Genomic DNA, 144179 nt, shown 5'->3' on the forward strand with positions numbered 1-144179 from the left:
ATGAAAGAAATTGAAGAAGGCACAAAAAGATGGAAAAGCATCCCATGCTCATGGATCAGAAGAATAAACACTGTTAGGATGTCTGTGCTGCCCAGAGCAATCTATATTCTTTCAATGCCATCTCGATCAAAATACCAATGGCATTTTTCAAGTACTAGAACAAGCAATCCTAAAATTTGTATGGAACCAGAAAAGGCCCTGAAATTTGTATGGAACCAGAAAAGGCCAAGGAGATGTTGAATCACCAAGGAAATGTTGAAAAAGAAAAAGCTGGGGGCATCAGGTTGCCTGACCTCAAGTTACTTTACAAAGTTGTGATCACCAAGGCAGCATGGTACTGGCACAAAAGCAGACACGTAGATCAATGGAACAGAATAGAGAGCCCAGCTATGGACCTTCAACTCTGTGGTCAATTAATCTTCGACAAAGCAGGAAAAAATATCCAATGGAAAAAAGACAGTCTCTTCAATAAATGGTGCTGGGGAAATTGGACAGCTATGTGTAGAGGAATGAAACCTGGCAATTCTCTTATACCGTACACAAAGATAAACTCTAAATGGATGAAAGACCTCTATGTGAGACAAGAATCCACCAAATCCTAGAGAACATAGGGAGTAACCTCTTCAGCATTGGCCACAGTTCCTTCTTTCGAGACATGTCTCCAAAGACAAGGGAAACAAAAGCAAAAATGAACTTTTGGGACTTCATCAAGATCAAACCTTCTGCACAGCAAAAGAGTCAATAAAACAAAGAGGCAACCCATGGAATGGGAGAAGATATTCGCAGATGACACTGCAGATAAAGGGCTATTATCCAAGATCTATAAAGAACTCCTCAAACTCAACACCCAAAAAACAAATAATCAAGTCAAGAAATGGGCAGAAAACATGAACAGATACTTCTCCAAAGAAAACATACAAATGGCCAACAGACACATGAAAAAATGTTCATCATCATTAGCCATCAGGAAATTCACATCATAACCACATTGGGATACCACCTTACACCAGTTAGAATGACCAGAATCAACAGGACAGGAAACAACAAGAGTTGGAGAGGCTGTGGAGAGAGGAGAACCCTCCTACACTATTGGTGGGAATGCAAGTTGGTGCAGCCACTTTGGAAAATGATGTGAAGATTCCTCAAAAAGTTAAAAATAGAGCTACAGCAGTTGCACTACTGGGTATTTACCCCAAAGTTTCTCTTTGATTTCTAACCAGGCTGAGAGATGTGAGAAAATGAACCAGGTCATGACAGTTCGAAGACTTTCCTCTGAAGCCTGGGCTGGAGGGGTCATGGCCTCTGCTGGGCACATTATCACTAAGTCTCAGCTTCACAGTCTTTTAAACTTTTAAATCCATGGACCACTTTCCTGCCCCAGGGCCTTTGTGCATACAATTTTGCTGTCCAGGACATTGTCCTCTGTTGGCATACCAGTGCCTTCTCATCCCTCAGCTATGGTAAATGTCACTTCTTTGGACAGACCTGCACTGACTACCTGCTCACAGTTGGTCCCCTGCCTCACCCAGAAGGGTCTCTGCTTCTGTGTTTTTCTTATTTCCATCTGAACACTGTCAGTCAATAAGGTTTTTGTTCCTTTGTCGTTCCCACTGGAGTGTAGCTCTGCAGTAACGCGACTGACTCACTGGCCTTGCTCACCCTGGCATCCCTCGCCGGTTCTGGCATACAGTAGGTGCTCAGTGAATGCTTTAGAATGACCAAGGAATGTCTCAGCTGCTGAGACTCCTCCTTCAGATCTGCCAGCAGCCCCAGAAGTGTGATGCCCCACCAGCCCTGGATATGGCTTGTGAGGCCATGCCTTCTGATCTGTGGCTCTCCTGCTAGACGCCCTTTCCCACCCCTCCAGCCGGCAAGTCCCTTTCCTTCCCGCAAGTCCAGCTGGGTTCCCTGGTGTCCTAAAAGGGAACAGAGTACTGGGACATAAGTCCTGACATGGTGACATGTCTGCCTGGGGGAGGGATCAGTGGGAACCAGGGCATCCTCACCTCGGGAGCGCTGGGAGCACTCCAGGGAACGTGGGGACGGTGGTCGTCCCTGCCTTTGTTGGGGGTGGTGCCTCTGTCCTCACGCACGCTGGCCCCTCAGCATGGCAGCGTCCTTCAGCCTGGGCACAGTTTCTTCATCTCTGCGTCCTTTGGACAGGATTCACAGTTTTTCTGTGGATTGTCTTGAATAATCCTCATCTTGTCTGGGTCCTCGGCGGGGCCCGACATCTCTCTGCACCTGCGCACATCTGTTAGGAAGCCCCAGAGCCCGGGGAGGTGGTGGGGCTAGCCGGGAAGTGGACAGTCCCTGCCCACAAGTCATTCCCATTGGACAAGAGGCAGATGATGATGGGTCCCATCATGCAGAGGAGCAGAGGGGACCAAGGGTCGCAGAGGACAGCACCCCCTTGACCCAGATGACTGGAAGGGCTTCCTGGCTGAGGTAGGGTTGAAGGTAGGCTGGAAATGGGGGGGTCATGAAGGGGCGGGGCTGGGGATGGAAGCAGCATCTGCACCCCACGGGCCCGTGTGTCTGTGAAGATGAGTCCACCAGAGACAGTGATGTTCAGAGCATCAGGGACCCCAAGGCTCCTCGTCAGTGGTGCGTTGAGGGCGTGCCGCACCCACTTTGGGGAGGAGACTGGTCAGGCTCCTGCACGTGGCCTCCCGGCTCAATCTGGGGACATCTGAGAATCAGAAATAAATGCCACAGGAGTGGACCGTAACCTGTGGAGATATGCCCACTCTGTGATCTGCCAGGTAAGTGAGGCCGAGAAAGCAGAAATTTACCCAAATGGACAAGACTCAACTTCATCTAGGGCCGAGGGGCTGAGCCGCTATATTGCGCTGTGAGGCCTGGAAGACATCGGCTGGACTGGGCAGGCCTGGGGTACAAGCAGAACACGCCGACGTGACCCTGGCAGTGGACGAGGTCTGGGACAGCCGGTTCTCACCAGAGCCCCGTCACGCACTGCACTGCTGCACTGTATTGGCTAAGGGGCATGGTCCGGGCGGCAGGTGCATCCCCGTCCCTCGGAACGCCGTTCCTGCAGCCTCGGTGCGCGGGCTCCGGGATTGCCTGAGCAGAGGCTCTTGGACTGCAAACAGGCGTGCTTCATACCCAACCGTGTCACTTCCTGGGATGCTCCCCGGTTCTGGCGTATTTGTGATTGGGTAGTAAGACTCTCTCCCTTAGGTGCTATCTGCAGAATGATCCTTAGGTTAAAAAAAATGATAATACTAATGGGAAGCCATATTTCTGCCTTGGCACACTGTCCTCTGTGGACGTGGACTGTCCCTAATTACCAGCCCCACTCGCAGTTCGCCCTGGCTAGGCCGCTTTCCTAAGGCAAGCCCTTGGGTGCACGGCTCCAGCAGCCAGGGAAGCAGCTGCCTTAGGGGAATTTCTTTCTTCTGGACACCTTTCCCACTTCCCGAGCAGAGCAGAAAGGTAATGATGAACAGCTGTAGGGAGACGGCTCTTGGAGACCAGTGCAGGGGCAGCCACCGTGGAAGGAATCAGGGACCACTGGTGGGGTCACCGCTCCCGGACCTGGGAGATGAGGAAGCTGCTGGCAGAGCTCCTCACGTGCTCTACAGCCTGGATGGGGGGTCAGGACCGAGCACAACTCTGCACTGCGTGGTGGGCTTCTGAAAACTGCGCGTGTACTCTGGGCGGTGGACAGGGGGACTGCCGTCTGAAAGCCGTCCTGTGTTCCCAAGGGCCCCTTCCCCTTGTTTGGCGTGGAGCCTGATGCCCACCAGCTGGGCTCAGGGTGCTCCAGCTGGGCCCAGCCTGGCAGCCTCCCTTGGGCCAGCGCGCTCTTCCATCCCAGTATTTTGATCCTGCACGACCTCTGGTCATGAGGTCGTCACACTGGGCCTGTCTAACGTGTGTTGTGTACGGACCCCCAAATACTTATTCATATTAACTTCTTCAAAGACCAGACTCTTGAAACAGGATCTTCAATTATTGAGAAGAAAAAAAGGAACCTGACTTTTTAAAAAAAAATTAACAGAAAATTCCAAACATACAAGTAGAGGGAGCCGCATCCCCAACCCCGAGACCCGTCTCTTACCTTCTCTCCACCAACGTGGGTTCTTGCGCATCTGTCCCCCCAACAGCCTGTCTTCCTTCCTAGGAGGAAGGGACATCACCATGGGAACTGGGGGGGCAGCGTCCCCCTCGCTCCCTCCTGACGTGAAGCACTGAACATCTCCGCCTTGTAAGCGGGATTCTCGATTGCTCTTCTGTTACGCACCTGCTTGCACGTGTGCTGTGGTGTCGGAGAGACTGCTTCTGCCCCCAGGACGCGTGGACAAGGAGGTGGCCTTCCAGGCAGGGGCCGAGGGCTCACGGGTGACCCCTGCCGTTCAGGGTGCAGGAGCTGCCGGCACACAGAGCACCCCCTGAGCCCAGCGGTTGTCCGTGACGGCTCCTCTGGGGGCTTCCATGGACGGCTGCCTTCCAGATGTGAAGGTTTGCTGGGGTCCTCTGCCCTGTGAGGCTGGAAACCTGTCCTCATGACTTAGCTCTTTAGTGAAGAACGGATTTTGTCCTGATGAATATTTGTGGCTGCTTCAGCCTGAAAGCTCGCGTCTGTCTTACCTGAAGGCCACTTTACAAATGAAAAAACAGGAGGGTTCGGCAGTGTTCCCTCTGCTCACCACAGTGGAATCGATTGCGGGAAATCCCTTTTCCCCCTTTCTTCCTTATTTACAGAGCCGTGGACTTACTCAGGACAACTAGTCGGCCCAACAAAAGGCTCATTTCCCAGGCTCCCTTGCAGCTGGCTGTCAGCACACGACTAAGTTCTGACCCAGTGCATTTACATGGGATTACGGGAGGTGCTCCTGGAAAAATTTTCGTGCAAACTCTCCCTTCTGCCTCTCCCTCAACCTTCTTCCTCCTCCTTTTTTTCTGTGTGGATCACAGAAGTGATGGCTGGAGATCCAGCAGCTCCCTTGGACGAGGAGGAAACCTTGAAGGTAGAAGCCACAGGTACATAGGCTAGAAGTAGGCTGGGTCAGCACGACCCCGTGGACCGCTGTAATCCTTCCGGACTGCCAACCTGGGCTGTGTTACGTGAGCAGATGTCCCTGTGAGTCTGAGGGAGTCTGTGTGAACCGCTGACCCTCAGCCTCATGAAGGTTGTCACCTCACGTGACTTCTGTTCTTCTGGACGTGACGCGTATTTGGGGTGGGGGTGGACTGGCTTCCGGTTGCTGTCATCAGGGTGATGTCATACTTGGAGCTGAGTGGCCACCTCCCCAGAAGTCAGGACACTCTGGAAAGGGACCGCCTTGTTCCCCCACCTCCACGTGGGTGCTGTGCCTCAACACATGTGGGAAACGTGTGAGCTGGACTCAGAGAAGGGCAAGGGGTCCCCTTGTACTTCGCTTACTCATGTCCCTCCCTCACGTGTGCCCTTCTCTGAGTCATTCTCCCAGTGGCCGTGGGCTGTGTTCACAGCACACGCTCCCGCGTCTACGTCTTCATCGGCAGCTCATGCTCAGGCTCCCAAGGGCTCACGGAACCCTGTTTCTCTACACATACACACCCCAAGTTGTCTTTATTCCTGAATGCAAAGGGAAAGGGAAAGCACCATCACTGACTTTGGAAAGCTTCCCCCTTTGTCTAAATACGAACACGTTAGTCTGGCAGGATGCGGATGATTGGGAAAAATCTAGAAACTGCCGTGTGCGATTTCCAGCTCATGTGTCTCGACACATTATTCTTAATTAATTATATTTTATTGAAGCAATTAGGTGACTGACAACCCCAGTTAAGTGGTAACAAGAAGACCATGTCTTGTCACACGCTAGTGATCAGATGGTGGGGCTGCACGTGCCTGGGGCTGGCGCCGTGCGGGTCGCAGGGGGCAGACGGGCTCGCGAAACCTGCAGGCAGGGCCCTGGGCCATGCACCCTGCCACCCGCCACCTGTTTGCACCTGGTGCCCCCCGCCCCCGGCCAAGGGAAAGAGGCTCCTGCACCCTCCCCACATCCTTCTGCTTCTCTTCTCTTTGTTTTAATATCCGGAAACAGTGAGGACAGCTGTTCCAGCTCCAAACCTGGTGCTTCTCCGGGAAGTTGGGTTAATCTATCTAATTTGATACCTTTCACTCTGTTCCACGTGGTCGAGTGCTTTCCGTCAGGGCGTCAGAGAAATTTCATGCTTCCTGCCTATTCTGAAACAGCCTGTGGTGCTCGGAGCGGCCACGCACCTGGATCAGCCCTGGGGCCCCAGGATGTAACTGGGATTGTGACTGCGGGAGGCATGGGCGTCCTTGACGTGGCCCAGACCGAGGGACAGCGGCCACACGGCGATGGGGTTGCGCGTGGAAATGGCACTGTGTTCTTCAGTCAGATTTCCCTGACCTCAGTGCTGTTTCTTCGGGGAAATGCCGAATGCCTGGGGGTTTCTGGGGTTTGGAGTAGGGTGGCTGTTGTGTTCTTTCGAGGATGAACGTTGTTGAGAAAAACAACCGTTGTTGTTACCGATGTTGTTAATACCCTCATCTCGGCACCTTTCCAGGCTGGTTTTGGTGGTCGGGAGTGGGGTGGTGCTTGAGATCATGCTGAAAGCTCTCAGCCCAGTTGGCTTCTGGCCCTGCCCTCCTGCCTCTCAGCGGCCAACGCCAGGCCCCTTGGCCCGGCCCACCGGCGCCTCCCCATCCCTGTCCCATGAGTTGCCATGTGCTCCCAGAATGCACGTGCCTGGGACACGTTCCAGAAACCACGTGTGCCCATGCACGGCTGCTTCACAGCACGACAATGGCTCCTGATCTAGGAGATGGGCCCGGGGCCCACTTAGGATCTGGGGGACAGGGCACCCCTTGCTCTCGTAAAGATCAAGAACGAGGGAACCGCTCATGGAGTTGCTGTGGGAGGACCACACATGGCCCAGCCATGGCCCTGGGTCCCACATTCATGCCGTTCAGCTGGCAGGTGTCCTCACGTGTGCAGCAGAGGGGAAAACAAAGCCATGGCTGAGATAGGAATTTAATCCTAGGGTCCCTGCAACAGGTCTTTTCCACCACAAGGATCAAGACGAGGCCCGGCAAAAACAAAGGGGCACACTGTTGACCTCTTGTCCCTTGTACTTGTCCCACCCTGGGTCTGCAGCATATCTCCCAGGTCTCCGTCTGGACAGAAGACCTTGCACTTTGCCTCCAGGGCCTCAAGCTCCCGGGAAGGATTTCAGGATTTTCATACCCCGGGACGCAGTTCCCTTGGCAGGAAGGAGTGCACAGGAGGCGGACTGGTTCCTGGATTCGTGCGGGAGCTGATCCGGGGACTCCCCGTGCCGTGGCTGAAGGGGGGCTGGCCTTTTGGGGCAGGTGTCCTGGGGGACTCACACCCTTTGTTCACTGTCAGAAGACAAATGTCATGCGTTGGGAGGGGAGAACATTGACACAGACGGGGTGTTACTGTGTGGGGGCCCATGGCCAGCATGTCTGATCAGAGGGGATCTGAGCGGAGACCGGGCGCCGTCCAGGAGCCAGCCCACAGGAGCCAGAGAAGGAACATTCCAGCAGAGGGATGGGAAGGAGCTCTGAAGGCACAGCATCAGCCCCGGCAGCTGCAAGACACTCCAGAGTGGGCAGTTCAAACACCGGTGTGGAGGGAGCCTGGAAGTCCAGACCAACGTGCTAGCCAGTGTGTTTCCTGGTGAGGACCAGTTCCGGCCCGTAGCCACCCACCGGGGCCGTGTCCTAGCATGGGAGGGAGGATGGTGTCTTCCTCTGTTTTTAAGGGCACTCATCCCACCACGGAGCCCCAGCCCCGTGACCTCGTCGCACCAAATTACCTCCCATTGCCAGGGCTTCACCAGGGCAAGTGTGGGGGACACGAGCGTTCAGCCCTTTGCCACCAGGCTTGGATCCCCACCTGGTTTGCCAGTAATGCCCTGTTGATCCCGGGACCCAACCCCCTCTTCCTGGTTGCACGTGAGACAGACACAGCCCACGCGATCACTCACAAGGGGGCATCCCTCTAGGCGTCCGCGAGAGCCGGTGAAGACACCTAGAGCACAAGGTGGTTGTCACCAACGACGTCTCCCTCCTTCTAGAAGTTTCTTCCCCCAGTTCCTCACGGGGCTGTTCTTGCTCACCATGTTGGGCGCCACTGGAAAGCCAGCTCCCTTGAGGGGCAATCCCTGTGTGTCCACCTGGTGTGACTATACCTCGCCCCCCATGCGCTCCACCACATGTCTACCTCGCTGTGCAGCCGTGTCCTGTACCTGGCTGCCAGCGACCCATAGAGCAGGGCCCCGGCTGCCCTGGCTTGGCACAGGGGAGATGTGTAACCGCTGAGCCCTTCCTCATGGCTCACGAATGGCGGGGAAATGGGGCTCAACCACTTTTACAACATTTTGCTATCTTTTCACAAAGCTGCACATAAACTTCTTTACGAAGTCTCTCCAGAAACCCTACCCCCAGATATAGTCCCAAGAGAGAGGACTGCACAGGTCACAATAAAAAATTTTTAAAATGTGCAGGAAAGTTCCTAGAAGCCTTGGGCTTCCTGACTCCAGATCGGAAGCTGTCCAAGGGCTCACACATAGGAAAATGGGTCAAGGGGCCACAGCATATTCCCGCGGGGTATCCCGGCACATGATGGGGGGAAGGCGTCAGAACAATGTAGATGACCGTCACAGACATTTTGCTGAGACAGAGGCCAGACTCCAAGTGTGCTCGCCGTGTCATTCTACTTCTGGGGAGCTTAGGACTAGGCCAGGCTAATTGTCCTGGTTTTTTACACACTTTGTGTGTTTTAGGATTATTTTAAAGAGGAAATAGGTTAAGAAGCAGGGCTATCGAGCATATCTTGAGCAGGTAGAAGCTGCTGCGAATGAGCGAAGCGAGTCCCCAGAATCCTTCTAGAGAGATCTGGCACTGGTCCAGCTGCCAGCTTCACTGCGGCCGTAAAATGTCATTTAGTTTTTAATATTCCCAGTTTGGAAACTCTGAAAGGGGATCAGTCACCACTCCCAGAGATAAAACATGCAGTGGCTAAGAATACTCAGCATTTCGGAAAACTGATAATCATCATTAATGTTCATGGGCTCACGGCACCACACACCATCCTCGATCAGACCCAATGGTGAGTGTGACTCCACCTCCTTTCCCAGATGAGAACTAGGGAGCTCAGGGAGCGGGAGTGACTTGCTCAAAGGCACACAGCTCAGGGCTCAGTGGGGGATCTAAACCATCTAAGTCCTGGGAACAGCCAGCTGTATCTCAGCAGAGCTTGCTCTAGACTGAGACAGAAGAGTTGGAGTTGTAGGAAAGCCCAGTGATACTTTAATGCCTTTCCTGTAAGTTATTAGGGAAAAGAAGATTATCTTTTGACCATCCATCCACCCACCCATCCATCCACCCATCCGTCTATCCACTCACCCATCATTTTATCCATTCATCCTTTTGTCCATGCATCCACCCTTCCATCCATCCATCCATCCATCTGCCCCTCCCCCCATCCACCCATCCATCCACGCATTCATATATCCATCTCTTCATTCACCTACTCATCCATCTGTCCAGCTGTCCATTTACCATCCATCCTTCTTAGTATTGGGGATTCCGTGACCAATGGAGCCGATGAGGTCCCTGCTTTCATGGATCTGATGTTCTTCTTCACCATCCTGTGTTGTCATCAAAACGGGGAGCCATGTCATGTCCTCGTGAAGCCTCCTGCCTCCCCACCTTTGGGCTCTAGTAGTGAGTCTGATTTTCGAGCTGCATTAGTCACGCCCTCGTGCAAGGAAAAGCTGCATTTGTAGATGTGAAGACCTCAGCAGAGGCCATGCCTGGATAACTGCCAGCACAGCCTTTCGCCTTCTTTACTCTAGTTTTTTTTTTTTTAAGATTTTATTTGTCAGAGAGAGAGCGAGCGAGCACATGCAGACAGAGTGGCTGGTAGAGACAGAGAGAGAAGCAGGCTCCCTGCCGAGCAAGGAGTCGGATGTGGGACTAGATTCCAGGACGCTGGGATCATGACCTGAGCTGAAGGCAGCCGCTTAAACAACTGAGCCACCCAGGCATCCCTCTTTACTCTAGTTTTTAGACAGGCAGTGTTTCTGTGCGGCCAGGCGGCCCAGCTGCAACATGGAGGCTCCGCCGTCGGCTGGGCTGCACTGTGTCACCTGCTTCAGAGATGCCACTGCAGCCATGTCTCAGACGTGGCCCATCGCATGCTCTGCGGCCACACTGACAGCCCATTTCATTAAGCTCTGATGCAGAGCAAGCTTGGAGTTCAAACAAATAAAAATAAAAATGAGCCCTGAGTGCCAGAAGGGAGGGAGTATGTGCATGTTGGGGGATGTGTGGGGACAGACGGGTCAGCGCCGTGGGCGGACCAGAGCAGGCAGCCCGCGGGTGTGCATGGACTGGAGAGAAGCATCAGTGCCCACAGGATGAGGCCGTCAGCACACTCCCTCCTCTGCACGGTCCCGCAGGGGGACCAGGCACAGGGTCACGTCTCAGTACGGGACCGTGGGTCCATCTCTTCACCTCTCCGAGCCTCCCACCTCATCTAGAAAGACGGGATGCAGTCTCCCAGCCCTCGGAGCACAGGGGCCTGCCTATGGCCGATCCTTGTTAGGTCTCTCCTTTCACTCCGCCCAGCAGAGCCCTTGAAGGATGCCTTTTGGCCACTGATCTAATTCGCCCTTGCCTGCAGACAGCGACCCTTTCTGTCGTGGGGCGGCCCCGTGTCTGGTTCATTGCGTAATCCTGCTAGGTAGGTGAATGTCTCTGTCTTCACTCTAGTCTACACTGAGACAAACTGAGGGGAGTCTCAGTGAATGCTGATAGGAAAATCTGGGTCCCCCGGGCCTGACCCAGGATGGCCAGGGCTGGCTCCTGACTGCTCCCCAGAGACAACTGTGCAGTCTGTCCCCAGTGGTGTGGTCAGGAATGGGCACAACACACATCTCTAGTGACAGGCGGGGACTTGAGAGTGACCATAGAAATTCGCAAATGCTGTAGGTGAGCCTCCTTCCCAGTGAGCTGGTTTTTGACATTTGCAAGTGCCCCCTGGCTTGGACTCCTAAAGTCTAGATTCCTTAGCAAAGCATTCGAGGCCCCTCCTGTTTTTCTAACTCAGCTCGAGAAGAAAGAAAAGAGGGCTACAGAGGGGATTGACTGGCTCCCATACCTGGAGCCCCCGTGGTAGGTCATGGTAGAGATGTGCCCAGGTACTCCGACTGTGTCCTCGGACTCAGCTGGCTCCGTCCCTCAGCCTTGTCCGCTCTAACATTGCCCACAGCATCAGCAAACCCAGGGAAATGGCTTTTCTTCTCTGGAAGCTTTAGCCAGAGCTGTGGGGCTACATCTCATGGCCTTGATCTATCTCTTCTTTTCCCCTTGAACTAATTGATCTGGATGGAATGTTCTGGGTGGCCAGGCCTGCGCCCTGGCTGGGGGCAGAGGCAATCCTGCCAAGTCTCTGGGCCAGGGCAGAGGGAGGCTTGGGCCTGACTCTAGAGGAAGGGGTGTGCGTGCAGGGCGGGCCAGACCCCGGGTCGACTGCGTTTCTCCCGCTGTGTCTTTCTCATCCGTTCTCCTTTCTGTACTCCTGGCTGTTTGTCTCTACGTGGCGTCTGTGCAGGATGCCCATCTCTGTTGGCTGTAATTTTAAACCACCATTCTCAAGCGCCTTCCCCATCCCTCCTTTGCCTCTGAGCCCTCTGCCTCCTTCCCCTGCACCTCCCTCCACATTCCCCCTTCACACACCCCTCCCCCACCTTCTGCTGGACGGAAGCAGCTGCAGGTCATGGCAGTGCCCCCTGCCTCCCCCAGCTGCCAGCATGGGCTGTCGTCCCCGGGCGAGGGCGTAAGTGGGTGAGAGAGGGCGACACCTGCTGTCTGTGCTCCAAGGCGGAACCTGGACTGGGAGAGAGATGGCCGCTCCTCGCTCTCCTGGCCAGCGACCTGGGTCTGTGTCCTCACCTGTAGGCAGGTGCAGATCCCAGTGCCACGGTGGGGATCGAATGGAGCCTGACACCCCTGCACAGTGGCGGAGCCCAGATCATGCCCATCACTGCCACAATGACAGGACTTATGAGAGATCACAGCCTGGCACCCGGTAGGCACCGAGGTGGTCATGATGCCCCAGCGACTGCCTGCCACGGGTTGTCACCGAGCCCACTCATCGTGAAAGGTGTCTCCTGGTGCCACATCTTTCACGTTCCCAGCAGCTCCTGTGTGCATGGACTCGGGCCAGGGTGACACGGGGCACAGACGGGGCAGCATCAGCAACACACCCGTATGTCTGTGGTCTGGAGGCTGGAGGTCCGAGGTCATGGCACGGACAGGTTGGTTTCCCTGAGCCCTCCCTCCTTGGCTTGTAGAGGGTGTCTTCTTCTCCCCAGTCCTCACGTGCTGGTCCCCCTGTGTGTCTCTGCCCCAGTCTCTTCTCGTAAAGACACCTGTCAGACTGGATGAGGCCCACACCTGTGACCTTGTTTTAACTTAATTCTGCCTTTAAAGACCGTCTCTCCAAACACAGTCACATTCTGAGATCCTGTGTGGCAGGGGGAGAAATCCATCACAGGAAATTGGGAAGACACAGTTGCAGCCTGTAACACTGCCCAGCAGCCTGCTGGATGCAGACCTGTCACCCAGGGGTGAAGGCCTGTGCTGCTGCGGTGGGCAACCTGGGACAGGGCCCATGAATTCCCCCAGCCCTTGGTCAGCTCGTCGTGCTGGCTGCTTCGGCGGGGCCGTCTCTGCAGGGGTGGGGGAACCTGTGGATCCCCAGGCAGCTTGGGGTTTGGCAGAGGCCCGTGCTGCTGCTGGCAAGCAGGCTCTCAGGAAAGAGCCTTGTGCCATCCCCCGCAACTGGGGGGCTATGCTCACAGTGCCCGTCACCACGGTCTCCTGCCAGCATGGGAGAAAGGGGTGGAAGGTGCCGTCCGCTCTCAGAATTGGACTTCCAGTTACAGCCATTGTCAGTCGTGCCCTGGTGGGAGGCGAATCTGAAGCCCGTTAAGAAGCCACTTGCTGGGACACTGGGTGGCTCAGGTGGTGAAGCCTCTGCCTTCAGCTCAGGTCATAATCTCAGGGTCCTGGGATCGATTCCCGCATCGGGCTCTCTGCTCATCGGGGAGTCTGCTTCCCCCTCTGCCTGCTGCTCCCCCTGCCTGTGTTCTCTCTCTGACAAATAAATAGGTAAAATCTTAAAAAAAAAAAAAAGGAAGAAAGAAAGAAAGAAAAAAGCCGCTTGCTGTCCTCCCGCTGAAGTCAACACAGCTCCTCGGGTCAATCAGGACAAGCACCCAGGTGGCCCCCCCGCCCCATTGGTGAAGGTCTCCCTAGGGAGCGGCGATACCCATGTCCCCCTGCGCCCTGGTGCTCAGGTGTCTTTCAGCGATCGGTTCAGGTGGAGATTCCCACCTGGGTCCCTCATGGTGGTTCTGCCGGTACAACCGTAGAGGCTGGCCCTCTGCCAACCAGAGGTCTCAGGACTTCCACTGGGAAGTGGGGGCTGCTCCGTGTGCCCCTGGCAGTGGTTCTCAAGCAGGGTCTCCAGACCAGTGGCCTCGGGATCTCCCCAGGAAATGTTGGAGACTTGTCAGCCCCGTCCCAGACCTGTTGGGCACAAGTCTCTGGGGCACAAGGACGGGAGGTAGACCTACAGAGCTCACCAGCCCCAATAGGTGCTGGCCACGGGCACCTTTAAATATTCTGGGAGCCACACTGCAAGTACCGAGAGGGGTGCCTGGGTGGCGCCGTCGGTCGAGCATCTGATTCTAGGTTTGGGACTTAGGTCCTGATCTCATGGGTCATGAGATCGAGCCCCACGTCACCATCTTCTTGAGGATTCTGCCTCTCTGCCCCTGGGCATGCGTGCTCATGCCCTCTCTCAAATAAATAAATCTTTTTCTGAAGAAGTATGAAGAAAAAGCTGAAGTGATTCTTTGAAATGGTAAATATACATGATATAAAATTTACCATCCTAACCGTTTTTTTTTCCCATTTTATTTATTTTTTTCAGCATAACAGTATTCATTGTTTTTGCACAACACCCAGTGCTCCATGCAAAACGTGCCCTCCCTATTACCCACCACCTGTTCCCCCAACCTCCCACCCCTGACCCTTCAAAACCCTCAGGTTGTTTTTCAGAGTCCATAGTCTCTTATGGTTCGCCTCCCCTCCCCAATGTCCATAGCCCCCTCCCCCTCTCCCTGATATGAGGACATCCTAACCGTTTTTATGTCTGCAGTTCTGCGCCATCAGGAGCATTCACAGTGACACAACCGTCCCCTCCGTCCCCCTCCAGCACTCCGTCTTCCCCAAATTGTGTGATGTCCCCATTGAACACTAGTCCCTCCTTCCCTTCCCCCAGCCCCTGACAGCCACCACTCAACTTTCTGTCCCTGTGAATGTGCCGGGTCTAGGTCCATCATATAAGCAGAGGGATGCAGCGTCTGTCTCTTTGTGACCGGCTTACCCCACAGAGCGTAGTGTCCTCAAGGCTTCTGCGTGTGGTAGCAGGTGTCTGAATGTCCTTCCTTTATTGAGGCTGAGTCATAGTCTATCCCATGGTTGGACCGCATCTCCTTTACCCATTCCTGGGACGAGGGACACGCGGGTTCTTTCTGTGTCTTGGCTGCAGCAAACACGAGAGTACACACGTCTCTTTGAGTTCCTGTTTTCATTCTTGTGGACAGATGCCGAGAAGTGGGATTGCCAGATCATAGGGTATCTCTATTTTTAATCTTTTGAGGACCCTCCGTACTGTTTTCCATAGTGGCTGCACCAGGGTGCCTCCCCACTCGCAGGGCACTGCATTCCCTCTTTCCAAATCCTCTCCAGCGTTTGCTATGGTTTCTCTTCTTGATGGTGGCCATTCTGCTTGGTGCGAGGTGACATCTCACTGTGGTTTTGATGTGCATTTCCCTGACGATGACATTGAGCATCTTTCCCTCAACCTGTCGGCCAGCTGCGTATCACCCTTAGAAAGACCAAGCCTCACTCATGCCTCTTGATCTGGAGGTGGGAGTGGCAGCAGGCACAAGGTTTGGGGACACACACACACACACACACACATACACACACACCATCCAAGGATTTAGCCTGAACTTGGTACTCTGGGCCTAATAGGGGAAGGTCAGGAAGGAAGATGGGAAGGAGGAGAGGGAAAACAGAAACCCAGGGTGGAGGGAAGTCCAGATGAGAAATGATTCTTGGAATCAGTGCAGAAGACCAACATGGAGAAGGCGGAAGGCGGGGTCTCACCTCCCACTTGCCAGGCTCTGGGGTCTCAATCACGTGTTGAAACCGTTTTGTGCCTGGCATGGTCGCACGCTGTGGACACCCTGTCGTGCCTGCATCTTCAGCCACACAAAACCTTCTGTCACGCTAACTCTGCTTCCAGCTGGTGGGGCCTCATCTGAGCCACAGTGATGATTAACCCAGGTACCCTGGCCTCTTTGAGTACCACCGCCTCTGAGTATCTCTCCCCGCACCCTTTCCTGACCAGTTGGCCCCCAGCCCTCTGGGCACCCCAGGGAAGCTCCAGGGGTCCCTCTTTGCATGCATGCAGACTTCCTAGCATCTGCTTTGCCCCACGAAGGGGGAAACCTGAGGTTCATTGCTCTTAACCTTTGGACACAATGACCTCTTCTCTGGAGGGCCTGGAGCTCAGAAGTGCAGAATAATACACAGTCCCAGGACAATGAGAATCCCTGAGCAGAGTGCTCTGGGACCAGGATGCAACAGGAGGCCAGAGATCAGGGTCCTCAGGGACAGCAGAGGTCAGAGGACCTGAGCCATGGCTTGATCACATGTCCAGAACACAGAGTCCTCCCTGCGCCTCTTGCTCCATTTCACTCTTTCAACTCAGAAGGAAGGTAACAGAAGCTTTGGAGCCCCAGAGGGACACACACTGAACTGAATATTACAGGAAAAAAGTGCCACAGAAATATAAATGCTGCAATGAGAATTAGAAACCAAAGTATCTGCCCTAAATACAACATTAGCCAACATTTATTTACACTGCACAATGCACTTTTCACATACGGTATCTCACTGGGTACATTCACACGAAGGAGACCATACTGACACCCTCATTTTGCAGATGGTAAAGCAGAGGCTCAGAGAAGTTAGGTCATTCCTGAAGATCACACAGTTGACAAGAGGGGACTCACACCCAGGTTGTTACTCCAGATCTCATGAAATAGTTTAAGGATTTATGTTTGCTAAACGAATGAAGTAACTAACAGACTGGTGCAAACTCATGACAATCCCTCACTCACACAGTGTCAGAAGATTTATAACGACATTCCCCAGCATTCTCTCACTGGATCCTGCCAACAGTCCTATGAGGTTCTGGACGCTCGGATTTTGGGAAACCTGACACTTAGACGACCAATTTCTCCACGCCAGGCAGGAAGAAGAGCTAAAAACATAGGTTGCTACTCTTTAGACTCCCGCCGCTATAACCCAGCCTGCTGTCTTAACCGCTGTACTCCAGCTCTTCCCATGCCCAGACACCTAGGTGACACTCAATAAATTATTTGTTTAATAAATGAAAGAATGAATGAGAGTGAAGAGAATCAGTATCACATTATGAATGGGGAAGAGATTTAAAAGCTGACACAGTCTACAAGTAGGAGATTTTAGAACAATTATCTGGCCACTCTGTCCCCTCCCGCAGCGGAAGTGGGATTCCTCCTCCCAACTTGGCTAATTCCACCCCGGGAGGGAGGGGCCCTCCCAGGTGCCCTAGACCCTTGCACCTGCTCCTCTCCCTATGCACGCAGCAGGCTCCTCGGAAGGAGCCGGGATCAGAGGTAAGAGGGGTCCTTGGAGGAGCCCCGGGAGAATAGGGACGGGGCAGGAGGGGGATGAGTGCAGTGAGAACCCTGGCGGGGCAGGGCAGGGCTGGCCAGCACGTCCAGGTCAGGCTGCGGTGGACTGAGCCAGGCCAGCTCTGCAGAAGGCGGCGGCTAGCTAGCCTGGACAGTCACATCTCACTGCAGGGCCCGGGGAACAGCCGCACTGCCTCTGTACCAGGACTCTTGCCAGCAGCCAGGCAGCGCCTGCACTGCCCCACACTCAGGGACAGACTACGCGGCCCCTCCTAGCTCTGGGCCCCCCCACCCCGCAGCCCCGCGGCCCGCTCCCACTCGGCCTCCGCCTGCCCTCTGCCCGCAGCTCTGTCATGCGCTGCCTGCTGCACGGGGCCCGCGCCAGGATGGGGTAGGGGCAGCACCAAGGAGCCGGGTGATGGGCCGCCCTCTGGGCACTGAGCAGACTGCCGAGGCCTGACCTACCACGAGGACTCGCGGACGTCGGTGTGGGCAGGGCAGAACATAGCACTGTAGACCCTGGGTGACGCTGGGGCGGGGAAGGCGTGGGGAGACCGGGGGTAGGGGGATCCGGGGCTGCTGTGGGTGGTGGGGAGCCCGGGAGAGCTGCTGCCACCGGTGGGTTCTGGACAGTCCTGGATCCCGCCCCCAACAACTCTGGCCACCTCCAGGAGCCCCACCTGGATGTCAGGTGGATGCCCCAGTGCCTCCCAGCAGACTCGGTGGGTTCCATGGCTTCGCTGATGCCCCTCTCCGCATATTTAAGCCCTTAGGTCCTCCTGCTGGTCAGTTGGGACCTGGGCTTTGTGCAAGCAGGTGAGTAAAGGGGTAGTGGGATCAAGCAGAGCTAGTCCGTACATGGGACCTGTTAACCTATTCACTCTGGCACCCAACAGACGGGCCTCCTTCTCCTGTGAATGTGACAGTCACTCACCTCAGAGCCAGCTCGGCCACTGTGTCCTGCGACATCCTAGAAGGCAACATTGTCATTGGCTACTCCATTTCCCAGCAAGTACGAATCACCCTTCTGCTCCCTCAGCCTGTGTCCTTGGAACTCTGAGCCTTCCTTCCGTTACCCCCAGTGGGGACCAAAGCTCCCCTCCCCGTGGTGGGGGAATCTGGGAGCTGGTGTCCCCTGGCTCAAGCTGCCCTTGTCATCCTACTCCGTGGAGTGCTTGGATGTTTGAGTCCTGGGACTGGTGTGAGACCGCCCTCCTGTCCCATCATCTCCCCGCAGCGACAGACTGGCCCTGGGCAGCGTGTGATCTGGGAGGTGAACACCACCACGTGGGCCTGTGCCCTCTGGGGACTGGCTGAAGACAGCGACTACACGATGCAGGTTCGGAGCATCGGCCTTTGGGGAGAGAGTCCCCCAAGGCCTCGGGTGCACTTCTGAACTCTCAAGGGTTCTGACCGGCTACTCTCCAACAGCTCAAGCCCAGGTGAGAGGCTCAGCTATCCTCCACTCCCAAAAGCTTTGGATTCTCTGGCTTTTTACCTGCCCTTTAGCCTCTTGTTTACTTCCCCCCAAACAAGCCAGTCTAGCTTAGATGAATAAAAGGATGACTTAATTCATCATACTGCCAAGAAACGAAGAATAAGGTTGTCAGGGGACTGGGTATAAACAGGCTGATAATGAATTGTTTGGGAGAAGGGCTTTTAAGCTTCCTTTTCCCCACCGTCTGTTCCTAGCCGCCACAGTCTGTGTGAATACTTGCCCGCAACGGTCCTGCTTTTTTGGTCTCTAACTACCTGTCCACCTTCCTAGAGAGGGGCTCGCAGGGGCAACCCTGCCCCCAGACTCTCCATCCTTACGGGTCTGCATAGAAGAGCTCTGTGGCCGCTCCCCATAACCTGGAGTCTATCTCTTTCTTCTCAGGTGACATCACAGTGGAGGGTCTGGATGGACAGCGACCATTGCAGACAGGGGAAGTGGTTATTGTGGTGGTGTTGCTCATGTGGGCCAGTGAGTGAGCAGCTGCACGGGGGACCAAGGATTGGGGGAGTGGGGGCTCAGTGAGGGTGGGAGGTGGTGAAGGCTGTCAGGAGAAAAGGCAAGGAGGGAAATGCAGGGGAGATGCTTAGTTGAGGGTGAGCAGAAGTTTGAGGAGAGGAAGGCTAAGAGGGTGGTGCTCGCATATGAGCACCCGAAATTCAAGGGTTTTCTTCTCAGATTTTCTAGAAACCGTGTGGGTATCTCACTGCCCTTCAAGGCTGTGAGTGGGGAGGTCAAGATCAAGGTGCAGATTGTATTGTTGTGTCTCAGCTGTAATTGGGCTCTTCTGCTGTCAGTATGATATCATCAAGGACAACGACTCCAACAACAACCCCAAGGAGTAGGGGAAGGGGCCAGAACAGAGTCCTCAGGGAAGGCCAGTGGGGACGAGACAGGTGATATGATGTGGGGCCAGTGACGGAGGGAAGGGTGATTTTGCTTCTAGAAGCAGTCAGGGAAAGGGAGAAGGCCAAAGAGGGGCAGGAAGAGAAAGGAAATAGATATTTGGGATGAAGGAGGCTCTTACCTTCCTGACATGAGACTCAAGCCATTTTTTTCAAAACAGAAAAAGTCACCATCCATCAAGACCATTGATGTATGAGTGAAGAAACCGAACTCGAAAACAGATGCACTAACAACCTGGGGATGGGGATAGGGTCAGGGAGAGCCTCAGTTGGTGATCTGCCCAAGACTGAAGGATCCCATAATCTCTTAGAGGGTAATGACACTCCCACAATCTCAGGCCTGGTACCCATCCTCTTTCCACTGTGAGCAGGGCCAGAAGGTAGGTCTCTTAGGGGCTGTGCCCCTGGACCTGGGGAATAGCTATCAGATGGGATATGTCCTTCCATCCCCCAGGTCAAGGGGAGAGACACCTGTTCAACTGTATCCCACTAAGTCCCAGATGGGGCCCCCATCGCACCTGCATCAGGTCTCTCGGCATCCCCAGCTGCCCCCACATCTTGCCTCTGGGTCTCAGAGAGGGGTGTTTCTTGGGGTTCTCTACCTCCCCCAGCAACTCAAAGGAATTGTCTGGGTCTGGGGCAGATGCTGCACTGCACTACTCCTATGTCTTCCACGGAGCCTCAGGTGCTCCCCCTCTCACCTGGTAGCCCCCCTCCCCCAGCTGCTGGTGACCTCACCCCTTGGACATTTTTCCAATAAACGTTCTTGGACAAACTGGAGATGACTGTATGGGACACTGTATAGTATGCTGAAGACACTTCCCCACTGTCTCTCCCCTGACCACAAGAGCCTCTCACACCACCACCAACTCCACAGGAGCACTCTCATTGTTTTAAGGCATTTGTTTTGATTCTATAACCTGGAATGGGTGGGGAGAGGACAGAAATGGGTGTAGAAAACTAGAGCCCTAGTTCCTTTTGCTTTGTTCAGTGAGAAGGGCGGAGAAGGAAAAGAAGGGGCGGGGGGATATAAATTCTCCTGCATCCGTGGAAACGAAGGTTATACCGCATGAGAGGGGCTGGTAACCTTTTTAAGTTCACTGCCCACATTGACACCCAAGCTTTTCACCATTTATTCCTCTGACTCCTCCATCAACCTCAGTTAATTTCCAGAAAAGGACTGAGTGGTGTTTGGGACAAATCAAAGAGCAGCTCCACTAATGGATCCTTCAGTCCACATGCTCCTACCCTGTGCCTCCTGTACTTAGAGTCTTCCCCGCTCTCACTCTTCCTTTTGTTTCTGTCTGCCTCTGTCTCTGCTGATTCGGTCAAAGTCAATAATAACTGTAAAGTGTAAGTGAGTTTATATTCACTCTCTGCCACTATATCCAGAGGAGGATTATGGAAATAAAACTGAGGGGTTGGAACTCCCCTGTCAAAAGACTTATACTTCGGGCTCTGGGGCTACTTCCTTCCTGTGAAAGTAGAGGCTTTCCTCTACTCTTTCCTAAATTCCAAGGGTGGGGAATGGTGCCAATGAGAGAAATACCTGTTGATGTTTGCAAGCACTATGGGGGAAAGGCTGCAGAACCCAGAATGTGGACATCATATGCTATACTCTCTGGAGAATCAGAGGTCTTCTCAACTTCGGATCTTTCCAGAGGAGGTGTATGAACTCTCCTTTTCTGCATCTCAGTCTCTCTGGCATGTTACAAGAATTTAGGCCAGTAATTCTGAAAGGGACCCCAATCCAAATAGATCAAGAAGTCATTATCCTTTCTACTTAACCTAGCTCCAACCCCAGGTATCACAAGACTTAACTTCATCCTATCAGATAAGCCAAGTTCTCATTTGCCCTCTGCCTTGAACCACAGAAGCACCCAGATCTGGGCAGCAGTCTTTGATCCACTGCTTCCCAGTTCTGAAGTAGTACCTCTCACTGGCCACTGGCACGGAAACATTCACATCTCGGACTCTGGACACCTCGTCTCTTGGGATGGAGGTGGCACGGGGTATAGAAGCATGGCATAGATATAGGGAGCTAGAAGTTCAGAATATAAAGGCTGTTTAAATGCATCAGCTCTGGGTTGAATCCCAGTTGCATCATTTACTGTTAGTTTGTTAAGTGACCCCTCTAATCCTGAGTCTCCTGGGATGTGAAATGGAACTAATAATGCCATCCCCTTCAAAAGGTGTCTTTGAGATTAAATGAGATAATGCATCTACAACCTTTTGCCCAGTACCTGGCAGAGGCATACTGAGTATTCAGTTAGCTATCATGATTAGCCTTGTGATACCCCGTGCAAATCATATAGCCTATTTCGGTTAAAACCGGCCCGCTGCAAAACGTGTGAAAGCAACCGCCCTGCCTTCCTCCAGGGTTGTAAGGATTAAAAGAAGTATTCGGCCACACTTTACTCACAATCACGGTGTGAGAAAGACCGCCATTACCTAGGTAGGACCTGGAGTATGTGGAGGGCTTGTGGGCGTGGCTTGAGCTTGAGTTTGCAAGCAAGGACAGGATTGGTTGAAGAGAGGACTCGAGTCCTCTCGGGGTCCCGCCCTAGACCTCACTGCGCCTGCGCACCTTCTGTTTGCTTCAAGGCGAAGCTAGGTGGGGACCTGGTGAAGAGTGTTCGGCTCTCTTAGCATCTGCGTCAGCGGCAGTCTCTGCGGCTGCGTGGCGGGTTGTCCAGGTAACGACGGGAGTTGTCGCTGACTGGTGGCATCAGAGAGACAGGTGTTCTTCAGGCAGTTGAAGCATCTGAGGACCCTGCTGAGCCCTCAGGTGAGGAGTTGCATGCCTCCTCCTTCCCTCGCCAGCCTTAACGTTCCCAGAGAAGTGGGGGAACTGAAATCTCACCATGCTGAGCGCCTACTGTATGCGGAATCTCTGCTCGGTAGGCAGTGTGCGGTAGTCAAGACGGACCACTAACTTCGGTAGCTTTCATTCCTTTTCATTTGACCTCAGTTGTGTACGAGGCCCCGTGCTGGGCGCACGTGTAAACAACGAACCTAAGTCTGCGCCCGGATAAACAAGCGCTTTAGGTAAAAGGCCCAAAGACAGAGTGCGGAAGACCTCACGTGCGCTCTGTTGATGAAGATCTCAGATTCAGAAAAGGATGGGCACCGGGAGAGGAACCATGCTAAAGGAAGGCTGGGTTTTGGAGCTAGGAGACCAGCATTCAAGTCCTAGTGCCAGCTCCACTTTAAATAAATGGTCCAATCGCGCTGACTTCAAGCCCTCGGCACACAGTCTCTGAGGCCCACCCAACTACTCCATTTGGAAAATGGGAGTAACAATAATAGCAGCCTGAGGGGGTTTGGAGGAAGAGTTAAGGAAAGTCATGTGCCCATAGCCTTATCAAACTAAAAAACCCTGTAGAAACTGATAGACGAGAGAGAACATTCAAAATTCAAAGGATAGACTCATACAAAGCTAATGATAGTATCTGCCATCAGTGAATGTTTCCTATGTAGCAAGACAGCATAATTTCAGGAGTTAGGATTGTGGTTTGTGGAGTCAGACATACGTGGATTTAAATCTTGGTTCCATCCCCTTATAAACTGTGTATGTCAATTTGAGCAAATTACTTAACTTTTCTGAACCTCAGTTTCCCCATCTGTAAAATAGGCATAATCATATCTGTCTCAGCATTATGAAGTAAAAGGACAATGCATATTGAGCATGGATCAAAATGTCTAGTCTATGGTAAGATCTTGTTAAAGGTTGGTTTTTATTATTCTACTCCCTGCCCCCATTTAATCCTCACCACAGTGCTGTGAGGCATGAGGAAGGCTTCACAGCGAATGTGGTATTAGGAGAATAGAGGGAAATTAGAACAAAAGAGAGAAGTGCTCATTGCTCAGGACACTGCCCCCGAAATTGTAATTTAAAAATTCCTTTACCCTAATGGAATAATTGGAAGTGAAAATCCCCTTCAATCTTTCAAAATAAGATGTCATGTTGCAGGGTAGGGCAAACGCCCAGGATTGGCAAAATGATGAGGGAAGATGATGAGCAAGGAAAATGAGGAACCTCAGCCTTTCGAACCTAATTCAATCAAGCGGTGGGGGAGGGTAAAGGTGGTGGTGTGGCTATTTTCTGACTCTGAGGATTTTGATGGAGGGAAGAAAAAAATAGGCCTTTTAAACCTGGGACTTTGGAGGTAGGTGGGTTAGGAGTGAAAAGTAACAAAGTTTCAAACCAGAGCTCTGGAGCCCAAGTATTAATCACACTATTGGAGCAGAAGCCAAATGTTTTATTTCAAGGAGGGAAGTCCTTAGTTCAGAACCGTTGAGGACCAGGTGGTGGACAGATGTGGAAGAGAATAATTGACTGGGAGATGATCACTTCAAAACTGGACTTCTGAGCAGTGCATAGTTTGGGGGGGGGATTAAAAAAAAAAATTAAGCTGGTGGCATTTTCATCCTAAATCTCAACTCTGATTGTTTAACTCCCCATTCCAGAACTTTCCCTGTCTTTTTCCTACCAAATAAGCCCAAACTCCTTGGCCAAATTCCAAAGTTTTTTTTTTGTGCTGGCCTCACTGTTTTTCCTGTCTTCCTTCGTCTGTTCTATTTGTAAGATAGTTTAAGCTAAATTAAATTACTGTCTCTTAATGAGATTTGCCTTTGCTCTTATCATTCCTTCTACTTCAGATAACTTCCCCCATTTAACTACATCCAATTCTTCAAACCTTAAAGTTGGGTCATTTAAACATAAAACGATTTCAGACTTCTCCAAACTATCATGGCTTTGTACATGCCTTTCTAATGGGATTTTTTCTGTTTTGCACCATGTTATTAGCCTGGGGGCAGGGACTGTATTTTGTTCTTTGTCTTCCTCTGAGCCCCTGGCTACATGCCTTTCTCAGTAAGGTACTCAAAAAATATTGAATGAGGAGTGCCTGGGTGGCTAAATCATTAAGTGTCTTCAGCAAGGTCATAATCCAGGGTCGTGGGATTGAGCCCCACATTGGGCTCCCTGCTCACTGGGAAGCCTGCTTCTCCCTCTCCCACTCCCCCCGCTTGTGTTCCCTCTCTCGCTGTGTCTCTGTCAAATAAATAAATAAAACCTTTAAAAAATAATATTGAATGAAAAAAATGTATATATTGAATGAATGGCCGAAGACCAGAACCTATTAAAAAAGAAAAACTTATCATACCAAATGAATTTATTTCAGTTGAGCTATGAAGGAGCAAGACCATTGCAGGGGCACATTGGTACAGTTGATACTGTGTGTCACCTCAAAGTGTATTTGCATTATGGGTTTCTAAAGCACCTTGTTCTCCTGGGCCAGGGGTTTTATAGCCTTGGAGACCAGGATGCATCTTTTGTTTTAAGAACTATGATTTGGAGAATTGACCAAAGTCACACTAGAGCTAAAGGAACTAGAAATGCTTTTGTCACTCTAGATGAACACCTGGGATTATTTTTGCCCCCCCTGCCTCTGCAGGATGGAGCTGCAAAGGTGACCTGCATGGCTTGGTCCCAGAACAATGCCAAGTTTGCCGTCTGCACAGTGGACCGAGTGGTGTTGCTATACGATGAACATGGGGAGTGGAGAGAGAAATTCTCCACCAAACCAGCTGAAATGAAGGTGAAGAGAGTACTCTGTGTGTCCTTAACCTGTTCATGGGGTCTTATGAATCTGGAAAACTTCCTAACTAACTTCCCCAGCCATCTGCATAGGAAATGGCCTGCCCCATCTTTTCTCAGGATAAATCCCTCACGCTCCATACAGTCACACAAACACCTTTTCTTCTCTTTTCTCTACCATGGGTACTCATGACTTTTTTTTTCCTTTTCCTTTTTTAACTCTTAATATGGCAGGAAGAGCTATATGGTGAAGGGCATGGCTTTTTCTCCTGATTCCACTAAAATTGCCATAGGACAGACCGACAACATCATCTATGTGTACAAGATTGGAGAAGATTGGTGAGGATAGAGACTGGGAGGTGGGGGTGACCTGGAAAAGAAGGGGAAGGCAGGAAGAAATGTCTCATTGGGGAAAGGGGAGTAGAGAAGATGATGGTCCAGGCTGGGACATGGAGAGCAAAGGCCTTCCCGAGTCTGTTGCTGCTTCCCTATCTGTGCCTGCCTCATGTGTTATGAGATCCCATCCCTGGTGGGATCAGCCTAAGGACAGCATGAGGACCTGTGATGGGAGCCCTTGGTGACGCAGCATCTTTGTTATTGTTCTAACACTGCTCGGGCTTCATTTTATGCCTCCTTTCAAGGCTCCTATGGAACGGTAGGAAACATTAGGGGGAGCAGGGAACGTACCTGGTCTTTCCTCCCTTCCCCCAGCATCACGTGTGGCACTTTATTTATGAAAGTGTTTTTAATGTGTTTTCCCTCCTTTTATGTGGCAGGGGTGACAAGAAAGTCATCTGTAAGAAATTCATCCAGACGGTAAAGTTCAGACCTGTCTCTGGGAGATTTGGATGAGCAAACATATATCAATATATCTACTTGTAAATGTAACCAGAAGTTGCATTTTTAAAACTTGTCAGTCTGACTTTTCCAACTGAGAGGATGGAGGGTGGCGCTGTGTGGCTGCCCATCCTCCTTGCTTTCCTCCTTGAGCCCTGCTGTGTCCTCTTCTCTGCTGTAGGCGACTGGGGTGGTGGCACGTGTGGGGGGTTCAGTTTGTTATAAATGCGCTGGGCTACATGGACAGGGTTATCCTTTTCATGATTTCCTCCTTACAGAGTGCTGTCACTTGTCTGCAGTGGCCAGCAGAGCACATCATTGTTTTTGGACTGGCTGAAGGGAAGGTAAAGAAGGAAGAGAAACACAAGAGAGGTTGTGGGTGGGGATAATGGTTCTGGAGAGAGAAATACGGTTAAATGTCTCCCTTAGGGTCAAATTATATATTGGGGGAGAAAAAAGAAGGACCAGTTTTTTGTTATTTCTTTTTCTTTCCTTAGGATCTGGGTGGGATTGAAAGGAACCTAACCAGACTTATATCCATTTTCCCATTTTCAGGTTCGTTTAGCAAACACTAAAACTAATAAATCATCTACCATCTATGGGACAGATTCTTACGTGGTATCACTGACAACAGAATGAGTACGGAAGAGCAGTATCCCAAGCTTGGAGACATAGGAAGAAGCGATGGGGATGTCGGGACTGGGAGACTATAATATGGAAGATGGGGAGGAGTGGTAGCAGGGAGCCCAGGTAGGGTAATGTTTGACACAGAAGCGGGATTTCTTGGTGAGACAGAGTAATCTCTTTCTTCCTCTTCCTCTTCCTTTTAATTCACTCACTTTTTTAGTTCCTCTGGGAAAGGAATTCTCTGGTCATGCAGATGGCACCATTGTTAGGTATTTCTTCGATGATGAAGGCCTGGAGAGTCACAGGTATGACTAAAGGATGCTGTGAGATGGGGGTAAAGAAACCCAGGATCCCTCCTAGGGGAGGTTGAACATTAAGATTGAGGTGGTTGAAGGAAACAAAAGCAAAAATGAACTTTTGGGACTTCATCAAGATCAAAAGCTTCTGCACAGCAAAGGAAGCAGTCAACAAAACAAAAAGGCAACCCACGGAATGGGAGAAGATATTTGCAAATGACAGTACAGACAAAAGGTTGATATCCAGGATCTATAAAGAACTTCTCAAACTCAACACACACAAAACAGATAATCATATCAAAAAATGGGCAGAAGTTATGAACAGACACTTCTCGAACGAAGACATACAAATGGCTATCAGACACATGAAAAAATGTTCATCATCACTAGCCATCAGGGAGATTCAAATTAAAACCACATTGAGATACCACCTGACACCAGTTAGAATGGCCAAAATTAGCAAGATAGGAAACAACGTGTGTTGGAGAGGATGTGGAGAAAGGGGAACCCTCTTACACTGTTGGTGGGAATGCAAGTTAGTGCAGCCACTTTGGAGAACAGTGTGGAGATTCCTGAAGAAGTTAAGAATAGAGCTTCCCTATGACCCTGCAATTGCACTGCTGGGTATTTACCCCAAAGATACAGATGTAGTGAAAAGAAGGGCCATCTGTACCCCACTGTTTATTGCAGCAATGGCTACGGTCGCCAAACTGTGGAAAGAACCAAGATGCCCTTCAACGGACGAATGGATAAGGAAGATGTGGTCCATATACACAATGGAGTATTATGCCTCCATCAGAAAGGATGAATACCCAACTTTGTAGCAACATGGACGGGACTGGAAGAAATTATGCTGAGTGAAATAAGTCAAGCAGAGAGAGTCAAGTATCATATGGTCTCACTTATTTGTGGAGCATAACAAATAACATGGAGGACATGGGGAGATGGAGAGGAGAGGGAGTTGAGGGAAACTGGAAGGGGAGATGGACCATGAGAGAGTGTGGACTCTGAAAAACAACCAGAGGGTTTTGAAGGGGCATGGGGGAGGGGGGGGTGGGAGGTTGAGGAACAAGGTGGTGGGTAATAGGGAGGGCACTTACTGCATGGAGCACTGGGTGTGATGCCAAAACAATGAACACTGTTATGCTGTAAATAAACATAAAAAAAAAAAAAGATTGAGGTGGTTGGCGGGGGGCACATTTAGATGCAGCCACAGAGAGAATTTTTATTCAGGAGGCCACAGCTTAATATTTGTGGGCAAAGAGGAATCGAGTGGAAAGGATTCTGAGAGTAAGGGAAAGTGAAAATTATTCTTATCTATGTAAAAAGTGTATTTATATGTATAAATTCATAGGAAAAGTCATTCTCAAGAGAGAAAAGGGAAAGGGTGGGGGATAAAATGAATGTTTATGTTTTACTTTATGTAATTCTCTATTGTCCGACTAACTTACCTTAAGACTTACTTGTAGAGGGGTGCCTGGCTGGCTCAGTTGGTGGATCATGTGACTCTTGATCTCAGGGTTGTGAGTTTGAGTGCCACATTAGGTGTAGAGATTACTCAAATAACTAAAACTTAAAAAAAATAGTAATCCCTTTCTGCCTGGGTGACTTTCTCCAAACCAGGAAAAATCCGGCCTTAGCCTAAAGCACTCTCCCCTGAAACTAGAGAATCTCTTCTTCCCTTTGGACCCCAACCTAAAAATATGACATTAAAGGCAGGAAAGAGAAATTCCTACTTTATTGGAAGCCAAAAGAGATTCAAAAAAAGAATTACTCAGGTAATAATTAAATTTATTTCTTCTGTAAAGAAAGAGCTGTATGCTCCGTGTGGACCTAGCCAGTGTTAGTTAATGTGTAGGATATGTCCCTTTGGGGGCCTTATAGGTATTTACTAAAGAACTCAACATACAAGCCTTTTGAGGTTTCCTCTTGAGGACAATGTCAGACATGTGTGTGCATGTCATACATATGTGTGTAAGAGTATAAAACACAAAGACGGTTTGTGAAGTTCTCCAGATTAGGATGTGTTGGGGTGGGAAAATGTTGGGAGGAAGATTGATACGGGTATAAATTTTTCCTAGAAAGGAAAAATCCCTGGCTGAGGCTGTCAGAGTCAGAGTGATTGGAACCCTCTACTTCTGTCTTAGGGGAAGTTGGTGAACCACCCCTGCCCACCCTTGGCTTGGGCAACCAATAGCATTGTGGCTGCAGGCTGTGATCAGAGAATTGTAGCCTATGGAAAGGAAGGCCATGTGCTACAGACTTTTGATTACAGCCGTGACCCTCAGGAGCGGGAGTTCACCACCGCTGCTGCAAGCCCTGGGGGCCAGTCTGTTGTGTTGGGAAGTTATGACAGATGGGTCCCTTTCCATGTGCATCTTCTGCCTACTTTCCTGTGTACACCTTGCTCTAGCCCAGTTATTTTCAACCAGAGTGGGAGAATGGTTGGAAATCAATGTAGGTTGAAAGAGATCCTCAGGTTTTAATTCACTCACTTCCCTTTTCCTGCTCCCACCATCGGTTGGGACTCTGGCAGTTCCACAATACACCAGGATTTTGTGTGTCTGTGCCTCTGCATGGGACTCCATAGTGGAATTCATCTCCACTGTCTTTGTATTACCATTGCCTCTGTTCAGACCACTGGCTCGGTGTTTGTCCCATGATATTACACTTTGGTGTTTATAGTTATCTGGCTAAACTGAAACGCCCTTGAGAAGAGGGCCTATTCATTGTTTTTAAATCTCCAGTGGCCAAATTAGAATCCAGTACATAATATATGCTTAAAGGTTTTGTGAAGGAAGGAAGGAAGGACGGGATGGATGGATGATGGAAGGGTAAATAAAATAAAATAAATAAAGGGCCCCAGTCCCTTCACATCAGCTTTACTAGCCCTGTCCTTTTATCCCCTTCGATGTCATGTGGGTCTCTTCCTTCCTTTTTCTCTGTTTCTTTTTCCTTATTTCTGCCTTGCTAACAGCTCATTTTTCTCACCAGCGATGATCTCCTTTTGTTTTCTCCACTCCTATCGCTCTCACCCCATTTTACTTTTCTCTTGATTGTCCCAACTTCCTTCCTTGGAACCTTTCTGTCCTCTCCTATGAGATTCCCTAGCATGTGTGTTCTCTTTCACTTCCTTTCTTCGCTGATACAGCAAGACTCATTGCCTTCAGTTACCCACCCATTTCCACCCTTTTCTCAGTCTCCATCTCTTCTGAAATCCACCTTCTTAATTTCAGACTTCGGCTACTCAACTAAAGCCCTTGAAGAAGTATCTGGGAAGTGGCAAAGCCCAAGGAGATTGCCAACTTAAATACGGTCACTGCCTTGGCCTGGAAACGGGATGGCTCACGACTCTGTGCGGTGTGTTTTAAGAGTAATCCCTTTCTGCCTGGGTGACTTTCTCCAAACTAGGAAAAATCCAGACTTACCCTAAAGCACTCTCCCTGAAACTAGAGAATCTCCTCTTCCCTTTTGACTCCAACCTAAAAAGATGACATTAAAGGCAGGAAAGAGAAATTCACACTTTATGGGAAGCCAAAAGAGACAAAGAATTCTGTAGGCAGGGCTGATTTCTCTCCTTCATCCCATCACTGTCCTTGAGTCCTGTGAGTGCCACCTCTTTCCACCTGGTACTTCCCCAAACTGCCAGCCCTTTTACTGCCAACTCTTTCCTAGATTCTAGAACTTGGGTTTCAAAGGTGTCTCTAGATATCCTTCCGATGCCTGTGACCTTTTATGTTGTCGCTTTCCCTTCTAGGGCACACTCTGTGGTGGAGTGGAACAGTTTGACTGCTGCCTCCGGAGAAGCATTTACAAGAATCCGTTTGAGTTGACGTATGTGGGACCTCGCCAGGTGAGCAGCTGATAGCCAGTGCACCAAAATCTCCTTCTGGACACTGCCACAGTGTCAAATATAACCCCTGGCAGAGCTGTTCTGGAGAACAGAGTGTATCAGGCAACTCTTTGGCAACTTTCCTGCTGTAGCCCTTCCAGCTTACTGTAAGAAAAGATTTAAACACCAAATTTAAGGGGTACAGAGATCGCCACTTCCATCTTCCTGGTTTAAAACTTTACTACCTGGGGCTCCTGGATGGCTCAGTCTTAAGTGTGGGACTCTTGATTTCAGCTCAGGTCATGACCTCAGGCTTGTGAGATCAAGCACCACATGGGGGCTCCACACTGGGCATGGAGTCTGTTTAAGATTCTCTCTTTCCCTCTCCCTCGGCCCCACCCATGTCTCCATCCCTCTCTAAAACAAAACAAAACAGAAAAAGCTTTATTACCTATATGTTGTTAACTAGGGAGTTTAGGATTATGCAGGTGCATAACATTGCTTTTTAGGGCCTCTGAACTCACCGTGTGTGACATTGCAAGGTAATTTCTTTGTTCTTGAGCCCACTTTTCTGTTTTCCCTACCTCTGTCCCCTTTTCCTTCCATTTATTATTCATTGGTTCCTTCATTCTTTTTCTCTTTTTTTTAAAAATTTTGTTCACTTATTTGACAGAGTGTCCACACAGGAGCCAGGGGAAGGCCAGAGGGAGAGGGAGCACTTGGACGTGGGGCTGAATGTGGGGCCTGATCCCAGGATCATGACCTGAACTGAAGGCAGATGTTTAATCAGCTGAGCTACCCAGGTTCCCCCTCTTTTTTTTTAAGATTTTATTTTTAAATAACTCTACACCCAACTTGGGGCTCAAACCCACAACTGAGATCAAGAGTTTCATGCTCCTCTGACTGAGCCAGCCAGGCACCCCTGTTCTTTCATTTTCTGTCCATTCTCTATACATGAGCACTGTTAGGACAGAGAATACAAAGATAATTGTCTGTATTATATTGTTCCTTAATCAGGATCATTTTAGCAAAGAAGTATATGAAATGACAGTATGATCAGTATACACCATGATTAAAGTAATCACAAAGATTTTCACAAGAGGTAGAGGATTGTAAGGAGAGTGATTAGTTTGACCCCGTATGTATTATGTATTAGCATTGAAGGAGATAATCTCTGAAAACATTTTGTAAATAGTAAAGCACTGTGTGAATGTGAGGTGTCATTTTTACCAACAATAGCCTAGGCTAGGTGAGGAAACAAGATACTAGCTTTGTTGAACACTGTGGAGGTGGGCACGGCAGGTTAACCCCTCTTTGGGGTTGAGGGAAGCCTCAGGGGGCTCAGACTTGTACCTTACCAAGGTGATTGTGAAGAACCTGTCATCGGGGACCCAAGTGGTACTCCAGTCACACTATGGCTATGGGATAGAAGAGGTGAAAATCCTCGGAAAGGAACATTAGTTACCTGGTGGCCCACACGTCAGACATGCTGCTGCTGGGGGACCTGAACACTAATCGCTTTAGTGAGGTAGGACCCCCAGGCGGAGGGGCAGGGAATGGAGCATCGTGAGCTGCTACTTCCAGGGAGCCCAGGTCCCTAAGGGGGAAGATCTCTAAGTAAAAGCTCTAAGATGCTGGCGTTGGGGACCTGGTGGACCTGGGAGTGAGACCCTGGAGATTTGGAATCCTGGAATGGGAATTCCCACTGTTGGACAGTGTTTACAGGATCACTCAGAAGCCTAGAAGTCTAGGGCAGAATGTGACACAGCACCCCACTTGTGGAACATCAGGGCCTTCCTAAACTCCTTCTCTCTGCCTCCTACCCCGTCCTTGTCTCAGCGTTGTCTTGGATACTTACCCACATTGTTCTTATGTCCTCTCTCTCTTTGACACGTGGCTTGGCAGGGATCTGGTGGCAATGAGAAGTATTTCTTTGAAATTGAGAATGTGAGTAGAGCTTGATTAACCAACCCTCACCATCTCAGTAAACCTCCTAGCTAAGAGCAGATAAAGGAGGGCGAGATAGGCAGAGGAACAGAATACAGAGAAAAGTGGGAGTCACTTTGCACTGACAAGACATCTCCCTCTACTACTGTTGACCATGCAGACTTCTTCATGCAAACTTCCTGCCACGTGACAGTTCCCTTCATCCCCAGGTGTGCATGATCTTCAATGCTGGAGAGCTAACCCTGGTGGAATATGGGAGTAATGATACCCTGGGTTCTGTACGTACTGAATTCATGAACCCCCACCTCATCAGGTAACCCCACAAGGTTCTCTAAATTTTTGAAACCCCAAAGAAGTCCCTTTTAACCTCTCACTCCTGTATCCTCAAGATTAATCTAAAAACGTCATCCCATATGGTACTTTGGGGCCCTTGCTAAACATCCCGATGACCCAAGTCCATTCTGCCTTACCTCACCCTTCGTGTTTCATGAGCGGTGTAACGAGAGATGGAAGACTATAAGAAATTGGCTTCTCTTGTTGATGTTAAGACTATTGCTATAGGTAAGACTCTCTCATAATTCTGATAACAAAACAGATGTTTCTAGTATGCTTCCATATCACAGGGGTGTGTAGAGTGGAGAATGCAGGAATCTGAGAGGCACCAGGTTAACGTATGGCCCTGCTCTCACAGAGGATATGGGAAGTGTTCTAATCCACGTATGTGAGTCTGCATCTAGCTGTATAGATACAGATAAACTGTTACGCATATCAGCTTGTCCCTATAATTGTTCATGTTCTTTAGGCATGTATCTTTGGGCTAGGAATTGTGAACTGTAGAGCGGAACCTTTAGTAAATTTATGAATTTTCCTGTTTAGACTTAGGACATAGGATAATGGACTGTTCGAACTGGAAGGGGACTTATTTTCTGTAGAGTTTAACATTGGTAGCCAGTGTTGACAAAATTTATTTGAAATTCACAAGTGTTCACATAAATAAATACATCTTATTTTACATATTAATAATTAACTCTGGGGACACCTGGGTGGCTCAGGCAGTTAAGAGCCTGCCTTCGGCTCAGGTCATGATCCCAGAGTCCTGGGATCAAGTCCCACATAAGGCTTCCTGCTCAGCAGGGAGCCTGCTTGTCCCTCTGACTTCTGCTCTCCCTGCTTGTGCACTCACCCTCTCTGACAAATAAATAAATAAAATCTTTAAAAAAATTAACTGTATCATGAAATGTTTCAAGCATGGAAAAATGTATTTAGAACAGCACAGTATTCCCTATGATGTATAGAGAATAACATACCCATATAGCCTCGTTAAGAACAAGGTCTAGAGTCAAACCTCCCCACTTCTGCAATTATACCTGGGTGATCTTAGGTCAATTTCTTAACCTTTCTGTATCTCAGTTTCCTCATCCACAAAATGGGGATAAAAATTGTACCTACCTTATATGAAAAGCACTTAGACTAATGTCTGGCACATAATAAGCACTGAATAAATGTTAGCTATTAATAATATTATTACTTGTGTACCCATACCTAGTTCTTTTTTTTAAGGAATTTATTCATTTATTTTTTTTTCATTTTATTTATTTTTTCAGTGTAACAGTATTCATTGTTTTTGCACAACACCCAGTGCTCCATGCAAAACATGCCCTCCCCATTACCCACCACCTGTTCCCCCAACCTCCCACCCCGACCCTTCAAAACCCTCAGGTTGTTTTTCAGAGTCCATAGTCTCTTATGGTTCACCTCCCCTTCCAAATTTTTTTTTTTTAATAAACATATAATGTATTTTTATCCCCAAGGGTACAGGTCTGTGAATCGCCAGGTTTACACACTTCACAGCACTCAGGATAGCACATACCCTCCCCAATGTCCATAGCCCCCTCCCCCTCTCCCAATCCCACCTCCCCCAGCAACCCCCAGTTTGTTTTGTGAGATTAAGAGTCATTTATGGTTTGTCTCCCTCCCAATCCCATCTTGTTTCATTTATTCTTCTCCTATCTCCCTAACCCCCCATGTTGCTTCTCCATGTCCTCATATCAGGGAGATCATATGATAGTTGTCTTTCTCCTATTGACTTATTTCACTAAGCATGATACGCTCTAGTTCCATCCACGTCGTCGCAAATGGCAAGATTTCATTTCTTTTGATGGCTGCATAGTATTCCATTGTGTATATGTACCACATCTTCTTTATCCATTCATCTGTTGATGGACATCTAGGTTCTTTCCATAGTTTGGCTATTGTAGACATTGCTGCTATAAACATTCGGGTACAGGTGCCCCTTGGGATCACTATGTTTGTATCTTTAGGGTAAATACCCAGTAGTGCAATTGCTGGGTCATAGGGTAGTTCTATTTTCAACATTTTGAGGAACCTCCATGCTATTTTCCAGAGTGGTTGCACCAGCTTGCATTCCCACCAACAGTGGAGGAGGGTTCCCCTTTCTCCACATCCTCGCCAGCATCTGTCATTTCCTGACTTGTTAATTTTAGCCATTCTGACTGGTGTGAGGTGATATCTCATTGTGGTTTTGATTTGTATTTCCCTGATGCCGAGTGACGTGGAGCACTTTTTCATGTGTCTGTTGGCCATCTGGATGTCTTCTTTGCAGAAATGTCTGTTCATGTCCTCTGCCCATTTCTTGATTGGATTGTTTGTTCTTTGGGTGTTGAGTTTGCTAAGTTCCTTATAGATTTTGGATACTAGCCCTTTATCTGATATGTCATTTGCAAATATCTTCTCCCATTCTGTCAGTTGTCTTTTGGTTTTGTTAACTGTTTCCTTTGCTGTGCAAAAGCTTTTGATCTTGATGAAATCCCAATAGTTCATTTTTGCCCTTGCTTCCCTTGCCTTTGCCGTTGTTCCTAGGAAGATGTTGCTACGGCTGAGGTCGAAGAGGTTGTTGCCTACATTCTCCTAAGGATTTTGATGGATTCCTTTCTCACATTGAGGTCCTTCATCCATTTGGAGTCTATTTTCGTGTGTGGTGTAAGGAAGTGGTCCAATTTCATTTTTCTGCATGTGGCTGTCCAATTTTCCCAGCATCATTTATTGAAGAGGCTTTCTTTTTTCCATTGGACATTTAAAGAATTTATTCATTTATTTGTCAGAGATCACAAGTCGGCAGAAAGGCAGGCAGAGAGAGGAGGAAGCAGGCTCCCTACTGAGCAGAGAGCCTGATGTGGGACTCGATCCCAGGACCCTGAGAACATGACCTGAGTCAAAGGCAGAGGCTTTAACCCACTGAGCCACCCAGGCGCCCCTTTTTTAAAGATTTCATTTATTTATTTGACACAGAGAGAGAGAGAGATCACAAGTAGGCACAGCGGCAAGCAGAGAAAGAGTGGAAAGCAGGCTCCCTGCCAAGCAGAGAGCCTGGTGCTGGGCTTGATTCCAGGACCCTGAGATCATGACCTGAGCTGATTTTTGAGGTCTCATTTAAGAAGTTTCCCTGGGGCACCTGACTGCCTGAGCCAGAGGAGCATGTGACTCTTTTTTTTTTTTTGAAGATTTTATTTATTTATTTGACAGACAGAGATCACAAGTAGGCAGAGAGGTAGGCGGGGGGGGGGGGGGGGGCGGGGAAGCAGGCTCCCTGCTGAGCAGAGAGCCCAGTGCGGGGCTCAATCCCAGGACCCTGGGATCATGACCTGAGCTTAAGGCAAAGGCTTAATAAACCACTGAGCCACCCAGGTGCCCCAGCATGTGACTTTTGATCTCAGGATCGTGAGTTTGAGCCCCAAGCTGGGTGTAGAGTTAAATAAATAAATAAATAAATAAATAAATAAAATTTTTAAAAAAGAAGGTTCCTACTCCCTCCTACATTTTAATATTTTTAGATTTTGCTTCTCATCTGGAATTAATTTTTGTGTGTAACGTGGGTGTGGCTCATATTTTACTTTTTCCATGTTTAACCATTTATTGGAAATCCATTCACTGATTCGTAATGTCACCTCTTATAAATCAAGTTTCCAAATACATATGTGGCTGTTCTTAAGATACCTTTACAGTTCATGAGTTTTATGTTTCATATCAGATTGTTGAGTTGTAATGGAAATGATGTAATATGGCGGCCCATGTTCCAGTGGCAGTAATGAGCTGTGAGACTTTGGACAAGTCATCCCACTACACAGGGCTCGTCTTCAATAGTGTATAAAATGACAGAGTTCTTCTCTTAACCTTTTTTCATTCGTGACCCCTTTGAGTATCTAATTAAAAGCATAGATCCTGGGATGCCTGGGTGGCTCAGTTGGTTAGGCGACTGCCTTCAGCTCAGGTTGTGATCCTCGAGTCCCACTTTAGGCTCCCTGCCTGGCAGGGAGTCTTCTTCTCCCTCTGACCCTCCCACCTCTCATGCTCTGTCTCTCTCTCTCCCTCTCAAATAAATAAATAAAATCTTTTTTAAAAAATCATAGATCCTTTCCCAGAAGAAAATACATAAACATATAATTTTGTATATAATTTCAGGGTGTTCACAGAGATGGGGTCCCACAGCTCTAGTATTCTGTGATTCTACTTAAAAATTGAGACATTGAAACATGGCTTTATGAAGTTGGCTTTTAATTAAAGGAAATTTCATTTTTAGGTTGGTCTTCCCAGTTGTAGACATTAGCTGGCATTTGGTCTTGAGCTTGAGCACGGATCAAGGCAGGACATTGCGCATTGGTAACGTATACAAATAAGAGCTGTGAAGGCGCCGTGTTCAGGAGACTCCCTGAAAGCATCCTAGCCAGTCCGTAAGTGTGCTCTTATCTTACATTGTCTGCAAAATTCACACCAAACTAAAATACTTATCCTCTGCACTTTCAGCCTGACTTTAATCAGAGGTTCCTTCTGTTTTGTCTGTGTGCCTTCTCCACTGTTTGCCCCTCGGGGCTCTTACATCATTGACACTCAAAGTGCAAGGAACTCCTTGTAGCACATATGTTCATCGAGGTCGTTTCATCCATCAGCTTTCTCTTCATGGTTGTGCTGGAACTGGGGCTCTTCCTTAATGTGCTCAGTGCTGCCTTCCAGAGGATTTCTTGAGTAAAGGATGCCCGTTGCTCTGATCTGTTCTGATCTGCTATGAGACAACTCCAAGATCCCAGAGAGGAATCTCATTTCTTGATGGATCTGGACCTTTTGAGCTAGCTACAGAGTTAAACAAAATCTCTATAATTTTAGTATAAATCTAGTATTGTAAGCATCTTAGCAAAATTATGTCATATTCCTCATACTCTACACTGATGGAACATTCTTAAAGCCCAACATAATAATTAAAGGCAAGACTTTTGCAGGCTGCCTTGTGTCTGTATATGATTATGTGGAATCTGTCTTCTTAACCCTCTCTCTTTTACTTTGTAGTGGATCTGACTGGTGGCTACAACATTGGCACCATCAGCCATGAGAGCCATGTGGATTGGCTGGAACTTAATGAAACGGGCACAAGCTTCTCTTCAGGGACTGGAAACTTCGTGTAAGAAGGGTTACTAAGGCCTTAGCCATTGAGTAGTCCATAGAGGATGTGATACTACCTGCTGCCAGGGATTGCGGGGGGCAGGATGGGCTTAATTTCTTGGTGCACTATGCCATCAACATAGCAAAAGGCACAGAAGAATCAACATGGTGTCTGTTATCACAGCCCATCTGTTAACATAGCCCATACCTTAAGAAGATGGTATTGTGATGGCACCAAAGTCAAGAGGGAAATTTGGGAGCTGGTTTCTCTTTTACTGTTCATAAGTCTGTGCCCTCGGGAGACTGCCTCACCCCTGCATGCCTGGCTGAACTTTACCCACACCTGTTGCAGCATTCCTCAGCTACACGTACCCCACAGTGTTAAGGCTGGCTTGACAGTCTCCCCCAAACTCCTTATTGACTCTGATCTCAATATGCTATCACCAAAGAGCTCAATCTTGAGGGCAAAGAGACTCTCTGGTAATTTTTCATTTCATGTTCATTGTGATGGGAAAGCCACATCGCCAATTTCCAGACCATTGAATGTGCATGGTGGCCTTACTTTTGTGATCCAGTGTGGCAACTCTGGCCCAGAGTTAAACTCTAAGAATGAAGGTCTGACCTTCAGCTAACTTAAATTTCTGGTGTAGCTCTGGGCTCACTTGGTCATCTCTTATGGGCCAGAGTCAGGATGTACCAAGTCAGCATAAACGTCGAGCATTGCAGGCTAGTAAGCTTTGAAATCCAGCATCTGCCTGAGGGGTGGGTCAGCTCACCACATTTCGTTAGAGAAATGGTCGATATCAGAAGCCACCCCATAGCCCCTTCTGATTGCGCTGTCCACCTCTTCCTTCCGCAGTTGCATCTGTACGATACTGAAAGCTGCTCTAAGATGATGATCCTCCACTTCTGCTCCTACGTGCACTGGTCCCAGGAAGTGACGGGCTGGTGGCTCAGAACCGAAACAGCCTGTGTGTGTGGTACAACATTGAGGCACCCGAGAGGGTCACCACATCCTCTATTAGGGTATGTCGGTGCCAGGGGACCTCAGACATAGTGTCCCACTGATCATTTAGGGCCCGGAGGAAACTCCAAAGGTTATTTGGTTTTCTCTGGCCCACCACCCATCATCTCTGTGATAGAGTCAGCAAGTAAAGCCTAGATCCTTCCCCACAGTGCGCTAGGCTCCAGAACCGTCCTTGTTCAGATTCCTGACATTGTATCCTGTCCTCTCTATTCCAGTGGCCCTGGGAATTCACCAGGTCATAATGAGTTCTCTTAGACTGGAAGAGCCCCCTTAGCGGGGGCAGTTCTGTCAGTTCCTGGGTGAGGATTCTCTGTTGTAAGCTGTTCAGAGCTTCTTTTTTTATGACTGAAGATCGGTCACTCTCCTGTCCTGCCAGCATCATGTATATTCCAGTGACCTTCCAGAATCTGGGAGGGAAAACAAGAGAGGCCCTGTGCTAGGTGAGGATGATTGGTGTGGATACAGAGGGAGCATGTGATAGTTCTTTTTGTCTTTTTTCTACATCTCTTCTTTCCTGCTTTTCTTTCCTCATTTTAGACTAATTAAGTTTGGCGCTTGGGGGCTGTTTTGTCCTGTTTTAAACACATTTTTCACATTTTTGCTTTGGAGGTCATACATTTGACTCCTATAGTGGTTACCCTTGGAAGTTTACCATACCCTTAAATTATTCTGAATAGTTTCAGCTTATTTAGCATCTGACCCCTGGCAAATGATACAAGGACCTGAACTTTGATTACCTCCCCTTTGCCATTATTGCCCAGTATTTTTTTATCCCCAAAGTGAGACGTCATTCTTTTCCAGCTGGAATTTGGTTACATTTACCATCATGGTGCCAGTTTCTCTGCTCACTCTTTTTGCATTGCTGACCTTTGCTCTGGAGTTACCTCCTTGAGAGAAAGTGTTTCGAAGATGAATCCTCAGTTTCTGAAAAGTACCAAAATGGAATTATCTGAAAATGTTTTTATTTGGCGTGTTCTTGAAAGAACAGTTTGACAGTTTTTCTTAGTCTTTTGCAAATATTATCATCCCATCGACTGACCCCCTTAGTTCTGAGAAGTTTATTAACAGCTCCTTGTGTTGTCTTGTTGCTTTTTAAAAAAGATTTTATTTATTTATTTGAGAGAGCAAGGGGAGGGGCAGAAGGAGAAGCAGACTCCCCACTGAGCAGGGAGGGATGGGGGGGGGCTTAATCCCATAACTCCAGAATTGTGACCAGAGCCTAATTAGGGCAGAGGCTTACCTGACTGAGCCACCCAGGCGTCCCTGTCTTGTTGGTTTTAAAGTCTTCTTTTTTCCAGCATTCTGAAGCTTCAGTACATTATGTCTGCATATAAATGTCCTCTTACTTAACCGTGCTTGGTGTGTATGTGCACGCGTGCACGCGCGCGCGTGTGTGTGTGTGTGTCCCATCTGCGAGGACACCTTGTTCCTCAGCCATGAGCTCTTTAAATGTTGCTGCTTCTCTGGAACTCTCTTTCTCACCCTCAGAACTCTAATTAGGTATGTGTTCCATTTCTTGTCCTGTCTTTGTGCCTCTAGAACCTCTTATTCTTCCTTCCTCCTTCTCGCTCCATGCACATCCTGGATAATTCCTTAAGAAACATCTTGGCAAGGGGTGCCTGGGTGGCTTGGCCCTTAAGTGTCTGCCTTTGGCTCAGGTCATGATCCCGGGGGTCCCGGGGTCCTGGGATTGAGCCCCTGCATGGTGCTCCCTGCTCAGCAGGAAGCCTGCTTCTCCCTCTCGCACTCTCCCACTCCCCTTGTTTGTTTCCCTCTCTCTCTGTCAAATAAATAAATACAATTTTTTAAAAATTATTTAAAAAAAAAGGAAACATCTTGCAAGTCAGAGGTTTACTGTCACCACTGTCTTATCTGCTATTGAAATCACCCACTGAGTTTTCTTACTTCAAATATTGAATTTTTCATACGGTTTCATTTGGTTCTTTCTCTAGTCTGCCTGGTCATTTTTTCTAGTATATTTGCTACTGAAGCGAGCACAGCCTGGCCATTTTTTATAGTTTCTTGTCTCTTGCTTAATTTTTCATTCCATCCCTTAGGTCTTTAAACATTTCACAATTCTTTCATATTCCATAACTGGTTTCTTCCATAATTGTTATTTTTAATATTGGAAATCCTTGGAGGTCCAAAAGTGCTGTAGTTATTGTTATTGTTTACTCCTTTATGGTAGTTAACTTGTATTTTGGTAGCTTTATTTTATTGGGGGGCTCACATTACACTGAATATAATTTTTAGAATCTCAAGGGCCTAACATGGGCATGTTTTCCTCTAGATATGATCAGTGTTTGCTTTTGCAGGAATCAGGCATACTAATGACTTTTGTTCCCTTTCCTGAAGAGAGGATCCCAGATTTCATGACTAACAGAATCTCAGAATCGCCCCCTCATCCTGCTGGAGGACCCCTGGTTTATTCATCCGCTGCTGTGTTTGCCATCAGGGCGACTGTACCCTTTCCACTTGCTCCCCTGTTTTTTCCTGCTCAGGTTTTAGCTTACTGGCTTTTTCCTTTTTTTTTCTTTCCTTTCCTTTTCTGTTTTTCTCTTTTTCTTTCTCTTTTTCCCTTCCTTCCTTTTCTTCCCTTCCTTCCCTCCCTACATTTCCTTTTTTTTTCCTCCCTCCCTCCTTCCCTTCCTTCCTCCCCGTGGGAGACTAGGAAGCATGCCTAGTGATTTCTTCAGGTGACCTAAGCAACAAATGTATTCAAAAGTAGGGCCCAGGTTAAAGTTGTATTTTAACAGGACTCAAGCTGGAAGCAGAAGTGATTGTACGCTTTGTCAGTTTACATCCAGGCATTAGTGCGGGCACAGCCCTGAGTGTACAGGAACCTGAGGGCATTAGTGTAGATAAGGGATTCTTACCTGCTTGAAGGAAACTAAACGCTGGGCAAACAAGGGCCACCGTCATTCCCTCAGTGTGTAAGCGCTAGGGTGGGGTAAGGCGGGGTCTGTTCTGCAGTGGAGTCGTGGAGACACTAAACTGGAATTCGGGTGGGGTGGGGGGATTGAAATTTTACAGGGTGATGTGGTAGGTCTGGAGCAGGGCGGGGGGAAGACCGAGGTGATGGTGACCGAAGGTGTGACAACTGTTGCCTGCATGCTGGATGAGGGCCTGATCGAGTTTGGAACAGCCATCGATGACGGCAGCTACACCCGGTGAGGGGCTGGGCTGATATCCCCGGGAGGTGGTGGGAGAGGCTGGGTTCTGAGGCTGGAAGACCTGACTGTTGCCTTCCTTCCTTCTCTCTTCAGGGCCACAGCCTTCTTGGAGACTCTGGAAATGACCCCAGAAACAGAGGCAATGTGGAAAACCTTGAGCAACTGGCACTCGAGGCAAGGCAGCTCCACGTCGCTGAGAGCTGAGGCAGACCAGAAGTGAGGTGTGGGCAGCTAGGAAGGATGGCCAGAGGCCATTTTCCATGGGGCGGGAGTGTGAGACGCTCCTCCCGTGCTAAGGCACCAGTCCCCTGCCATTACAACCAGTAACACCTTTCAGGTAGTTATTCCAAACATTCTTCCATCCCAGTTTATAAGATTTTTATTGCTTTTGCTTCCCCTATATAGGTACCCCTTCAGAGTTTTAGCACCCATGCCCTCCAGTCCAGGTGTTGATGTATATTTCCAAATGTGGCATAGGAGTGTAGTTAGTAGGACAGACTTGGGATTTTAGACTCTTTCAAGTTACCTGGCTCCATTTAACAGCTTGTATAACCGTGGGTTAAGTGAACCTTTCCAAACCTTGGTTTCTCAATTTCCTCTCTGTAAATGGGAGTAATGATAGCATTTACCTCCTAGGGTGGTAAAGAAGAATCATAGGGGCGGTGAAGAAAGTAGGAGAATTCTCAGTGCTCAGTAAATGTCAACTGCTGCTGTTTTGCCAGGAGTCCTCTTGGATCCTTCCTTCCCGTGGCCCCACAGCTAGACAGCCAGCTTGTCCTAGGGCCCTGACCCAGCGTCTTCAGGCTGTTGTTGTAGTCATGTGGTATGTGTCAACAGGCAGGTGATCTCTTTGAGAAGATTCGAAACCCAGAGCTGGCCCTGGAGTGCTACTGTAAAGGCAGCGCATTCATGAAAGGTACTGCCCCTACAGCCCCGCCTTCCCTGTTAGAGTCTTGCCCGAATCATCCCCCTGCACCAATTTTGTGCATCTGTTCTGGTGGATCGGCTCAGTTCTCCATCCCTCCACTTCTCACCTATTTTCTACACCCCATTTCCCTGAGTCCCATCCCTGGAAGTCTTAGCTGAGTGCCCTCTCTGTCCCTGGCAGCGGTGGAGCTGGCTCGGTTGGCATTCCCAGTGGAAGTGGTGAGCCTGGAAGAGACCTGGGGGATCATTTGGTGCAGCAGAAGCAGCTCGATGCAGCCATTAATCACTATATTGAAGCCAGGTAGAGGGGTGCAACTGAGACTGGGTGTGAGGTCCAAGGTGATGGGTCAAGTAAGGGCACCAAGGCTCCAACAGAGATGACACCATGTAGGTTGGAGTAGGCTTGAGGTGTCTCCCTACCTCTACCTGTCTTCCTCTTGCCTCATACACACAGATGCCTTTCCCAACTCTGCCAGGTGCTCCATTAAGGCAATGGAAGCTGCCCTGGGCTCCCGCCAGTGGAAGAAGGCCATTTATATATTAGATCTACAGGACCAGAACACTGCGTCCAAATACTATCCCCGCGTGGCCCAACACTATGCGTCTCTGCAGGAGTATGAGGTGAGGAAAGTCCCTTGCTGGAGCTGGAGGCAATGCAGTACAGAATGAGAAGAGAACTCAGAACCGGAAGTGGGGGCCACCTCACCAAATCCTTCTTTCTGGGTCCCAGCAGCACCAGCCACCCTGAGCGAGAAGAAAGCAGTTTTCTTCCCTTATTTCATTCCAACATAACACAAACCCCTCTCCCAGATCTATAAAGCGAGTCTCCAGCTCTCTTCTATGGAACTCCATGGGAGTTCCAATGTGGAATTGCCCTGTGTTGCAGAAGTACGAGGTCCTTTTAGGTCCTTTTAAACTGCGTGTTGTATTGTCCCCATTCTGGTCTTGGCTGTTTTTTTGTTTTTGTTTTTGTTTTTGTTTTCAAAACAGTAGAGGGTGTGAGACAAGATAGCCCTCTTTTCTTCCATGTTGGGGACTAAGGGTCCTATCCTCTCCCCACCATCCCAACTAAGGTTTGCTCTCCCCCTGCAGAGGCTCTAACGCTCTTTCTCTAATGCTCTTGCTCTCGGCCTTTTGTGTCTGCTGTCTCGAGCACAGATTGTGGAGGAGCTCTACATTAAGGGAGACCGAACAAAAGATGCAATAGACATGTACACTCGGGCCAGCCGCTGGGAGCAAGCCCACAAGGTAGAGAGTGAGGCGCAGTTCGTCCGAGGGCTCCACCTCCCTGGGGCTGTCCCTACTTTCCTTGGGCTCTGATGTCCCCTCTTCACTGGCCTCCTTGAAAGCTGAGAAAGAGCACCAAAATAGAAAAGTCTGGAGCGCTTGGATGCCTAGCCACAGGGAAAGGCAAGGATGAAGAGGCCCTTGTTCCCAACCTGTAATTCCGAAGCGAGCAGAAGAGTTTGGGAGCTGGGGAGCCCCAATTGCCCCTCCCCAAGCTGTCGTCACAGCGGCAACTTCATTCCCTGCCTGCAGCCAGAACCCGGTGGGTACGGCGGGAGCTCGGGAGTGGGAACACGCGCCCCACCACAGGGCATCTCTGGCCTTTCTGCGTGAGCAGAATATAGTTCTGACTTTGCTCCTTATGGTCTTGGAATTCCCTGGACTGACCAGGAAAGCATCCGTACACAAACCCCTGTGGTTGTTGGGAAGGTTCAGAGTTGCTGGGAACACAGGTCACCCCTGAGTCATGCTTCCCTGGCCACTCCGCAGTCCCCCTGCTTCCCTCGGAAGCGCGCCGGAGGCTACTGGGTCTCTGTGTGTCTGCAAAGCTGGCAGTGAAGTGCATGAGGCTGGAAGACGTGTCGGTGCTGTACATCACCCAGGCCCTGGAGATGGAGAAGCAAGGCAAGTACCGGAGGCGGAAGGGTGAGCCACAGCCCTAGAGGAGTCATGCAGGGAGAAGGATGCACGCTGTCTGCCTAGAAGGCAGTGATGCAGGAATCTAGGTCGAGGAGCCCTGGGGTGTCTCTCCCCTCCCCAGGCACTACATGACAGTGGAAGAGCCTGGTCTTGCCATCCCCATGTTCAAAAAGCACAAGCTGTGTGATGATATGATCCGCCTGGTAGGGAAGCACCGCCCAGATCTCCTCAGTGACACACACCTGCACCTGGGCAAGGTGAGTCCTTCTCAAGCCTCGGCCATCTCTTCCCCGAACAGGCTCCACATCCCCCTCGCCCCATCCTGACCCTCCTTTCCCCAGGAGCTGGAGGCTGAAGGCTGACTGCAGGAGGCCGAGTATCACTACCTCGAGGCTTAGGAGTGGAAGGCAACAGTGAACATGTACCGGTCCAATGGGCTCTGGGAGGAAGCCTACCGGGTAAGGAGTCCAAGTCACTCTGGGGATGCACCTGTCCCTCTTCCCCACTCTCAAGTGATGCATTCTGAACTGGTTGTGGGTCTCTCTGAAAAATGTTCATACTGACAGGCAAAATTTCACATGCGGTAGGAGGGGGTCTGTGAACTACCTGAAGTCCATCCTTGGACCCTGAGCAGGCTAACAGACCCCAAAACTGAGCCCTCTCCCTGTTCTAGTAGAAAGACCGGACCCTTGTCAAAGCTGAAGTCCGATCAGAGGGGAGTAGGGAGCAGCCATGTGGCCCTGTGTGGGAGGATTGCCAAATGGCTTTGCTTCACAGGTAGCCAAGGCTCACGGAGGAGCTAATGCCCACAAACACATGGCCTATCTGTGGGCAAAGAGCCTGGGAGGAGAGTCCGCAGTGAGACTGCTTAATAAGCTCAGACTCCTGGAAGCTGCCGTTGACCATGCCGCTGACAAATCGTGAGGCCCTAAGACTTCTCTCCACTGGCCCCTTTTGAGAAAGAGCCTCTACGTAGACAAGGAAGATTGCTGTATAGCTGAGAAGTGTTTCTGAAAACGGAGGCAGGAGTGAAGAAATCCTTGGAAGAACGTGATGGAGAGGCAAGGAATGAATCAATCGCTCTGCCCTTGCTCCCCAGGGACTCAGAACAGTGTTTAGCTGTTCTAAGAAGATGGAACGTGATCAGCTTTTTTCCTTCTTTTTCAAAAAGACCTTTTTAAGTAATTACTATACCCAGTGTGGGGCTTGAACTCAACCCGAGATCAAGGGTCACTCATTCTACAGACTGAGCCAGGCAGGTGCCCCAGAGAGAAGAGCTTTTAAAGCTAAGGTGCACTAAGCCAGTAATTGACTTCTGAGTGATGGAAGTGTGCTTCTGTTAAATGCAAAAAGAACTTTTCTTAAGCAAATGTTACAAAGACCAGTAATAATCCTGCATTGAGTCAGATGGCTGAGGGTAGTCTTAATGTTTTAGAGAGACAGTTTTTCTGCTAGTATAGATGTGACTCAGGAGGAAGTGGTGAAGAACCCAGAGCCCTTGCTCCTGAGGAAGAGTAGTTCTGTGAGGCTAACTGCGGTCCCCTGCCTCACGCCCATCCCATTCCCTTATGACCACTAGTCGCAGGAAGCACAGGCTTTTCCAAGTGTCCCCGGACCCACGTCCTCTTTACATGTGTGTGTGCTTCTGTATCACTTCATATGGACTGTCTTCTCAATCTGTCTTTCCCTCCCCCGGTCCTGTCTCTGCCCTTTCTGTTTTCTCCTGCCCTGTTCCTCCTCTTATAAAATGAAAGTACTACTCTGAAAGACAACCTGAGGGTTTTGAAGGGGCGGAGGGCGGGAGGTTGGGAACCAGGTAGAGGGTAATAGAGAGGGCATGTATTGCATGGAGCACTGGGTGTGGTGCTAAAACAATGAGTACTGTTATGCTGAAAATAAATAAAAAAAAAAGAAATGGGAAAAAAAATGAAAGTACTAAGTAGGCAGACCTTACCTACACCTTCCATTTCAGCTCATGGGAATTTGCTTTTGAACTCTCTCGGCTGGACCTCAAGCATAAAACCCCTGAGATTCATGTCCGATATGCTATGTACCTGGAGGATGAGGTATGGATGTGCTCCTTCTCCCTTGCTTTTGACCTTGAACTCCTCCTCTCACGGCTGCCATGATGGCAATCTGCTTCTGATCATGTGTGGCTGCACTTCTGTCCCTACAGGGTAAATCTGAAAAGGCTGAATGAAGCTGAATTCATCAGTGCTGGTAATCCCAAGGAAGCAGCCCTCATGTGAGTTACCCATCAATTCCTTACTCCCGTCCTCCCAACCACAGCCCCAGGACCTGGCATTGCCACCTTCACCTGATCCTGGTACCAATAAAGCTTCTACCCCCTGTGACATGGCTGTTTGTCTCCCACTACTGAGGCCTCAGTCCTGTACTGAGCCTCCCCTGTGTCCTCTTCTGGGAGCAGGTTCGTCCATAACCAGGATTGGGAGGCAGCTCAGCGTGTGGCTGAGGCTCACGATCCTGACAGTGTCGCCGAGGTGCTTGTGGGGCAGGTCCGGGGGGCCTTGGAGGAGGACTTTCCAAAAGCAGAAGTGCTGCTGCTTCAGGCCCAGGGACCAGGCCTGGCCCTCAATTATTATAAGGTAGGGCACCGGATTCAGGGCCATGAGGGGGAGGGGGAGAGAGTGTAAGAACCCACAGAGCACTACACTAACCAATACTACTGGGAAAGATCCAGAGAGTTAGCAATGGAGAGGGGGAAGGAGACAAGAAGGAGGAGAGAGGTCCAAGGACCTAGGGATCCGTGGCCCATAGTGTACAGCACCTGTGTGGCAGTGGGAAGGTGTCATGCCGGCCTCTGCCTTCCTGATACCTGGAAATCTGAGCAGGAGGCTGGATTATGGAGTGATGCCCTGTGGGTCTGCAAGGACTATGGCCGGGCCAGCTGGAGGCTCTGCAGGAAGAGTAGGAGCGGGAGGCTACCAAGAAAGGGGCCAGATATGACGCCGGGAGGCAGCAAGTGTCAGCAGGGCTGGAGGGTGGGTCACAAGGTATGCACCGGATAGGCCCCGCTGCCCAGCCTGTTCTGGTCACGTGTACTCTCATCTTAGGGGCATGGAGGGGCTCGTGGACCAAGCTCGCCAGTGGGAGCAGGCTGGGGAGTATAGCCGTGCTGTCAACTGCTACCTCAAGGTGTGGGACTCAGGCAGCAGCAGCCTGGTGGAAAAGTGCTGGATGAAGGTGAGGCGGGCCACACCCTTTTTGGCCATCTACTTCCCAGACTGCTCTCACAGCCAGCATTCCTCCTCAGACATTGCTTTTTCCTCCTGGGCCTCTCATTTTCACTCAGGCAGCAACGTTCCTGCTGAGTGCTTGCTAGATGCTAGAGCCAGAACTTTGAAAACTGTAAAAAGGGATCTAAGGCAGAACCCCTAACAGCCTGAAGTTGGGGGAAGTTGGACCACTGTGGCTCAACTAATTGAGAAGCTCGGTGAAAACTAAAGGATGTGACTTGAAGTGGAGTTCAGAGGAGGGTGAAGTCTCGACTGAGAGGGAGGGAGGCTTAGTGAGGGAGGGGGTAGACCTGGGACCAGAGCTGGAAGGGCAAATCCAGAGGCCAGAACTGGGGCCAGATGGAAGCCAGGAAGAAAGCAGAGGCTCCTCCTCTACATAGAAGCTCCTGAAAAGAAGAATCTAGCCAGTGAAGCCAAGTCAGTAGGTTTCATCAATTCCTAAGCATATATATAATCACATATTATTTTCTTAGAAATTGGGTTGCATGTGAAGTTTTTTTTAAAGATTTTATTTATTTATTTGACACACAGAGAGAGATAACAAGTAGGCAGAGAGGCAGGCAGAGAGAGAGGTGGAAGCAGGCTCCCTGCTGAGAAGAGAGCCCGATGCGGGGCTCGATCCCAGGACCCTGAGATCATGACCCAAACCGAAGGCAGAGGGTTAACGCAGTGAGCCACCCAGGAGCCCCTGAATGTGAAGTTTTAAATGATGTATCTGGGGTACGTGGGTGACTTGGTGGGGAAAGCATCTGACTCTGAATTTTCGGCTCAGCACATGATCTCAGGGTTGTGAGATCAAGTTCTGCATTGGGCTCTGCACTGGTTGCGGAATCTGCCTTAGATTCGCTCTTCTTCTCCCGCTGCCCCTCCCCACTCATGCTGTCTGAAACAAAAAATAACAAAAAATAAGTAAATGATGCATCTTTGATCCCAAGAAATATGGTATTAGGAGTTTGAGGGGGATATGGAGTCAGCGCCGCCGATCCCAGGTCTGAAGGTCTACTTCCACCTGGCAGCTTCCAAGGGGGCTGTGGCCAGAGTGAGTCACGTGACATGACTCCCTCCTCTGAGACCCCACCCCAGGAAGCTGTAGGTGGGGTTTGGAGCCCCAAACCTGGCTTCAGGGCCCCTTCCTCGCATTCCATCCCTTTGCAGGACACCAAATATTCCTTCACCCTCCGTTCCCCACCTCCAGCACACGAGTGGTCTTTCTAGGTGGAGATCAATTATTGCCCCTTTATTTAGAGAAATTACAGACCCATTCCCACCCTCTCTCCCTCCAGGTAGAGAGGCCTTGAAGCTCTTTGACTGCTGAGGGTGCAGGTATCGGAGGCAGTGGCTGAGCAGGAAAGAAGCCAGAAAAGGGGCAGGTCAGTGAAATCTTGAACCAGACAGTAAATAATGGGGATGAATCCCTTCTCATCTTTCAGCTTCAGGCCTCTAAACTTGGCCTGTTTGGGAGTATTTTGTGTGTGGTCCCTAGGAGACATGTTTTTTTTTGGGGGGGGGTCATTTTAATATTTACAAGAAATAAATCAGCAGAACAAGATTATATCAGATAGGCTGTGTAGAGTAGCTGCGGCTTATAAAACATACCAGTAATTTGTACCTGGTGAGTATAAAGAAAACCAAGTCAGGATTCAGATGTCTTTACAACCAAGGGAGTACACAGGGCATCAACAAATTAGAGGACAAAAAAATTCACATTTTCTACATTAAAAAAAAAATTTACAGATCTCACAAATGTCTTTGAAGACAAAGAAAAAGCCAAAAGACAAAGAAAAAGTCCTCTGAAGGGTGGGAAAGAAGAAGAAATCTGAAACGGAATTCTAAATGTAAAAAGAGTTTTACTTCACAAGACCAATTTTCTTGGCTTCTGTTTCATATATCAACAATCTCCACATTTTGACTATAAAAACTTCTGCTTCTTCATCAAGTACCATGGCAACATTCTAGGAGATGTGTTTTGAGTAGCCCTTGCAATCTTTAGACAGACCTTGTCTGAGCCTCTCCCTAGGGGAGCTGTGTTTGAGTCTCTTCTTAACGGGACTGTGATGGGTTCTCGCAGAGGGACTGAGATGGGTTTTGCCATGCCAACTGTACTGGTCCCTTTCAAAGTGGCTCTGTTGGCTCTGCTCAGAAGGACTGTGTCTGTTCCTCTCAGAGAGATTGCGTCCACTTCTTTCAGAGGGACTACAGTGAGTTCTCTCTGAGAAACTGCGACCTCTCCTCTCAGAGGTCCTGTGCTGTCTTCTCTCAAAAGGACTGTGTCCTCTCACCTCTAAGGGACTGTGATGAGTTCTCTGAAAGAGATTGCGACTGCTCCTCTCAAGGGGAATATGACATCTCCTCTCAGAGGGACTGCGACATCTCCTCTCAGAGGGACTCTGATGGCTCCTCTCAGAGGGACTCTGATGGCTCCTCTCTGAGGGACTGTGATGGCTCCTTTCAGAGGGACTTCGATGGCTCCTCTGAGAAGGACTTTGATGGCTCCTCTCAGAGGGACTGTAATGTCTCTTCCAAGGAAGACTCTGATGGCTCCTCTTGGAGGGACTGAGATAACTCTTTAGGGAAGGATTTTGATGGCTCCTCTCAGAGGGACTGTGATGGCTCTTTAGAGAAGGACTTCGAAGGCTCCTCTCAGAGAGACCGTGATGGCTCTTTAGGGACGGACTTAGGTGGCTCCTCTCAGAGGGACTGTGATATCTCTTCCGAGGAAGACTTTGGTGGCTCCTCTCAGAGGGACTGTAATGGCTCTTCCAAGGAAGACTCTGATGGCTCCTCTCGGAGGGACTGTGATAGCTCCTTAGGGAAGGACTTTGATGGCTCCTCTCAGAGGGACTGTGATGTCTCTTTAGAGAAGGACTTTGAAGGCTCCTCTCAGAGAGACCGTGATGGCTCTTTACGGAAAGACTTCGGTAGCTCCTCTCAGAGGGACTGTGATGTCTCTTCCGAGGAAGACGTCGGTGGCTCCTCTCAGAGGGACTGTAATGGCTCTTCTGAAGAAGGCTTCGGTGGCTCCTCTCAGAGGGACCGTGATGGCTCTTTACGGAAGGACTTCGGTGGCTCCTCTCAGAGGGACCATGATGGCTCTTCCGAGGAAGACTTCGGTGGCTCCTCTTAGAGGGACTGTGATGGCTCATCTGAAGGCGGCTTTGGTGGATCCTCTCAGAGGGACCATGATGTCTCTTTAGAGAAGGACTTCGAAGGCTCCTCTCAGAGAGACCGTGATGGCTCTTTACGGAAAGACTTCGGTAGCTCCTCTCAGAGGGACTGTGATGTCTCTTTAGAGAAGAACTTTGATGGCTCCTCTCAGAGGGTCTGTGATGGCTCCTTTCAGAGGAATTACATGGGGTTCTCTCCCTTAAGAAGCTATGGTGGTTTTGCTTCTTGGGTGTGAGTGTCTCTTTAAGGTGACTGTGTGAGGTTCTCTTAAGTGAACCATGTAGATTTCTCCCTCTGACTTGAACTTTGGTTCCTATTTTGGAGCTCTTGGACTCCTGGCTAGAGATTTCACATCTGTAGGAGTTTTTCTTACCTTTGCTGCTATTGTCGTTTTGAAGAATAACCACAGTCTGTCCGACTGAAGTGGTTTTGAAAATAGCACTTCTTTGGGAAACCATGTTCTTGGGTAGTTGGGTATGTTTAAGTTGGAAAGAGCTACCTCTTTTTGGTTGATGAGCTGATCTGAATTGCTGTATTTCTTCCCATAACATCTTCTCCTTCTTAGTGGTGATGTCTGTTGGCTTTAGCTTAGCAACTGACATCCTCTCTCTTTTGATATCTCTCGATGAGGAATAATCTCTGGCTTTTTGTTTTGGATCGTGGTTTTTGCTTGAACACAAATGGTCTGGCCTTGACCTGTCCTCAGGCTTCTGTCCAGCAAAACCCATAATTCTGTGTGCCGTCTGGAATGCTTTCTTTAGACCTTGAAAAAGCAGTGGAATGAATTTGGGTTGGGGGGGTTTCTTAGATTGTCTTTTTGAAGAGGCAGTAGTTGTCTGAGATGCTCCATTCCTCTTCCTTCTTAACTGGGCTGGTAAATCCCGAGGACGACTCCGTATTGTGGTTCTACCATTTGTATAGAACTCTGTGTTTTGTGTCCTGCCTTCCATAGTGATTCTTTTCTTTGGGTATTTTGAACTACGGGTCTTTTTGGTTCTCCTTTTAGACCATTTTTCATCCTGATGGCTTTCAGAGTCACTCTCTGGTAGAGAGTGAACTTGAGTAAACTCATAGCGCCCTGGCCCTCCAACTGTCATCTTTCCTGCTAGGGCAGGGATCCTATACTGTCTTTGCCTGATGTGGACTTGTACAGGAGCAGGAGATGGGGAAGATACAGACTGGAAATCCATTGTAGAAGTAGGACTCTTGGAAGCTCGAGTGTAGACTTTAGCTTTCCTTAGTGATGGTGATATAGAACTCCTTGATGTGATGGATCTGTCTCTTCTGTGATGCTTTGGGACTTGGGATCTTTTCCTAGTTCGCATCCTAAAGCCAAGATGCAACCTAATCTCTCCGTGGTCTTTGGGAGTGCTTACAAGGTGGAGCTGTGGGTAGATAAGAAGGTAAGGCCGCAACGTGCCCTGTAATTTATGACAGCAATTAAGTCCTACACATCGGCCACACTGTAGGCGCATAGGGTATTTTAAAACCAGACCTGAAGTTAGAGGTGGAGGTACATGGGGGAGTATTTGACTCCTTAACAGTTTTGCTGCTACTTTTAGCTTCAGATCTTGTAGCAACTGGAACTGTTCTGACAAGTCAGTCTTGGCCTGGGGAAGATAACTTGGCTCGAGACAGTGTTGGGACTCAAAAATCCTTGTCTGTGAACTCTGTGAGTTCTCACTCTCTTCCATTGGAACAGAATCTTTCCTAGTGAAAAGTGTATGGAAGGAAGACTCTAAATTTACTGGGACAGGAGGCTGGCCCTCTGTACACGAAACAGGCACGTGCTGAATGACTTCCTGGGATATATCACTAAGCTTCGAACTTTTCTTTATTTTTGTGCTAGGGCCAGAGTATTGCTGTATTATGGAGGACATGAAGCTACGTGTCCACGTCCTTAAGGCTATTCTTTGTTCGTGACCATGATATGAAGTGTGTCTCTGAATGTAGTTTTTGGACACTGAAGTCTGAGAAATAATACTTTGACTCTTCTCTAGCAGACTCTTGGAAAGTTGCATCAGTTCCGCAGGAACCCCAAATAAATTCTGAATAGATTGACAGATATCTGCAGTGGCTCTTCCCGTTAAAGATGTTTGAGAACAAAGGTTCCTTTCCATAGTGGTTCCCAAGACATTCCCTAACACTAGCATATTGGAGAGATATCTTCTGGGTAGTCGCTGTCTCCAGGAGTGATTCTCCCAGACATTCTGTTGTCTGCTCAAGACAGACCAGTTAAGGCCTCTTCGAGTTCCTGATCCTGACTGGAAGGTCCTAGATGGTGATCTCCAGCTTTGCAGTGGATGTTGGGATAGGCGCTGGAGTGAATTCTCTAGCTTCCCCACCGGCTTCTTATCAGTCCTCTTAGATATGACACCCACTCCTGGGATCTCAAAATGTGGGGTTTCTACAATGTTAGCTGTCTTATCAGAGGGTTGATTGTGAAGAGACAACGGAAGGGTTGAAGTTTGTATCATAGCAGAGTCTAGAAAGTATTCTTCAGACTGCAAAATATCTGTCCCAAAGTTTTTTATATCCAAGGCCCTTGACACTTCTGGCATCTCCAAATCACAAAGGCTTCCTAATTCAGATGCTTCGGCAGAGCTTGAGATGAGCGAGTTTGAGGAGTTCTGTAGAAATCTAGAGAAATAATTCCCTATTTGTAACTCCTCTGTTGAAATAAAATCCTCAGATGCCCTCTTCTGATATACCTGTACTAGATTCAAATCCTCACATTGCATGATTTGAGGAGGCCCTATATTTATCCCCATTACTTTCCCAGCCTGAAGCCCTTGTTCATGAATGAACACTGTAGATTCCTGCAAAGTAAATGCTAGCTGTGAGAGTGATTCTGAAGATTTCTCTTCAGTATTTGGCCTCAGAGTTAGTTCTACAGGTTCTTCCATTTCTTGAAGGTGTGGCCTTGGGAAGAAATCCAAACAATCTATTACTTCAGTAGCTGATCCTAAGGAGACTCCTAGTGGTTCTACAATCTGAGGAATTGGTAGTGGTGCTAATTCCTCAGAATTTACAGTTTGAAGTGGTGGCCCTGGGATTAACACAGTCTTTACAATTTGAAACCCTGTGGACTTCGTTATATCCAAAATTTGGTGGCTTGGCTCTGTGGTTAATTCCTTTGATTTTACACTTTGCAACCATAGCCCTGAGGTAGACTCGGAAGGTCTCACATCTTGTACTTTTGGAGTCAGTTTAACGTAGTCTACCATTTGAGAGGTTCCCCCTGGTGTTAATGCTACAGAAGTTACAACCTGAAGTGGTGGCCCAGGAGTCACTTTCCCATATTCAACAACCTTGGGGGGGCTTACTGAGGTTATTCCTATTGGTTGAGCAGCTTGAAGCTGTGTCTTTGTAGATCCTGTGACTTGATCTAGCGGCTTTGGACTAATCCTCATAAACTCTGTAATTTGACCCTGTAGTCCTGGAGCTATCTGTGAATATTTCATACTTTGATTCTGTGACTGTGTCAGCCCCATTGGTCCATCCCCTTGCTGCCATGTCTCAGATGTGAGCTCTACAGATTCTGCATGTCCTGTAACTTGACCTCTTTGCCTTGGGGACAAATCTAAAGAGTCCTCCCTTTGAAGCCATTGCTTAGAGGTTGAAGCCACAGATTCCGGAACTCGATATCTTAGCCTTGGTGTCATCTCTGAAGATTCTGGGACGTGATGTAATGACTTTGTAGTCAGTGCTTCTGATTCTTCCCTTCGCAGTCTTTTCTTGGAGATCACCTCCACAAAGGGAGGATTGGGCCTTGGAGCGCTCTCTGTATATCCAGTGGTTTTACTTATTGGCTTTGGGGTCATGCCAAAGGGAGGATTGGGCCTCGGAGCGCTCTCTGTATATCCAGTGGTTTTACTTATTGGCTTTGGGGTCATGCCAAGGAGTTCCTTCTCTGTTGGCCTTGCCTTGGAGGTCAACCCCATAGTTTCTGTAGTGTGATGCTTGGGCTTTGGTGCCATCTCTTCAGATCCTGTAACTTCCTGCACTGACCTTGTATGTGATTCCCCCAAGTCCTTAACTTGAGGCCATGACTGAGAGAGCAACTCTAGTGTTTCTGGGATTTTCTTTAAGGTTAATTCCAAGGATTCAGAGCCTTGATTCCTTAGCACGTGAGTCAGATCATCAGATTCTGGTACTTGAAGATCTAGCCTTAGAGGCACTCCTGGAGATTCCATGGTTTTACTTGTTGACTTTGGGGTCAACCCCATAGAGTTTTCTACAGTTTCATTGCCTTGATGTGCCAACCTTTCTGTGGTATGATAAACTGGTACTGAAATCAAATTTACAGACTTGGAGACTTGATGCTTTGGTGTTGGGATCACCAAATTCACAGATTTAGGGACTTGAGGCTTTGGTGTTGGGATCATCTCTGCACCTTCTACAAATTGATGCCCTGGCCTAGGGATTATCTCAGAGGAGTCTGTGATTTGATAGCTCCTCTTTGGAGTTAGTTCCTCAGATTTTGTTCTTTGAAGCAGTGACCCCGATAGTAACTCTACAGATTTTATATCTTGTTGCAGAGATGCTGAAGACAATTTCACATGTTTTATACTTTGCAACTTTGCTTCTGGAGGAAACTCCAAAGGTTTCTCACCCTGTCGTTGTGATTCTGGAGACAAATTTGAAAATTTAACACTACTCAACATGGGTCCTGGTATGAACTTCTTAGTTGGCTCTGGTGCCAACACTATTGATTTCATACCGTGCCATCCTGAAGTCAGCTCTTGGCAATTCATACCTTGCTGTTGGGACCCTGGTGTCAACTCTACAGATTTCCCATCTTGAAAACATAGTTCCGGTGCAAAGACCTCAGAATTAACACTTGGGGACCTTAGGCATGATGGAAACCCTGAAGAATTAGCACCTTGAGGCTGTAGCTGTAGGTTTGACTTCAAAGATGTCACATCTTGAGAACATGGCTCTGATTCAAACACCACAGATTTCTGCCCGAGGCAAGAAATCAAATCCTTCGAATTCACATCTTGAGGTTGTGGCCCTGGTTTCAACTCCAGAGATTTCACATCTTGAAAACACAACTTTGGTGCAAACACCACAGAGCTCTCACTATGCTGCCTGAGGTGTGAGGGCAGCTCCCCAGAATTCATACCTTGAGGATGTGGCCCTGGATTTAACTCCACAGATTTCACTTTTGTAAAACATGGCTCTAGTGCAAACATCTCACACTTCAAGTCCTGCAGCTTAGAGCCTGAAGCCAGTTTCACAGAATTTCCACCACAAGACACTGGCTCTTTGTTCATCTTCACAGACCTTACATCTTCAAGCAGTGGCTTTGGTAAAAATAACACAGATTTCCTGCCATGCAGTGAAGAGCCTAAAGTGAACACTGGGTGCATAACTTGTTGCTGTGACCCACAGTGGTTCTCCAAAAACTGTATTTCTGGAAACTTTGTCCCTGGAATTAACTCAGAAGATTTCACACCTTGCAAATGTGGTCCAGCGTTGAACAGAATAGATTTTGTACCTTGATATTCTGACATAGGATTCAATTCAGAGGGTTTCATGCCTTGCATCTGTGGGTCTGGATTAAACTTTATAGCATTTATGCATTGAAGTTCTGACCCAAAATTCAAATCAGAAGAATTCACGCCTTGCAGCTGTGGGCCACAGTTTAATTCTTGTGATGTTATACCTTGAAACTTTGTCCCTGGACTAAATTCATGTTTCACATTTTGTAAATGTTGCACAGGGTTGAACATAAGAGATTTCATACCTAGAACTTCTGACCCCAGATTCAAATCAAAAGATCCCATACCTTGACATTTAACCCCTGAAGTCAACTCAAAAGATTGTATACCTTGCAAAGGTGGCCCGAGTTCAGACCCCATAGAATTAGCACATTGTAACTTTGGCTCTGGATCCAACTCAAAAGAATTTACACACTTCATCTGTGGCCCAGGGTTGCGTTCCATGGGTGCTACAGCAAGAAACTTTGACCCTGGAATCAATTCGGATTTTAAATCTTGTACATGTGGTTCAGCGCTGAACACCATAGATGTCTCACTTGGATTCTTGGATCCCGGATTCACCTGAGATCCCGTACCTTGACATTTTGTCCCTGGAATCAATTCAAAGTACTGTACGCCTTGCAAAGGTGGCCCAGGTTTGCACCCCATAGAATTTGCACATTGTAATTTTGGCTCTGGATTCAACTTAGAAGAATTTATACACTTCATCTGTGGCTCAGGGTCGCATTCCATAGGTGCTATAGCAAGAAACTTTGACCCTGGAATCAATTCAGATTTCAAATCTTGCGAAGGTGGATCAAGGTTGAACACCATAGTCGTCTCCCTTGGGATCTCTGAACTCAACTCAGAAGACTTTGTACCTTGACGTTTTGAAACTGAAGTTAATTCAGAAGGGTTTATACCTTGCAAGGGTGGCTCAGATTTGCATCCAACAGAATTTACACACTGAAGTTTTGGTTTTGAAATAAATGCAGAAGAATTCACATCTTGCAAAGGTGGCCCAGGGCAGAACACCTGGGATTTTATACCTCGAGACTCTGATCCAGAATTCAACTCAGATTTTACCCTGTTCAGTTGTGGTCCAGTACTGAATGGCCTAACATTTATACACTGAAGCTGTGGGGCTAGATTAAATTCAGAGGATTTCCCACCTTGTAATTTAGGCTGATGCTTCGTTTCCAGAAATTGCTCATATGGAAGCTTCCTGTCTGTGCACAACTCGGGTTTTATCTCTTGTAACTGTGGCCCAGGATTGAACTTGAAAGATGACATACCTTGAGGCCTTGATCCCTGGCATAACTCAGAAGATTTAACATCTTGCCACTGTTGCTCAGGATTGGATTCCTTAGATTTCACATCTTGGGGCTTTGTCTCTTTGCACAATTCTGAAGATTTTATATGTTGCAAATGTAGTCCAGGGTTGTATACCACAAATTTCACACTTTGAAGCTCTGGCCATGGTTTCAACTTAAAAGACTTCTCTTCTTGCCGCGGCTTCCCAGCATTGAACTCGGAAGATATCACATTGCAAATCTTTGATTCCAAAGCTAACTCAGAGGGTTTTGTGACCTGGAGTTCTAGGTCATGGTTGACCTTTGTGGTGGTCATTATTTGAAGCTTTACAGACTCAGGAGATTTTGCACCTTGCAACTTCGCCCCAGGGCTGAATTTCAGAGATTTCAGGGCTTGAATGTGTGATCCTGGTGTCGACATAGGCAATTTCCTATTTTGTAACTGTGGGACTGACTCAAACCCCAAAGATTTCACATCTTGGGTCTTTGCACCTAGAGTCAATTCAAGAGGTTTCATGTCTTGCCACGTGGGTCTGGTAAGGAGCTCCACATGTTCTCCATTTTGAAGCTTTGTTTTTGGCGTTAACTCAGAAGATGGTACACCTTGTAACTGCAGAACAGGTTTTAACTCAACAGATTTCAAATCTTGGAGTCTGCACTCTAGCATCAAGTCAGATTTCTCACCTTGTCTCTGAGGTCCAGGGTTGAACTCCACAGATTTCACACCTTGAAGCTTCCTCATCTGAATTAAATCAGATTTCCCACCTTGTAGCTTTGGACCGTGGTTGAACTCAGAGGGTTTCCCTTCTTGAAGTTTTGACCCTGGGATCACTTCAGAAGATCTCATACCTTGCAAGTGTGATCTAGAACCAAACCCTGCTGATTTTTTATCTTGAAGCTTTATACCCATGATCAACTCAGAACATTTCACATCTTGTAACTGTGGGCCTGCTTTCACACCTGAAAACTTCCTCTCCAGGATCAAATCAGAAGATTTCTCACCTTGTAACTTTGGATTAGCTTTCAGTTCTGCAGATTTCACACCTGGAAGCTTTTCCCTTGGGATCAGTTGTGAAGATATCACATCCTTCAAGTGTGGTCCAGACTTAAAATTCAGAGATTTTACATCTTGAAGCTTTATACCCATGACCAATCTAGAAGATGCCCCATCTTCCAACTGTGGGCCTGACTTGAAATCCACAGACTTCACTTTTTGAAGCTTTGTCCCCTGTATCAATTCAGAAGATTTCACACGTCTCAGCTGTGGCCCAGGTTTGACATTCACAGACTCCATATCTTGAATCTTTGTTTCTGAAATTGATTTAGAACTTTTCACTCCTTGAAACTGTGGGTCAGGGTTGAACACCAATTGCACATTTTGAAGCTTTGATCCAAGGGTCAGGTCAGAAGATTTCACAACTTGCACCTGGGGACTGGGGCAGCTTTCTTTATGTTTTACATTTTGAAGCTTTGTCTTTGAGGTCCTTTCAGAAGAATTCACATGTTGTAACAATGGCCCAAGGTTGAAATCTGTACATTTGGTACCTTGAATCTTTGTCCCTGTGATCAATGTAGAAAATGTTATACCTTTCAACTGTGAACTTGGATTTAACTCAGTAAATGTCTTATCTTGGGACTTTACCTCAGGTGACAACTTAGAAGGTTTTAGATCATGCCACTGTGACCCAGAGTTGAAATTCTCAGATTTCACACCTTGAAGCTTTGTCTGAAGAGTCAATTCAGATGACTTCATGCTTGTCAAGTGTAGTGGGGAGTTCAATTCTATAGTTGTATTGCTTTGTAATTGTGACCTTTGGCTTAATACGCCAGATTTCACACCAGGAAGCTGTGAATCTTCCATAAGCACCAGAGACTTCACACGTTGAAGCTGTGCTCCTGGGGATGAATGTAAGGGTTTCGCTTCTTGAAGCTTTGATTTTGCAGTCAATTTAGATTTCCCATCATGCATGCAAAGCCTAGATTTCAGTGGCATAAATTTTATATCACAGAGCTTTGACCCTGAAGTCAGCTCACATGATTTCACACTTCTAACCTGGAGACAAGGTGTCAAATCACAGTCCTGAAGCTTATGTTCCTGGAGTGATGCTGAAGATTGCGTATCTTGGAGCTTTGGCCTTGGAGTTAATGCAGATGACTTTCTATCTCTTAACTGTATCAAAGGTTTCAACCCTAGAGACTTGACACCTTGAGACTGTAACCCTATAGACTTCACACCTTGGAAATCAGGTCCTGGTATCCACTGGATACACCTCATTCTTTCCAGCTGTGGCTCTTTTTTGAGCTCAGTAGTTTTTACATCTCGAAGCTGTGGCTCTGAGGTTGATGCCAAAAGCTTCCCTTTGTGCAGCTGTGTTCCTGGGAGCACCCCAGGGATTTTCATGTTCTGCAACTGTGGCCCAAGGTTGAACTCTGTATATGTCGCACCTTGAGTTTTTGACCCTAGAGTCAATTCAGATGACTTCACATCTCTTAACTGTGTCAAAGATCTCAACCCTAGGGATTTAACACCTTGAGACTGTGACCTGAGATTTAACTCTACAGATTTCACAGCTTGGAACTTAGGTCCTGGTATCCACTGAATGCATCTCATACTTTCAAGCAGTGGCTCTTGTTTTAACTCAACGGTTTTTACACAAAGCTGTGGCTCTGAAGCAAACTCTGAGACTTCAATTTGGTGCAATGGTGACCCTGGGGTCAACTTAGGAGACTTTATGCTTTGCAACTGTGGTTCAAGTGGATCAGGCTTGAATTCTTTAGGTTTTAAACCTTGAATATTTGATTCTGGAGTCAAGTCTGATTTCATACTTTTAAACTGTAACTCAAAATTGAGGTCTACTAGTTTTTTACCTTTAAATTTTAGCTCTGGAAGTAACTCCAAAGACAGCTTATCGTCCGACATAGCCCCTCTCTTCACCTGCTCTGAATTCACACATTGCTGCTTTGGTGAGATTACAGATATCGTGCCATCCTGTTCTGGCCCAGAAGTTAAATTCATGAGTGCTGTCTCTTGAAACTGTTGCCTTGGGGCAAAATCCATAGTTTTTACTCCTTGAGACTTTGATCTTCTGGTCACTTTCACAGATTTTACTTCCTGCTTGTTTAGCCTTGGGGTCCACTTTACAGATTGTACACATTGCGGCTCTGAATCTGGAGTTTCCTCTACAGATTTTAAACTTTGATGCTTGAAACACGGGGTACTGTCGACAAATTTACTATCTTGGGTTTGTGGCTCTAAAGTCAGTTCCTTGGGTTTCACACCTTGCAGTTCAGACCCTTGGAGTAATGGCCCTGGTGCAAAAGGCACAGATTTCTCACTTTCAATTTTCAATTCCACAGTTTGCACATCTTGCATTTGTGTTCTTTGGACCAACTCCACAGCTTTGGAGTCTTGAATTCTTGCATGCAGAATCAAGTCAGAAGTTGTACCTTGAAGCTTGGTATCTTTGGTACTTTTCACAGGTTTGACATAGTCTATCCATGGCACTGCAGTTATCTCCATAGATTTCTCACCTTCCAGCTGTGGACTAGGGGTTGGCAAAGTAGATTTCGTACCTTTTGGACCCTGTCCTGTAGTTAAGACCACAGATTTCACATCTTTCAGCTCCGAGGTCAACAACTCAGATTTTACACCTTGAAGTTTTGAGTCTGGGGTCAGCTCCATTGGTTTCATACCCCCCACACCTGGCCCTCGGATCAATTCAGAAGATTTTATACCTTGTAACTTTGTTCTTCTAGCCAACTCAGAATAGTTTACACTTGGCAACTGTAACTCAGGAGTCAACCCCATAGATATTGCATCTGGTTTCTCTGGCTGAGAGACAATTCGATAAGAAATGTTACCTTCCAAGTTGGACATTTGGTCCCTCCCTAAATTTTTTACACCTTGAAACTGTGTCTCTGGTACTAGCATATCAGGCTTGACCACTTGCTTTTGAGGTCCTGGGGACAACCCCACAGATCTTACTCCTTGCATCTTTGGGTTTGGGGTCAACTCAAAAAATTTCACATGTTGTAGTTGTGGCCCTGAGTTTAACTCTGAAGTTTTCACACCTTGAGGTTGCGTTCCTGATGTCCGATCACAAAATTTGACATCTTGTAACCATGGCCCTGGGGTAAGCCCCACCTGTTTTATATCTTGAAGCCTTGGAGATGTCTTTGCTAATTTAGAATCTTGAAATGCTAATTCTGGAGTCATCTCCACAGAATTTACACCATTAAACACTGATCCTGGGGTTTGCTCCCCAAATTTGACAGCTTGAAGTTTTGGCCCTGAAGTCAATTCAGAAAATTTGACATCTTGCTGCCTTGGCCCTAGGTGCAGTTCCTGAGACTTCACACCTTGAAACTGTAGTTCTGAGGTCAACTTCATAGACTGCGTGCTGTGAAACTGTGATCCTTCAATAGACGGAAGAGTTTTCATATTTTCACTCAAGAGCCCTTGGCTTAATGGCAAAGGTGATTCTGTTACAAATCCCAAGGATTGTATATCTTGAACCTGTGTTCCCGGTATACATTGCACATGTTTCAAACCTTGATGCTTTGGTTCTAAGGTCAGATCAGAAAATCTGACATCTTGCAAGCGTGGTCCTGAGTTTTGTTCCACAGATTTCATACCTTGAGTTTCTGGTTCTGGAGACAATTGTACGGACATAACAATTTGATGCTTTAGCCCTGGGGTAAAGTCTGACAATTTGATTTTTTGCACTGGGGAACCTGGGGTCAGTGCATCAGATTTCACACTATGATGTGGGGACTCTGAGATGAAATCTACAGGCTTTTCTCCTTGAAAAGGTGGTCCTGGAGGTAAATTTGAAAATCTGACACTTTGCAAATGTGGCCCTGGGATCAATTTCACATCCTGAAGCTGTGCCGCCTTAGTCAATTCCTCTGATATTATATGTTGTAGTATTGGTTCTTGTACCAGCTTCTCAGATTCTACCATTCCAGTAGTAGCTGGCTGTTGGATTAAATTAACATATTCCACGTCTTGTAATTGTGGCTCTGGATGCAGCTGCATAGACTTTACTCCCTGGAACTGTGGCTCTGGGGTCAACTCCGGAACATGTCGTTTTGGTCCTGTGATAAATTGCTTAGATCCCACCACTACTGGGGATGACACAGGGGTTAACTTCACAGATTTCAAATTTTGCATTAGTGGCTCTGATTTCTCATATTGCATTTGTGGTCCCAAAGTCAATTCCAGGGATCCTTTTACTGAATATGGTGGTACTGGCATTGTCTCCTGGATATTTTCAACTTGAGACAATGCCAACCCATAAGGTTCTGTGTTTTCGTATTCTGACCTTAGGGGTACCTCTGAAGGCTCAGTAACTTGAAGGTGTGGCTTTAGAGTCATTCCCGTAGATTCTATAACTTGACCTGTTGGTTTTGGTGTTAATGCCACTTGGCGCAAAGTCCCAGAAAACAGCTGTGCAGTTTCTGTGTCTTGATGGCCTGGCCCCAGAGTCATCTCTGAAAAATTCTGAAAACATGGCCTGGGCATCATCGCAGGAGTTCCTGTGACTTGCTGTGGGATTAACTTCACAGATTCCTCCTCTTGTGGCCGGGTCTCAGAAGCTAACTTTACAGAGGCTGTGTCTTGATGCCTTGGTCTAGAAGTTGGACCCAAAGATGTCTTTGCTAGTAAATGTGGTTCCACGCTTAGTTTCCTCGATTCAACATGTAAGCGTGTTTCAGGAATCAACCTCTTAGATACTTCCAGTGGTACAGTTAAATCCACAGCTTTATTGCCATGCATTAATGGACCTAGAGCTAACTCGTCAGGTTTTGTACTTTGGGGCTGTGGTTCTGGGGTCAGTGGCACAGATTTCATACCTTGAAATTCAGGTTCTGAGGTCAACTTCTTATAGTTCCTAAATTCTGAATATGGTCCTAGATTCAGGTGAACAAACGTCATACTTTGGGACTCTGGGTTCAACACTTCTGGATTTATTCCTTGCATCTCTGATCCTGGTACCAACGCTGGAGATTCTTGTATTATGTGTTGAGGCATTCGAGTCTCCAGGGCTTTTACGCCTTGGAGCATTGTCTCAAGAGCATCTTGGAACGGCACTGAGTTTGCCTGCATACATTCTGAAGTCTGGTTCAATGGCCCTGGAGTACTTCTTAAAGATGGTTGTGTCAACTCCATAGATTCTTTCCTGTGGTGACAAGGGTTGGAAGTCAACTCTACTTCTGCTCCTTGATATCCTGGCTCTGTGATCATTCCTGAAGATTCCAAAGCTTGGTGCCATGGGGTTAATCCTTCAGGTTCTGTGGCTTGATGATTTGGCTTGAGGTTCAGCTCTACAGAGTTTACTGCTTGAATGTGTGCCCCTGAGCTTGGCTCCTCATATTTCATACTTTCCACCTGTGTTTCAGGAATCACATTTCTACATTCTGCCATTTGAGGAAATTTCACATCTTTAAGCAATAGTACTGGGGCTGTCTCCTTAGATCTTTCATCTGGTAACCATGGCTTTGAGGCAAACTCCATAGATTTCTTATCTTCCTGTGGTGGTCTTAGGATCAACTCCACAGCTTTTGTATCTGAAAACTTCGGTGGGAGGGCCAAATGAACATATTCCAGACCTTGCAACTGTGAATTGTGGGTCAAATCTAGCGATTTCCTATTTTGCAAGTGTGGTGCCTGGGCTAACTCAGCAGATTTTCCACTTTGTTGTTGTGTTCCTAGGTTCAAATGAATAGATTTCACACCTTGAAGCTGAGACCCTGGGGCTAACTGCACAGAATTCCCACTTTCCAGCTGTGAAATAGGTGCCAACTCATTAGATTTTACAGTCTGCAGTTGAAGTTCTGGGGCCAGTTCTATAGGGCTCACAGTTGGGATCGGCTGTCCATATTTTACCATCTGTGGGACCGAACCTGGAGTTACGTCTATAGATTTTACATTCTGCAATCCTGGGGATAACTTCATAGAATCCACAGTCTTAACTTGTGGCATTGGCTTCACCCCCAGATATTCTGCACCTGGAAGTAGAGATGTAGTGGTCATTACTGCAGATTCTGTGACTTGATGCAGTGGCTCTTGGCTCATTTCCTTAGATGGTGCTCTTTGACCCAGTGATCTTGGGACTGTCCCTAAATGTTCCATTATTTGATGATGTGACTGTTTTGGCTCAGCCAGATTTCTGATTATGGGGTCAGAAGCCAACCCCATAGTTTCCATAATTTGATGGCTTTGCCTTGGACACATCTCTGAAGATTCTAAGATTTGATGCCTTGGGGTCAAACGTGGAGATTCCATGACCTGATGAGGTAGCCCTGGGGTTAATGCTGTAGTTTTTGTGCCTTGAACATGTGGTTGTGGAGTCATCTCCACAGAGTCTTGCACTTGAATCCGTGACCCAGGAGTCAACTCCAGAGGTTTCCTGACTTGAGATACTGGCCTTGAGGTCAAATCCTGAGTTTCTACAACTTGTGATTGTGGTGTTATGATCATTCCCATGGGTGACCCCAGTGCTGCTGGGGTTACCTTTAAAGAGTGTATGGATTGATGTGATGGCATTGGAATCATCCCTACTGATTCTGTGATTTTAAGTGGTGGCTTTGGAGGTAAACCCACAGATCCTACAACTCCAGGTGGACCAATAGTAGGAGGACAGCTAGAAGATGTCAAACCGACTGGTTGAGTTGCTCCTGGGGCCAAAGTTGCAATTTCAGACTGTGAATCTCCAGATTCTATAACATGTGGCGGTGCTGGTGGAATTATTCCCATGAAATCCATAGCTTGTAATTGTGCCACTGGAGTAACTTTCGTGTAATCAGTAACTTGATGCGATGGACTGGAGATCATTTCCAGTGATCTTGTATTTTGACATATTGGCCCTGGAGGAATCTTCAATGGTCCTGTGATTTGACTTTCTGGATTTAAGGTTATATTCACTGATTCAGTAACTTTAGGATGTGGCCCAAAAGTCATTTCCACAGTTTCCACAACTGTATATTTTGCCTTTGGATGCATCTTTCCTGATGGTATAACTTTATGGTCCAATGATGTGGCTATTTCCCCTGATTTCATGGCTTGGGATGGTGTTCTTGGGGTTTTTCCCACTGGTTTTATGATATGTGGATGTGATTCATTAATCATCCCCATAGAATCTGTGACTTGAAGCAATGCTGCAGGAGTTACCGTCACATTATCTGTGACTTGATTCACTGGTCTGGAGGTCATCTTTGATTCCATAACTCGATGCTGAGCACTTGGTGTTACCTCCACTGGTTCAGTGACTTGATATGATGGTTTAGTGCTTACACTCACTTTTTTTGTGGTTTCCATTGGTTTCCCAACTTTGGCTGGTGGCTGTGGGAACAAACCTACAGATTCTATCACTTCTGAATGTGATTCTGGGATCATCCCCATCGAATCCATGACTTGAAGTAAAGCTAAAGGAGTTACCTTTATACTATCTGTAACTTGACATGGTAGACTTGGGGTCAATTCCACATTAGTCATGTGAGACTTATGCTGCTGAATCCTTTTTTCCAGACGACCTATGACCCTCTGTTCTATATTAAGTTCTAGGACATGTTTTGGCTCCTTCTGCAGTCCAGTGGTTTTCTCTGGAATTATGTCAGCTCCTAAATTTTTGGGAAGTGGAGTGCCCAATGATGTAACTAAGGGCCTGGATGTAAGGATTTGGGGGCCATCCCCAAGTTGTGACTGCTTACCTGGGATAAGTGACTGTGAAATTTTTGTTTCTGTTCTATTTAATCCAGATTCCACTCCAATATTCACATGGAGCTGAAATGATGGACAGTTTGGGAATTTATTGTAGAGACTTTGTTCAGTGCTTTGATGAATGGGCACAGATACCTGGATTTGAGGTTTCTCTGGTTCAGGAACTCCTCCTTGTGCCTCAATTAAATAATTCAGCATTCCCCATGATTCCCTCACAGGCAGAGGCACTGCTTGTTCCCTCAAAGTATAAACCTTCCAAGCCATATGTCCCTCTAACTCCCACCTAGCTAAAGGAGAAAGCCGGATTGGAGCCCACCCCGAGAATCGTGGTCTTGCCTTGGTGAAAATAAAATCTGGCCCATGATCCAATGTCAAATGACTCTTGCTCTCTCCCCCATTCTTTGTTTTTTCTTGTTGGCGGAGATCTGGGGATTCAAACATAGAGTTGATAAAAGAGTTTTGGGATCTTAAGGGTGAAAGAGCTGCCAAATTCTGTAAAAGTTTTGATTTCCCAAACTCTGAGAGCTGAAAAGGAGGCAGGGGTGTGCCTTTGTTCCTGAACATGGAAGACTGGGTTTTGGGTAAAATAGGTAAACTATGGCTCCGGAGTTGCCAGGTTGTTCCTTCAGAAAAGACGGGAAGGTGGGACAGGCAGGAGTTGTTGCATAATGATCCAAAGGAGCTGCTGTCCTTAGTAGAATGTTTTGCCTTCTTACAGCCACAACAGGGTAAAACAGGCTTCTGAGCCACAAGCACAGAGGAGGTGGAGGAAGAAATCACATCCTGTGATTCAGGCAAACATAATTTCTTAAGACTTGATCTAAGAAATAAAGAAAAGTTTCCATTTGCTTTGAGGCTGGAAAAAGTAGGAAAAGGGAAAGGTAACGGCTATTTCAAATGTGAAATATTTTGGCCCGAGGGAGAACAATAACAACAAAAGAGATTGTTTTCCCCAATATCAATTACTTGTGTGAAGAATTCCTCTACCAGGAGGAGAGGACGGTATGGGTCTCCATTCCAATCAGAAATGATCCATGGACTAAAACCTTTGGACCCAGAATTTATCCCCAAAACTAAGTAAATAAGCCACCACCTAACAATCTCTCTTTTCCCTCTCTTTTTCCCTCCCTCTTTCCCTCTCTACTACCTCCCTTCTTTGGTCTCTTCCTCCCTCCCTCTTAAAAGTTCTACCACCTTTGGGGCACCTGGCTAGCTCAGCTGGTAGAGCATGCAATTCTTGGTCTCAAGAATTCAACCCCCACATTGTGGGTAGAGTTTACCTAAGACAAAAACAAAAACTTCCACCACCCAACCTCCCCCCAGAAATGACCTTCCCTGACCTTGCACATTCCAGATGTTGGAAGATCTGATGAAGACTTCTGTCCATGGACCAGAGTACATACTCCTGGGCCCATCCTATAGGGAGACCTGAAAAGCTGGACACAAGAGTAGGTCAATGTCACTGAAGTGATATTAAAGTACTAGTAAGGAAACCAGTAAGAATAGTGACTTAACTTAGAAAAGGAACAGCTATCATTGTGAGGGAAGTAAAACAGTACTAGGTACCTTTCTCCTAACTCATACAGAGTTTATCAGTAGAGTAAGCTGAAGAGAGGAGGAATAGATAGTGAAGGTCAACTCTACTCACTGTGTCCAATTAGCTTCCGAGCAGCTCATCCTAAGTTTTTCTTCCCACTGGGAAGCTGGGAACAGAGGTAAAGAAGCTTTTAGCACCCTAATTGTTGATACCACCTCTACCTTGTTCCACCCCGGTGTTTTACAGATAAGACAACAAAGGTGAAATCATGCCTAGGATCATTAAGTTAATTAGTGGTAGAGCTCAGACTTAACCCAAGTCTCAAGTTTTTATATTTTGAACTCTACTCTGCTGCCTTCACCATGTAGTAGATTAAGCTGTTGGAAAGCGCAGGAACAGTCATGCGAGTAGGGAGTTGGAGTAGGGGAATCAAAGTTCATAACACATGTTTTTCCCCCCAACAGAGTCTACCCAGTGCCTATGACAGGGGAAAAAGTTATCGGAACTTCCTGCACCAAACATTAATCTCACCAAATTTCTTTCCTGATGCTTTGAGTTCTACACGAAAGGAAAATTAGGAAAGAGAGCATGGGGAAAAGAAGCATAGGAAGAATTATCAATCTGTTTACATCTCTTTGGAAGTTGCTAAAAAGAATCTAGCATCTTTGGAGATGCTAGAAAGAATAAGCACATTTCTTTTGTTTACATAATCTGTCTCAAATTCCCTCCCTCAAACTGTTATTAAAGTCTGGAGTTTTAAAGCAGACCCACAGTTGATTTGTCATTAGCCTTGAGCTGAAGAATAAAGGATAGGATCTTTCTGACCTGTGAGTTTCTGGATCTTTTTCAATTTACGCTGCTTTGAAGTCTAGAGAGGCACAAAGAGAAAAAAATAAAATCAGAAAATGTTCTAGGTTAGAGAATCAAGAGCACATTTCCTCTTACAGACACAAATATTGATACAGTTGGTGTCCATAACCACAGCACAACTGGCACCCCATTCATGTATTCATAGATCATTTAATGAGTGCTTACTAAGTTCTAGGCATTAGGTTGGGTGCTAGGACTACAAAGATAAATATGACCCCTGTATTCTGGGAATTCACATTAATGGCAAAACAGATGTCTAAAGAGCTAAATTATAATACAGTGTGGCAAATATATAACACATAAATAGTATATAAATAAATAGATAACAAAACATATAAATATATTAAATAAATTTATTAAAATTTATAGATATATTAATAAATAAATATATAACAGAAATATAAGTGTTACAGAATAAAAGGACAGTGATTAACTGCCTGGGAAAGATGGGGAAAATTACTCAAGAAGTGGCCATTTGTACTGGAGTCTGAAGAATCAACAGAAAGTTTTTGGTGAAAAAAAGAGCCTGCCAGGCAAGTCAAAAGCACCATCACCAAGAAGATTATAAAGTCATGAGTGTCAGGTGCACATTGGCTAAGACAAAAGCTGAAAATATAAGCGGAAGCCAGATTTTGCCAAATGATGGAATTTTTATTTTATCCTTTAGGTCAGGATTTCCCAATCAGTAACGTAATCTCCTAAGTTTTTTGCAAGCTTGTTCCAGGTCACTTTAAAGGCAGAAATTACATTTGTTACCATTTCAAATAAAACAATTTTTATTTCTCCCTTTTGAATCATGTCATCAGTCTCAGAGAGTGTATTATAAGAGTCTACATAATATTATTCATAGTATTGCCAAATGTTTTAGCTAAACAGTGTTGAATAAGAGCGTTAAAAGCAAAAATTCTCCCAAGAATGGTGGTTCAACATAAGAAAGTAAATCAATGTGATACACCACATTAATAACACAAAGGGGAAAAAAGATGGACAATTATCTCAACTGGTGGAGAAAAAGGATTGCCAAAATCCAACACCTATTCATGATTTAATAAAAAAAAATAATAAAGACACTCAACAAACTAGGGATAGAAGGGAATTTCCTCAATATAGTAAGGGGTATTAATGAAAAACCCATAGCTAATATCATTCTCAATAGTGAAAGCCTGAGAGCTTTCCTTTTAAGGTAGTGAACAGACAAGGATGCTCAATTTCACTACTTTTCTTTAACATTGTGCTAGAAACTCCGACAATTAGGTAAGAAAAATAAAAGCCATCCTTTCCTTTCCTTTGGAAAGGAAAAGTTAAACAATCTCTATCTCTATTCATAGATGACATAATCTTATTTACAGAAGATCGTAAATAATACACACACACACACAAAACCCATTAGAACTAATAAATGAATTTAGCAAAGTTACAGAATGCAGTATCAACACACAAAAATCAGTTGTATTTTTTTTTTTTTTTTAGGTTGGTTCCATACTGGGCCCAATGGAGAGCTTGACCTCATGACCCTAAGATCAGGATAAAGATCAATATCAAGACCTAAGCTGAGATCAAGACTTGGATGCTTAGGGGTACCTAGGTGGTTCAGTTGTCAAGAGTTTGCCTTCTGCTCAGATCATGTTCCCAGAGTCCTGGGATCAAGCCCTGCATCTGGCTCCCTGCTCAGCTGGAAGCCTGCTTCTCCCTCTCCCACTCCCCCTGCTTGTGTTCCCTCTCTCGCTGTATCTCTCTCCGTGTCAAATAAATAAATAAAATATTTTTAAATATAAATAATTTAATTTAATTTTTAAAAAAACTGATTGAAAATAGAAACCCTGGCCTCTGCCTTCAGCTCAGGTCATGATCTCAGGATCCTGGGATGGAGGCTGGTATCAGGCTCTCTGCTCGGTGGGGAGCCTGCTTCTCCTCTTTCTCTCCCTCTGCCTGCCTCTCTGCCTACTTGTGATCTGTGTGTCAAATAAATGAATAAAAAAAAATCTTTATAGATTTTATTTTTAAATTTAAAATTAAAATTAAAACAAAATTTAAATTTTAAAAATTTTAGATAAATCCCCTGATATGAGGAAGTGGAGATGCAACATGGGGGGTTAGGGGGATAGGAGAAGAGTAAATGAAACAAGATGGCATTGGGAGGGAAACAGACCATAAGTGACTCTTAATCTCACAAAACAAACTGAGGGCTGCTGGGGGGAGGGGAGGTTGGGAGAGGGGGAGTGGGGTTATGGACATTGGGAAGGGTATGTGCTATGATGAGTGCTGTGAAGTGTGTAAGCCTGGCGATTCACAGACCTGTACCCCTGGGGATAAAAATACATTATATGTTTATAAAAAATAAGAAATAAATAAAAAAATTCTAAAAAATAAAAAAATTAAATAAATCTTTAAAGATTTATTTTATTTATTTGTTTATATATATTTTTTTCTTTTTTCTTTTTTTTAATTTTTATTTGTTTATTTACAGCATAACAGTGTTCATTGTTTTGGCATCACACCCAGTGCTCCATGCAGTACGTGCCCTCCTCATTACCCACCACCTGGTCCCTCAACCTCCCAACCCCCCCACTCCCCCGCCGCCCCTTCATAACCCTCTAGTTGTTTTTCAGAGTCCATAGTCTCTCATGGTTCATCTCCCCTTCCAGTTTTTATTTGAGATAGAGACCATGAGAGAGAGCATGAGAGTGGAGAAGATCAGAGGGAGAAGCAGACTCCCTGTGCAGCTGGGAGCCTGATGCAGGACTTGATCCCAGAACTCCAGGATCATGACCTGAGCCAAAGGCAGTTGCTTCACCAATTGAGCCACCCAGGCACCCTATTTTGAAGTACTGATATAATTCAGAAAATGGCATTTTTTAAAGATTTTATTTTTAAATAATCTCTACACCCAGTGTGGGCCTCAAACTTACTATCCCAAGATCAAGAGTCACATGCTCTACTGACTGAGCCAGGCAGGTGCCCCTAGAAAATGGCATTTAAAATACCAGACGTTGGGGCACCTGGGTGGCTCAGTGGGTTAAAGCCTCTGCCTTTGGCTCAGGTCATGATCCCATGGTCCTGGGATCCAGCCCCACATTAGGCTCTCTGCTCAGTGGGGAGCCTGCTTGCCCCTCTCTCTCTGTCTGCCTCTCTGCCTACTTGTGATCTCTGTCTGCCAAATAAATAAATAAAATCTTTTAAAAAATAAAAATAAAATAAAATACCAGACATTGTGTCCCTCCTAATAATCATCATGACCTTTGAAATTGTCTCCCCTCCCTCCAAAGAAGTAATTCTGATAAGTCTTAGACCCAACTTTCCCATTTAAAGAAATAGAGAAGAAAAATGGAACATATTAAATAACAACATGGGTATTTAATCAGTAGAATCTTGCCTGCAAAACTCTAGAGGACAAATGATCCATTTCTTTAACATATAAATGGAAAGAATAAAAGAAAGATATGGAGGTAGGGAATCTACAAATTATAAGGAAATTAAACACACCAACCAATCTCAATATGTGAACCTTATTTAGATCTTGAGTCAAGCAGACTGTAAAAAATAATTTATATCATTTATGATACATTTGGTATTTGCCCAAACCAAATTCAGTGTTTATTTTCCTATTTTGGTAGGTTTTTTTTTTTTTTACTCTTTATAAAATATTTTTATTTTAATTTTAATAATTTTTTTTATTTTTTAATTTATTTATTTTTTCAGCGTAACAGTATTCATTGTTTTTGCACAACACCCAGTGCTCCATGCAAAACGTGCCCTCCCTATTACCCACCACCTGTTCCCCCAACCTCCCACCCCTACATTTGGTATTTGAATACTGATGGATATTTGATGGTACTCAAAGATTATTGTTAAATTTTTAGGCATAGTAATGATACTGTGATTAAGTATTTTCTCTTAAAAGAGTCTTTACCTTTTAGACACACATATTTAATCATGAATGAAATTATGTTACCCGACATTTGCTTCAGAACAATGCAGAGTTGAAGCTGGGTTATGGAATCACGAAGATTCATTATGCACTTTTTAAAAAAAGATTTATTTATTTATTTATTTGACAGACAGAGATCACAAGTAGGCAGAGAGGCAGGCAGAGAGGGGGGAAGGGAAGAAGGCTCCCCGCTGAGCAGAGAGCCCAACTCAGGGCTCTGCTCCATCCCAGGACCCCCTTGGATCATGACCTGAGCAAAGGCAGAGGCTTTAACGCACTGAGCCACCCAGGTGCCCCTTATTATGCACTTCTATGTGCTTTTGATTTGTTTAAAAATTTCCTTAAAATGACAAAAAAAAATTATTTACTATAGCTCCAGAAATCCCTCTTTATGGAAAGCTAAATATTATTAAAAGAAATTAAAAAGGCCTAAATAAATGGAAAGACAAACACATTCAAAGATCAGAACACTCATTATTTTTACTACATTAATTATCCTTAAACTGACCTATAAATTCAGTTTCATTCCCATAAAAATCCTGCATATTTTTGTGTGACAATTAACAGGATAATTAAAAAATACAGAAATGCCAATGACCTGGGATGCCTGGGTGGCTGTCAGTTGAGTGTGCAACTCTTGGTTTTGGCTTGGGTTGTGATCCTGCATTGGGCATTGCACTTAGTAGGAAGTCGCTTGAGATTCTCTCTCTCCCTCTCCCTCTGCCCCTCCCCCAGCTCACACGTGGGCACTTGCTCTCTCTCTAAAATAAATAAAATAAATCTTTAAAAAAATGAAAGAAATGCCAATGAACTAGAATAACTAGACAATTTTGAAGAAGATCAAAGTTGTAAGACACGACCAAACTTCAGGACTTACTACAAAGTCTTATTAATAAAGACAGTGAAGTATAAGGACAGACAGACCAAAGTAACAAAATAAAGAGCCCTGAAATTGACCCACACATGTGAACATTTATATGATTTATGACAGGGTCATCAATGCAATTGAAAGAGAAAAAGTGATGGTCTTTTCAGTAAATGGTGCTGGGAGAAACGACTGGAGTTTAGAGTGTGATGGTGAGGTAGTCATGTAAGGGTAGTGTCAGATTTTGGTATTTTGTTCATCATAAATTTTCCACATTAATTTTTATTTTTAAATAATATTGTATTAAATATTACCTTGTTTACTAGGCTTTTTGATGCCCCTTAAATTTTGTGCCCAAGGTGAATGACTCTCTCATTTCACCCAGTCCCTGCCTTCCTGGAGGGATTGGATAATTCTATGGGAGGAAAAAAGAACTTTGATCCCTACCTTATACCATACACAAAAAAGTAATTTGAGATGGATCATAGGCCTTAATGTAAATGAAAAAAAGGTGGGGGGGGCTTCTAGAAGAAACATAGAAGACTATTATCATAGCCTGGGGGCAGGCAAAAATTTCTTACATTGGACATGACAAAAAAAAACCCTGAGCATAAAAGCAAAAACTGATACATTGGATTTCATTAAAATTAAGAACTTCTGTTCATTAGCACACCACTGTGAGTGAAAAGATAAGCCACAGTGGGAAGATTGATTTTGAATACCTACATCTGACAAACAATTCATGTCTATAATATGTAAAGAGTTCCTACAAATTAGTAAGTAAAAGATTGGCAATCCAACCGTTAAAAATGGGCCAAAAAAATTGAACAGGAAGGTCATAAAAGAGGATTTTCAAATGACCAATTAACATAAGAAGTTTCTCAGTATCATTAGTAAACATGGAAATGCACATTATAAACCACAACGCAATGCCAAACACACTACCTAGAGTGGCTAAAATTAAAAGATGGTCAATGTCAAGTGTTCACAAGAATGTGGAGAAACTAGAACTCTCATACTCTACTAATGGAAGTATAAATTGGTATAATTACTTTAGAGAACTGTTTGTTATCATCTACTAAAATTAAACATACATAGCACATGGCCAGGCATATTTCCAATGGAAATAGGGTTCCACATCAACAATGTATCATTTACAATTAACATCTTGAAACTTTATCTTACATTTTATATAGACACTTTATATACATTTTAACTATAAAAAATAACTGACTTTTTGAAATGCAATATGCAAGAAGGAAATTATTTTTTTTTACTTTTTAAATTTTAACTCCTGCATAGTTAACATACAGTGTTATGTTCAGTTTCAGGTATATAATACAGTGACTCAACAGTTCTATATACTACTTGGAGCTCATCAAGATACTCTTATGGTGCCTGGCTGGCTCAGTTGGTAGTGTGTGCCACTCTTGATCTTGGGATTGTAGGTTTGACCCCCCCCTGTTGGGTATAAGGATTACTTTAAAAAAATCTTAAAAAGAATAAAGATAGTATACTCTTAATCTCCTTCACCTATTTCATTCATCCTCCCACCCACCTTCCCGCTGGTAACCATCTGTTTGTTTTCTATAGCTAAGAGTCCGTATTTTGGTTTGTCTTTCTCATTTTTCTCTTTTGTTCATTTGTTTTGTTTCTTAAATGGCGCATATGAGTGAAATCATATGGAATTTGTCTTTCTCTGACTGGCTTATTTTGCTTAGCATTATACTCTCCTGATCCACCTGCGCTGTTGCAAATGGCAAGTTTTCAATCTTTTTTATGACCGAATAAAATTCCATTGTATATGTATATCACATCGTCTTTTTCCAATCATCTCCCAATGGATGTATAATCCTATTTTTATAAGGTTCAAATGAGGCAAAAATAATCCATGACTCTAGACATCACAATAGAGATTGCCTCTGGGTGGGAGGAGAACAGACTGGCGAGGACCATGAAGGAACTCTCTAGGATTATGGCAGTATTATAAGCTTGATTGGGGGTGCTAGTTAATAGGTGTATAAATTTATCAAAACTCATCAAACTGTACACTTAAGATCTATGCATTTTGCTGTTTATAATTATGCCTGAATGAAAAGTGTATTTGACAAAAAAGCCTTTTTTTACATATATATGTACTAGGAAATTTTATTAATTATGTAGCAAGGTGACATTGAGGAATTTACACTATACATCCTTCTGAGAAAGGAACGAATGTTTGCCCTCCCCAAAGAGGGTAGCCAGGCCTTTGTTCTTAAGGACTTAGTTTTCCTAATCCATGGCAAAGAGTTAAGTTCCTCCTGCTGAAAAAATTGCCAAGAACCTTAAAGACACCCCTCATATAAGACTAGACCTGTGGAGTATTTTAAGCTGAATTGTGCCGGAGGCTTAGTATTTGGTGTTTCCAGGGTTGAGAAGAACAGGAAGCTGGCTTCCTGATATGGAGACAATGCTGAAGCTGCAATTACACTGAAATAATGAGGCCCTGAGCCTGGTGGGATTCAGGTCCTCCTGGTCCTAGGATCTCAGAGATAGTAGACTGGGAGTCTTGACAAAGGTTTCTGTGACCAAGCTTGGCACACTGGAACTGAGCCACAGATTTTGCCTTCAGATGGCAAAGATGAAAAGCAACAGTTACTCCCATGGTTTGAGGACCTAACCCTCTGGGCACCTGGGTGGGTCAGTTGGTTGAGTGTCTCTTGATTTGGGCTCATGTCCTGATCAAGCCCCACATTGGGCTCCATGCTCAGTGGGAAACCGACTTGAGGTTTCTCTCTCTCTCCCCCCATCACTGCCCCTCCCCCCTGCTTGCGCACACACTCTCTCTAAATAAATAAAAATAAAATCTTCGTTTTTAAAAAAAGTACCTGATCTTCTGCCGTTTGGGATAAACTGCAAAAGCTCCAGAATTCCCATACAATACAAACGTTGGGGGAGGAAAAACTGACCCTGGGCTTTTTAGCCAACCTAGGTGATAGGAGGCTTAAAGCAGATTATACCCGATGTAGACAAGGAACTTTATTTGCCCTTTCTTATACCTAAGTGTTCTGGAACAATTCACTCCTGTTAAAGTCCATTAACTTTCATGCCTCACCTGTTACATGGGGAAAAGTGGGCATTTGTCTTTTCTCTTCCTCTTCAAGATGTTAAAATGAACTTTGCAACTTTAAAAAACATGCTGCTTTAAAATGAAATGATTATATACCTAATGTCACTTATCATGTATTATGAAAAAGAGATAAAGTGATGTATAAATTCCCAAGGGGTTGACAAATTTTGACAATGAAAGTTTTGAGGGTCAAAAACAGGCTGGGAAAGGCCACTACAGGTGGTGGGATGCTGAGAGATTTTGTTTGTTTTTTCAGCCAATTTTGGCAGAGTGATACAGTCAGCCATGGGAAGCTCTGTGTATGTGGTTTCTCTTCCATAAAGCCAGGGCTACGTTCTATGCTCTAGGCTTGAAAAAGTTTGTAGGAGTCCAGCTAGCATAGCATAAATAAGTGAAGTCCTAGTTAAGACAGTAATACCCAAGTGGGATTGCTGTGTTTGAGAGATGTTTCTGAGAAAAAAATAATTGAAAGGAACTTTGTGGCCAAATATATTGATAACTAGATCTACCTCCAAGATCTAGAGTATAAGCTAATGCTGTCCAATAGAATTTTCTATGATGATGGAATTATCCAAGATCTGCTCTGCCCAACGTGATCGCCTCTAGCCACATGTGATACTTGAAAAGTCCACAATGCGATTAAGGAATTGAATTTTAAATTTTATGTAATTTTGAGTAATTTAAATTTGAATGGCCCCACGTGGCCAGTGGATACCAGACTGGATAGCACAGGTCTAGACAATTTGAGCAGCAAGGTGAATATCTCCACATAAATTTTACAAGCACTTCAAATGTCATAGTTAATTTTCAGCCTCCTACCACACAACTTCTGTCTAATGTTTCCTATGTTGTTCAAAATGCCATCGTCTTGTCAGTCATCCAGGGTTAAAATTCCAAAGTCATTTATTCATTTCACAAACATCCAGGGAGCGCTTACTAAATGCCAGGCAGGATCCTAGGCATAGGGAATACAAAGATGAATATAGTCCTTGTAGGAAAACAGTGATAATATTTATAATTAACTCTTGTATTTGAGGTCTGATCAGGGAAAAAACCAGACTCAGTCCCTTCTCTTTCTGCTTTACTTTTCACATCCAAACTTTTGTCACAATAGCCCCCCGAGGGCAAAGATTTTTGTCCCTTCCATTTACCGCTGTATCCATAGAGCCTAAAGGAGTGCCTTGTACAGGGTGGTGGTGGTGGCTGGTCAACATTTGAGGAATGAATCCATGCCTCTCCTACCATCCTGCTTTAATTCCCTTTCCCTCCTTCCCACTACACCTCGTTCACAGTCTCCAACTGGTTTAGCTACCCAGACAACTGCCATAGACACTTACTGGAGATATTTTAAACCTTCACTTTCAAAGTGTGGTCCTGGGTCAGTAAGGTAACAGTATATAAAATCAATATATAGAAATTCATTGCATTTCTATTTACTTATAACGAAGCCATAGAAAGAGAAATCAAGAAAACGATTCCATTTACAACTTCATCAAAAATAATAAAAGATCTAGAAATAAACTTAACCTAGAAGTAAACAAGGAGGTAGAAGACCTGTACTCAGAAAACTAGAAAAGATTGATTGAAAAAAACCGGAGATGGCACAAGTGGAAAGATAATCCATGCTCCTGGCTTGGAACAACAAATATTATTAAAATACCCATGCTACCCAAAGCAATCTACAGATTTAATGTGATCCCTTTAAAAAAAATCATCAGCATTTTTCACAGAACTAGAACATTCATAAAATTTGTACAGAACCACAAAAGATCCCAAACTGCCAAAACAATCTTGGGGGAGGTGGCAAACACATCTGGAGGTGTCACAATTCCAGATTTCAAGGTGAACTACTACAAAGCTATCACGATCAAAATAGTGTGGTACTGGCACAAAAACAGACACACAGATCAATGGAACAGAATAGAAAGTTCAGAAATAGACCCATGATTATATGGTCAATTAATCTTTGACAAAGGAGGAAAGAATATGTGATGGGAAAAAGTCTCTTCAACAAATGGTGTTGAGAAAACTGAGTAGCTACATGCAAAGAATGAGATTGGACCATTTTCTTACAACATACACAAAAATAAACTCAAAACGGGTAAAGGACCTGTATGTGAGACATGAAAACATAAAATTCCTGAAAGAGAGCACAGGGCATAAGATCTCTGACATTGGCCGCAGCAACATTTTTCTAGATATGTCTCCTGAGGCAAGGGAAAGAAAAGCAGAAATAAACTATTAGGACTACACCAAAACAAAAAACTTCTGCACAGCACAGGAAGCAATCAACAAAACTAAACAACAACTTACTGAATGGGAGAAGATATTTGCAAATGACATAACCGATAAAGGGTTAGTATCCAAAATACAGAGAGAAATTACACAATTCAACACCCCCACAACCAAATAACCCAGTTAAAAATGGGCAGAAGAGAGTTGCCTTTGTGGCTCAGTCAGCTAAGTGTCCAACTCTTTATTTCAGCTCAGGTCATGATCTCAGAGTCATGAGATCAAACCCCACGTTGGGCTCCACACTCAGAGCTGAGTCTGCTTGAGATTCTCTCCCTCTCCTTCTGCCCCTCCCCCACACTCATGTTCTCTCTCTCTCTCTAAAATAAATAAGTAAAATCTTTTTAAAATTTTAAAATAGAATTATATTACCCAGTAATTGCATTATTGGGTATTTACCCAGAAACTTTGAAAACACTAATTTAAAAGGATATATGTACCACTATGTATATAGCAGCATTATTTTTTTTAAAGATTTTATTTATTAATTTGAGAGAGAGAGCATGCATGTGTGAGGGGGAGGTACAGAGGGAGAGAGAAAAGCAGGCTCCCCCTGAACAGGGAGCCTGACATGGGGCTTGATCCAGGACCCTGGAATCATAACCTGAGCCAAAGGCAGACACTTAACCAACTAAGCCACCCAGCTCTCCCTGGAGTACCATTATTTACAATAGCCAAATTATGGAAGTACTCCAAGTGTCCATTGATAGATGAATAAATAAAGAATATGTGGTATATGTATACATATGCATATATACATGTATACACACACACAATGGAATATTATTCTGTCACAAAAATGAATGAAACATTGTCATTTGCAACAACATGGGTGGATCTAGAGAGTATAATGCTAGGTGAAATAAGCTAGTCAGAGAAAGACAAATTCCATGTAATTTCACTCACATGTGGAATTTAAGAAACAAAACAAAGGAACAAAGGAAAAGTAAAGAGAGAAACCAAAAGACAGACTCTTAACTACAGAGAACAAACATGGTTACCAGAGGTGGGTGGCGGGGGATGGGTGAAAGGGATTAAGAGTACACTTATCTTGATAAGCACTGAGTGATGTAGAATTGTTGAATTACTATATTGTACACCTGAAACTAATATAACACTGTATGTTAACTATACTGCAATTAAAATTTTAAAACAATAAATAATATAAAAATGTGCTTTCTTAAAAAAAAATGTGACGGGGCACCTGGGTGGCTCAGTGGGTTAAAGTCCCTGCCTTCGGCTCAGGTCATCATCCCAGGGTCCTGGGGTGGAGCCCCACATCGGACTCTGCTCAGCAGGGAACCTCCTTCCCCCTCTCTCTCTGCCTGCCTCTTTGCCTGCTTGTGATCTCTGTCTGTCAAATAAATAAATAAAATCTAAAAAAAAAAGACCTTTGACATTTTTTAAAAAGATTTACTTATTTATTTGAGAGAGAGAAAGGGCGTGGAGCAGGGGGAGGGGAGGGAGAAAGGAGGAAGGGAGAGAGCCAGACTCCCTGCTGAGCACAAGGCATGATGCAGGGCTTGATCTCACAATCCTGAGATCATGACCTGAGCCTAAATCAAGAGTCACAGACCAACTGAGCCACCCAGACACCCCTTGACATCTTTCAATTGCATATAGAATGAATATGTATATATACGAACTCTTCAGCCTGGCATGGAAAGCCCTCTACAATGTCACCTCTGTCAATTTTCCAGATTTTTCTCACAGTGACCTCCCTTTACTTCTACATTCCAACTACATAGGTGTCCTCTCTTCAAACATATCCAACACTCTTCAGTTTCCCCTGCTTTTCCCCAATCCATTCCTTCCATCTGGAAAGTCTTCCCTACTTTCTTCCATCCACCCTATCCATCTTCAAAGCCCTTCCCTTCTTCTGAAGCACAGTTCAAACCTGAGGTCCCCCAGAGGCATTTTATAGATCCCCCTGCTTCAAAAGACTGCCTCCAACCTCTTCAGCAGTATTTATACTTCTATTAACCCTTATCATTTTCTCTTTCATTATGTATATATCCATCTGTCTCCCCAGGTTTGCCTAGAGCTCCTAGAGGGTGGGGTTGGGGTTTTATTTTTCCTCAATGTCTAGTACGCCACCATATAGAATAGGAGCTCAAGGTTTGTTGAAATAAACTGAAAGGAACAGGATTGAGCATGATTTACACTTATAGGAAGACATCCATAGGCACTCTCTCAACTCCCCTCTTCCCCCACCCAGTTTCTCCCCTGGACCAAGATGTAGGACTTTCCAAGGCTTCAGAGGCAGGGACGGGGAGCGGTGGATTTCCAGGGAAGGTTGCATCACATACCTCTGAGGCTCTCTTGGCTGCCACCTGCTCCCTGCTCTGTCTCCCAGAGAAGAGCAGCCAAAGCCCCCAAACGAGGAAACCAAATAGTAGTAAAAGGCTGACATATGATGGAGGCGGCATGGCCAGCCCCCATATCGGTGCCATTTCTCAGCCTCATGCCCCTCTCAGCCAAACAATATTACCCCTCAAGGTTGTGACTCCATATGACATCACAATGGTCATTGCAAGGTAAACCTGACAGGGCCCAGCCAATGTGCGAGCGGCTTGGGTCTCTTCTCTGAGATGTGTCCATCAGAGGCCCCTTCCTGAGGCTGCCCATGGGCTCTGCCTTCACAGCCAACGCTCGGGAAGACCTCCTTTACCATCCTACACGGATTGGGTTGGACAAGTTGGCATAGAGAGTATGGAGGCAAGATTTCAAAGGAGCAGCCCCTCCAAAGGGCTTGTCTTGTCCTACAAGCATCTTCTCTGGAACCAGTCACTCCCTAGAGGTCCAGGCATGCTGTCATAAGTTCCCAATCACAAATTAGAATACTGAGACAAGTACATTTAGGAAAGCTAGGCTATCCTAAGTACAGATACTCTCAGGAAATGTGATTATATATGGTTTCCTAATTCCAAAGTTTGACACATTTCTTAGTTGCTATAACATTGAAACAGAGAAGTCACTCGGGGAAATTAAATGATCTTAGAGGATCACTCAACTCCAAAATCCATAGTCTCATTTTCTAGAAGATTTATTATGTCATTACACCCAGAGTTAACTGGATTCTCTATGGTTAATTCACTGTAAACAAATTTTATAAAGAATCAACTTATGCTATACTAAAGATGAATAAAACTGGCCAGAGTATTTTTTTTTCTTATAGTGTTAGGGTCCGTGATCAAAGGAACGAGACTGACACAAAGCGAAAATCAAGCAAAGTTTTATTTCACGTCATGCATCAGGAACCAAACTGCATTAGAAACCAACCTGCATTAGAAACCAACCTGCATTAGAAACCAACCTGCATTAGAAACCAAACTGACCGGTAGGTGCCCGAGTCTTGCTGGGGACCACCGCCTCCCAGTCGCTGGGGTCCCTCCTGGAGGCTCCCTGCCTCACCCTCACCATACCACAGACCCACTCTGGGCGGTGGACGACGGGGCGGTGCCGCTTGAGGTGGTGCCGCTGCCACTGCTGCTCTGGGCGAGGATGACAAGGACGACAACCCCGATGACACAGACTCTGCTCCCCATGATGCCATTCCAACAAGGCCCACTCCCTGGACGAGGCCACACACCGGACGATGCCTCTTCCGACGATGAAGAGGCCGCTCTGGACGAGGCCGCTCCCTGGAATGACGCCGCTCTGGCAAGGCCGCTCTGGACCAGTCCACTCCAGCCCTGGTCGTGGCTCGGAGCGGCAAGGCCGCTGGCAGCGGGGCCGCAGCTGGGGGCGGCGAAGCTGCTGGAGGCAGCGAGGCTGGTCGCCATGGGGCTGCAGCTGGGGGCGGCGAGGCCACTGGCGGCGGGGCCGTGGCTTGGGGCAGCGCTGCTCCCGATGACCTGGACGCTATCACTCCTATGACTACCCTAATGGCTCCCAAAGGCTACCCTAACGGCTATTCTAACTGCTATTCTAACTGCCATTCTAACTCCTCCTACTTCTCCAACGGCTATATGAACTCCTCCTACCCCACCCAGCCTCACAGACTAACCTTTATAGAGGTGGTTGAGCCCGGCCCACACACAGGTGGCCAATGAGATTTCAACTCACCACAGTTAATATAGGCACACCCCACTAATTGGATACGGCTTTCTGGCCTGGCCCGCCCCTATATCTGGGGTTTACAGTTCCTCTGGCTAATCAAGCCCCTACAGTAGGAATGTTAATTTGGAAGATCAATTCAATTAACTAACTATTGAATAGCAGGCACTGTTTTTGAAAAACACAATTATGGTATGTCACCTTACAGAATTTTCAATCCACTGGGGCAGCCAAAGTAAAATTCTCAGCCCATCATCAAGCAAGTGGTTAAATAACACATGATATGTCCATATTATGAAAGACTTTGCAGTCACTATAAAGATTATAAAGAATGATACTTGATAGGCTGAGCACACCTCACGTGGCAGGTTACTAGCATATGCCAGCCTGGAGTTCTAAGGTTAGGGGTGGAGGTATAGTTTTGGTTCTTAGAACACGTATGTACAATTTGACAAACACTTTTTTAAAAGGATTTTATTTATTTATTTGAGAGAGAGTGAGAGAGAGAGGAGAGAGGAGAGAGGGGGAGGAGCAAAGGGAGAGGGGGAAGCAGACTTGCCACTGAGCAGAGAGCCAGACACGGGGCTTAATCCCAGGACCCCAGGATGGTGACCTGAGCCAAGGCAGACGCTTAAGCAACTGAGCCACCCAGGCACCCCACTTTTTTCTATATGTGTTTAAAGATGTATTCCTTGGGGGTATCTGGGTGGCTCAGTGGGTTAAGCCTCTGCCTCCAGCTCAGGTCATGATCTCAGGGTCCTGGGATCGAGCCCCATATTGGGCTCCCTGCTCACTGGGGAGCCTGCTGCCCTTCCTCTTTCTCTGCCTTTCTGCCTACTTGTGATCTCTGTCAAAAAAATAAATAAAATCTTTTTTAAAAAATGTATTCTTTGTGGAGTCAAGATGGTGGGGAAGTAGGAGGAGGCGCCATTTCAACCTGGACCCTAAAGTGAGCTGATTACCTACCAAAGAACTCCAATCACCCATGAAATCAGCCTGAGATCAGAATTATACACGTCTGGATCTCTACAGGAGCAGAAGACACCAGTGGGCAGGTAAAGCAGAGTGGAAACGTCGGACTGATATCAGAAGATAAACAAAAGGGGGAGGGAGCCACCAGAAGTGACCGATTGGAAAGTAATACCCCAATGCGAGAGTGCCCTGTGTCTGGGGACCAGCATTAACTTGGAGTCTGGTTGAAAGCCCTCAACAAAGAGCAAAGGATCACGGGGGAAAACTATGGGAATCGGGGGGGTTAGGGACAGGGGCTTAAGTCCCCGGACCCAGGACAGCCTCCCCTGGTGCTGAGCCAGAGAAAGTGTGGCGGAGAAACCAGGTCTTGGTCCCTGAGCCACCAGCGTGCCTGAGCCTCCACTGTGCCCCAGAACGCCTGGGGTCCAGCTCCTGTGAGGGGCTGGGAGCCTCGCCAGAAGGCGTTCCTGAGACGCCCACGCTCCACACCCTCCCTGAGAGAGGTGCATGCAGGCATTAGCCTGTTGCTCTTAGACCCGGGCCAAGGGATCAGAGCCTGAGAGGCGAGCGCCCACACCCTCCCCTGGGAGAGGTGCTCACAGGCGCCAGCCTGGAGGTCTCGGACTGGGAAAAACCAGGCACTCCCAGCCCAGGCCAGTGGGAAAAATCTCAGTGTGCGATCGCTGCTTGGAACCTCTCTGGCGGTCTGGAGCTGCCCAGACAGATGCCGCTGCCATGGTTTTGGGTACAAAGATGAGATCCTGCATCCCCAGGGACCATCACTTGGAACCTACTCTGCCAGCAGCTCTGCAGAGCATTCTGAGGCTTCTCTCTGAGAGGGAGGTCGGGGTGCAGTCTGCTCTCCTCTAAACCTCCAAAAACCATCAAAAGCTCTCAAGGTGAGAGAAAACAGATGAACAAACATAAAAACTTCCAGAGAACAAAAGACCCCCCCCCCAAAACAAAACGGTTTCCTCAGAGCCCACCCCTTGAGGAGGGCAGGAGGACCTAACTCAGGGAATATCATTGACTGAAAACACACGTGGCAGGCCCCTCCCCCAGAAAACCAACCAGGAAGGAAGAAAAAAAAAAAAAAAGACGACAACAAGAGAACAACCACCACTACTTCATAAATACAACTTTTATTTTAAACTCTTTACCACTATTCTGGTTCATTTTTTATACATACAGATAATTTTTTAACCTATTTACCATCAGAGTGAGTTGTCCAGTACATCAAATTCCTTAATAACCTTCTAATCTGAACTTTTTGATACATACACCCGTGTTTTTCTTTTGCTTTTCTATTTTTTTAATTTTTTAAAAATTTTAATTGAGTTTAGTCTAGTTTATTATTTTTTAATTTTTATTTTCTAATATACATATAGAGTTAAAATTCAAGGCAATCCCCTTTCCCCAATCAATGCTATCCCTATAGGCAAACCAATTTTTAATCCCCCTTTATCTTAGGAAAGTTGAGTCCCTTAACAAAGACATCAAGATACATCCAGGAAGAATCAAAATAACCTTTCTCGCCCACACTGAGATTTTATAACCACTCCCCCATCTTTTCCTTCCACCAGTGTTTCTGTGTATTTGTGTTTGTCCTGATAATATACAAATCTTATACTTGGGGTTCTTTTTGACGGGGTTCTTCCTTTTTTTTGCTGATATATATATATATATATATATTTCCCTCTCATATAATTTTATCAGTCTTTTTGTTTGTCTGTTTTTGTTTGTATACTTCATAAATCTTACCTTGGGCCCCATTTGGGCTGAGCCTTCTCTTTTATCTTCCCTTTTTTTCCCTCCCTCTCTCTCTCTTTTTCTTTTTCTTTTTGTTTTCTTTTTTCTCTTGTTTTGGTGGGGAAAATTGATTGCACAGAAGCGTTCGAGGGTGCACCTTGACTGCATCACAGTCGACACATCCAGCTGCATCTGTTCAGTCAGCTCTCAGCAAAATGACTAGGAGAAGGAATGCCCATCAGAAGAAAAATACAGAGGATGGACCTTCTGCAACAGAGCTAATGGCTATCGACATAGACAGTATGTTGCAAAAGGAATTCAGGCTAACAATTTTCCAGGCAATAGCTAGGTTGGAGAAAGCCATGGATGACCAAATGGAATTGATTAGGGCAGAACTGAAAGCCACCAGGGATGATGTTCACAATGTTAGGGCAGAACTCAAAGCCACCAGGGATGATGTTCAAAATGCTCTCAATGAATTCCAATTTAATCTAAATTCTATAAAAGCTAGGGTAACTGAGACAGAAGATAGAATTAGTGATCTGGAGGACAAACAGATAGAGAGAAAGGATCAGGAGGAAGCCTGGAACAAACAGCTCAGAAGCCACGAAAACAGAATCAGGGAAATAAATGATGCCATAAAACGTTCCAACATCAGAATTATTGGAAACCCTGAAGGGGAGGAGAAAGAAAGAAGTCTAGAAGATGTAGTGGAACAAGTTGTCTATGAAAATTTTCCCAATCTCACGAATGGAAAGAGTGTTCATGTACTAGAGGCAGAACGTTTTCCCCCTAAAATGATAGATTCTCGAAAGTCCTCGCGACACCTGATAGTTAGAATGAAGAACTATAATTGTAGGCAGACCCTCTTGAAAGCAGCTAGGACAAAGAGGCTCCTTACATACAGAGGAAAGCCCATTAGAATAACGTCAGACCTGTCCACAGAGACCTGGCAAGCCAGGAAGGGCTGGCAAAATATATCAGGGCACTAAATGAGAAGAACATGCAGCCAAGAATACTTTATCCAGCAAGACTGACATTCAAAATGGATGGAGAGATAAAGAATTTCCAAGACCGGCAAGGCCTGAAAGACTATGCAACCACCAAGCCGACACTGCAGGGAATATTAAGGGGCATTCTATAAAAGAGAAAAAAATCCTAAGAACATCATTGAGCAGGAATATAGAGACAATCTACAGACAGAAAGACTTCAAAGGTAACACGATATCAATAAAAACGTATCTGACAATAATCACTCTCAATGCGAACGGCCTAAATGCGCCCATAAAACAACACAGGGTTGCAGATTGGATAAAACGACAGGACCCATCCATATGTTGTCTGCCGGAGACTCATTTTGAACCTAAAGATACACCCAGACTGAAAGTGAAGGGATGGAGAAGCATCTTTCATGCCAATGGGCCTCAAAAGAAGGCCTGGGTAGCCACTCTCATATCAGATAAATTAGATTTTAAAGTAAAGACTGTAGTCAGAGGTACAGAAGGACACTACATAATTCTTAAAGGGACTATCCACCAAGATGATCTAACAATTGTAAATATCTACGCCCCCAATATGGGAGCAGCCAATTACATAAGAAAACTATTAATCAAGATAAAGAGTCATATTGATATGAATACATTAATAGTAGGAGTTCTTAACATGCCTCTCTCAGTAATAGACAGATCATCGAAGCAGAAAATTAATAAAGAGCATTGAATGAAACATTGGACCAGATGGACTTCATAGCTATATACAGAATATTCTACCCTAAAACAACCGAATACTCATTCTTCTCTAGTGCACATGGAACCTTCTCCAGAATAGACCACATAATCAGCCACAAAGCAAGACTCAACTGACACCAAAACACTGAGATTATTCCCTGCATATTCTCAGATCACAATGCTTTGAAACTGGAGCTCAATCACAAGGAAAAGTTTGGAAGGAACTCAAACACCTGGAAGCTAAAGACCACCTTGCTTAAGAATGCTTGGATCAACCAGGAGATCAAAGAAGAACTTAAGCAACTCGTGGAAACCAATGAGAATGAAGACACTCGGTCCAAAACCTATGGGATACAGCAAAGGCGGTTCTAAGGGGGAAATACATAGCCATCCAAGCCTCCCTCAAAAAAACGGAAAAATCCAGATACAGCAGCTGTCTCTACACCATAAAGAACTGGAGAATCAACAACAAATCAAACCAACTCCACCCACAAGAAGGGAAACAATCAAGATTAGAGCAGAGATCAATGAGGTAGAAGCCAGAGATACAGTAGAATGTATCAATGAAACTAGAAGCTGGTTTTTTGAAAGAATCAATAAGATCGATGAACCATTGGTCACACTAATCCAAAAGAAAAGAGAGAAAGCCCAAATTAATAAAGTTATGAATGAAAAGGGAGAGGTCACAACTAACACCAAGGAAATAGAAATAATCATCAGAAATTACCAACAGTTATGTGCCAATAAGCTAAGCAACCTAGATGAACTGGATGCATTCCTGGAAAACTATAAACTCCCAAAATTGAACCAGGAAGAAACTGACAACCTGAATAGACCGATATCTAGTAACGAGATTGAAGCAGCAATCAAAAACCTCCCAAAAAAACAAGAGCCCAGGACCTGACGGATTCCCTGGGAAATTCTACCAAACTTTCAAAGAAGAAATCACACCAACTCTCCTGCAGCTGTTTCAAAAAATTGAAGCAGAAGGAAAACTTCCAGACTCTTTATATGAAGCCAGCATTACCCTGATCCCCAAACCAGGCAAAGACCCTACCAAAAAGGAGAATTTCAGACCAATATCACTGATGAATATGGATGCTAAGATTCTCAACAAGACCCTAGTAAACAGGATCCAGCAGCACATTAAAAAGATTATCCACCATGACCAGGTGGGATTCATCCCTGGGTTACAAGGATGGTTCAACAATTGCAAATCAATCAATGTAACAGAACAAATCAATAAGGGAAGAGAGAAGAACCACATGGTCCTCTCAATTGATGCAGAAAAAGCATTTGACAAAATCCAGCATCCGTTCTTGATTAAAACGCTTCAAAGTAAAGGGATAGAGGGAACATTCCTGAACTTCATAAAAAAATCCATCTATGAAAGACCCACAGCAAATATCATCCTCAATGGGAAAAAGCTCACAGCCTTCCCATTGAGATCAGGAACACGACAAGGATTCCCACTCTCACCACTCTTGTTCAACACAGTATTAGAAGTCCTAGCAACAGCAGTCAGACAACAAAGAGATATAAAAGGTATCCAATTGGCAAGGAAGAAGTCAAAGTCTCTCTCTTCGCAGATGACATGATTCTTTATATGGAAAACCCCAAAGACTCCACCCCCAAACTACTAGAACTCATACAGCATTTCAGTAACATGGCAGGATACAAAGTCAATGTAAGAAATCAGTGGCTTTCTCATACACTAACAATGAAAATACAGAAAGGGAAAATAGAGAATCGATTCCATTTACTATAGCACCAAGAGCCATAAGATACCTGGGAATAAACCTAACCAAAGAGGTAAAGGATCTATACTCGAGGAACTACAGAACACCCATGAAAGAAATTGAAGAGGACACAAAAAGACGGAAGACCATGCCATGGTCTTGGATCGGAATAATAAACATTGTTAAAATGTCTATACTGCCTAGAGCAATCTATACTTTTAACGCCATTCCAATCATAATTCCATCGGTATTTTTCAAAGAGCTGGAGCAAATAATCCTAAAATTTGAATGGAATCAGAAGAGATCCCAGTTGCTAATGAAATGTTGAAAAACAAAAACAAAACTGGCAGCATCACGTTACCTGATTTCAAGCTTTACTGCAATGCTGTGATCCCCAAGACAGCGTGGTACTGGCATAAAAACAGACACATAGACCAGTGGAACAGAGTGGAGAGCCCAGATATGGACCCTCAACTCTGTGGTCAAATAATCTTTGACAAAACAGGAAAAAATATACAGTGGAAAATAGTCTCTTCAATAAATGGTGCTGGGAAAACTGGACAGCTATATGTAGAAGAATGAAACTCGACCATTCTCTTACACCGTACACAAAGATAAACTCAAAATGGATAAAATACCTCAATGTGAGACAGGAATCCATCAGAATCTAGAGGAGAACATAGGCAGTAACCTCTTCGATATCAGCCACAGTAACTTCTTTCAAGGTATGTCTCCAAAGGCAAAGGAAACAAAAGTGAAAATGAACTTTTGGGACTTCGTCAAGATCAAAAGCTTCTGCACAGCAAAGGAAGCAGTCAACAAAACAAAGAGGCAACCCACAGAATGGGAGAAGATATTTGCCAATGACAGTACAGACAAAAGGTTGATATCCAGGATTTATAAAGAACTCCTCAAACTCAACACACACAAAACAGATAATGATATCAAAAAATGGGCAGAAGATATGAACAGACACTTCTCCAATGAAGACATACAAATGGCTATCAGACACATGAAAAAATGTTCATCATCACTAGCCATCAGGGAGATTCAAATTAAAACCACATTGAGATATCACCTTATACCAGTTAGAATGGCCAGAACTAGCAAGACAGGAAACAACGTGTGTTGGAGAGGATGTGGAGAAAGGGGAACCCTCTTACACTGTCGGTGGGAATGCAAGTTGGTGTAGCCACTTTGGAGAACAATGTGGAGATTCGTTAAGAAATTCAAAATAGAGCTTCCTTATGACCCTGCAAATGCACTGCTGGGTATTTACCCCAAAGAGACAGATGTAGTGAAAAGAAGAGCCATCTGTACCCCAGTGTTTATAGCAGCAATGGCCATGGTCGCCAAACTGTGGAAAGAACCAAGATGCCCTTCAACAGACGAATGGATAAGGAAGATGTGGTCCATATACACGATGGAGTATTATGCCTCCATCCGAAAAGATGAATACCCAACTTTTGTAGCAACATGGACGGGATTGGAAGAGATTATGCTGAGCGAAATAAGTCAAGCAGAGAAAGTCAAGTATCATATGGTTTCACTTATTTGTGGAGCATAACAAATAACATGGAGGACATGGGGAGATGGAGAGGAGAAGGGAGTTGAGGGAAATTGGAAGGGGAAATGAACCATGAGAGACTATGGACTCTGAAAAACCACCTGAGGGTTTTGAAGGGGCGGGGGATGGGAGGTTGTGGAACCAGGTGGTGGGTGATGGGGAGGGCACGTACTGCATGGAGCACTGGGTGTGGTGCAAAAACAATGAATACTGTTACGCTGAAAATAAATAAATTAAAAAAATCATTTTATGGTTCAGTGTCCTATTTTCCTCAGAGAGGCGGATGTCAACCCCGAGCTTATTGCAAGCAGTTGGGGTAAAAGAAATGAGTCTGCACGTTTTATGGGCGCACACGGACTGCAGGAGGCCACGGCGGGGCTTTCCTGAGCCGTGGGGGTCGCCTCCCCAGAGAGGCCCTCACCTCCCGGGAGATCGGCGGCCAGCAGTTCGCACCGCTGACGCAACCGTGCTCCTGACCACGGCTCTTCCTCCCACTCGAGAGCTTTTCTGACGCTGTTCCTTCTTTGAAACTACTTCCAGCTCCCTACGAGCAATTCTGGCAATAACTGGGTCAGTCTGCTTCTGGGAGAACCACTTCATCCGCGAGTTCCTCGCTGCCTAGACGCGCCTCCTCTGTGCGTTTGGCCAGTAACACGGTCAGGAAGAGAGTCGCACTGGGTGTGCCGGCTACCCCGCTCGCACGCTCGCCCCGACCCCGCGCCGGCTCCCAGCTGCATCCTCGAGCGCAGTAGCCGGACACGGGGGCACCAGGGCTGGCCAGGGGGCATGCTCCGCGCTGGGCCATGCACTGTCAACATGTTCCCACCAGCACGACAGCCGCTGCTCAGGGCTGGCTCCCGGGGGACTCTGTGCGACCCCCGTCTCCCCTCCGAGAAGACAGCCAGCACTTCCAGCGCGCCGAGTAGCCCGCGCTGGCCTCTGGCCTCACTGCTGGGCCGCCAGCAGGTGCCTCGCCACACCTCTTCCCCCCAGGCCTGAGCCTGTGCGGCACCTGGCGCCCCGCTCACAAGGCAGGCCAGCTGCTTGAGCGGCCACCGCACAACTCCCTGTCTCTAACCCAGGAAAGTGAGGCGCGGTATCACCGCTGGCCACTCCCAGCAGCGGAGGCCCATCTGCGGGACTGCCAGCAGATGAGAGAGGGAGGGAGCCGCTGGCCCCCCACGCCCACCCCCGTACTCCCCGCCTCAGGCGGCGCAGCCACCTCCCTCCGTGTCTGCACGCCCTGGAGAAGCTGCCAGGGCACCTGCTCTTCCAGACCTGCACAGGCTTCATCAGCCCCTGGGCCCTGCCAAGCCGGCACCTCAGCCCTGCTGGGTCCGCATGCCCTCTGCTCTCCTCGCTCACCCCAAACTTGCCTCCACACCAGAGACGAATCTCACCCACACACATCCAGTATGGTCTGTGGCCACCCAGGTCCTTCCAAATGAAATCCCAGCTCCAGGGATGGGGCCTCACGTCGATGGCCTCTCACCCGCCCTCTCCTCTACCGGCCGAGACCCTCTCCCAAACAAGCCCGCCTGTCACCCCACCCCCGTGTCACTGCAGGCCCATCACCTAAGTGCCAAACTAGAAAAGAATGGGCTAATCCCCACTCCCTCATAGAGTGGTCTGAAAGGTGGAATGACATTAGATACATCATACAACCTTGAAACACGTGGGGCCTGGAGGTGTTAACACCGAGACCCCAGGGCAGCTGGCGACGGCATGACAGGGACAAGTTACACAGCCTCTTGATGCCTCATGTCCCCGACCTGAAGCCAGGGACGGAGAGCAGGACCTACCCCACGGGGTTTTCTATGAGGACAGGGCGGATCAGACCCTTTGCTGAGCCTCTGGCTCGCGATGACCAACCAGGAAGCATTAGCTGCCAACATCATCACTGATGTGGAGAACAAAGGCAAAATAAATAAATAAATAAATAAATGTGGATAAAAATAAATTTCTTTAGCACTTATTGCTCGCTGATAAACACCTGAGACAGGTAGAGTATGACATTCCCCCAGAACTCCCAGCTGCCTTCCTGCTGAAGCTTGGTTAGAGGCAGAAAGCAACCTTAGCTTGACAACACCCAGATGTACAGGATCCTGGAAATCTCTGACACATGAACAGCCTTCTGGAAATATCCTTTATCTCTATCTGCCCCCCAACTTGAAAGTATATAATCAGTCACTCCTCATAATCCCAGGGCAACTCTTTCGGCCCACGGGTCCTGCCCCTGTGCTTTAATAAAAACACCTTTTTTTTAACACCAAAAATGTCTCAGGAGTTCTTTCTTGGCTGTCTGCTCAGGAGTTCTTTCTTGGCTGTCTGCTCCTGGCCCGCCTCAATCATCATTAGCACCACCATCATCCCCTGTCCTCCAGGAGAGCCTCCCCGGGCTCCTCGAGATGAGCACTGGGTTAGCACATGGCCACTCTGGGGTCCAGGGGAGTTCCCAAGCACAGCTACTGTACAGAACCAGTAAGCAACCTTGGCTTCTTGTTTTCAGCAATTCCCACACACCAAGACCTGCCCTGTGAATTGGAAACACATGCCGTGGAGCATTCTCTCTCTCCCAGAGAGGAAGGAGACTTGCCTTGTCCCAGACAGTAGCAAAGCCTTTCCGTTCTTGCCACCACCTGCCAGCCCCTGACCCCAGAGTCTATAAGGACCTGTGGGATGGGGAATATCATTCTGACCATTTGTGAACCATGCCATCTGCCATCATCGGGCTCCCAAGCAGCAGCCCGAACCCACTGCCATGGAGACTGACGTTTCTCACTTGCTTTATCTTGAGATCCATCCCTTCCTCTATTCCGGGTCAAGATTTTATCCCGTTCCTGAGGCAGTAAACTTCCTCCGCAAGCAGTTACCCACACCTCTGACTTACACTTAGACAGCGGCTCTTGAACATCGTTGGCCACAGTGCAAACCTGGGTTTCTTCCTCCTAGAAGATCTGTCCGACTGCTGGGCTAGGTGGCACGGTGGGAAGGGGGCCCTCTGGGGCCAACGAAGAATGGGACGTAGGCCCAAGAGCAACTGAAAACATCCCCCACAGCTGATCCTCCCTACAAAATATTCTCGGAGGGTGAGCCAGTGAAAACGTGACATCCTGAGGTCACAGAGCTAGAAGATGGAGGGGGTGACTCTGGGTTTGAACCCAGGCATTTGACCCCAAACAATGGTATAACCACATCCAACTGTAAGCGTCATAGCAAGGTGGCCTCTGCACCTCCAAAGCCCTCGTCAGTCACCTGGAAGGTGAGCACTGTTGACACAGGTCGCTGAGCCCTGAGGCTTGGGGACAGGGAGGGGATAGAAATGTGCATTTCTGCCTTGTTTATTTATTTAGGATTTTAAGTAATCTCTATACCCAACATGGGGCTTTAACTTACAGCCCCAAGATCAAGAGCGGCATGTTCTACCCACTGAGCCAGCCCGGCACCCACAGAATTTTCATTTCTAACAAGCTCCCAGGTACCTGCCTCGGTGCTCTGGTCCACAGGCCTCGGAGAACAGCCGTTCACTCTGCATCTGAACAGGGGATGCTGCTGCATCCCCGATTACTGTAAAAAATCAAGTCAGAGAATTCAAGAAGGAAAATGTGTTTCTTTTTCCTCTGAACACAGCAGGAAATCACTGCATGAAGAATGAACATAAGAAGCCTGAGCCTTTGTTAAAACTTAAACATATGTTTATGCATGCATATGTTTTGAGTGGATATTTTTAGTTCATAAACAAAATTAGTTTCCCTTTTAATAAACATTACATGTAATTTTTTAGATCAAAGAATGTAGACTATGATTCTTAAAAGTAATCAGCTCTATGAAAAAGTAAAAGATGGGCATAATTACCGTCAGTGACACAGGCAGCGTCTGCGTGGTCTGGTCCCCCTCAGCAGCCAGCGGCTGTCCACTCGGAAGCCGCCCACAATCCCTGCACCACCAGCTCAGACCGGAGCCACAAAGTCCCAGGCCACAGCTTTCTGGGAGCCCTGCTCTTACCATTATTATCCTAATAAGAAATGCTGAGTGGCATCACTAGGAAACCACGTGAACTATCTGTGTAAAAGGACAGCAAACATTTTTCTTTTATTATTGGTATTTCAATTTCTAGATATTTCATTGTAATGAGAGAAATCACAGGCCTGGCTGAAACTTAATCTGGTATTTTGTGGTGCTGTGAGGAATATTTTTCCCTCCTAATCTCTGCTTAAAGCATAAGTAGGAGCACCTCTACCCATTGCCATGAACAAAAAGCACAAAAGTGTTCAGAAAGTGATAACAAAGATAAATAACTCGGCAATAAAATTTCAGCACCAGTGATTTTCCATTTATATTTTCTCACTGGATCATGTAGTCCCAAGCTCTGCGCTTGCGATCTCTGGGCCACATCGTCAGAGTCATTTCATATCTAATGCTTCCCAGGGAGCCCGAGACCAGGGCCCTGATCCACGCGCAGGCGCAGCCGGCGAGTTCCATGGTCGCCACGCGACAGGCCTTACTGGGTCACTTCCTGGTCTTTCTCAGGCAATCAGTCTCGACAGCTTAGAGAGCGTGAATTGGCAGTCAGACTCCTCCAGCAAAGGGGGGCTTCAGGCATGATTACTGAGGACACTTACCCTTGGAAACGAGTGCTGTGGTTTTCCTACATGAAAGGACAGACGTGGTTTTCAGCCAGCAAGTGTGGGCCTTACTTAGCAAGCAATTGCCAAGTGCACTAGGGGACCTCCGGGAATGTTCCAGAGAGAGAAAGGTGGAAGGAGGGAGAGGGAGCAGAAGGGGTTGGCTCCTCAGGTGCCTACAGGAACAGCACTTCTGCTCTGTGGAAAGGACTCCCTCAAACTCAAGTTCTCTATCGTTATATAGTATTGTATATATTAAATATTATTATATTATTTAGAATACTCATCCATCAGTTGATGGACCCTGGGGTGGTTTCTACTTCCAAATAATGCTGCTGTGAACATCCTGTGGGTTAAGCTTTGTCGGTCATGGAGAGAAAGGGGTTTTCAGGAAAAGGTACCAAGACAGAAGGGCGGCATGGACTGCCACAGCCTTCAAAAGACCAGCTCCAGGGCAGAAGGAGCCCTGCCAGGCTGAGCGAGGCCTCTGCAAGGAAGCTGTGCTGAGGCTGGCCATCCTTCCGCTGCTGTGCACTGAGCTCTTTGCACCAACGGTCTCAGCTAATGCCCTCCCCAAGCTGTGACCATTTCCTCATTTTACAGACGGGGAAACTGAGGCTTGCCCAAGGTCACAAGCGAGGTCTCAAATCCAAGCTTTTCAGTCTCCAAACACCAGGTTCTCAGTTAGGACACTATCGAGGTCCTGGAGCAAAGCAGGGGCTGAGGGGTACATGCGGACCCCGGCAATGTTTGTCTCTCGCCAAGCACCCTCTGCAGACCCACTGCCCAGGAGTCCTATCCCCTATGGCCAGAACACCCGATCCCAGCTGCTGAGTCCCTTTTTCCTAAACCCCAGCCGGTTCTTAAAACTGCCTTCCAAGGCAGAGTTTTAATTCTCCCACAAGATAGTCCCCCTGAACCAAATCTCATTCATAAAAGATGAGAAAGACATTTTAACAAAGGCAGCAGCACACGCTCACAAGCTTGCCCCCTCGAACAAGAAGGAGTTTTCTCTCAGAGCAAACTCACCTCCCTCCTTCCCAGCAAGTCCTCGGGTCACCAGCCCAGAAGCGGCCCAAGGGTGAGCTCATACGCGCACGTGTGCCGTCACCTGGCTCTTCCTTGCGGAAGAACACGATCTCTACGGCATATCTAAACCACTCCTTTAATTACTGAACATTGTCTGGGTTTGGAAAGGAAAAAAAAAAAAAAAGGCACCTAATTGGAGACTCCCTTTCAGTCTGAAGATGTTCTGGGGAACATGGGAGGAAGTCACTGGAGTGTGACTGACTGTCACCCCGGAGCCGGCTGGTGACAGAAGACGAGTGCCATGCAGCAGAAAGCTGCAGCTACGGGTGGCCCAGTAGGGGCACCGCTTCTGTGGCTCAAGGCAGACTCTGGGCTGGCGCCGATGGAGCTGCTCTGTTTGACTGCGTGGCCACAAAACTGCCGGGTGGAGGGGCCAGCTGCAGGCCCGGACGAAGCGTCCAGCAGGCAATACGGGGGTCCGCTCGGCTCCAGGAGAAGCGATGCCAAGGCCACTGTCTGTCAGCCATACGATCACAGAGGCACCCGGCGCCCACCTGCTCCCAAGTCTGCAAAGCACGTGTCTGCTCCTGTCTTCCCTCCACAGCTTCCTGCTTTCCCTTCAAGATACTCAGGCTTGTGCCCCGCGTCGCGACTCAGCAGACAAGAGGACTCGCGAGGACCACCCCCCCCACCCCCACCCCCTGGCAGCCTAGATCAGGGTCAAGCAGAATGGGGAGGCATGCCTCCTGGCCCCACGTGTCTGCCGGCGGTTTCAAATGCAGGGACAGCGCGGGGCGCCCCAGGCACACCCGGCAGGTGGCCCCCACCCACATCTCCTGTCAGGCCGCTCCTCCCCCGCCACACGAGCCTTGTCATCTGCATTGGCGCGGTGCCTGGCAAAGCGGGGCTCAGGTACCCTCGAGGCAGGGAGAAGAAGGGAAGTCAGGGAGAGGAGGACTTGCAGATGCCCACCAGCAAGTCTGAGAATGTGGTAATGCAGCCTGGGCTCCGCGCAGTTCCCATCAGTTGGAAACGGTGTCCCCCGTCCTCCTGCATCCAGACAGCAGCCTACCCCTCCTTCACCATCCGGCCGTGATTTGGGGCTCAGTGTCTACCGTTAAGGAACGGGGTGCCATGGCCGGGATGCAGATGCCCTGTGTAGAGGCTGCTTATAGGCCACCAACTTGAGCAACGGAAGCCTGAGGAAGAAAGAAGGGCCCACGGGGACCCCCAGCCCCCAGGCTGGGTACAGACGGGCGCATTAGGTGACCCACCTCAAAGTACACATAAGCCCGGGCTGACCAATAGGTCACTCACACCAGGACACGGATATCAAAAAGGGGAATTTCCTTATGCTCCCATCCGTCCTTACTCCCCACCTTAACTACAGTCCCACCACCACCGCATGGCCGACAGTCTCTCCCTCCGGCCCTGCCCACTGCTCCCTGGTCACATAGTCAGTATTTCCAGCTCCTCTGTCCCTCCTTGCCGCCTCCTCACACCGCCCATGCCACCGGCCCCCATGCCATCGGCAGACCCCACTCCGTGAAGCGAGTGTGCGGGACCGGGGACAGCCGCCCTCTGATGTCCTCGCAAGACCCTGGACACTCACTCCCTCCGCGGCTTGACTTCGCTGACGGGGGACATTCAGGGAGGTTGTCATTAGGGTGACCAGCTTGTCCCTGTCTGTCCAACTCTCTCCATTTTAGCACCGAAAGTCCCACATCCTGGGAAACCTCCCAGCCTTGGGCAGATGCAAACGGGGGCAGTGGCTCCCCACAGCTGGCTGCCCGATCCTTACAGGACAATCCCACCACACCTTCTCTCCCTCATTGACTGATCACTGTGCAAGCACTCCGTGAGCACCTCCCACGTGCCAGGCCCCACTGCAGTAGTGTGCACAGCTACAAACAAAGTGAAGGCGGCTTCCACGGGAGACAGACAATGAGCAGCTCCAGGAGCCCGTCCTAAACACATGCCACGTGATAACTGTGCTAGAGCCAGAAACAAAATTGAGCGAGGGCAAGAGCACACCGGACCAGGTGACATCCGTGGAGGGACCGTGGAGGGACCACCAATACGCAGGTGTTCCAAGGTCTCAGGTGTCAAGTGGCACCCCAGGGAGTGGGCAGAAGCACAGGGGAGCACATCAGATGACTTGTCTTTTCTAAAGAAGCAGGGTGACCACATCTGATGAGGAGGTTTCCCATTCCTTCCTGGGAAAATCCCCAACACGCCCACCCTAGCGAGTTAGACTGTCCTCAAGCAGGTGTGCAGGCCTATGTCATGAGCGACCCCACCCATGCACCCTAGATACCCAGGACTGTTCCCCCACAATGCGATCAGGGCAGGGCTCTGTCAGCCTGGGCGCAGTGAGGATGATGGGCACCGGGGCCAGCTGTTTGGTATAAATGCCCCTGAACAGAGTGCCCGGGAAAGCAACAGAGGACAGCCACAGGCGGAGCGGAGCATGGTGGGATCACTGAAGAGCTCAAGGCTCACCAAGGGGAAGACACGCGCCAAGGGGAAAACACACTCAGTATTCTGAGCCCTTCCATACAACCCCAAGTGTGCACGGTAATCCCACAATGTACCAACCTGATGTTACAAATCAATTTCTCAAAATGTGCTAACTACGAACTGAGACACAAGAAGAATCCCAAGAGACCCAAGTCACACCATGTAACTTGTAGAACAAGCCCCCGGGGGTGAGCCCCACTAGTCTGACTTCTGAGTTCTTTCCAAAGCACCACACAGACGCAGCCACGCCTTACGCATCTCATAACTCTCAGCTGGTGAGTGTCAATGGAAGTGATGACGAGGTAAATAATTACATAAACTTCGCAACATAAATAAATCTAAACATATCAGACTTTGCAGACAAACACAGAGCCTCAAACAAGGCTTGCTGCTTGTGCACCATGCTCTGGGGAATGCAGAGGGGTGGTCTCGGCCAGCGACCTCCTGCCACTTTACGGCCTCTCAGATCTCTGTGTTAAACGAGAAACACTCCGCGGCCACAAACAAGTTAACCAGAAGACACACCAGTGTATGTGAACACAGAAGTGCTGTAAGATTAGAGCGCAAACCAGCAGAAAGAGGTGGGCATCTGTTGGTTTACTCCTGGCAGTATTGGCTTTGTGTGTTTTTTATTGGAGGAACTTGTTTCATAGATAATTCAAGAGACCTTACTTGAAACAAAATGTATTTTGCTTATACTTGGAATAAGAAAAGGCAGTAATGTTGGAATGAAATCCAGATTAAAAAATAAGATCAGAGAATAAATGGTATAAAATTTGGCAACTGAAGCATGGCCACCCAAAGGTAGGTGATTCACGAATTGGCTGGAAAGATAGTTCAGCTGATGGTTTTTAACCACCTACTATGTTCTCGGGATATTTTAAATCATTCTCCGTTTTAACTGATGGTTTACATGATATGTTATAATCCACATGAGAAAATATTCATTCTGGGGGAAAGTCCCCAGAGTCGGCATTATAATGGGAGAAAGGACAAGTGTGGTAATTGCTCTGGGGCACCCTGCCACCCACAGTCCCTGAGCAGGACAGCTGCTCAGCTCTCAGCAACCTCTGACGATGTGGGGAAGGGACTTGTGGGGAAGGGACGTGTGCCAGTGCCTGGACAATATGATGTTAATCAAAGTCTCCTAGGAATTGGGACTCCCACAATAGAAACAGTTGCATAGACCCTCCCTTATTCTTACTGCTTTGAGTGTCAGTACGGTGACTGGACCTGTGGCAGCCGTTTTGCTACTGTAAGGAACAAAAAGGTGGAGATGTTCACTCTGATATTGTGGAGCGACGGAACCAATGCTGAGAGCTGACTGTCTCCAGAGTTCTGTCACTTAAGAAAAATAAGCTTATTTAAGCCATAGTGAACAAGCTTCTGTTTCTTTGAGCCAAAAAGATTTTTTTTAACATTTTTATTTATGTATTTGAGAGAGAGAAAGAACACAAGCGGGGGTAGGGAGGGGCAGAGAGAGAAGCAGACTCCCCGCTGAATAGGAAGCCCAGGGCGGGGCTTGATCCCAGGACCCCAGGACCATGACCTGAGCCAAAGGCAGACACTTAACCGACTGAGCCACCCGAGCGCCCCTCAGCCAAAAGTTTTCCTAACTGGTATATCCCTTATGTTATGTGACGGGGATGCAACGGCTACTTAGTCTTCTTGATACTGATAACTAAAGAAATACAAGTTTGCATCTTTAAAGGTAACTACTAATGTCAACACAAAGCAGGACACACATCTTCTAGGAAGAACGATCAAAGACAATATAATTCGTATAGCAAAGAAAATCACAAGGAAGCGTCAATACAGGAAATAGGATGATAAAACAAAGGTCAAATGTATTCTATCCATCATGACAAGAAAGTAAGTGGGTTAAACTTTCTATTAAATGATAACGTATCTCACATCGGCACAAGCGTATTGACACAGCAGCAGGAAGCAATGAGGAAGAGTTAAGGGCGGAAGGACACTCACACAAGCAGTTACAGAGTTAACGAGAGGTACTCCACAAGAGGTTAGATCACAACCAACGCCGCATCACCACCGGGCACATGGATACAGGCGTGGTGGGCATCTGATGAAATAGACACTCACTCCTGACAAAATTCCTCAGTAAAACCAATTCGGAGAAAAATTCGTTGTCATGATAAAAAGTAACTGTCCTCGCGAAATACTACACAGAAAAGTAATACACTTAATCCATCAATGCCTGCCAAAAGGTGAAAATCCCCACCATATTTGTTTCTATCATTGTTCTACCAAAAATAATCAAAAATCTTTAAATGGTCTATTAGAAAAATAAAAAGAAGATTATTATTTTCATGCAAAAAAAAAAAATGTCTAGCTGGGAAGCAAAAAGGCTACTGAGGTACTGAATGACCTGTTAACAAATCAGCGAGATCCTTTATCCACAATAACAAGCCGGAGACTCTGGGAAGGAGTCCACGTACAAGAGCCACGAAAATATAACATACTTCAGGATAATCTCGACAGGAAATGTACAGGACTTAGTGAAAAATATTACAAAATTTTTGCCAAGGAATAGAAAAGACAATGAAAGAATTGAAAGATACATCACATTCTTGAATGAGAAGGTATGATGTAGTGAAATATCAAACATTTTAAAATTAAGCTATAAATTTAGTGAAATTCCAATTGAAATGCTAACATGAGGCTTTCTGAAGCTTGACAACATGATTCTAAAGTTTATCAGGAAGAACAAATTATAAGATCAGTGCCTAAAAGATAAAAAAGGAGTGAGAGGGAGATGGGAGGGGAGGGAGGGCACAGAGGGAGATAGAAGAGGATGGAGGGGGGTGAAGGAGGACGATGGGGAGGGAGGGGGATGGAGGGCAGATGGAGAGGGATAGAGGGAGATGGGGAGGGATGGAGGGGAAAAGATAAAGAGGGAGGGGAAGATACGGGGTATGGAGGGGGGATGGTGGGGATGGGGGGATAGAGAGAGACGGAGGAGGGATGGAGGGGACTGGAGGCATGGAAGGGGATGGAGGAGAGAGGAGGAAGATGCAGGGGTTGGAGGCAGGTAGAGGATGGAGGGAGATAGAGGGAGAGAAGAAAGGAAAAAGGAGGGAGAAGGGCAATGGCCCATGTTTGGCTTGTCTCAACAAAACATGAACACTGAACTAAAATGGACTGTTACTATCCAAAAACAACTATAGAAATTTAGAAATGAACCCAGGCATACTGTGTGGTAAGAGTGATATTTAAAATCAATAGTACAGAAGTGAACAATTCAATAGATGTGACAACTAGCTGATCATCTGGGATGAAACAACTTCATGACTTGCACTGATATAAATTCCATGTGGATTAATGACCACAGAGTTATAAGGGAAGTAATAACATATAGAAAATACTTGTATTATATATGTATAATATTCTTAAAACAGAAAAAGATCTCTTAGATCAGAAAATGAAAAACACCCAGTAAAAAGTGGCCCAAAGACATAAACACATAATCACAAAAGAAAAGGCAAATGCTCAAATTCATGAGACACGGACTGAATTCAATAACAACATACGGTTTCTCACCTACAAGCTTGGGAAATGTTTTAAGAGCTTTAACGCTTGTTGGCAGTCAAATACAGGTGAAACGGAGAATGTGCAGGCCTGGGGAGTACGAGCGAGTAGCCGCCAGCATGGAGAGCATCTGATGCTCTCAAACTTACAGGAAAATATCCTAAGAAATAATCTTAGATGAAGAAAAAGAAATTAAGAACGAGGTGATATGCCAAAGGTGTGAGAGTTACAATGGTGAATATTGAGAAAAAATTTAAGTGACCAAGAATACAGAACTGTCATCTAACTGATGACCTAATGTGCAGTCACAACAATTTTCAAAGAATATTACTATGAGTACAGTCAAAGATGGCAGAATGGTGCTCTGGGGATCTAGCCTGATGCTCCAGCTGCCCCCAGGGAGGTGAGGAAACAGGCCACAGGCCACAGAGAAAGTGACATCTCAGCCATCAGTACCAGCTCTCAGTAAAGGCAGCAACATCCCCCCCATGAGATGCACAGCATGTAAAAAATGCAGATGTGGGAAGAAGCAAGGAACTTGGGGACCTGCATGTCCTCTGACCACCTGGGTGATTTTACATGATTTCTGGTGCCCCTTGATAGGGACACTCATGTCCAGCTTAGTATAGGCTGCTGCCTCTAACCAAGGATTCCTGGAGCCCGGGGTGTGTCAACAGGGGACCCTGAAGCCCCTGAAATCAGCTATAAAATCACATATTTTCCAAACCCACAGATTTCATCAGATTAAGGGGCTGTCACTCCCAAAGACTCTAGGAGCCATGGAGGTATGGTTATCTCCTTTTTTTTTTTTTTTTTAATTCCAGTATAACTAACATATTGTTTTATATTAGCTTCAGGTGTACAATATAGTGATTTGAGAATTCTATACTCAGAACTCATCATAATAAGTGTACTCTTACTCCCCATCACCTGTTTAACCCACCTCCCACCCATCTCCCCTCTGGTGACCATCAGTGTGTTCTCTGTAATTAAGAGACTGTTTTTTCTTTCTTTCTTTTTTTTTTTTTTTGGTTTTTCTTTCTTTTCTTTATTCATCTGTTTTCTCTCTTAAATTCCACATATAAGTGAAATCATATGGCATTTATCTTTCTCTGATTGACTTATTTCACTTAACATTATACTCCCTAGGTCCATCCCTGTTGTTGCAAATGGCAAGAATTCATTCTTTCTGATGGCTGGATAATACTGTGTGTGTGTGTGTGTGTGTGTGTGTGTGTGTGTGTGTAAACACCACATCTGTGTATATATACCACAACTTCTTTATCCATTCATATTTTGATGGACACTTGGGTTGCTTCCATACATGGGTTATTAGAAATAACGCTGAAATAAACATGGGGTGGGCATATATCTTTCCAAGTTAGTGTTTTCATTTTCTTTGGGTAAGTCCCCAGTAGTGCAATTACTGGGTCACATGATAAGTCTATTTTTATTTTTTGAGGAACATCCATATTGTCTTCCACAGTGACTTCACCAGTCTGCATTCCCACCAGCAGTGCAGGAGGGTTCCTTTTTCTCCACATCCTCGCCAACACTTGTTTCTTGTGTTGTTCATTCTAGCCATTCTGACAGGTGTGAGGTGATACTTCATGATGGTTTTGATCTGCATCTCCTCAGTGATGAATGATTCTGAGCCATCTTTTCATGAGTCTGCTGGCCATCTAAATATCTTTTTTGGAGAAATGTCTATTCATGTCTTCTGCCCATTTTAAACTGGATTATTTGGGTTTTGGGGTGTTGAGTTGTATGTGTTCTTTATATATTTTTGATAGTAACCCCTTATCAGATACGTCATTTATAAATACCTCCTCCCATTCACTATGCTGTCTTTTCTTTTTTGCGGAAGTTTTTCATTTTGATGGGCCCGACAGTTTATTTGTGCTTTTGTCTCCCTTGCATTAGGTGACATACCTACCTCTTACTTTGCTGGGTGGTGTTTCATGGAAGCACAGGAGAGAGAGGAAGCCACAGTGTTTCCCAAGGTCTGCCCATGCTCTGGTGCCTTTGTGGGAGGCACAAATGCCTTTCCAGTGTTGCACATCAGCTCTCAGTTCTGGGCACTAACAGGAAGCCCTAGCCTTGCTTCCTCTCATGCTGGGCCCGAGGGAAGAGCCAGGTGCAGGAGTACAGAAGCTGCAGCCCGGTGGGAGAACTCATCCCCCTCCTAAATCACTGGTGTTGGTGCTCTCAGCTTTCGATCCTCACCTGCCAACAACAGCACTCCAAGCACCAGTCACAGGGAGCTGCCAGGACCTGCAGACATGTGAAAGCATCTGGGAAAATATCAAGTAGTCAGTGTGAACAGAGGAGGGGGACTCCCCCAAGGTACATGCCTGGGGTGACTCTATTGGCTGCAGAGTGATGGCTGGACTCCAGTGCCCCACTCCCCCATGTGCAGCGAGCACCCAGTCACAGAGCTTCAGTCCCCTTCCAAGGGTGGGGGCTGCTTGGACAGGATGCGGTGGTAATAATATCTTCATTTGTCTAACATTCCGTACTATTCAAAGTGCATCTGCAGATACTCAGCTCAATTAATCCAATTAATCTTCATGGTCCCAGCTGTAGATAATTAGACAGGTATTAGTATGTTCACCTAAGCAAAGAAAATGAATGGTTGCTTTGCAAAAGAAGAAATACAGGTAACTAATAAATTCAAACTAAAACAAGACACAATTTGTCATTTGTCATATTGGCCAGAATTATTTTAAAAGTTAATGTTTGTTTGGTGTTTTGTAAAGCTTACTGAGTCGCTGTTAAGCACCAGGTGTTGGGAGAGACAGAAAGGACATACAGACCTGGATTAGTCCAACTGAGTCCTTGTCTAAAGCAGAGCTTCTCCACTTCTGCATGACTGACGTTAGGGTTAGGGTTACACTTGGTTTTGGGGGAGCAGCTCCTGAATACAAAGGATGCTCAGCAGCACCCCAGCCTGCACACACCAGATAGTATCCCATCCCCAGCTGAGAGAACCAAAAATGTCTCCTGGGCAGCACAATTGCCCCCAGTTGAAAACCACTGGTCCAGGTTAACAAGAAAACTGGGAAACTCTGTTTAGGAACTGTTGGTGGGAGTAGTGTTTAATTGGAGAGTAATGTGACAATGAGTCTTGACAATGCATCTTGAGCTTCCTCAGATGCCTCACCCCAGCACATGCACTTGTTGTAGGCCGGGGGAACAGCAAGAGAGCTTTGTGTGGCTTGTCTCTGAGTGAAGAAAGCAAGCCTTGCTAGAAATTCTAACCCAAGTCTACACCAACCAGGACATACACAAATTCAACACAGAAAACAAGTGAACTGTACCCATTCACAGATGCAACACAGCAAAATGAAGATTGCCCAAGAAAAAGAGAAAACCGTAATAGCAGTTGAGGGGCAAGTGATTCTTTGAACATCTTCTCCTCAGCCATAAGAAAAGCCCACAGGAAAGGAATGATATCTGTATGGAGCTATAAGGGGAAAAAAATCTAAAATTCTACATTATAATAAACTATTGTGCAAAAGTAAAGACAAAACTAAGACATCTTCAGACAAATAAAGATTGAAAAAAAGTTACCACTCAGAGCATGAAAGAATTCTGAAAAGAAGCTGTTGACCAATAAGAAATAAGTAGCAAAAGCAGACAATCATGTCTTCACACTGTTGGGGGAGGGGGAGAGGCACAGTCCTGAGGTCCAGAGGTCACTGAAGCAAGAGTGCACGTCAAAGCTTATGGTCCGCCATGAAAAGAACTACCCTTGAATGAGGGACTTCCATACCAGCACCAGAAGTACAGGGAATAAAGGAACTTTGATCAGTTATTCAGTCTGTACTCGCAGACGGAAAAGAAGAAAAAAAAATGTCAAGAAAACTGCAATAAATAGAGAGTACAAAATGCCATTATTGAAACTCAGTCTAAATTCATCAATCATCACAGTAAATATAAATGGATAAAATAATACAGTTAAAAAACAGTTTTGAGATAGGACTTATCCACCTACATGCCCTAAGCTGGTGTAATAACATCAGAAAAGATTGATGTGAAAAGTTGGAAAGAAGAAAGATGTCAGAAATTTGGCTGAGCAAACCAAGACTAGGTGGAAAAGGAACCCTGCTGACCGCCTGTTAATGTTGACAAAACCACAGATGGCCTGGCCTGGAAGGAAGACCCAGCATGCTCCAAAACAGGAGAGCACCTCTGAGAAGCCAAAGTGCTAAAATTCCTTGGCAAAGGTGAACTTCAGGAACTAGCCAAAAGCCTCAGTATCGGTAGATGCATAGAAAGGGTTACTAAATAGAACATCTTCAAAATCAAGAACTTCTCACACAAACAAGCAAAATGCCAGGAAAATGTTCTAATGGGAGTTGTGGTGTGTCTGGGAGAAAAGGTCCTGTGGCCACATGTTAGTCTCTGGGTCCTTGTGAAGCTTGATAGGTGGATCCTGAAATCCACATGAATAAATAAAAAAGGTAACTGGCCGTGATGACTTTGGAGAAGAATGTAGAGGTAATACTGGACTCTTCGTCCTCATCAGTTAAGGCCACAGTAAAGACACACCATGTCCCAGGGACAGAAAAGCAGTCTGGAACTGCTTGGAATGGGATAGCACAGAGATGGCTATCTGGGAAGCTGCTATGCAACAGAAGCAGCGTGACAACCTCCCAGTGAAAAGACGGATCCATCAATTACTGGTGTGGGGAGCCACACACTGCAAGCCAGCCACGTTCATGTCCACCCTGCACCGGAACTAAATTCCAGGTGGACTTAATACATGAATGTTAAGAGGAAAAGCAGAACGTCTAGGACAATGATCACCTAACATTTCCTGTGTGATTTTTCAGGCATTGGGAACGCTTTCAAGGAGATTACAGTAAATCTGAAAAACAACAAAGCCAACACTATTATCCCCATTTTATAAAGGAGAAAATAGGATCCAGAGAGAAGTCTCTTCCGAGTCACAGAGCTGCTAGGTACTGCGGCCTACCAGCACCAATGCTCTGATGATGCCAGGCACTCTCCACAGAGCGGGAGCAGGTATGCACTTCCTAAAGAAAATGCCCAGAGCACAAGCCATAAGAGAAAATATGGGTAAGTGGGACTAGGTTAACTTCAAAATCTTTGACATGAGACACAGCAAGCTACATGACAGAGAAGTTGTAGTCTAAAAAAAAGAAAAAAAGAGAAAGTCTTTGGAATGCAACACAGCAGACAAAGACATAGCATCTGGACTACATAAAAAATCAAAAATTAATGAGGAAAATGCACCCAGGCCAGTAGGAAGAGCAGCAGGTGACAAAGGGAAGCAGGAGAACTATGCTCACATTTCTGAGCACAGGGGAAATGCAAATGAAGTAATAAGACATAAGTTCCCCACAGTCAGGTCAGCAAAATGTATACTCTGACAACACCTTGCTGGAAAAGCCATGAGCCAGGGGCAGTCTGACAGCATGCCAGGGGAATGTGGGGCTGTGAACGGGAGCAGCCCTTTGGCAAGACAGAGAGACCCCAGCAGCTGTGCATCTTGAGGGAGCCGCTGGGAACTCGCCGCACCCTGCCTCCTCTCACCATCTCCGTGTAGACAATTTCTGCACAGTCTGCTATCAAAAGCCTTCTCCCTCTCCCTACAGCTGTAGGCATCACTCAGTCCATCAGAGCCCCACGGAAACTCCCACACAGAACATAATGAGCCATTAAACATGACTTTGAAGACAAATGTTTAACCACAGAGGAAAACATTCACAGCACATTGATAAAGAAGGGTTCAAAACATGATGTACAATAAGATCCAAATTTTAAGTAAACGTACAGGAAAGAGAAAATATGCAAAAACTATACACTAAATATTCTCTGTGTTTATTTCTAACTGGTTTTATATGTACCTCTTTCCTAGTTGTACATCTTATTTCAAAAATTTAAATCTTCTTTATTAACAGTGTAACTTTTGTGATTAAAAAGTTTTAAAATCCATGTTTCTAATACTCTACTACTTTACATATTTATCATACATACCATATGTTTATGGGTTATGAATACCCATATATTTTATATGCACACAAATAGGCAAGTATGTACTTATCACATATCATTATTATATCATTAAATACTTCTGTTTTTCTTCTTCCAGACTCTGTGCTCAGTGCTTTACCTACACAACCTCAAGTCCGACTCCCTAACTAACCATTGAATAACTTACTTTTTTCTTTTCCATTTAAACTCAATTAGCCAACATATAGTACATCATTAGTTTCAGATGTAGTGTTCGTGATTCATCATTTATCTATTATGAAATTGATGGAGATTTGTTTTCCATGTATGGCTGTTATAAACAATGCTGTTAAAAGCATCCATGTCTTTGTATCCTCATGGATATATATTCTTGTTTCTCTATGGCCACAGCTCTTAAGCTTTAACATACATCAGAATCACCTGGACAGTTTGTAACAACACAGACTGCTGGGCCCTACCCCTAGGTCCATATACATGATGGAGTATTATGCCTCCATCAGAAAAGATGAATACCCAACTTTTGTAGCAACATGGACTGGACTGGAAGAGATTATGCTGACTGAAATAAGTCAAGCAGAGAGAGTCAAGTATCATATGATTTCTCTTATTTGTGGAGCATAACAAATAACATGGAGGACATGGGGAGATGGAGAGGAGAAGGAGTTGAGGAACAACCTAGAGTTGGTGATCGATTGAGTTTGGAGTAAAGCTCAGGAATTTGGCATTTCTAAGACGTTTCTAGCTGTTGCTCATACTGTTGGACTATGGAACACACTTTAAAGACTCCTGCTCTATAGTATCAACCAAGAAGTGGAAGGGCTGGGTTATAGAGTATGTGTAACTTAAGCTTTAGGAGACAGTGCCAAACTGTTTTCTTCTGAGTGGCCATGTCAATATCTCCACCAGTGGTGAATGGCAGTTCTTCCTGCTCCATTTTCCTGCCAATGCAGGGTATCGGCAGGCTGTTTCCATTTAGCAATATGGTATATGTGGTAACAGTATTCCATTGCTTAACTTAAATCTCTCCGGTTACTAATAATTACTAACTTGTGAACACATTTTTATGAGTTAATTGGGCATTTTGTTTTTAAACATAATGCTGCATTCCAGCTGCTTATATTTTGTTTAGGATTTTTGTTCCCTACTTTCATGAATGAGGCCATCCTGTGATTTTTCTCTCTTGTTCTGTCTTTGTCAGGCTTTTGGTATCAAGGTCAGGCTAGACTCCTGAGTTGGGGAATATTTCCTCTTTTTTTTAATGCCTGAAAAAGTTTGCATAAGATTGAAACTATTTGAGGGGAGCCTGGGTGACTCAGTGGGTTAAAGTCTCTGCCTTCAGCTCAGGTCATGATCCCAGGGTCCTGGGATGGACCCCCACATTGGGCTCTCTACTTGGCAGGGAACCCCCCCACCCGCCTGCCTCTTTGCCTACTTGTAATCTCTGTCTGTCAAATAAATAATTAAAACCTTAAAAAAATTGAAACTACTTGATTCTTCAACATTTGGTACAATTTGTCAACAAAGCCATACAAGCTTGGAGTTTTGAGTGAAGATTTTTTTTAAAGAACAAAAGTTCACCTTTGCCAAGGAATTTTAGCACTTTGGCTTCTCAGAGGTGCTCTCCTGTTTTGGAGCATGCTGGGTCTTCCTTCCAGGCCAGGCCATCTGTGGTTTTGTCAACATTAACAGGCGGTCAGCAGGGTTCCTTTTCCACCTAGTCTTGGTTTGCTCAGCCAAATTTCTGACATCTTTCTTCTTTCCAACTTTTCACATCAATCTTTTCTGATGTTATTACACCAGCTTAGGGCATGTAGGTGGATAAGTCCTATCTCAAAACTGTTTTTTAACTGTATTATTTTATCCATTTATATTTACTGTGATGATTGATGAATTTAGACTGAGTTTCAATAATGGCATTTTGTACTCTCTATTTATTGCAGTTTTCTTGACATTTTTTTTTCTTCTTTTCCGTCTGCGAGTACAGACTGAATAACTGATCAAAGTTCCTTTATTCCCTGTACTTCTGGTGCTGGTATGGAAGTCCCTCATTCAAGGGTAGTTCTTTTCATGGCGGACCATAAGCTTTGACGTGCACTCTTGCTTCAGTGACCTCTGGACCTCAGGACTGTGCCTCTCCCCCTCCCCCAACAGTGTGAAGACATGATTGTCTGCTTTTGCTACTTATTTCTTATTGGTCAACAGCTTCTTTTCAGAATTCTTTCATGCTCTGAGTGGTAACTTTTTTTCAATCTTTATTTGTCTGAAGATGTCTTAGTTTTGTCTTTACTTTTGCACAATAGTTTATTATAATGTAGAATTTTAGATTTTTTTCCCCTTATAGCTCCATACAGATATCATTCCTTTCCTGTGGGCTTTTCTTATGGCTGAGGAGAAGATGTTCAAAGAATCACTTGCCCCTCAACTGCTATTACGGTTTTCTCTTTTTCTTGGGCAATCTTCATTTTGCTGTGTTGCATCTGTGAATGGGTACAGTTCACTTGTTTTCTGTGTTGAATTTGTGTATGTCCTGGTTGGTGTAGACTTGGGTTAGAATTTCTAGCAAGGCTTGCTTTCTTCACTCAGAGACAAGCCACACAAAGCTCTCTTGCTGTTCCCCCGGCCTACAACAAGTGCATGTGCTGGGGTGAGGCATCTGAGGAAGCTCAAGATGCATTGTCAAGACTCATTGTCACATTACTCTCCAATTAAACACTACTCCCACCAACAGTTCCTAAACAGAGTTTCCCAGTTTTCTTGTTAACCTGGACCAGTGGTTTTCAACTGGGGGCAATTGTGCTGCCCAGGAGACATTTTTGGTTCTCTCAGCTGGGGATGGGATACTATCTGGTGTGTGCAGGCTGGGGTGCTGCTGAGCATCCTTTGTATTCAGGAGCTGCTCCCCCAAAACCAAGTGTAACCCTAACCCTAACGTCAGTCATGCAGAAGTGGAGAAGCTCTGCTTTAGACAAGGACTCAGTTGGACTAATCCAGGTCTGTATGTCCTTTCTGTCTCTCCCAACACCTGGTGCTTAACAGCGACTCAGTAAGCTTTACAAAACACCAAACAAACATTAACTTTTAAAATAATTCTGGCCAATATGACAAATGACAAATTGTGTCTTGTTTTAGTTTGAATTTATTAGTTACCTGTATTTCTTCTTTTGCAAAGCAACCATTCATTTTCTTTGCTTAGGTGAACATACTAATACCTGTCTAATTATCTACAGCTGGGACCATGAAGATTAATTGGATTAATTGAGCTGAGTATCTGCAGATGCACTTTGAATAGTACGGAATGTTAGACAAATGAAGATATTATTACCACCGCATCCTGTCCAAGCAGCCCCCACCCTTGGAAGGGGACTGAAGCTCTGTGACTGGGTGCTCGCTGCACATGGGGGAGTGGGGCACTGGAGTCCAGCCATCACTCTGCAGCCAATAGAGTCACCCCAGGCATGTACCTTGGGGGAGTCCCCCTCCTCTGTTCACACTGACTACTTGATATTTTCCCAGATGCTTTCACATGTCTGCAGGTCCTGGCAGCTCCCTGTGACTGGTGCTTGGAGTGCTGTTGTTGGCAGGTGAGGATCGAAAGCTGAGAGCACCAACACCAGTGATTTAGGAGGGGGATGAGTTCTCCCACCGGGCTGCAGCTTCTGTACTCCTGCACCTGGCTCTTCCCTCGGGCCCAGCATGAGAGGAAGCAAGGCTAGGGCTTCCTGTTAGTGCCCAGAACTGAGAGCTGATGTGCAACACTGGAAAGGCATTTGTGCCTCCCACAAAGGCACCAGAGCATGGGCAGACCTTGGGAAACACTGTGGCTTCCTCTCTCTCCTGTGCTTCCATGAAACACCACCCAGCAAAGTAAGAGGTAGGTATGTCACCTAATGCAAGGGAGACAAAAGCACAAATAAACTGTCGGGCCCATCAAAATGAAAAACTTCCGCAAAAAAGAAAAGACAGCATAGTGAATGGGAGGAGGTATTTATAAATGACGTATCTGATAAGGGGTTACTATCAAAAATATATAAAGAACACATACAACTCAACACCCCAAAACCCAAATAATCCAGTTTAAAATGGGCAGAAGACATGAATAGACATTTCTCCAAAAAAGATATTTAGATGGCCAGCAGACTCATGAAAAGATGGCTCAGAATCATTCATCACTGAGGAGATGCAGATCAAAACCATCATGAAGTATCACCTCACACCTGTCAGAATGGCTAGAATGAACAACACAAGAAACAAGTGTTGGCGAGGATGTGGAGAAAAAGGAACCCTCCTGCACTGCTGGTGGGAATGCAGACTGGTGAAGTCACTGTGGAAGACAATATGGATGTTCCTCAAAAAATAAAAATAGACTTATCATGTGACCCAGTAATTGCACTACTGGGGACTTACCCAAAGAAAATGAAAACACTAACTTGGAAAGATATATGCCCACCCCATGTTTATTTCAGCGTTATTTCTAATAACCCATGTATGGAAGCAACCCAAGTGTCCATCAAAATATGAATGGATAAAGAAGTTGTGGTATATATACACAGATGTGGTGTTTACACACACACACACACACACACACACACACACACAGTATTATCCAGCCATCAGAAAGAATGAATTCTTGCCATTTGCAACAACAGGGATGGACCTAGGGAGTATAATGTTAAGTGAAATAAGTCAATCAGAGAAAGATAAATGCCATATGATTTCACTTATATGTGGAATTTAAGAGAGAAAACAGATGAATAAAGAAAAGAAAGAAAAACCAAAAAAAAAAAAAAAGAAAGAAAGAAAAAACAGTCTCTTAATTACAGAGAACACACTGATGGTCACCAGAGGGGAGATGGGTGGGAGGTGGGTTAAACAGGTGATGGGGAGTAAGAGTACACTTATTATGATGAGTTCTGAGTATAGAATTCTCAAATCACTATATTGTACACCTGAAGCTAATATAAAACAATATGTTAGTTATACTGGAATTAAAAAAAAAAAAAAAAAGGAGATAACCATACCTCCATGGCTCCTAGAGTCTTTGGGAGTGACAGCCCCTTAATCTGATGAAATCTGTGGGTTTGGAAAATATGTGATTTTATAGCTGATTTCAGGGGCTTCAGGGTCCCCTGTTGACACACCCCGGGCTCCAGGAATCCTTGGTTAGAGGCAGCAGCCTATACTAAGCTGGACATGAGTGTCCCTATCAAGGGGCACCAGAAATCATGTAAAATCACCCAGGTGGTCAGAGGACATGCAGGTCCCCAAGTTCCTTGCTTCTTCCCACATCTGCATTTTTTACATGCTGTGCATCTCATGGGGGGGATGTTGCTGCCTTTACTGAGAGCTGGTACTGATGGCTGAGATGTCACTTTCTCTGTGGCCTGTGGCCTGTTTCCTCACCTCCCTGGGGGCAGCTGGAGCATCAGGCTAGATCCCCAGAGCACCATTCTGCCATCTTTGACTGTACTCATAGTAATATTCTTTGAAAATTGTTGTGACTGCACATTAGGTCATCAGTTAGATGACAGTTCTGTATTCTTGGTCACTTAAATTTTTTCTCAATATTCACCATTGTAACTCTCACACCTTTGGCATATCACCTCGTTCTTAATTTCTTTTTCTTCATCTAAGATTATTTCTTAGGATATTTTCCTGTAAGTTTGAGAGCATCAGATGCTCTCCATGCTGGCGGCTACTCGCTCGTACTCCCCAGGCCTGCACATTCTCCGTTTCACCTGTATTTGACTGCCAACAAGCGTTAAAGCTCTTAAAACATTTCCCAAGCTTGTAGGTGAGAAACCGTATGTTGTTATTGAATTCAGTCCGTGTCTCATGAATTTGAGCATTTGCCTTTTCTTTTGTGATTATGTGTTTATGTCTTTGGGCCACTTTTTACTGGGTGTTTTTCATTTTCTGATCTAAGAGATCTTTTTCTGTTTTAAGAATATTATACATATATAATACAAGTATTTTCTATATGTTATTACTTCCCTTATAACTCTGTGGTCATTAATCCACATGGAATTTATATCAGTGCAAGTCATGAAGTTGTTTCATCCCAGATAATCAGCTAGTTGTCACATCTATTGAATTGTTCACTTCTGTACTATTGATTTTAAATATCACTCTTACCACACAGTATGCCTGGGTTCATTTCTAAATTTCTATAGTTGTTTTTGGATAGTAACAGTCCATTTTAGTTCAGTGTTCATGTTTTGTTGAGACAAGCCAAACATGGGCCATTGCCCTTCTCCCTCCTTTTTCCTTTCTTCTCTCCCTCTATCTCCCTCCATCCTCTACCTGCCTCCAACCCCTGCATCTTCCTCCTCTCTCCTCCATCCCCTTCCATGCCTCCAGTCCCCTCCATCCCTCCTCCGTCTCTCTCTATCCCCCCATCCCCACCATCCCCCCTCCATACCCCGTATCTTCCCCTCCCTCTTTATCTTTTCCCCTCCATCCCTCCCCATCTCCCTCTATCCCTCTCCATCTGCCCTCCATCCCCCTCCCTCCCCATCGTCCTCCTTCACCCCCCTCCATCCTCTTCTATCTCCCTCTGTGCCCTCCCTCCCCTCCCATCTCCCTCTCACTCCTTTTTTATCTTTTAGGCACTGATCTTATAATTTGTTCTTCCTGATAAACTTTAGAATCATGTTGTCAAGCTTCAGAAAGCCTCATGTTAGCATTTCAATTGGAATTTCACTAAATTTATAGCTTAATTTTAAAATGTTTGATATTTCACTACATCATACCTTCTCATTCAAGAATGTGATGTATCTTTCAATTCTTTCATTGTCTTTTCTATTCCTTGGCAAAAATTTTGTAATATTTTTCACTAAGTCCTGTACATTTCCTGTCGAGATTATCCTGAAGTATGTTATATTTTCGTGGCTCTTGTACGTGGACTCCTTCCCAGAGTCTCCGGCTTGTTATTGTGGATAAAGGATCTCGCTGATTTGTTAACAGGTCATTCAGTACCTCAGTAGCCTTTTTGCTTCCCAGCTAGACATTTTTTTTTTTTGCATGAAAATAATAATCTTCTTTTTATTTTTCTAATAGACCATTTAAAGATTTTTGATTATTTTTGGTAGAACAATGATAGAAACAAATATGGTGGGGATTTTCACCTTTTGGCAGGCATTGATGGATTAAGTGTATTACTTTTCTGTGTAGTATTTCGCGAGGACAGTTACTTTTTATCATGACAACGAATTTTTCTCCGAATTGGTTTTACTGAGGAATTTTGTCAGGAGTGAGTGTCTATTTCATCAGATGCCCACCACGCCTGTATCCATGTGCCCGGTGGTGATGCGGCGTTGGTTGTGATCTAACCTCTTGTGGAGTACCTCTCGTTAACTCTGTAACTGCTTGTGTGAGTGTCCTTCCGCCCTTAACTCTTCCTCATTGCTTCCTGCTGCTGTGTCAATACGCTTGTGCCGATGTGAGATACGTTATCATTTAATAGAAAGTTTAACCCACTTACTTTCTTGTCATGATGGATAGAATACATTTGACCTTTGTTTTATCATCCTATTTCCTGTATTGACGCTTCCTTGTGATTTTCTTTGCTATACGAATTATATTGTCTTTGATCGTTCTTCCTAGAAGATGTGTGTCCTGCTTTGTGTTGACATTAGTAGTTACCTTTAAAGATGCAAACTTGTATTTCTTTAGTTATCAGTATCAAGAAGACTAAGTAGCCGTTGCATCCCCGTCACATAACATAAGGGATATACCAGTTAGGAAAACTTTTGGCTGAGGGGCGCTCGGGTGGCTCAGTCGGTTAAGTGTCTGCCTTTGGCTCAGGTCATGGTCCTGGGGTCCTGGGATCAAGCCCCGCCCTGGGCTTCCTATTCAGCGGGGAGTCTGCTTCTCTCTCTGCCCCTCCCTACCCCCGCTTGTGTTCTTTCTCTCTCTCAAATACATAAATAAAAATGTTAAAAAAAATCTTTTTGGCTCAAAGAAACAGAAGCTTGTTCACTATGGCTTAAATAAGCTTATTTTTCTTAAGTGACAGAACTCTGGAGACAGTCAGCTCTCAGCATTGGTTCCGTCGCTCCACAATATCAGAGTGAACATCTCCACCTTTTTGTTCCTTACAGTAGCAAAACGGCTGCCACAGGTCCAGTCACCGTACTGACACTCAAAGCAGTAAGAATAAGGGAGGGTCTATGCAACTGTTTCTATTGTGGGAGTCCCAATTCCTAGGAGACTTTGATTAACATCATATTGTCCAGGCACTGGCACACGTCCCTTCCCCACAAGTCCCTTCCCCACATCGTCAGAGGTTGCTGAGAGCTGAGCAGCTGTCCTGCTCAGGGACTGTGGGTGGCAGGGTGCCCCAGAGCAATTACCACACTTGTCCTTTCTCCCATTATAATGCCGACTCTGGGGACTTTCCCCCAGAATGAATATTTTCTCATGTGGATTATAACATATCATGTAAACCATCAGTTAAAACGGAGAATGATTTAAAATATCCCGAGAACATAGTAGGTGGTTAAAAACCATCAGCTGAACTATCTTTCCAGCCAATTCGTGAATCACCTACCTTTGGGTGGCCATGCTTCAGTTGCCAAATTTTATACCATTTATTCTCTGATCTTATTTTTTAATCTGGATTTCATTCCAACATTACTGCCTTTTCTTATTCCAAGTATAAGCAAAATACATTTTGTTTCAAGTAAGGTCTCTTGAATTATCTATGAAACAAGTTCCTCCAATAAAAAACACACAAAGCCAATACTGCCAGGAGTAAACCAACAGATGCCCACCTCTTTCTGCTGGTTTGCGCTCTAATCTTACAGCACTTCTGTGTTCACATACACTGGTGTGTCTTCTGGTTAACTTGTTTGTGGCCGCGGAGTGTTTCTCGTTTAACACAGAGATCTGAGAGGCCGTAAAGTGGCAGGAGGTCGCTGGCCAAGACCACCCCTCTGCATTCCCCAGAGCATGGTGCACAAGCAGCAAGCCTTGTTTGAGGCTCTGTGTTTGTCTGCAAAGTCTGATATGTTTAGATTTATTTATGTTGCGAAGTTTATGTAATTATTTACCTCGTCATCACTTCCATTGACACTCACCAGCTGAGAGTTATGAGATGCGTAAGGCGTGGCTGCGTCTGTGTGGTGCTTTGGAAAGAACTCAGAAGTCAGACTAGTGGGGCTCACCCCCGGGGGCTTGTTCTACAAGTTACATGGTGTGACTTGGGTCTCTTGGGATTCTTCTTGTGTCTCAGTTCGTAGTTAGCACATTTTGAGAAATTGATTTGTAACATCAGGTTGGTACATTGTGGGATTACCGTGCACACTTGGGGTTGTATGGAAGGGCTCAGAATACTGAGTGTGTTTTCCCCTTGGCGCGTGTCTTCCCCTTGGTGAGCCTTGAGCTCTTCAGTGATCCCACCATGCTCCGCTCCGCCTGTGGCTGTCCTCTGTTGCTTTCCCGGGCACTCTGTTCAGGGGCATTTATACCAAACAGCTGGCCCCGGTGCCCATCATCCTCACTGCGCCCAGGCTGACAGAGCCCTGCCCTGATCGCATTGTGGGGGAACAGTCCTGGGTATCTAGGGTGCATGGGTGGGGTCGCTCATGACATAGGCCTGCACACCTGCTTGAGGACAGTCTAACTCGCTAGGGTGGGCGTGTTGGGGATTTTCCCAGGAAGGAATGGGAAACCTCCTCATCAGATGTGGTCACCCTGCTTCTTTAGAAAAGACAAGTCATCTGATGTGCTCCCCTGTGCTTCTGCCCACTCCCTGGGGTGCCACTTGACACCTGAGACCTTGGAACACCTGCGTATTGGTGGTCCCTCCACGGTCCCTCCACGGATGTCACCTGGTCCGGTGTGCTCTTGCCCTCGCTCAATTTTGTTTCTGGCTCTAGCACAGTTATCACGTGGCATGTGTTTAGGACGGGCTCCTGGAGCTGCTCATTGTCTGTCTCCCGTGGAAGCCGCCTTCACTTTGTTTGTAGCTGTGCACACTACTGCAGTGGGGCCTGGCACGTGGGAGGTGCTCACGGAGTGCTTGCACAGTGATCAGTCAATGAGGGAGAGAAGGTGTGGTGGGATTGTCCTGTAAGGATCGGGCAGCCAGCTGTGGGGAGCCACTGCCCCCGTTTGCATCTGCCCAAGGCTGGGAGGTTTCCCAGGATGTGGGACTTTCGGTGCTAAAATGGAGAGAGTTGGACAGACAGGGACAAGCTGGTCACCCTAATGACAACCTCCCTGAATGTCCCCCGTCAGCGAAGTCAAGCCGCGGAGGGAGTGAGTGTCCAGGGTCTTGCGAGGACATCAGAGGGCGGCTGTCCCCGGTCCCGCACACTCGCTTCACGGAGTGGGGTCTGCCGATGGCATGGGGGCCGGTGGCATGGGCGGTGTGAGGAGGCGGCAAGGAGGGACAGAGGAGCTGGAAATACTGACTATGTGACCAGGGAGCAGTGGGCAGGGCCGGAGGGAGAGACTGTCGGCCATGCGGTGGTGGTGGGACTGTAGTTAAGGTGGGGAGTAAGGACGGATGGGAGCATAAGGAAATTCCCCTTTTTGATATCCGTGTCCTGGTGTGAGTGACCTATTGGTCAGCCCGGGCTTATGTGTACTTTGAGGTGGGTCACCTAATGCGCCCGTCTGTACCCAGCCTGGGGGCTGGGGGTCCCCGTGGGCCCTTCTTTCTTCCTCAGGCTTCCGTTGCTCAAGTTGGTGGCCTATAAGCAGCCTCTACACAGGGCATCTGCATCCCGGCCATGGCACCCCGTTCCTTAACGGTAGACACTGAGCCCCAAATCACGGCCGGATGGTGAAGGAGGGGTAGGCTGCTGTCTGGATGCAGGAGGACGGGGGACACCGTTTCCAACTGATGGGAACTGCGCGGAGCCCAGGCTGCATTACCACATTCTCAGACTTGCTGGTGGGCATCTGCAAGTCCTCCTCTCCCTGACTTCCCTTCTTCTCCCTGCCTCGAGGGTACCTGAGCCCCGCTTTGCCAGGCACCGCGCCAATGCAGATGACAAGGCTCGTGTGGCGGGGGAGGAGCGGCCTGACAGGAGATGTGGGTGGGGGCCACCTGCCGGGTGTGCCTGGGGCGCCCCGCGCTGTCCCTGCATTTGAAACCGCCGGCAGACACGTGGGGCCAGGAGGCATGCCTCCCCATTCTGCTTGACCCTGATCTAGGCTGCCAGGGGGTGGGGGTGGGGGGGGTGGTCCTCGCGAGTCCTCTTGTCTGCTGAGTCGCGACGCGGGGCACAAGCCTGAGTATCTTGAAGGGAAAGCAGGAAGCTGTGGAGGGAAGACAGGAGCAGACACGTGCTTTGCAGACTTGGGAGCAGGTGGGCGCCGGGTGCCTCTGTGATCGTATGGCTGACAGACAGTGGCCTTGGCATCGCTTCTCCTGGAGCCGAGCGGACCCCCGTATTGCCTGCTGGACGCTTCGTCCGGGCCTGCAGCTGGCCCCTCCACCCGGCAGTTTTGTGGCCACGCAGTCAAACAGAGCAGCTCCATCGGCGCCAGCCCAGAGTCTGCCTTGAGCCACAGAAGCGGTGCCCCTACTGGGCCACCCGTAGCTGCAGCTTTCTGCTGCATGGCACTCGTCTTCTGTCACCAGCCGGCTCCGGGGTGACAGTCAGTCACACTCCAGTGACTTCCTCCCATGTTCCCCAGAACATCTTCAGACTGAAAGGGAGTCTCCAATTAGGTGCCTTTTTTTTTTTTTTTCCTTTCCAAACCCAGACAATGTTCAGTAATTAAAGGAGTGGTTTAGATATGCCGTAGAGATCGTGTTCTTCCGCAAGGAAGAGCCAGGTGACGGCACACGTGCGCGTATGAGCTCACCCTTGGGCCGCTTCTGGGCTGGTGACCCGAGGACTTGCTGGGAAGGAGGGAGGTGAGTTTGCTCTGAGAGAAAACTCCTTCTTGTTCGAGGGGGCAAGCTTGTGAGCGTGTGCTGCTGCCTTTGTTAAAATGTCTTTCTCATCTTTTATGAATGAGATTTGGTTCAGGGGGACTATCTTGTGGGAGAATTAAAACTCTGCCTTGGAAGGCAGTTTTAAGAACCGGCTGGGGTTTAGGAAAAAGGGACTCAGCAGCTGGGATCGGGTGTTCTGGCCATAGGGGATAGGACTCCTGGGCAGTGGGTCTGCAGAGGGTGCTTGGCGAGAGACAAACATTGCCGGGGTCCGCATGTACCCCTCAGCCCCTGCTTTGCTCCAGGACCTCGATAGTGTCCTAACTGAGAACCTGGTGTTTGGAGACTGAAAAGCTTGGATTTGAGACCTCGCTTGTGACCTTGGGCAAGCCTCAGTTTCCCCGTCTGTAAAATGAGGAAATGGTCACAGCTTGGGGAGGGCATTAGCTGAGACCGTTGGTGCAAAGAGCTCAGTGCACAGCAGCGGAAGGATGGCCAGCCTCAGCACAGCTTCCTTGCAGAGGCCTCGCTCAGCCTGGCAGGGCTCCTTCTGCCCTGGAGCTGGTCTTTTGAAGGCTGTGGCAGTCCATGCCGCCCTTCTGTCTTGGTACCTTTTCCTGAAAACCCCTTTCTCTCCATGACCGACAAAGCTTAACCCACAGGATGTTCACAGCAGCATTATTTGGAAGTAGAAACCACCCCAGGGTCCATCAACTGATGGATGAGTATTCTAAATAATATAATAATATTTAATATATACAATACTATATAACGATAGAGAACTTGAGTTTGAGGGAGTCCTTTCCACAGAGCAGAAGTGCTGTTCCTGTAGGCACCTGAGGAGCCAACCCCTTCTGCTCCCTCTCCCTCCTTCCACCTTTCTCTCTCTGGAACATTCCCGGAGGTCCCCTAGTGCACTTGGCAATTGCTTGCTAAGTAAGGCCCACACTTGCTGGCTGAAAACCACGTCTGTCCTTTCATGTAGGAAAACCACAGCACTCGTTTCCAAGGGTAAGTGTCCTCAGTAATCACGCCTGAAGCCCCCCTTTGCTGGAGGAGTCTGACTGCCAATTCACGCTCTCTAAGCTGTCGAGACTGATTGCCTGAGAAAGACCAGGAAGTGGCCCAGTAAGGCCTGTCGCGTGGCGACCATGGAACTCGCCGGCTGCGCCTGCGCGTGGATCAGGGCCCTGGTCTCGGGCTCCCTGGGAAGCATTAGATATGAAATGACTCTGACGATGTGGCCCAGAGATCGCAAGCGCAGAGCTTGGGACTACATGATCCAGTGAGAAAATATAAATGGAAAATCACTGGTGCTGAAATTTTATTGCCGAGTTATTTATCTTTGTTATCACTTTCTGAACACTTTTGTGCTTTTTGTTCATGGCAATGGGTAGAGGTGCTCCTACTTATGCTTTAAGCAGAGATTAGGAGGGAAAAATATTCCTCACAGCACCACAAAATACCAGATTAAGTTTCAGCCAGGCCTGTGATTTCTCTCATTACAATGAAATATCTAGAAATTGAAATACCAATAATAAAAGAAAAATGTTTGCTGTCCTTTTACACAGATAGTTCACGTGGTTTCCTAGTGATGCCACTCAGCATTTCTTATTAGGATAATAATGGTAAGAGCAGGGCTCCCAGAAAGCTGTGGCCTGGGACTTTGTGGCTCCGGTCTGAGCTGGTGGTGCAGGGATTGTGGGCGGCTTCCGAGTGGACAGCCGCTGGCTGCTGAGGGGGACCAGACCACGCAGACGCTGCCTGTGTCACTGACGGTAATTATGCCCATCTTTTACTTTTTCATAGAGCTGATTACTTTTAAGAATCATAGTCTACATTCTTTGATCTAAAAAATTACATGTAATGTTTATTAAAAGGGAAACTAATTTTGTTTATGAACTAAAAATATCCACTCAAAACATATGCATGCATAAACATATGTTTAAGTTTTAACAAAGGCTCAGGCTTCTTATGTTCATTCTTCATGCAGTGATTTCCTGCTGTGTTCAGAGGAAAAAGAAACACATTTTCCTTCTTGAATTCTCTGACTTGATTTTTTACAGTAATCGGGGATGCAGCAGCATCCCCTGTTCAGATGCAGAGTGAACGGCTGTTCTCCGAGGCCTGTGGACCAGAGCACCGAGGCAGGTACCTGGGAGCTTGTTAGAAATGAAAATTCTGTGGGTGCCGGGCTGGCTCAGTGGGTAGAACATGCCGCTCTTGATCTTGGGGCTGTAAGTTAAAGCCCCATGTTGGGTATAGAGATTACTTAAAATCCTAAATAAATAAACAAGGCAGAAATGCACATTTCTATCCCCTCCCTGTCCCCAAGCCTCAGGGCTCAGCGACCTGTGTCAACAGTGCTCACCTTCCAGGTGACTGACGAGGGCTTTGGAGGTGCAGAGGCCACCTTGCTATGACGCTTACAGTTGGATGTGGTTATACCATTGTTTGGGGTCAAATGCCTGGGTTCAAACCCAGAGTCACCCCCTCCATCTTCTAGCTCTGTGACCTCAGGATGTCACGTTTTCACTGGCTCACCCTCCGAGAATATTTTGTAGGGAGGATCAGCTGTGGGGGATGTTTTCAGTTGCTCTTGGGCCTACGTCCCATTCTTCGTTGGCCCCAGAGGGCCCCCTTCCCACCGTGCCACCTAGCCCAGCAGTCGGACAGATCTTCTAGGAGGAAGAAACCCAGGTTTGCACTGTGGCCAACGATGTTCAAGAGCCGCTGTCTAAGTGTAAGTCAGAGGTGTGGGTAACTGCTTGCGGAGGAAGTTTACTGCCTCAGGAACGGGATAAAATCTTGACCCGGAATAGAGGAAGGGATGGATCTCAAGATAAAGCAAGTGAGAAACGTCAGTCTCCATGGCAGTGGGTTCGGGCTGCTGCTTGGGAGCCCGATGATGGCAGATGGCATGGTTCACAAATGGTCAGAATGATATTCCCCATCCCACAGGTCCTTATAGACTCTGGGGTCAGGGGCTGGCAGGTGGTGGCAAGAACGGAAAGGCTTTGCTACTGTCTGGGACAAGGCAAGTCTCCTTCCTCTCTGGGAGAGAGAGAATGCTCCACGGCATGTGTTTCCAATTCACAGGGCAGGTCTTGGTGTGTGGGAATTGCTGAAAACAAGAAGCCAAGGTTGCTTACTGGTTCTGTACAGTAGCTGTGCTTGGGAACTCCCCTGGACCCCAGAGTGGCCATGTGCTAACCCAGTGCTCATCTCGAGGAGCCCGGGGAGGCTCTCCTGGAGGACAGGGGATGATGGTGGTGCTAATGATGATTGAGGCGGGCCAGGAGCAGACAGCCAAGAAAGAACTCCTGAGCAGACAGCCAAGAAAGAACTCCTGAGACATTTTTGGTGTTAAAAAAAAGGTGTTTTTATTAAAGCACAGGGGCAGGACCCGTGGGCCGAAAGAGTTGCCCTGGGATTATGAGGAGTGACTGATTATATACTTTCAAGTTGGGGGGCAGATAGAGATAAAGGATATTTCCAGAAGGCTGTTCATGTGTCAGAGATTTCCAGGATCCTGTACATCTGGGTGTTGTCAAGCTAAGGTTGCTTTCTGCCTCTAACCAAGCTTCAGCAGGAAGGCAGCTGGGAGTTCTGGGGGAATGTCATACTCTACCTGTCTCAGGTGTTTATCAGCGAGCAATAAGTGCTAAAGAAATTTATTTTTATCCACATTTATTTATTTATTTATTTATTTTGCCTTTGTTCTCCACATCAGTGATGATGTTGGCAGCTAATGCTTCCTGGTTGGTCATCGCGAGCCAGAGGCTCAGCAAAGGGTCTGATCCGCCCTGTCCTCATAGAAAACCCCGTGGGGTAGGTCCTGCTCTCCGTCCCTGGCTTCAGGTCGGGGACATGAGGCATCAAGAGGCTGTGTAACTTGTCCCTGTCATGCCGTCGCCAGCTGCCCTGGGGTCTCGGTGTTAACACCTCCAGGCCCCACGTGTTTCAAGGTTGTATGATGTATCTAATGTCATTCCACCTTTCAGACCACTCTATGAGGGAGTGGGGATTAGCCCATTCTTTTCTAGTTTGGCACTTAGGTGATGGGCCTGCAGTGACACGGGGGTGGGGTGACAGGCGGGCTTGTTTGGGAGAGGGTCTCGGCCGGTAGAGGAGAGGGCGGGTGAGAGGCCATCGACGTGAGGCCCCATCCCTGGAGCTGGGATTTCATTTGGAAGGACCTGGGTGGCCACAGACCATACTGGATGTGTGTGGGTGAGATTCGTCTCTGGTGTGGAGGCAAGTTTGGGGTGAGCGAGGAGAGCAGAGGGCATGCGGACCCAGCAGGGCTGAGGTGCCGGCTTGGCAGGGCCCAGGGGCTGATGAAGCCTGTGCAGGTCTGGAAGAGCAGGTGCCCTGGCAGCTTCTCCAGGGCGTGCAGACACGGAGGGAGGTGGCTGCGCCGCCTGAGGCGGGGAGTACGGGGGTGGGCGTGGGGGGCCAGCGGCTCCCTCCCTCTCTCATCTGCTGGCAGTCCCGCAGATGGGCCTCCGCTGCTGGGAGTGGCCAGCGGTGATACCGCGCCTCACTTTCCTGGGTTAGAGACAGGGAGTTGTGCGGTGGCCGCTCAAGCAGCTGGCCTGCCTTGTGAGCGGGGCGCCAGGTGCCGCACAGGCTCAGGCCTGGGGGGAAGAGGTGTGGCGAGGCACCTGCTGGCGGCCCAGCAGTGAGGCCAGAGGCCAGCGCGGGCTACTCGGCGCGCTGGAAGTGCTGGCTGTCTTCTCGGAGGGGAGACGGGGGTCGCACAGAGTCCCCCGGGAGCCAGCCCTGAGCAGCGGCTGTCGTGCTGGTGGGAACATGTTGACAGTGCATGGCCCAGCGCGGAGCATGCCCCCTGGCCAGCCCTGGTGCCCCCGTGTCCGGCTACTGCGCTCGAGGATGCAGCTGGGAGCCGGCGCGGGGTCGGGGCGAGCGTGCGAGCGGGGTAGCCGGCACACCCAGTGCGACTCTCTTCCTGACCGTGTTACTGGCCAAACGCACAGAGGAGGCGCGTCTAGGCAGCGAGGAACTCGCGGATGAAGTGGTTCTCCCAGAAGCAGACTGACCCAGTTATTGCCAGAATTGCTCGTAGGGAGCTGGAAGTAGTTTCAAAGAAGGAACAGCGTCAGAAAAGCTCTCGAGTGGGAGGAAGAGCCGTGGTCAGGAGCACGGTTGCGTCAGCGGTGCGAACTGCTGGCCGCCGATCTCCCGGGAGGTGAGGGCCTCTCTGGGGAGGCGACCCCCACGGCTCAGGAAAGCCCCGCCGTGGCCTCCTGCAGTCCGTGTGCGCCCATAAAACGTGCAGACTCATTTCTTTTACCCCAACTGCTTGCAATAAGCTCGGGGTTGACATCCGCCTCTCTGAGGAAAATAGGACACTGAACCATAAAATGATTTTTTTTAATTTATTTATTTTCAGCGTAACAGTATTCATTGTTTTTGCACCACACCCAGTGCTCCATGCAGTACGTGCCCTCCCCATCACCCACCACCTGGTTCCACAACCTCCCATCCCCCGCCCCTTCAAAACCCTCAGGTGGTTTTTCAGAGTCCATAGTCTCTCATGGTTCATTTCCCCTTCCAATTTCCCTCAACTCCCTTCTCCTCTCCATCTCCCCATGTCCTCCATGTTATTTGTTATGCTCCACAAATAAGTGAAACCATATGATACTTGACTTTCTCTGCTTGACTTATTTCGCTCAGCATAATCTCTTCCAATCCCGTCCATGTTGCTACAAAAGTTGGGTATTCATCTTTTCGGATGGAGGCATAATACTCCATCGTGTATATGGACCACATCTTCCTTATCCATTCGTCTGTTGAAGGGCATCTTGGTTCTTTCCACAGTTTGGCGACCATGGCCATTGCTGCTATAAACACTGGGGTACAGATGGCTCTTCTTTTCACTACATCTGTCTCTTTGGGGTAAATACCCAGCAGTGCATTTGCAGGGTCATAAGGAAGCTCTATTTTGAATTTCTTAACGAATCTCCACATTGTTCTCCAAAGTGGCTACACCAACTTGCATTCCCACCGACAGTGTAAGAGGGTTCCCCTTTCTCCACATCCTCTCCAACACACGTTGTTTCCTGTCTTGCTAGTTCTGGCCATTCTAACTGGTATAAGGTGATATCTCAATGTGGTTTTAATTTGAATCTCCCTGATGGCTAGTGATGATGAACATTTTTTCATGTGTCTGATAGCCATTTGTATGTCTTCATTGGAGAAGTGTCTGTTCATATCTTCTGCCCATTTTTTGATATCATTATCTGTTTTGTGTGTGTTGAGTTTGAGGAGTTCTTTATAAATCCTGGATATCAACCTTTTGTCTGTACTGTCATTGGCAAATATCTTCTCCCATTCTGTGGGTTGCCTCTTTGTTTTGTTGACTGCTTCCTTTGCTGTGCAGAAGCTTTTGATCTTGACGAAGTCCCAAAAGTTCATTTTCACTTTTGTTTCCTTTGCCTTTGGAGACATACCTTGAAAGAAGTTACTGTGGCTGATATCGAAGAGGTTACTGCCTATGTTCTCCTCTAGATTCTGATGGATTCCTGTCTCACATTGAGGTATTTTATCCATTTTGAGTTTATCTTTGTGTACGGTGTAAGAGAATGGTCGAGTTTCATTCTTCTACATATAGCTGTCCAGTTTTCCCAGCACCATTTATTGAAGAGACTATTTTCCACTGTATATTTTTTCCTGTTTTGTCAAAGATTATTTGACCACAGAGTTGAGGGTCCATATCTGGGCTCTCCACTCTGTTCCACTGGTCTATGTGTCTGTTTTTATGCCAGTACCACGCTGTCTTGGGGATCACAGCATTGCAGTAAAGCTTGAAATCAGGTAACGTGATGCTGCCAGTTTTGTTTTTGTTTTTCAACATTTCATTAGCAACTGGGATCTCTTCTGATTCCATTCAAATTTTAGGATTATTTGCTCCAGCTCTTTGAAAAATACCGATGGAATTATGATTGGAATGGCGTTAAAAGTATAGATTGCTCTAGGCAGTATAGACATTTTAACAATGTTTATTATTCCGATCCAAGACCATGGCATGGTCTTCCGTCTTTTTGTGTCCTCTTCAATTTCTTTCATGGGTGTTCTGTAGTTCCTCGAGTATAGATCCTTTACCTCTTTGGTTAGGTTTATTCCCAGGTATCTTATGGCTCTTGGTGCTATAGTAAATGGAATCGATTCTCTATTTTCCCTTTCTGTATTTTCATTGTTAGTGTATGAGAAAGCCACTGATTTCTTACATTGACTTTGTATCCTGCCATGTTACTGAAATGCTGTATGAGTTCTAGTAGTTTGGGGGTGGAGTCTTTGGGGTTTTCCATATAAAGAATCATGTCATCTGCGAAGAGAGAGACTTTGACTTCTTCCTTGCCAATTGGATACCTTTTATATCTCTTTGTTGTCTGACTGCTGTTGCTAGGACTTCTAATACTGTGTTGAACAAGAGTGGTGAGAGTGGGAATCCTTGTCGTGTTCCTGATCTCAATGGGAAGGCTGTGAGCTTTTTCCCATTGAGGATGATATTTGCTGTGGGTCTTTCATAGATGGATTTTTTTATGAAGTTCAGGAATGTTCCCTCTATCCCTTTACTTTGAAGCGTTTTAATCAAGAACGGATGCTGGATTTTGTCAAATGCTTTTTCTGCATCAATTGAGAGGACCATGTGGTTCTTCTCTCTTCCCTTATTGATTTGTTCTGTTACATTGATTGATTTGCAATTGTTGAACCATCCTTGTAACCCAGGGATGAATCCCACCTGGTCATGGTGGATAATCTTTTTAATGTGCTGCTGGATCCTGTTTACTAGGGTCTTGTTGAGAATCTTAGCATCCATATTCATCAGTGATATTGGTCTGAAATTCTCCTTTTTGGTAGGGTCTTTGCCTGGTTTGGGGATCAGGGTAATGCTGGCTTCATATAAAGAGTCTGGAAGTTTTCCTTCTGCTTCAATTTTTTGAAACAGCTGCAGGAGAGTTGGTGTGATTTCTTCTTTGAAAGTTTGGTAGAATTTCCCAGGGAATCCGTCAGGTCCTGGGCTCTTGTTTTTTTGGGAGGTTTTTGATTGCTGCTTCAATCTCGTTACTAGATATCGGTCTATTCAGGTTGTCAGTTTCTTCCTGGTTCAATTTTGGGAGTTTATAGTTTTCCAGGAATGCATCCAGTTCATCTAGGTTGCTTAGCTTATTGGCACATAACTGTTGGTAATTTCTGATGATTATTTCTATTTCCTTGGTGTTAGTTGTGACCTCTCCCTTTTCATTCATAACTTTATTAATTTGGGCTTTCTCTCTTTTCTTTTGGATTAGTGTGACCAATGGTTCATCGATCTTATTGATTCTTTCAAAAAACCAGCTTCTAGTTTCATTGATACATTCTACTGTATCTCTGGCTTCTACCTCATTGATCTCTGCTCTAATCTTGATTGTTTCCCTTCTTGTGGGTGGAGTTGGTTTGATTTGTTGTTGATTCTCCAGTTCTTTATGGTGTAGAGACAGCTGCTGTATCTGGATTTTTCCGTTTTTTTGAGGGAGGCTTGGATGGCTATGTATTTCCCCCTTAGAACCGCCTTTGCTGTATCCCATAGGTTTTGGACCGAGTGTCTTCATTCTCATTGGTTTCCACGAGTTGCTTAAGTTCTTCTTTGATCTCCTGGTTGATCCAAGCATTCTTAAGCAAGGTGGTCTTTAGCTTCCAGGTGTTTGAGTTCCTTCCAAACTTTTCCTTGTGATTGAGCTCCAGTTTCAAAGCATTGTGATCTGAGAATATGCAGGGAATAATCTCAGTGTTTTGGTGTCAGTTGAGTCTTGCTTTGTGGCTGATTATGTGGTCTATTCTGGAGAAGGTTCCATGTGCACTAGAGAAGAATGAGTATTCGGTTGTTTTAGGGTAGAATATTCTGTATATAGCTATGAAGTCCATCTGGTCCAATGTTTCATTCAATGCTCTTTATTAATTTTCTGCTTCGATGATCTGTCTATTACTGAGAGAGGCATGTTAAGAACTCCTACTATTAATGTATTCATATCAATATGACTCTTTATCTTGATTAATAGTTTTCTTATGTAATTGGCTGCTCCCATATTGGGGGCGTAGATATTTACAATTGTTAGATCATCTTGGTGGATAGTCCCTTTAAGAATTATGTAGTGTCCTTCTGTACCTCTGACTACAGTCTTTACTTTAAAATCTAATTTATCTGATATGAGAGTGGCTACCCAGGCCTTCTTTTGAGGCCCATTGGCATGAAAGATGCTTCTCCATCCCTTCACTTTCAGTCTGGGTGTATCTTTAGGTTCAAAATGAGTCTCCGGCAGACAACATATGGATGGGTCCTGTCGTTTTATCCAATCTGCAACCCTGTGTTGTTTTATGGGCGCATTTAGGCCGTTCGCATTGAGAGTGATTATTGTCAGATACGTTTTTATTGATATCGTGTTACCTTTGAAGTCTTTCTGTCTGTAGATTGTCTCTATATTCCTGCTCAATGATGTTCTTAGGATTTTTTTCTCTTTTATAGAATGCCCCTTAATATTCCCTGCAGTGTCGGCTTGGTGGTTGCATAGTCTTTCAGGCCTTGCCGGTCTTGGAAATTCTTTATCTCTCCATCCATTTTGAATGTCAGTCTTGCTGGATAAAGTATTCTTGGCTGCATGTTCTTCTCATTTAGTGCCCTGATATATTTTGCCAGCCCTTCCTGGCTTGCCAGGTCTCTGTGGACAGGTCTGACGTTATTCTAATGGGCTTTCCTCTGTATGTAAGGAGCCTCTTTGTCCTAGCTGCTTTCAAGAGGGTCTGCCTACAATTATAGTTCTTCATTCTAACTATCAGGTGTCGCGAGGACTTTCGAGAATCTATCATTTTAGGGGGAAAACGTTCTGCCTCTAGTACATGAACACTCTTTCCATTTGTGAGATTGGGAAAATTTTCATAGACAACTTGTTCCACTACATCTTCTAGACTTCTTTCTTTCTCCTCCCCTTCAGGGTTTCCAATAATTCTGATGTTGGAACGTTTTATGGCATCATTTATTTCCCTGATTCTGTTTTCGTGGCTTCTGAGCTGTTTGTTCCAGGCTTCCTCCTGATCCTTTCTCTCTATCTGTTTGTCCTCCAGATCACTAATTCTATCTTCTGTCTCAGTTACCCTAGCTTTTATAGAATTTAGATTAAATTGGAATTCATTGAGAGCATTTTGAACATCATCCCTGGTGGCTTTGAGTTCTGCCCTAACATTGTGAACATCATCCCTGGTGGCTTTCAGTTCTGCCCTAATCAATTCCATTTGGTCATCCATGGCTTTCTCCAACCTAGCTATTGCCTGGAAAATTGTTAGCCTGAATTCCTTTTGCAACATACTGTCTATGTCGATAGCCATTAGCTCTGTTGCAGAAGGTCCATCCTCTGTATTTTTCTTCTGATGGGCATTCCTTCTCCTAGTCATTTTGCTGAGAGCTGACTGAACAGATGCAGCTGGATGTGTCGACTGTGATGCAGTCAAGGTGCACCCTCGAACGCTTCTGTGCAATCAATTTTCCCCACCAAAACAAGAGAAAAAAGAAAACAAAAAGAAAAAGAAAAAGAGAGAGAGAGGGAGGGAAAAAAAGGGAAGATAAAAGAGAAGGCTCAGCCCAAATGGGGCCCAAGGTAAGATTTATGAAGTATACAAACAAAAACAGACAAACAAAAAGACTGATAAAATTATATGAGAGGGAAATATATATATATATATATATATATATATCAGCAAAAAAAAGGAAGAACCCCGTCAAAAAGAACCCCAAGTATAAGATTTGTATATTATCAGGACAAACACAAATACACAGAAACACTGGTGGAAGGAAAAGATGGGGGAGTGGTTATAAAATCTCAGTGTGGGCGAGAAAGGTTATTTTGATTCTTCCTGGATGTATCTTGATGTCTTTGTTAAGGGACTCAACTTTCCTAAGATAAAGGGGGATTAAAAATTGGTTTGCCTATAGGGATAGCATTGATTGGGGAAAGGGGATTGCCTTGAATTTTAACTCTATATGTATATTAGAAAATAAAAATTAAAAAATAATAAACTAGACTAAACTCAATTAAAATTTTTAAAAAATTAAAAAAATAGAAAAGCAAAAGAAAAACACGGGTGTATGTATCAAAAAGTTCAGATTAGAAGGTTATTAAGGAATTTGATGTACTGGACAACTCACTCTGATGGTAAATAGGTTAAAAAATTATCTGTATGTATAAAAAATGAACCAGAATAGTGGTAAAGAGTTTAAAATAAAAGTTGTATTTATGAAGTAGTGGTGGTTGTTCTCTTGTTGTCGTCTTTTTTTTTTTTTTCTTCCTTCCTGGTTGGTTTTCTGGGGGAGGGGCCTGCCACGTGTGTTTTCAGTCAATGATATTCCCTGAGTTAGGTCCTCCTGCCCTCCTCAAGGGGTGGGCTCTGAGGAAACCGTTTTGTTTTGGGGGGGGGGGGGGTCTTTTGTTCTCTGGAAGTTTTTATGTTTGTTCATCTGTTTTCTCTCACCTTGAGAGCTTTTGATGGTTTTTGGAGGTTTAGAGGAGAGCAGACTGCACCCCGACCTCCCTCTCAGAGAGAAGCCTCAGAATGCTCTGCAGAGCTGCTGGCAGAGTAGGTTCCAAGTGATGGTCCCTGGGGATGCAGGATCTCATCTTTGTACCCAAAACCATGGCAGCGGCATCTGTCTGGGCAGCTCCAGACCGCCAGAGAGGTTCCAAGCAGCGATCGCACACTGAGATTTTTCCCACTGGCCTGGGCTGGGAGTGCCTGGTTTTTCCCAGTCCGAGACCTCCAGGCTGGCGCCTGTGAGCACCTCTCCCAGGGGAGGGTGTGGGCGCTCGCCTCTCAGGCTCTGATCCCTTGGCCCGGGTCTAAGAGCAACAGGCTAATGCCTGCATGCACCTCTCTCAGGGAGGGTGTGGAGCGTGGGCGTCTCAGGAACGCCTTCTGGCGAGGCTCCCAGCCCCTCACAGGAGCTGGACCCCAGGCGTTCTGGGGCACAGTGGAGGCTCAGGCACGCTGGTGGCTCAGGGACCAAGACCTGGTTTCTCCGCCACACTTTCTCTGGCTCAGCACCAGGGGAGGCTGTCCTGGGTCCGGGGACTTAAGCCCCTGTCCCTAACCCCCCCGATTCCCATAGTTTTCCCCCGTGATCCTTTGCTCTTTGTTGAGGGCTTTCAACCAGACTCCAAGTTAATGCTGGTCCCCAGACACAGGGCACTCTCGCATTGGGGTATTACTTTCCAATCGGTCACTTCTGGTGGCTCCCTCCCCCTTTTGTTTATCTTCTGATATCAGTCCGACGTTTCCACTCTGCTTTACCTGCCCACTGGTGTCTTCTGCTCCTGTAGAGATCCAGACGTGTATAATTCTGATCTCAGGCTGATTTCATGGGTGATTGGAGTTCTTTGGTAGGTAATCAGCTCACTTTAGGGTCCAGGTTGAAATGGCGCCTCCTCCTACTTCCCCACCATCTTGACTCCACAAAGAATACATTTTTTAAAAAAGATTTTATTTATTTTTTTGACAGAGATCACAAGTAGGCAGAAAGGCAGAGAAAGAGGAAGGGCAGCAGGCTCCCCAGTGAGCAGGGAGCCCAATATGGGGCTCGATCCCAGGACCCTGAGATCATGACCTGAGCTGGAGGCAGAGGCTTAACCCACTGAGCCACCCAGATACCCCCAAGGAATACATCTTTAAACACATATAGAAAAAAGTGGGGTGCCTGGGTGGCTCAGTTGCTTAAGCGTCTGCCTTGGCTCAGGTCACCATCCTGGGGTCCTGGGATTAAGCCCCGTGTCTGGCTCTCTGCTCAGTGGCAAGTCTGCTTCCCCCTCTCCCTTTGCTCCTCCCCCTCTCTCCTCTCTCCTCTCTCTCTCACTCTCTCTCAAATAAATAAATAAAATCCTTTTAAAAAAGTGTTTGTCAAATTGTACATACGTGTTCTAAGAACCAAAACTATACCTCCACCCCTAACCTTAGAACTCCAGGCTGGCATATGCTAGTAACCTGCCACGTGAGGTGTGCTCAGCCTATCAAGTATCATTCTTTATAATCTTTATAGTGACTGCAAAGTCTTTCATAATATGGACATATGTGTTATTTAACCACTTGCTTGATGATGGGCTGAGAATTTTACTTTGGCTGCCCCAGTGGATTGAAAATTCTGTAAGGTGACATACCATAATTGTGTTTTTCAAAAACAGTGCCTGCTATTCAATAGTTAGTTAATTGAATTGATCTTCCAAATTAACATTCCTACTGTAGGGGCTTGATTAGCCAGAGGAACTGTAAACCCCAGATATAGGGGCGGGCCAGGCCAGAAAGCCGTATCCAATTAGTGGGGTGTGCCTATATTAACTGTGGTGAGTTGAAATCTCATTGGCCACCTGTGTGTGGGCCGGGCTCAACCACCTCTATAAAGGTTAGTCTGTGAGGCTGGGTGGGGTAGGAGGAGTTCATATAGCCGTTGGAGAAGTAGGAGGAGTTAGAATGGCAGTTAGAATAGCAGTTAGAATAGCCGTTAGGGTAGCCTTTGGGAGCCATTAGGGTAGTCATAGGAGTGATAGCGTCCAGGTCATCGGGAGCAGCGCTGCCCCAAGCCACGGCCCCGCCGCCAGTGGCCTCGCCGCCCCCAGCTGCAGCCCCATGGCGACCAGCCTCGCTGCCTCCAGCAGCTTCGCCGCCCCCAGCTGCGGCCCCGCTGCCAGCAGCCTTGCCGCTCCGAGCCACGACCAGGGCTGGAGTGGACTGGTCCAGAGCGGCCTTGCCAGAGCGGCGTCATTCCAGGGAGCGGCCTCGTCCAGAGCGGCCTCTTCATCGTCGGAAGAGGCATCGTCCGGTGTGTGGCCTCGTCCAGGGAGTGGGCCTTGTTGGAATGGCATCATGGGGAGCAGAGTCTGTGTCATCGGGGTTGTCGTCCTTGTCATCCTCGCCCAGAGCAGCAGTGGCAGCGGCACCACCTCAAGCGGCACCGCCCCGTCGTCCACCGCCCAGAGTGGGTCTGTGGTATGGTGAGGGTGAGGCAGGGAGCCTCCAGGAGGGACCCCAGCGACTGGGAGGCGGTGGTCCCCAGCAAGACTCGGGCACCTACCGGTCAGTTTGGTTTCTAATGCAGGTTGGTTTCTAATGCAGGTTGGTTTCTAATGCAGGTTGGTTTCTAATGCAGTTTGGTTCCTGATGCATGACGTGAAATAAAACTTTGCTTGATTTTCGCTTTGTGTCAGTCTCGTTCCTTTGATCACGGACCCTAACACTATAAGAAAAAAAAATACTCTGGCCAGTTTTATTCATCTTTAGTATAGCATAAGTTGATTCTTTATAAAATTTGTTTACAGTGAATTAACCATAGAGAATCCAGTTAACTCTGGGTGTAATGACATAATAAATCTTCTAGAAAATGAGACTATGGATTTTGGAGTTGAGTGATCCTCTAAGATCATTTAATTTCCCCGAGTGACTTCTCTGTTTCAATGTTATAGCAACTAAGAAATGTGTCAAACTTTGGAATTAGGAAACCATATATAATCACATTTCCTGAGAGTATCTGTACTTAGGATAGCCTAGCTTTCCTAAATGTACTTGTCTCAGTATTCTAATTTGTGATTGGGAACTTATGACAGCATGCCTGGACCTCTAGGGAGTGACTGGTTCCAGAGAAGATGCTTGTAGGACAAGACAAGCCCTTTGGAGGGGCTGCTCCTTTGAAATCTTGCCTCCATACTCTCTATGCCAACTTGTCCAACCCAATCCGTGTAGGATGGTAAAGGAGGTCTTCCCGAGCATTGGCTGTGAAGGCAGAGCCCATGGGCAGCCTCAGGAAGGGGCCTCTGATGGACACATCTCAGAGAAGAGACCCAAGCCGCTCGCACATTGGCTGGGCCCTGTCAGGTTTACCTTGCAATGACCATTGTGATGTCATATGGAGTCACAACCTTGAGGGGTAATATTGTTTGGCTGAGAGGGGCATGAGGCTGAGAAATGGCACCGATATGGGGGCTGGCCATGCCGCCTCCATCATATGTCAGCCTTTTACTACTATTTGGTTTCCTCGTTTGGGGGCTTTGGCTGCTCTTCTCTGGGAGACAGAGCAGGGAGCAGGTGGCAGCCAAGAGAGCCTCAGAGGTATGTGATGCAACCTTCCCTGGAAATCCACCGCTCCCCGTCCCTGCCTCTGAAGCCTTGGAAAGTCCTACATCTTGGTCCAGGGGAGAAACTGGGTGGGGGAAGAGGGGAGTTGAGAGAGTGCCTATGGATGTCTTCCTATAAGTGTAAATCATGCTCAATCCTGTTCCTTTCAGTTTATTTCAACAAACCTTGAGCTCCTATTCTATATGGTGGCGTACTAGACATTGAGGAAAAATAAAACCCCAACCCCACCCTCTAGGAGCTCTAGGCAAACCTGGGGAGACAGATGGATATATACATAATGAAAGAGAAAATGATAAGGGTTAATAGAAGTATAAATACTGCTGAAGAGGTTGGAGGCAGTCTTTTGAAGCAGGGGGATCTATAAAATGCCTCTGGGGGACCTCAGGTTTGAACTGTGCTTCAGAAGAAGGGAAGGGCTTTGAAGATGGATAGGGTGGATGGAAGAAAGTAGGGAAGACTTTCCAGATGGAAGGAATGGATTGGGGAAAAGCAGGGGAAACTGAAGAGTGTTGGATATGTTTGAAGAGAGGACACCTATGTAGTTGGAATGTAGAAGTAAAGGGAGGTCACTGTGAGAAAAATCTAGAAAATTGACAGAGGTGACATTGTAGAGGGCTTTCCATGCCAGGCTGAAGAGTTCGTATATATACATATTCATTCTATATGCAATTGAAAGATGTCAAGGGGTGTCTGGGTGGCTCAGTTGGTCTGTGACTCTTGATTTAGGCTCAGGTCATGATCTCAGGATTGTGAGATCAAGCCCTGCATCATGCCTTGTGCTCAGCAGGGAGTCTGGCTCTCTCCCTTCCTCCTTTCTCCCTCCCCTCCCCCTGCTCCACGCCCTTTCTCTCTCTCAAATAAATAAGTAAATCTTTTTAAAAAATGTCAAAGGTCTTTTTTTTTTAGATTTTATTTATTTATTTGACAGACAGAGATCACAAGCAGGCAAAGAGGCAGGCAGAGAGAGAGGGGGAAGGAGGTTCCCTGCTGAGCAGAGTCCGATGTGGGGCTCCACCCCAGGACCCTGGGATGATGACCTGAGCCGAAGGCAGGGACTTTAACCCACTGAGCCACCCAGGTGCCCCGTCACATTTTTTTTTAAGAAAGCACATTTTTATATTATTTATTGTTTTAAAATTTTAATTGCAGTATAGTTAACATACAGTGTTATATTAGTTTCAGGTGTACAATATAGTAATTCAACAATTCTACATCACTCAGTGCTTATCAAGATAAGTGTACTCTTAATCCCTTTCACCCATCCCCCGCCACCCACCTCTGGTAACCATGTTTGTTCTCTGTAGTTAAGAGTCTGTCTTTTGGTTTCTCTCTTTACTTTTCCTTTGTTCCTTTGTTTTGTTTCTTAAATTCCACATGTGAGTGAAATTACATGGAATTTGTCTTTCTCTGACTAGCTTATTTCACCTAGCATTATACTCTCTAGATCCACCCATGTTGTTGCAAATGACAATGTTTCATTCATTTTTGTGACAGAATAATATTCCATTGTGTGTGTGTATACATGTATATATGCATATGTATACATATACCACATATTCTTTATTTATTCATCTATCAATGGACACTTGGAGTACTTCCATAATTTGGCTATTGTAAATAATGGTACTCCAGGGAGAGCTGGGTGGCTTAGTTGGTTAAGTGTCTGCCTTTGGCTCAGGTTATGATTCCAGGGTCCTGGATCAAGCCCCATGTCAGGCTCCCTGTTCAGGGGGAGCCTGCTTTTCTCTCTCCCTCTGTACCTCCCCCTCACACATGCATGCTCTCTCTCTCAAATTAATAAATAAAATCTTTAAAAAAAATAATGCTGCTATATACATAGTGGTACATATATCCTTTTAAATTAGTGTTTTCAAAGTTTCTGGGTAAATACCCAATAATGCAATTACTGGGTAATATAATTCTATTTTAAAATTTTAAAAAGATTTTACTTATTTATTTTAGAGAGAGAGAGAGAACATGAGTGTGGGGGAGGGGCAGAAGGAGAGGGAGAGAATCTCAAGCAGACTCAGCTCTGAGTGTGGAGCCCAACGTGGGGTTTGATCTCATGACTCTGAGATCATGACCTGAGCTGAAATAAAGAGTTGGACACTTAGCTGACTGAGCCACAAAGGCAACTCTCTTCTGCCCATTTTTAACTGGGTTATTTGGTTGTGGGGGTGTTGAATTGTGTAATTTCTCTCTGTATTTTGGATACTAACCCTTTATCGGTTATGTCATTTGCAAATATCTTCTCCCATTCAGTAAGTTGTTGTTTAGTTTTGTTGATTGCTTCCTGTGCTGTGCAGAAGTTTTTTGTTTTGGTGTAGTCCTAATAGTTTATTTCTGCTTTTCTTTCCCTTGCCTCAGGAGACATATCTAGAAAAATGTTGCTGCGGCCAATGTCAGAGATCTTATGCCCTGTGCTCTCTTTCAGGAATTTTATGTTTTCATGTCTCACATACAGGTCCTTTACCCGTTTTGAGTTTATTTTTGTGTATGTTGTAAGAAAATGGTCCAATCTCATTCTTTGCATGTAGCTACTCAGTTTTCTCAACACCATTTGTTGAAGAGACTTTTTCCCATCACATATTCTTTCCTCCTTTGTCAAAGATTAATTGACCATATAATCATGGGTCTATTTCTGAACTTTCTATTCTGTTCCATTGATCTGTGTGTCTGTTTTTGTGCCAGTACCACACTATTTTGATCGTGATAGCTTTGTAGTAGTTCACCTTGAAATCTGGAATTGTGACACCTCCAGATGTGTTTGCCACCTCCCCCAAGATTGTTTTGGCAGTTTGGGATCTTTTGTGGTTCTGTACAAATTTTATGAATGTTCTAGTTCTGTGAAAAATGCTGATGATTTTTTTTAAAGGGATCACATTAAATCTGTAGATTGCTTTGGGTAGCATGGGTATTTTAATAATATTTGTTGTTCCAAGCCAGGAGCATGGATTATCTTTCCACTTGTGCCATCTCCGGTTTTTTTCAATCAATCTTTTCTAGTTTTCTGAGTACAGGTCTTCTACCTCCTTGTTTACTTCTAGGTTAAGTTTATTTCTAGATCTTTTATTATTTTTGATGAAGTTGTAAATGGAATCGTTTTCTTGATTTCTCTTTCTATGGCTTCGTTATAAGTAAATAGAAATGCAATGAATTTCTATATATTGATTTTATATACTGTTACCTTACTGACCCAGGACCACACTTTGAAAGTGAAGGTTTAAAATATCTCCAGTAAGTGTCTATGGCAGTTGTCTGGGTAGCTAAACCAGTTGGAGACTGTGAACGAGGTGTAGTGGGAAGGAGGGAAAGGGAATTAAAGCAGGATGGTAGGAGAGGCATGGATTCATTCCTCAAATGTTGACCAGCCACCACCACCACCCTGTACAAGGCACTCCTTTAGGCTCTATGGATACAGCGGTAAATGGAAGGGACAAAAATCTTTGCCCTCGGGGGGCTATTGTGACAAAAGTTTGGATGTGAAAAGTAAAGCAGAAAGAGAAGGGACTGAGTCTGGTTTTTTCCCTGATCAGACCTCAAATACAAGAGTTAATTATAAATATTATCACTGTTTTCCTACAAGGACTATATTCATCTTTGTATTCCCTATGCCTAGGATCCTGCCTGGCATTTAGTAAGCGCTCCCTGGATGTTTGTGAAATGAATAAATGACTTTGGAATTTTAACCCTGGATGACTGACAAGACGATGGCATTTTGAACAACATAGGAAACATTAGACAGAAGTTGTGTGGTAGGAGGCTGAAAATTAACTATGACATTTGAAGTGCTTGTAAAATTTATGTGGAGATATTCACCTTGCTGCTCAAATTGTCTAGACCTGTGCTATCCAGTCTGGTATCCACTGGCCACGTGGGGCCATTCAAATTTAAATTACTCAAAATTACATAAAATTTAAAATTCAATTCCTTAATCGCATTGTGGACTTTTCAAGTATCACATGTGGCTAGAGGCGATCACGTTGGGCAGAGCAGATCTTGGATAATTCCATCATCATAGAAAATTCTATTGGACAGCATTAGCTTATACTCTAGATCTTGGAGGTAGATCTAGTTATCAATATATTTGGCCACAAAGTTCCTTTCAATTATTTTTTTCTCAGAAACATCTCTCAAACACAGCAATCCCACTTGGGTATTACTGTCTTAACTAGGACTTCACTTATTTATGCTATGCTAGCTGGACTCCTACAAACTTTTTCAAGCCTAGAGCATAGAACGTAGCCCTGGCTTTATGGAAGAGAAACCACATACACAGAGCTTCCCATGGCTGACTGTATCACTCTGCCAAAATTGGCTGAAAAAACAAACAAAATCTCTCAGCATCCCACCACCTGTAGTGGCCTTTCCCAGCCTGTTTTTGACCCTCAAAACTTTCATTGTCAAAATTTGTCAACCCCTTGGGAATTTATACATCACTTTATCTCTTTTTCATAATACATGATAAGTGACATTAGGTATATAATCATTTCATTTTAAAGCAGCATGTTTTTTAAAGTTGCAAAGTTCATTTTAACATCTTGAAGAGGAAGAGAAAAGACAAATGCCCACTTTTCCCCATGTAACAGGTGAGGCATGAAAGTTAATGGACTTTAACAGGGGTGAATTGTTCCAGAACACTTAGGTATAAGAAAGGGCAAATAAAGTTCCTTGTCTACATCGGGTATAATCTGCTTTAAGCCTCCTATCACCTAGGTTGGCTAAAAAGCCCAGGGTCAGTTTTTCCTCCCCCAACGTTTGTATTGTATGGGAATTCTGGAGCTTTTGCAGTTTATCCCAAACGGCAGAAGATCAGGTACTTTTTTTAAAAACGAAGATTTTATTTTTATTTATTTAGAGAGAGTGTGTGCGCAAGCAGGGGGGAGGGGCAGTGATGGGGGGAGAGAGAGAGAAACCTCAAGTCGGTTTCCCACTGAGCATGGAGCCCAATGTGGGGCTTGATCAGGACATGAGCCCAAATCAAGAGACACTCAACCAACTGACCCACCCAGGTGCCCAGAGGGTTAGGTCCTCAAACCATGGGAGTAACTGTTGCTTTTCATCTTTGCCATCTGAAGGCAAAATCTGTGGCTCAGTTCCAGTGTGCCAAGCTTGGTCACAGAAACCTTTGTCAAGACTCCCAGTCTACTATCTCTGAGATCCTAGGACCAGGAGGACCTGAATCCCACCAGGCTCAGGGCCTCATTATTTCAGTGTAATTGCAGCTTCAGCATTGTCTCCATATCAGGAAGCCAGCTTCCTGTTCTTCTCAACCCTGGAAACACCAAATACTAAGCCTCCGGCACAATTCAGCTTAAAATACTCCACAGGTCTAGTCTTATATGAGGGGTGTCTTTAAGGTTCTTGGCAATTTTTTCAGCAGGAGGAACTTAACTCTTTGCCATGGATTAGGAAAACTAAGTCCTTAAGAACAAAGGCCTGGCTACCCTCTTTGGGGAGGGCAAACATTCGTTCCTTTCTCAGAAGGATGTATAGTGAAAATTCCTCAATGTCACCTTGCTACATAATTAATAAAATTTCCTAGTACATATATATGTAAAAAAAGGCTTTTTTGTCAAATACACTTTTCATTCAGGCATAATTATAAACAGCAAAATGCATAGATCTTAAGTGTACAGTTTGATGAGTTTTGATAAATTTATACACCTATTAACTAGCACCCCCAATCAAGCTTATAATACTGCCATAATCCTAGAGAGTTCCTTCATGGTCCTCGCCAGTCTGTTCTCCTCCCACCCAGAGGCAATCTCTATTGTGATGTCTAGAGTCATGGATTATTTTTGCCTCATTTGAACCTTATAAAAATAGGATTATACATCCATTGGGAGATGATTGGAAAAAGACGATGTGATATACATATACAATGGAATATTATTCGGTCATAAAAAAGATTGAAAACTTGCCATTTGCAACAGCACAGGTGGATCAGGAGAGTATAATGCTAAGCAAAATAAGCCAGTCAGAGAAAGACAAATTCCATATGATTTCACTCATATGCGCCATTTAAGAAACAAAACAAATGAACAAAAGAGAAAAATGAGAAAGACAAACCAAAATACGGACTCTTAGCTATAGAAAACAAACAGATGGTTACCAGCGGGAAGGTGGGTGGGAGGATGAATGAAATAGGTGAAGGAGATTAAGAGTATACTATCTTTATTCTTTTTAAGATTTTTTTTAAGTAATCCTTATACCCAACAGGGGGGGTCAAACCTACAATCCCAAGATCAAGAGTGGCACACTCTACCAACTGAGCCAGCCAGGCACCATAAGAGTATCTTGATGAGCTCCAAGTAGTATATAGAACTGTTGAGTCACTGTATTACATACCTGAAACTGAAAATAACACTGTATGTTAACTATGCAGGAGTTAAAATTTAAAAAATAAAAAAAATAATTTCCTTCTTGCATATTGCATTTCAAAAAGTCAGTTATTTTTTATAGTTAAAATGTATATAAAGTGTCTATATAAAATGTAAGATAAAGTTTCAAGATGTTAATTGTAAATGATACATTGTTGATGTGGAACCCTATTTCCATTGGAAATATGCCTGGCCATGTGCTATGTATGTTTAATTTTAGTAGATGATAACAAACAGTTCTCTAAAGTAATTATACCAATTTATACTTCCATTAGTAGAGTATGAGAGTTCTAGTTTCTCCACATTCTTGTGAACACTTGACATTGACCATCTTTTTAATTTTAGCCACTCTAGGTAGTGTGTTTGGCATTGCGTTGTGGTTTGTAATGTGCATTTCCATGTTTACTAATGATATTGAGAAACTTCTTATGTTAATTGGTCATTTGAAAATCCTCTTTTATGACCTTCCTGTTCAATTTTTTGGCCCATTTTTAACGGTTGGATTGCCAATCTTTTACTTACTAATTTGTAGGAACTCTTTACATATTATAGACATGAATTGTTTGTCAGATGTAGGTATTCAAAATCAATCTTCCCACTGTGGCTTATCTTTTCACTCACAGTGGTGTGCTAATGAACAGAAGTTCTTAATTTTAATGAAATCCAATGTATCAGTTTTTGCTTTTATGCTCAGGGTTTTTTTTTGTCATGTCCAATGTAAGAAATTTTTGCCTGCCCCCAGGCTATGATAATAGTCTTCTATGTTTCTTCTAGAAGCCCCCCCCCACCTTTTTTTCATTTACATTAAGGCCTATGATCCATCTCAAATTACTTTTTTGTGTATGGTATAAGGTAGGGATCAAAGTTCTTTTTTCCTCCCATAGAATTATCCAATCCCTCCAGGAAGGCAGGGACTGGGTGAAATGAGAGAGTCATTCACCTTGGGCACAAAATTTAAGGGGCATCAAAAAGCCTAGTAAACAAGGTAATATTTAATGCAATATTATTTAAAAATAAAAATTAATGTGGAAAATTTATGATGAACAAAATACCAAAATTTTAAATCTGACACTATACTTACATGACTACCTCACCATCACACTCTAAACTCCAGTCGTTTCTCCCAGCACCATTTACTGAAAAGACCATCACTTTTTCTCTTTCAATTGCATTGATGACCCTGTCATAAATCATATAAATGTACACATGTGTGGGTCAATTTCAGGTCTCTTTATTTTGTTACTTTGGTCTGTCTGTCCTTATACTTCACTGTATTTATTAATAAGACTTTGTAGTAAGTCCTGAAGTTTGGTCGTGTCTTACAACTTTGATCTTCTTCAAAATTGTCTAGTTATTCTAGGTCATTGGCATTTCTTTCTTTTTTTTAAAGATTTATTTTATTTATTTTAGAGAGAGAGCACGTGCCCATGTGTGAGCTGGGGGAGGGGCAGAGGGAGAGGGAGAGAGAGAATCTCAAGCGACTTCCTACTAAGTGCAATGCCCAATGCAGGATCACAACCCAAGCCAAAACCAAGAGTTGCACACTCAACTGACAGCCACCCAGGCATTCCAGGTCATTGGCATTTCTGTATTTTTTAATTATCCTGTTAATTGTCACACAAAAATATGCAGGATTTTTATGGGAATGAAACTGAATTTATAGGTCAGTTTAAGGATAATTAATGTAGTAAAAATAATGAGTGTTCTGATCTTTGAATGTGTTTGTCTTTCCATTTATTTAGGCCTTTTTAATTTCTTTTAATAATATTTAGCTTTC

General features: G+C 46.0%; 2 pseudogenes; both read left to right on the forward strand.

Moving 5' to 3' along the window:
* Positions 1-17446: 17446 nt before the first annotated feature.
* Positions 17447-19167, forward strand: LOC123926549 (annotated as a pseudogene).
* Positions 19168-21809: 2642 nt separating this feature from the next.
* On the forward strand, positions 21810-70820 carry LOC123926550 (annotated as a pseudogene).
* Positions 70821-144179: the final 73359 nt, after the last annotated feature.

This window comes from Meles meles, chromosome 16 (genome assembly GCF_922984935.1).
Source record: "Meles meles chromosome 16, mMelMel3.1 paternal haplotype, whole genome shotgun sequence".
In the NCBI taxonomy this organism is placed as follows: Eukaryota; Metazoa; Chordata; class Mammalia; order Carnivora; family Mustelidae; genus Meles; species Meles meles.